Source organism: Misgurnus anguillicaudatus, chromosome 25, assembly GCF_027580225.2.
Source record: "Misgurnus anguillicaudatus chromosome 25, ASM2758022v2, whole genome shotgun sequence".
Classification (NCBI taxonomy): Eukaryota; Metazoa; Chordata; class Actinopteri; order Cypriniformes; family Cobitidae; genus Misgurnus; species Misgurnus anguillicaudatus.
In genome coordinates, this window is record NC_073361.2 from 1,089,134 (window position 1) to 1,233,312 (window position 144,179).

General features: G+C 37.9%; 2 protein-coding genes across 5 annotated transcripts; one reads left to right on the forward strand and one right to left on the reverse strand.

Moving 5' to 3' along the window:
- Positions 1 to 3,041: 3,041 nt before the first annotated feature.
- On the reverse strand, positions 3,042 to 113,091 carry LOC129425951 (ADP-ribosyl cyclase/cyclic ADP-ribose hydrolase 1). The gene is made up of 7 exons (XM_055182044.2): positions 112,979 to 113,091; positions 104,138 to 104,264; positions 98,394 to 98,532; positions 98,213 to 98,295; positions 96,204 to 96,277; positions 22,091 to 22,183; positions 3,042 to 3,271 (listed from the first exon to the last, which is right to left on the reverse strand). The coding sequence occupies exons 1-7, from the start codon at positions 113,089 to 113,091 to the stop codon at positions 3,094 to 3,096; spliced, it is 807 nt and encodes a 268-aa protein (XP_055038019.2). The 3' UTR covers positions 3,042 to 3,093.
- On the forward strand, positions 29,382 to 55,913 carry LOC129437514 (uncharacterized). 4 transcript variants are annotated; one of them, XR_012368056.1, is made up of 16 exons: positions 29,382 to 29,883; positions 30,762 to 30,872; positions 32,715 to 32,856; positions 34,376 to 34,568; positions 35,001 to 35,072; positions 40,200 to 40,271; positions 41,653 to 41,755; positions 43,585 to 43,634; positions 43,771 to 45,835; positions 46,989 to 47,069; positions 47,617 to 47,679; positions 47,772 to 47,813; positions 47,902 to 47,943; positions 48,031 to 48,072; positions 54,545 to 55,301; positions 55,643 to 55,913. XR_012368056.1 is itself a non-coding variant. In XM_055195698.2 (15 exons), the coding sequence occupies exons 2-15, from the start codon at positions 30,767 to 30,769 to the stop codon at positions 54,766 to 54,768; spliced, it is 3,297 nt and encodes a 1,098-aa protein (XP_055051673.2). In that variant the 5' UTR covers positions 29,382 to 29,883; positions 30,762 to 30,766; the 3' UTR covers positions 54,769 to 55,913. The 4 variants fall into 4 exon arrangements, 3 of the variants coding, with proteins under 3 accessions (XP_055051673.2, XP_073719998.1, XP_055051674.2); XM_055195698.2 differs by having other exon boundaries at positions 54,545 to 55,913; XM_073863897.1 differs by lacking the exon at positions 47,902 to 47,943 and having other exon boundaries at positions 54,545 to 55,913.
- Positions 113,092 to 144,179: the final 31,088 nt, after the last annotated feature.

The window sequence follows — 144,179 nt, forward strand, 5'->3', positions numbered from 1 at the left end:
ACTTTTAGAAATAAAAAAGTCGTTTGACATTAAATTATCAGAAAGAAAAAAAAAACGCGTCACAGCACACCGACGTGAAACGAGTGCAAGTGGAGGAGGACAGACAACTTTCCACCTTGGACAGCAGCATATATAACCAGCATCATTGGCGCGATCTTTGAAAACGCGCTACCGGCGGAATGGATTATTTGCCAAGTCTTCCAATAACGCAAGATAAGCCATTGCACTGTGTCAAGCATTTGACGGAGACTTCATTAATACAAATTACATGTGCTTTCACAGATACAGATACATATCACAAATAAATCATTATACTTATTTGCTGTTACCATACTGACATTAATCATTTTTAACACCTGCTTGTGGATAATAAATAGACACTTCTTTATACTCACTGGAACAGGGTCCTGTGTAGTATCGCTATTCTACCACTAGATGCTCTGCGTACGCATACTCCGAGGTGTGCGTATATTTACACACATTTCTAAGTATAAGTGCAATTTGATAAATTCCACACTTTGCGTAAAACTGTTCCTACGCACACTTTACGCACACTTCTGTGCGTACGCACGCTTGATAAATGAGGCCCCAGGTTGTTAGTGGTGATAAGATCATTTACTAAAAAGGATTTGTTCTTTAGTGAACATATGTTCAGAAGTGCTAACTTAACAGTAACTGGTTTTGGCACTGTATCAATCTCAGAATGACGTATAATAGGCAGTAGATTAGATAGAATTGCTGTGCGGCTGGAGACGGCCTTCATCTTTCTATCACATGTCAGGACAGAGATAGGGAAAGCTAAAGGGACATCGGGCGCCCGCTTGTTCTTAAAATATTTATGATTGTTACTGCTGACGTAGCGGGAACCCAACACACATCAGTTACCAGTGCTGTTTGCAGATGAGGGCTGGTGTGATCCCTGACGTTGAGGCAGAAGTCGGAGTGCTCTCTCAGATGGAGGGGGAGGGTGGGCTGGGCCCGAAGCCTTTGGTGGTTGAGGAGCCCGCCGTTTCTTTGTTGATATTTGGGGACTCGCAGCAATAGAGTGGGAGAGCTTTGTTCCAGCAGATACCAGTTTCTCCATTTTCTCTGAAAAGCCCAGAAGTGGTGATGTTGGAGAAAGGGAGAGAGAGTGTGGTGACATCAGCTGTGATTCTGGTGTTCCTGAAGGCTGGGAGGGAGTGTTATCATTCCTTCTCTGATCGTGGTTATCAACAGAAACATCCTTGGGTGTTGATTCACAATCCAGCTGTAGCGAGGTCTGTGGGCAGGGCTCTGCCTGATCTGTGTCTGTGAACAGTAGTTGTTGTGACTGCAGAGTTTTATCCTTGTCATCTGAATGTCCATCCAGGTGCTGGTATAAAATTCTGTGGTCATTTCCGCTGTTCAGTAGTGGACTGGCACACTCAGCTGATGGATGATGCATGGAGAAAAAGATATTGTCTTTAAGCAACCTAGCACCTAGTTTGTTTGGGTGGATACCATCTGTGTTAAAAAGTTGCCTTTGGCTCCAGAAGATATTGAAATTGTCAATGTAATCCAGTCCTCTCATGGTGCAGGTTTTTTGCAGCCATGAATTTAAACTTAGTAGCCGAGAAAACATATTTGTTCCTCGAGCTGGGAGAGGTCCACTGATGAAAGATTGAACTTTCAGTCTTGCAAGTGTTTCAAAAAGTTCATTGAAATCCACCTTAAGGAGCTCAGACTGCTCTTTCCGAATATCATTCTTTCAGAAAAAGGATCTTCAACATCCTAATTTTTCCTATAATGCTCCTACAATACCAGACATGTCACCCACTGAATATGTTTGGTATGCTCTGGATCAGACATTGATGCGGAGTGCATCAACATTCCACAGGCCACAATCAACAACCTGATTAACTCTCTGTGAAGCAGATATGGTTTCAACACCCCCCCCCCCCAATAGAGTAAAACCGCACATTTTAGAGTGGCCTTTTATTGTGGCCAGCCTAAGGGACACCTGTGCAATAATCATGATGTCTAATCAGCATCGTGACATGCCACCTGTGAGGAGGATGGATTATTTCGGCAAAGGAGAAGTGCTCACTAACACAGATTTAGACAAATCTGTTAACCATATTTGAGAGAAATAGTGCTTTTGTGCAGTGTTGCCAACTATTTTCAATGGAAAGTAGCTAAAGCTTGCTTGGAAAGTCGCTAAATGTCGCTAGATTACGTAATTGCGTCATTTGCATAACAGTGACGTCATCACGTCGCATTTGCATTCTTACTACATTGGCTTACTACATTATTTCACGTTTCTCTTCCTCTCTGAACTGTCAAAAATGTTATTTTAAAACACATGAATGCTTGAAAATGTTTTCTCGTTTGTTTATCTGCTTATGTTCTCATAAAACGAAATGTGTGTATGTTCATGTTTATATGGCCAAACAGTCCAGTTTCAAAACATACACTGATAAATGATGGGAAACGTTGTTTTGTAGGTAAATAGCCCATTAACGCGTCAGCTCCGTATAGTTTGTCTGTTCTAAATGTGCTGCTGCTCAGCTCCCTCAAGTACATTTATTTTATGTACAGTGATTCATTTTATTCAAAGACCATTTTACATTTACATCTCGCCATTAATGTAAGCCATCGCGGGATCCGCCTGCTCCCCGCATGCACGATTATGCCGTCTCGACACGGATAGATAACCACTTCTCCTGCCCTGACTGCAACTGGGAGAGACTCTGCTCTGCTGCGCGAGGACTAGACCCCCTGTGAATGCTTTGGGTCGGGGGTGGAGCCGACCGAAGCAGCGGTAGCTGCTCATTGAGAAGAGTGAATAACACGTAAAAAGTCTCCAACAACGCCAGAAAAAGTCGCTAGATTTGTCGCTAGTCGCTTTTTTAAAAATAAGTCGCTAAAGAGGTCTGAAAAGTCGCTACATCTAGCGACAAAGTCGCCAAGTTGGCAACACTGCTTTTGTGTACATAAAAAAGTATTAGATCTTTAATGTTCAGCTCATGAAAAATGGGGGCAAAAACAAAAGAGTTGCATTTGTAATTATGTTCAGTCTATTTTCATTGATGATGTGTGTAAACATTTTATTAAAACAAATTGTAGTAAAATTTAAATTTTGTTTTTTTTATGTATTTTGCAATAGCTTGATTTTATAGGTAAGTACAGAATTTTGAATAATATTTTAAGTAACCAGACATACATGTCATTCTCTGTGCAGGTCCAGTGGAACCCTCGTGTTTCTAAAACCTCTATGAGTCTGAGTATGGAACCCCGAGTGCAAGACTCCCTAAAGAGACAAAAACAGACGATTAATGTGCCATGTAAATATTTAGTAACACTTTACTATAAGTGTTATATAATGCATTAACTAACATGAACTAACAATGAACAGTACTACTACAGCATTTATTAATCTTAGTTTATTTTAATTTCAGCATTTGCTAATAAATCTCTACCTAATAATAAAACCCTGGGCCCTGACGGTTTTGGTGTAAAAACATTTAGTGTATTCTGACAGACCCTTTACACAGAATGATACAGCAGGGGTTTACTTTCCCATAAGCCAAAGGTCGGCAATTGCCTTGGGCTCCAAGCTACCAAGGGCCCCCAAAATGCAAGGCCAAACTTGATGAGCTGCCACTTATTGTTCCAGGTAATCATTAAGATTCCCAGAAGCTTATCTAAAATATATTAAATAGGTATTCTATTTATTCACCTTTCTTATTGTTTAGTATATTCCGCCACCCGCCGAATTTAATTAAGATATTATTTTTCATCACGTTATCCGCCCGATCCGCGGTTTATCTGCGGAGTCCGCGGCTGTAACAGCCAACCACGCATATCTAGTCACTATCTGCTGTGTGTTTACCATCGTTTATCAAAATATCGTCTTTTGTGTTCATAAGAAAAAAGAAATTCATACAGGTTTAGAACAACATGAGGATGAGAAAATTATGAGAATTTTCATTTTAAGGTGAACTATCCCTTTAAAACTTAATGCTCAATATTTATGTAAACAAAAACTATTTGCTGAAATTAAAAGGGTGTACATACTTTTAATATATATATTTTTTCTTTGGCAGATATCAGCAAATCCCGGGAAAAACCATCTGTGCAGCCAGTGATGAATATATACCCAAAAGATACCCAAAAGACAAGATATTTTCTTTGAGGTTTTTAAACTATGCAAGATAGCTGTTTCAATCCCTGTTAGTACTGCTTCTTAAGAACGGAGTTTTTCTGCACTAAAGCTGGTGAAAACATATCTTAGGTCCACGATGTCAGATGAAAGATTAAGCAATTTAGGTGTTCTAAGTATTGAGTCAATGAGGGAAAAGGCCTTAAATCTAGATGAATTTGCTGATCTTTAAAAAAAAAAACAACAACACAAAAATCGTAGAATCCAGTTAATGTGACTGATACAAAATATGTAATGCAAATGTAAAAACATAATTAAAATGTTAATAGTGACTGACACTGAATATGTAATGTAAACGTAAAAAAATAATTAAAATGTTACTGTGACTGATACTGAATACGTAATGCAAATGTAAAAATATAATGAAAATGCAATTACATTTACTGTAACTAATACTGAATGATGTAATGCAAATGTAAAAATAAAGTTAAAATGCAAATAAATTGATGAATAATTATAAACATAATTAAATAATGTTAATGCCTTTAGTGCAGTGCAGAAAATGATATGACAAGAATAAGGTCTAAATGTAACTGGCCCCTCTAACAGTACAACTGGCCCCAGATTGCCACCCCCCCAGTTGAAATGGTCTAGAACCGCCACTCCATGGGAACGTTATAAAGTGACGTAATTACGCGACGTGAACATCAACGAAAAGCTGAAAAAGCGGCAGTTTTTGCAAGTTCCCATAATTTTTGCAAGTTCTCGCAATTTCATCGCATAAAATTGCATAAATATCCCGTATATTCCATCGCATTTTAAAGAAAACGTGTTGCAAGATCAAGGATTTTTGCCCACAACAATCACAAAAAACTGTTTTTCTGGAAGGACTGCATGTTGGTGCTTCTCCTCTTCAGTTTACTCCTCTCATTTTCTGTAGGGTTCAGGTCAGAGGACTGGAATGGCTATAGCAAAAGCGTGGTTTTGAGCTCAGTGATCCATTTCTGTGGTGTTTTTGAGGTTTGTGTTTGGATTATTGTATGGTTGGATGTTTCAAACATGGCCTATTATAAGTTTTCTAACAGAGCCAGTCACTTACTGATTTTATATCTTTTGGTATTTGATAGAATCCATGATGCCATGTATCTTAACAAGATGTCCAGGACCTCCAGCAGAAATATAGGCCCACAACATCAAAAATACAGCAGTATATTTTATTGTATTGGGTACTTTTTTCTCTGTGTTCACCAAACCCATCTTAAGTGTTTGCTGCTAAAAAGCTAATTTTTTTGTTTTATCTGATCATAGAAGCCATTCCTATTTAACTCCCTGGGGTACAAAAACGCGGCGCCGTGTTTTTACATGTTTTTTCCCTATCATAGCTAGGCTTGGGAATCGAGAATCGATTGGAACCGGGACTAGCTTTGCGATTTTCCCGGAATCGTTCAAAAGTTGAAATTTTGATTCCTAGTTTCGATTCACAGTCCGCCGACTGAAAAAAGAAACTGCTGAACACCAATGAAGAAGCGTCTGTTTCGTGCATAGGCACATCGAACGTAATAAAGCACCTCGTTCATTGAGTAGAAATAAATGTGTGCCCCGTCTTTGACGCGCCGATTGTCCTCTGCTGCCTCTTCCTCTGTCTCTGACCCCCAGCTTGGCACCGCAGTGACTGCACTGCAGTCCTTATCAAGTAAGTAAAACAATACATATACAATGAGGGCTCGCTAAATTTCAAAATCCCTGGTAGAAACAGAGCAGACCCGGGATGCTGAGGAGCGCGCATCTCAGACGTGAACACAAAAAGGAATAATGGGTTTAATTATGCTTTCAGTTTCACTTATTGTTACGTGAGGATTGTAATGACTGACAAGACGACGCCGTACATACTACCTAACAAAATCTGAGAGAATGCAAAAACATTAAAATATTGAGCGAAGATGCATTTTGGTAACCCGACAGGAATTCGCAATAGCCCCGGGACGTCGGGCTAGCGATTTTGCGAGCCCTGAAAAGAATGCCTTGAGCCAACATTGAGCTAACAAATTAGCTCATGTATTTTTTCCTAGACAATTTACGAGCTAAGAGTGCGAATGTTAGTTAGCCCATCAATGGGAGCACGGTAACATGTTCAAGTACCTGCAGCAGCATCATACACTCATGTGTAAATGTGTTTTCATGAGGTTTTCAAAAATAAAGCTCTCTTGAGGAAAGTGTACCCCTGTAAAAAATATATTCATAATTTATAATATTTATATTCAAGTTCATAGATTTGATATTTATATTGTAGTTGAAAACAGCCATGTGAGAAATGAATAGTAAAGTTCATAAAAAGTCAAAAGTTTATAAAATTTAAATTGATGGAGAAGGTCATACTATTTCCTTCAGAAAGACCATTGGTTAGCTAGCTCATTTAAAATATACTAAACATTTTTGACCCTGCTTCTTAAAAGAATCGGAATCAAGAATCGATAGGAACCGGAATCGTAACAAGGAATTGGAATCGTTCAAATTCAAACGATACCCAACCCTAATCATAGCAGAATCAACTTAAAATACTCAATACATCATTAATAATCTTACAATTACGTGTTAGACATCATCTGAAACTGTAAAGGGACTTCTTTCATGTGTGTACATTCACAATAACAAATCTTTGTGTTTTTGTCAAATAAACAAAATAAACAGGGTGTGCATTCAGACATTTCGGTCTCCGCCAGCTGTCTCTCAAAACACGTTACAAAAATCAATTGAAACTCTGTGAATACTCGTCACACAAACATGATACACATATCCAAAGAAAGCCTGAAATGTCTACTTTTAAACAAGCTAATTATAATCTACAACAAATATTGCCTGTTTCAGGGACGGACTGGGGCTAAAAACCAGCCCTGGACTTTCTCCCAAATAGGCCCATCATAGAGACAGAGCGCAGCGCGTCATAACTTGAAAACCACGCCCACCGGGGGGGGGGGGGGCAATCCAACCAGGGGGGGCAATCCAACCATCTCCATTGACTTTGTATTGAGAGAGGCCACCTCCTAGTCATTTCTGGCTTATAACAAAAAACAGAATAATTCCTTAAAGTTGCTGTGTGACAATATGTACAGCTAACAAGCCAAAGAACCCAGAAATACATTTTTATAATAAATTTTTTACTAATAAAAAAGTCAATCCATACACAAACAAGAAATAAAGACACAGCCTTCTTACACGAAATTAATACAGGGAGAAGTCTTTAATAGATTATGTCTTCGATGCTGTCTGCATAGATTATATACAGTATCCAAGGTTTTAATCTAGTACTCCATTTATAATTTTTCCTGGTGCGCTGAAGGTCCTGCTGTTTAAATACGCTGTTAAAACAGCTGCATTGTAAATGTGTGGCTGTGCGTAGCGGACTCATGCGGTAGGTTAAACGTCTTCCAATGTTTGTTTTGCAATCATAAATGTCTGTCAAAAGATTATTTTAATTAAATTGAAAACTATAAAAAGATGGAGACGCCTTAATAAGCCCGAGTTCCAGCCCGCGTATCTGCTGTGACGTTAAAATTGGCCCGAAACCCGACCCGAAGGGCGTAAACAGGTCGGGCCCTGTCGGGCTCAGGCTGAAATGCAGGGCTCTAGACTATAGGCGTCAAACTACATCGCTCCAGCAGCAGAGTTTTGTCTTAGCTTGCTTAAAGTTCAGAAAACTTTACAACTATTAGCATTATGTGCAAGAAGAACTCTTTATTTGGCAACCCGTTGTACGCGCCTCAAGAAACCTCTGCCCGTCAGAGACCAGCTGCATGAGCACAGAGGGGGAGAGAGAGACAGAGTTTTGCTGGAGATTCACTGCATGGCGCTTATTATAAAAATTGAATAGTTTCGTTGCAAAACGAGATAAATCCATTTTTTTTACATTTTTGACAAAACATGTTTATTAATATGTTATCATGTTATTATTTTGTTTTATGGTGCTACTTAGCTGTATTTTTTAAGTTATGAAGGTTTAAATCAAAACAAACCAACTGCAGTTGCATTGAAATTAATTGGAATGCACAACCAAAAAACAAGATTTCTGAACAATAAAAAACCAGTGGTTATCTCGTTTTGCAACGAAACTCTTCAATTACACAAATAACTTGTTCATTTGTTATGAGTGGATTATTTTACATATAGATCGCAGCTTTGAGCGTTTCTAGAGTTTTCAAAACAACCGCTTACTTAACGTTACTGACCGCTATGTTCGTTGTTTTAACTCATTCACCGCCATTGACGAGTTATCTCGTCAATTATGAGTTAATATTTAACCAATAAATATGCCTTTCTGGACGAATTTCAAAGTGAAAGTGTAATACCGCTTTTATCCACTAGATGGCGCCAAACCAAATTTATAAACGGAAGTTAAAAAGATTTATTTTAACTGTCTTTATGTTTGATAGTCATATTCTGAGTCTGATCTCTAACATAAATTCCTTTACAAAAACATAATTTTTTAAGCTTTTTGCTCAAAATGTTGTATTTTTGAAGAGAAATATCCATATTTCAGTGGTTAAATTAAGTGGAAAAAGTAAATATATAATTAAACGTTTTTTCCCCATTTTGTTTGTTTGCTTGTTTGTTTGAAAGCAGAGGGTGTGTTCTTTAATTTGATATAATTTGTTTATATATTTATAGAAGATAATTTTTCCTGCAAGGAATTTTGTGAAACTTTTGTTAAAATCACAAAAATGCAGGTGGGCAAACTTCAAACGTGCTGCAATTTTTTTTTTGGACAGCAATGGCTTCCTCCGTGGTGTCCTCCCATGAAGTCCATTCTTGTTTAATGTTTTCTTTATTGTAGATTTGTCAACAAAAATGTTAACATGTGCCAGAGATTTCTGTAAGTCTTTAGCTGACACTCTAGGATTCTTCTTCACCTCATTGAGCATTCTGCGCTGTGCTCTTGCAGTCATCTTTACAGGACGACCACGCCTAGGGAGAGTAGCAACAGTGCTGAACTTTCTCCATTTGTAGACAATCTGTCTTACCGTGAACACATGGACATTAAGGTTTTTAGATATACTTTTGTAGCTCTTTCCAGCTTTATGTAAGTCAACAATTCTTGATCGTATGTCTTCTGAGAGCTCTTTTGTGTGAGGCATGGTTCACATCAGACAATGCTTCTTCAGAACAGCAAACTCAAAACTGGTGTGTGTTTTTTATGGGACAGGGCAGCTTTAATCAACACATCCGATCTCATCACATTGATTGGAACCCAGGTTGTCTGACTCCTGGCTCCAATTAGCTCTTGGGGAAGTCATTAGCCTAGAGGTTCACATACTTTTTCCACCCTGCACTATGAATGTTTACATGTTACATAGGTTAGACACAGTTATTCACTTTCGTATCCTTCATGGTAACTTTCAGTAAGGCTGCACTGCAGGATCTTTTAAGTGTGTGCTGTAATATGATTCCATATTAGGGCTGCATAATGATTAATCGCGACTAATCATTAGCAGAATAAAAGTTTTTGTTTACATTATATAAGTGTGTACTGTGTACAATAATTATGTATATATAAATACACACACATGCATGTATATATTTAAGAAATATTTACATGTGTATATACATTTTTATATTTATATATAATTAATATTATATATAAATATAAATACCTTACATATAAATATATTTTTTTCTTAAAGTTATACATAAATGTGTGTGTATTTATATATACATAATTATTATACACAGTACACACTAGGGGTGACCCCGAATAGTTGAAGATTCGATGCATCGATAGGAGAAGCCTGATTCGACTACCAATCTCACAGTCGAATCGTCGCAGATGTGTTATGAAATAAGGATCCTTTAATTTTGGCCGTACATGGGTGCACTGTGCACAACTCTGATTTCACATATAACAGCTTTCTCCCAATATATTAACATACAGCATATTATTATAATTCTGCAAATAATATGTGAAGTATCAGCTTTCAATAAATATTTTTAAAATGCGTTAATAAATCCAGCAACCCCTGTGACCGGGATACACGTCCATAAGAGGTTCCTATGTTAATAAACCATTGCCTCTTTGTTTCTACATTTAAAAGAAAAAGCTGGCAATTCTGGCTCTACTTTCATTCTTTTAATAATTTCTTTATTTTATTTTATTTTATTTATAAATCACTCTGGGTTATCTGATGTATCTATTTGGCTTGTGTTTTGTTTTCGTGCACTTGAGGCATTTTGCACATTTGTTCTGCACTTTGTTACTTCTGACCTTATTTTATTAAAAAAATGTATTTATTATAAACGTACATTCTGATCTAATATAAGTCTGTACATTTTGGATTGCTTTTCGTTGTATAGATTTTGCACTATTGCGTGCTGGCCATGCTTGTGCATGCAATTTAGCCGAACGTGCTAGGTGCTCTGCGTCTCATATTTAGAAGTTCATCAAACTAAACATTTAAAAAAACGGATGTTTTCGACGGGTATAAGTTTTTAAAATGTATTTAAAACATAGTGGTTATCTTGTCAAAAGTTAAACTACAAAATAGGTAAGCCATTTCTTTAAATTTCCGTGATGAAACGGAAAATATCTGCCCCGAACCTATATTTATGCCTGACACGACTGTCTTTCTTGTGATTTAATATTATGGTTGGTGTTCACTTTCAAATGATAGAAAAGAGATTCCTGAAATAAATAATATCATCAGTTGTTTCTGTATCTAAAGTGAATGGAGATGATCAAAGTGAAAGCAAGCAGGTATTTCTGTGCTAAATAATAATGCGTAGTGTCTATAAAATCATTAATTTCAGTGTTTTTATGAATTGTATATAAAGCTTAGTTTTTATAATTTGCAGTAACAATTACAAATTATTTGTCATTTCTCATTTGTCGTTTTTTTGGGTCATGACTGCTTTGACGCGCTTAATCTCCAAATTAAATAAAAACACTGAATTAGCCGAGGTTTCCAAGGCAGGATCACCTTTGTTACATTTTTAGGTTTAGTTATCAAAATGTTTTTTGTGTGATGTTCTGTAGATCGTGGCTTTAAAATGTTATGAGGAATAATTAAACAAAGTTTGCCTTACATTTTACCTTAAAAATATATAAATGCATCGTCAGTTTTGTCTTCGTTCATCACTTGAAAGACAGTTTTTGGTCACTTTATCAGAAAGTTGTTTATGTGTGCTGCTTGTGAAAGAAAATAAGTTATCAATTTGTACCTGGTCTGACCCCCTCCCAACCCATGCACACACACACATAGATGATTCGACTATCGGTCGACTATGAAAAGATTCGACAATTCTGATTCTAATATGTAAATCCTTGGTCGAGGACAGCCCTAGTACACACACTTATATAATGTAAACAAAAACTTTTATTCTGATGCGAGCTAGCGGACATGGACGCAATATGCGATGTGTTTTTACAGTTCATACGCGCTTACAGAAATGCATTAAAACATTGTTAAAAACAGAAGCTAGACGATCAGTCGATGGGCATCTGAAAAAAGTCATCTGAAAACAGCTATTTATATAACTAATCACTACATATGTTTATCTGAGATGTTCTGAATTTAGTTTATGTACATGATAGTTTATCTGAATGTAGTGCTATCAGTGATATTTACCCATCAGTTAGGTGGTATTTCTGTGGACAGTTTATGCTAACAGCTGTTTATAACTCTCTTACAGGTCTATATCCATCTCAACAGTACAAAACTATGAAGTGGAAAAACATATTCACACTTTTTGGACATAAAGTTATATGGTAACATGAGCCACATGAAGTTTACAGCTATGTTGTGTATCAGTTTCTTAGTTTATACAAGTTAAGTTTTTGAATAGGGTTTATTTCCAAATGAACTGAAAATGTCCTACTGAACTTCATTTCTATTTTGATTATATTATTAACTTTTTTCCCCCTTAATTCCCTCTCACATTCCTGCCTAAAGGCTCATTATGAGAGTCTTTGTTTGCTCAGGTGTCAATCAATCCTTCTCGCATACGGCCCCTCTAAACAAAAAGTGTCTTACAATTTCTAAATCAATACATTGTTTTATGTGAATGAGTACGCAGCATGATTTTCACATCAATTTAAAGAAAAAACTCTAGACTACTAGATTCTGTTCAGGAAAGTCTTGTGAAAACATGTATAGTATGCAGGGCCGGCGTCATGGGGGGGCATTCGCGGGCAGTGCCCGCCCAAACAGGTTGTTGTGCCCCCCCTACAAAGTTTTTTATTAATTTAATATATATCAAGAATAATTAAAATAAATTTAACATTGAATGTTTCATGACTTTTAATGTAATCAAATGAGGAAAATATAGTTGATATATGTTTTCTTTAATTAAAACAGACCAGTTTCTCTGATTGGATGTATTGCCGCATCTCACCCGTCTTACGTCTTTAGCATATTTGTGACTTGATACTAGCAACATCTTTTTTCGCGGCATTTTATGGATTGTGTAAAATATGCATATTAGAACATTTAGAACGAACCAGCACCGCCTGCTTCATCTGACTTCATGCAAACACAGACTGGCTCAAACTCAGAGATTAGAGGTCGAGGTGGAATTTACAAATCTACAGGACACTGTTTTAAGGAAGTTTAATGTTCGTACACGCCGTCTTCAGCTATTTTAAAGGTAAGTTAGCATTGTTTTAAATTACGTAAGCTTAAATGTGAAGTGTGGCTGTAGACCATTAACAGCATTACGACGTGATTATGGTAAAGCGGCTTTTTTAAAGCTAGGACGCGGTGTGCGCTGCGCTATGAAACCATTCATTTCAATGGCGGTTTGTTGTTGCGTCGAGCAAAGCGCGAGCGCAGCGGAGCTCAGCTTGCGCTCACGCTGCAGTCAAAGTTATGCCGCGGCGCATAGTTTGTGGTCTTTTGCACTTTACACGGGAAATGAGCTGACAGTCTGTACCAGTTGTATGTGTGCTTGCTGTGTTTAATGTCTTGTTTTTGCAAGTTATTGTTGCTATTGCGTGCCCCTCCGTTGGAAGCCAAGTGCCCCCCTGTTAGTTATGGTCTGGCGCCGGCTCTGATAGTATGGGTTTTGTGGACTTATATCAGTGACTTAAAAACATTTTCTCTCAAAAATACAAACATGTACATACATGTAGCTCATATAATATTGTAGCCCAGTTTGTGCTGAATGCAGTGTTATGAGACTTTTGATTTTTGAGATGCAAGTAAAGTGATTTTCAGTCCTATTCGTCTGTCAGAGGCAGTTTTTTATAGACAAAAGTAATTATATACTATTTCAATAATGTCTCAATATATATAATAAATATTATATATTTATTGACACATTATTGAAATAGCTATTTGACAGTTACCTTGTGTTTCATGTGATGCTCAAATATTTACATTTTCCTGGATAAAGATATCACACCTCTTATTGTGTGTAAATATGTTTACATCGCCATAGATCTGTAATTACAAATGTTCCATATTTAGCCTACAGGCACACGTGCATACCTGTATTTTAAAATATGATTAATTTACATAAATCAACAAGTCCAATAAAACTAGGACTCCTTATGTTCTTTAAAATATTGTGTATATAGCTTAATGGCACATAAGGTAGAAGAACGATTTATTTGTAATTACTTCGTAAAGTTTACTATTGCTTATTAATCTGATATTGTCTCGTTGTGAGATCTGCCCAAGTTATTTTCATTATGTTTGTCGTATGATGATGCAATCTAACTCCCGTCTCCTGTCAGATTTAAGTGACTTCCTCCTCATGGTAAAACAGGCGGAATTATGTGATGTTAGATCCAGGTAGGCGTTTTAAGGGTGTGATTTTCTGAAGTGGTGCCACGCTATTGGCCTGACAAAGCAAACACGTCCTGACTTTGTCTACGCAGCTGGAGGTCGGAGGCTATTGGCTCCGTGAGGCCTGTTTAAAGCCCTGGTATGCACAGGCCCGATAGTACAAAAGCGGCTATTAAAGGGCAATTTGATCGATAGAATTAATCTTAATTGAAAGTGGGTCATATATGTAGTCGAAATGTAACATAAATTTAGAATTGTGTGCCTTTTTGACAGAGAAAAGACAGAACGTGACTTTAGGGCACATTTGTATGAAAAACTACAACTCCCACAATGCACAGCTCTGCAAGCCACTCCCATTAACTGGACCAGCGCTCAGACATGCTATTGTGTACATAAATGCCATGTTAGTAAAACAAAGAAAATAGCCGCCACTGTGTCTGACAGACACCAATCATGACTTACTTTTAAACGTGGTGTTACGTTGTGTTACACACAATAACACTCTGGTGTGTAGCAAAGTCTTATTAAAACAGTAACGGGAGGTGTCAGATCCGCAGTACAAATGTCTTATCAAGTACTTAAAAAAGGGTATGCATATTAAATGTTTATTTAGTTTTACCAATTTTCTTTTTGTCTCTTGTTTACTGTAATAACATCTGTGTTATATCCTTGAAAGTTTGTGAATCTGGGGAAAAAAATTTAAGGCCCTCGGAAGTTGTTGAAAATATACATACATAGATAAAGGTCATAGAAAGTGCTTGAATCTATCTTATGCAAGAGGTTTTCTGGAAAAAAATCCATATTATTCCCTGTGTAGTGTAGGATAATATCATAAAAATTCTAGACTTTTTAAGCACATGTCCAAAAATGTTCACTTTAAATGCTTATATCTTCTGTATGCGATTGTTGATTTTTTACATGTTTGTGTTTGAAACATAAAAAACGTCTCGGGTTACATATGTAACTGTTGTTCCCTGAGAAAGGAACGAGGCGCTGCGTCTCCCTTGCCATACTTCCTGCGTCCCTGTAAAGCCGTCTTTGGCAATATTTCAGATAGCGATATACTTCCTGGCTCCTGCATAACCTTGTCTTTGTCATTAAGACTCACCATTGGTTGAATTTGATATACACATTCAGATGGACTTACCCCTGGATGCGTCCCCAAAGTGTAAATGCAGTGACGCAGTGTGAGTTCCCTCGAAAGGGAACTGTAACAATGTATCTTAAAGCTCCACTGTGTAGGATCTACTCCCATCAAGCGAAAGTCTATATGACAACCAACTGAATATTACTTTCTAGCCCCCCCCCCATTCGGAACGCGTTTTAACTCGTACGGTGGCCCGGCCGTGTCATGCCAAGGTTAACATGGCTTCCAGTAGCTACAAAGCAAAAGCAATGAAAAAAATGAACAATTTGCAATGTCATTTGCGTGTGATCCATCAAAGCACACAGATTTATGTTTAACATGGAAAAAGTCTGATTGTCATGTGTCCGCTTAAAATCACATACAAAAAGCAACCATAAACGTAGCTTAGACACTTCTTTTTTCATCGACGCGAGGAAAAATATCACAGGGGCTGTTAAACTTGGTATTAAGATGTGTTTTCGTCGATCAGATCACAAGTGGACGAGAGAGACACATTACGTTTACACTTGGTGTTTAAATCCGTCTCTTTTTGTCCATTTTCGACCGCTTCTCTTCAGATTACTGAGGAGCTGGTCTGTGGACAAGTCACACACATGAGCTGGATTAATGAAGGGTTTAAATGGACGCGCACTAATATGTCAGAGTCCAATGCTTATGTTTAAGTAAACGTTACATGTCCGTGTATATGTAAGAGCTTTCTCTGATATTGGTGAAATAAGATCGCTCAACTTTCACACGCTTGTAAAATGAAACGAAAGACGCGCAGATCAGAGGCTTTTATCAATGAAAGGCTAAAAATAGCGCTGTACACCGTGTGTTTGTGTTAGAGGTCAGTAAAGATGAAAAACATTTATCTCAGTACCTCAGATTACATAAATGGGCGGAGAGACGGCGTGTGGCTGTTCCAAGACATTAAACCACATGCATGTTTACACTAACAAGTGTTACGCATACCCATGTTCAAGTTTACAACATAAACGGTATAGATGTAAACGAATATGCTGAATTACCTCTGGTGAAGAAAGTAACTTAGCAACTTCATTGTCCAATGAGCCCCATCTTGCAAAACTAACTCCAATATTGACTTTGGTCTTGATGTTTTTCCTGTCGCGTTGTCGTTTAAAATCCCTGTTTCGCTTCCTTGGCGACTTGTTTTAATGTCCTCGAGAATATGTCTTCAACAGGCTTTCAAATCAAAGCATTAGATCGCAGGTTTATCACGGCGTGCAGCCGAAGGATTCAGTCTAACGCAGGTCGCATATCCGGGCTGCATACGTCATCAAGCCTGGTTTATTTAAATTAACTGAGCATTACATTCGCAAGTCATAAGCATATTACATCAATTTACAATACAATTAACTAAGAATAAGTGTCAGCTTTATAATTGTTAATATTCTGAAATAAGACTGTCTTGATGACGTATACCGCCTACACATGCAACCTCCGTTGGCTTCAGCTCGCGGCCAGCTTGAGTGTACTCTGAAAGCGCGAAAGGCGGAGCTTGAATTTCAGGAATGTCCCTCATCGGCGAATGTATTTCAAAGATGGAGCCACAACATGGATTCAGCCAGAGAGCGCTACGGCGGTATGTATTTTAAATAGCAGATTCTACACTTACGAGAATACTTTGATTAGTGGGGTGGAAGTAATAACACATGAATGAGCACATACTTTTGGAAGAAAACATGGGTTTTTGCTAAGAATTAACTAAAAAAAGTACACACTGGAGCTTTAAAAGGTAACACGATGTAACCTTGCTCTCACTTGAATGTTGAATGTTACGCCACATTTAGTCCTTGAATTTGAGGGTATTGGACCTTCAAAGTCCTTGAAAGGTCCTTGAATTTAAAGTTAACTAAGGTGTGGGAACCCTGCACAATATAGACATAAAACCATTCACCAAACAAACATCCATATCCTGATCTGATGCGGAAATGTTATACAAAAAGCACAGAGCGAGAGTAAAGGCACTACTAGTCCGTCCAAGCTCTAGCCAGTCCGGGCTTTTCTCTCACGCAGCAGAGAGACTGTCTTGCGGTGTCTTCCCCGGGCTCCTCTACTCAGCCGAAACCCAGGCTCCGGCCTACTCTTCTGGCTTCTGTTCATCCATCTGCCTCAGCTCTTTGCTGTATTGTGGCTCATAAAGGTGCAATGAACAGCGGATTAGAGCCTCACGCTTGCAAAATCACCCTCTTCCATATCATATCGATTACCTTCCGGTATTATTGTAACATGAAGTCTGGCTCGCTCCACAATGTCTGTTAGCTTAGCATAAAGATGGTGGCTGATTTTTTCGTCTGTGTTCGTATATTTTCCTAAGCCCCACCCACTGATCTGTAATAGGTCTGTAGCGTGAATGGGTCCCACCCATAGGTCTGTAGCGTGAGTGGGTCCCACCCATAGCCCCCACCTTGGAAAAATGAGGAATGAGTGTCTGTAGTTTTTCACCCTCGACAAAGATATAGCAGTTCCTTCTTTCAATGATGTAAAAATCATCATTTTGGGTTATTGAAAGAAGGAAGTGCCTCACTCAGTATTTCTTCCGTCTCAGGGGAAACTGACTGGAATGATGCACGACCATTCAAAAACATGACTGGTGTACTAACGATACCAAGCTTAATGCAGATGTAAGGACATTTGGATCTGGTAAAGTTGAGAATTTGCTACAGAAAATTCTCACTTTACCACCACAGTTGTGTTGTGGTTATGACAACCATCACAGCCGTAGCAGCAATGTCCGTTTGAAAATTGGACATTGCAGACAATGAAGTTTGAATATCTCATTGGTTTTGTATATTGTCCACATTAGTACCACATAAGACTACATACATATCTGATGGATAAATACCACTGATAACACTAAATTAGTATAAACTATCAAGAACATAAACTAAATTCAGAACATCTCCTGAGATGAACATCTGCAGAGCTCATTTGTATAAAAAAAACTCTTTTTAAATGGCTGACACAGAGAAGAAAACTCTTCAAATGTGCGTGTTGTGCTGGAATGAACATCTGAACGTACAGTGAATCAGATGCCCATTGATGTCATGTCCAACTTCTATTCTTTACAATGTATTAATGAGTATGTTTATATAAGCATGTGTAACTGTGTCGAAACTGTGGCTATAAGCAGGCTGCGCGTGTTTCATTGTCCTTTGCATGTAAACAATAGGATGGATGTGCGATAGAATTTTGGAATGATAGTACAGCACACAGTCAATATTTGTTGTACAACATTTAAAAGTAACTCAAAGTTGCCATCAAGAACAATATGTTAGCAAATGTAACTGAGAATAAATTACTTACTTGTCAGAAGTAATATCCTCCACTGGATCCAGTCACTCTTCGCCCATTAACTCATTCACCACCATTGACGAGTTATCTCGTCATTTATGAGTTCATATTTAACTAATAAATATGCCTTTCTGGACGAATTTCAAAGTGAAAGTCTAATACCGCTTTTATCCACCAGATGGCGCCAAACCGAATTGATCAAAAACGGAAGTTAAAAAGATTTAATGATTTATTTTAACTTCCTTTATGTTTGATAGTCATTCTGAGTCTGATCTCTAACATAAGTTCCTTCACAAAAACACAATTTTTTAAGCTTTTTGCTCAAAATGTTGTATTTTTGAAGAGAAATATCCATATTTCAGTGGTTAAATTAAGTAGAAAAAGTAAATATATAAGTAAATATATAAGTTTTTTCCCAATTTTGTTTGTTTGTTTGTTTGTTTATTGTTTGTTTGACAGCAGAGGGTGTGTTCTTTAATTTGATATAATTTGTATGTTTATATATTTATAGAAAATAATTTTTCCTGCAAGGAATTTTGTGAAAATTTTGTTAAAATCACAAAAATTAAGTTGAGAAACTGTTCTCAAAAAGGCTGGCGGTGAATGAGTTAATCTTCAGAGTTAAAATGCTTTTCTGAGGTTAGATGAACCTTTCTCCCCACTTTCTCTACCCATCTGAGTATTTTCCTTATGTTTGTATGTGTTATCATCCAAACGTTCAGTAAAGTCTCTGATGAAACTTTGTTCTTTGTTGTCATTGTTTGTGGGCGTTTGCATAGTTTGTGTCAGGTCATAACCTACGAATACCATGCACTGCCCGTGGGTGGGATCTACAAAAAAATGATGAGAAACTGTACCTCTTTACTTTCATACAGATTACACAAAAAGGCCATATTTGTTTTCCATAGTAATTTGTTTGTTTAAAAGTAAGACATTTCAGGCTTTCTAGACATGTTTATCATGTTTGTGTGACCAGCAGTGTTGGGAACATTAATTTAAAAAAGTAATTAGTTATAGTTACTAGTTACTTCTTAAAAATAGTAACTGAGTTGGTAACTGCGTTATAAAAGTAACTAATTACCATGAAAAGTAACTATTGCATTACTTAAAAAAGTTCAAATATTTCAAATAACTTGGATGCCCCCAATATTAAATGTGTTGATTGAATGAACTGAACAGTAAAGGGAAATGACTAATTTTGTAGCACCATGTGATGATGTGAGGTGCTTTATCAGAATTAGACGTGGAGAGACTCTTTCTTACTCTGCAAGTGCACGTTACATAAATATTCTTGCCTTTCACCTCAACAATGGAAAAGTAGTGTTTATTATACAACCCCAAAACAGAAAAAGTTGGGACACTGTAGAAATTGTGAGTAAAAAAGGAATGGAATAATTTACAAATCTCATAAACTTATATTTTGTTCACGGTGGAATATGGATAGCATGTCGGATGTTGAAAGTGGGATATTTTGGAATGTCATGCCAAATGTTGGCTCATTTTGGATTTCATGGGAGCTACACATTCCAAAAAAAGTTGGGACAGGTAGCAATAAGAGGCCAGAAAAATGAAATGTACATATAAGGAACAGCTGGAGGAGGACCAATGTTTAGGAATAGGAATGTTGTCCCATTCTTGTCTAATACAGACTTCTAGTTGCTCAACTGTCTTAGGTCTTCTTTGTCGCATCTTCCTCTTTATGATGCACCAAATCTTTTCTTTGGGTGAAAGATCTGGACTGCAGGTTGGCCATTTCAGTACTCAGATCCTTCTACTATGCAGTCTTGATGTTGTCATTGATGCAGTATGTGGTCTGGCATTGTCATGTTGGAAAATGCAAGGTCTTCCCTGAAAGAGACGACGTCTGAATGGGATCATATGTATCTAGAACTTGGATAAACCTTTCAGCATTGATGGTGCCTTTCCAGATGTGTAAGCTGCCCATGACACACGCATTCATACAACCCCAAACCATCAGTGATGGAGGCTTCTGAAAAGAACGCTAATAACAACTTGGGTTGTCATTGTCCTCTTTAGTCCGGATGAAATGGCATCCCAGTTTTTCAAAAAGAACTTCAAATTTATTTTGATTCGTTGGACCACAGAACAGTTTTCCACTTTGCCAAAGTCCATTTTAAATGAGCCTTGTCCAGGGAAAACGCCTGTGCTTCTGGATCATGTTAAGATATGGCTTCTTTTTTGACCTATAGAGTTTTAGCTGGCAACAGCGAATGACACGGTGGATTGTGTTCACTGACAATGTTTTCTGGAAGTATTCCTGAGCCCATGTTGTGATTTCCATTACAGTAGCATTCCTGTATGTGATGCAGTGCTGTCTAAGAGCCCGAAGATCACGGGCATCCAGTATGGTTTTCCAGCCTTGACCCTTACGCACAGAGATTGTTCCAGATTCTCTGAATCTTTGGATGATATTATGCACTGTAGATGATGATAACTTCAATTTCATTGCAATTTTTCTCTGAGAAGCTCAGAAAACTATTTTTCGCTGCAGCATTGGGGGAATTAGTGATTCTCTGCCCATCTTGACCTCTGAGAGACACTGCCACTCTGAGAGGCTCTTTTTATACCCAATCATGTTGCCAATTGACCTAATAAGTTGCAAATTGGTCTTTCAGCTGTTCCTTATATGTACATTTGGATTTTCTGGCCTCTTGTTGCTACCTGTCCCAACTTTTTTTGGAATGTGTAGCTCTCATGAAATCCAAAATGAGCCAATATTTGGCATGACATTTCAAAATATCTTACTTTCAACATTTGATATGTTATCTATATCCTATTGTGAATAAAATATAAGTTTATGAGATTTGTAAATTATTCCATTCCTTTTTTACTCACAATTTCTACAGTGTCCCAACTTTTTCTGTTTTGGGGTTGTACTTTGTGTTTGTGACCGCTACCTTTGAGCTCGTTGTAGTTGCCATCGCTCTGTCGTTGTGGGTGTGTGGGACTCAGACGGGCTGCAGTGCAATGACCGGGCTGCCTGTGAGTAGCTAGCAGTAGCACCTGCAGCTCGTTGATAAGAGAGAGCGATACATGCTCTCGTGTCAGTCTCCAATCACGGCAGAAAAGATAGCTAGATTTGTCCTAGTCGTTTTTTTTTTAAGTCGCAAAAGGGGTTTAGAAAGTTGCTTAATCTAGCTACAAAGTCACCAAGTTGGTAACACTGCACTGCTCAGACTGTGCATGTATTTGTGTATGAACTCTACCTGCCTCTGGTTGGCTAACAACGGATATTCACCCAATCATCATCGGTTATGTGGTTGTCCCACCTCCTCTAACACACACACACACACACAAGAAAATCATTGCCTTTCTGGATGAGAGCCTACTCGCTTCAGTGAGATTAATTATAGCAACGTGTAGCACTTTAATGTCAGTAACGGTGTTATAACGGGGAAAACAGTAATTTTTTTGATTACTCTTTACTTATTTATAACGCCGTTACTCCCATTACTGGTGACGAGTATTCGCAGATTCTTAATTATTCGCAGATTGTAACATGTTTAAGAAAGATGTTTGCAGAGCCAGACTTAAATAACACAGTTTTGTTGTAATAATGAATTTACACAAATAAAAGTAGGCCCTTCACAATTTTGAATGATGTCTTACACACAAGTGTATGATCAGAAATGATTAAGTACAATGAAAACAATTATGGTGATACTTCAATTGCTCCAGTGATAGGACAATGAGAACAAAACAAGAAAATAAAAATGTGTTTTCTCTTACACAAATGGTCCCTCCAGATTGTAAATAACTTTTATGTGAACGTTGGAGACCATTCTTGGATTAAGATTGTCCAGTTCCACACTTCCAAACATGCTGGGGAATAAACAGATACAAACAGAGAAAATTTTAGGCCTTCCAAAATGTATTTACCCTTATCATATGTTTGTGGTCAGGATGACCCCACTGGAAATTTCCGAAATTTAAAAACATAGTTCCCTTAATTTCAGTGGGATAAGATCTTGTTTTTTGTGTTTAGGGTCAGCCAAACCACGCACTGAAATCAATGTGAAATAAAATAAAATATGAATTCTATATTTTCATTTGTCAATTTAAATCATTAAATCCAGTATAAATCTGAAAATTTTCCCACAAACATGAAGACCTGAGACCATTTATGCTGATCAAGTTGGACTTAGCTGGTCAGGCTGAGTTGACCCACCAGCTTGACCATCTTTTTCAGGTGGGGAGGACCACACTAAGCTGGTTTTAGCTGGGTTTTTTTCAGTAGCGAGTGCAAATCTGAAAGTAGGAAATTTCAATCTGAAAGTAAACTCTTTCAGTCAAGCATTATATTATGATTTTATATAAAGAAATGATAGAACTGTAGTAATTTGAACTCAAACTTAGTAATAGTAGCCATGTGTGAATGTGTATTTGTCATTTTAACTCAACTTAGGACTGGTGGTACTGGTTAAGATGTTGGTTATTTAGTTTCTCTAAAATAAATGAAATAATAAAATACAATAATACTGATGAGACAATAATAATTCTAAGAATTTTACTAGTTCTGCTTCTCATGATTTCGGTCTTACCATTCGCTATGTCTTTTGTTTCCTTGTTTTTTTGTTTTTTGTTTTGACAGCGTCGCACGTGGGTGTCACACTCTTACATGGGTGTCATCAGTGTGATTTCCTTCACATGCGTCACTACACAGCTGCTCCTCATTTTGATGGCCAATCGGTTTGCTATTTAATCCCTGCGTGTTTTGTGTCTCATTGCAAGTTCGTCATTGTATGTTCTCGGCCATTCTAGCTAGTCTAGATTCTTGTCTTGTCCGTGTGATTTATTACAGTCTGTTTAGAGTTATTCCCTGTTTTCTGTGCCCCCTGCTACCCGAAACTTTTGGATTATCGCCGCTGATCCTTTGATGCCTTCTGAGATCTTCTGTTTTCCAACACGGCATTAAAGACTGCTTTCCCAGGGTTGCTGCAGGTTTCACCAAGTCAAATTAAAGACTTTTTAAGACCATTATGAGTGAAATTTAAGACCAATGCGACAGAAATTCTCAAAACATGACATTTTTATTATATCATTTTTTGACATAAAATCCACTAATATGGGAAGATCAGTATGGTCAGCTGCTGATATGTGCCTTGTTAACATGTTTTACACTTTCTCCACCCATACGTTATATGCATAAATATGCACTAATACTATACCGCCATCGCAATTATGCGCCTCTCTAATTACACAAAATTTACAATTAAAAGGCTGTTCATGGTTTGTTGTGTGTTGCTAACAAGGCCATTTCTAAATTTTAAGGCTGTAGCCTCCAGAGGTCGCATTTGTAGGCTGCATATCATCAAGATTAGCAGATTAAAGTCAAGGGAGTAAACGTGCATGGAGCAGTGAGTTGATTTTCAATAAAGCAGTGTTGATTTTTTTCACTTCTATGTCCTCTGTTTCAGAACCTGGCAAATGCTCTGTGCTCAGGTAAGCCACGGGCTAGTAGGTTAATTTAACACAGTAAAGATTTTTGCTTATACAAAACTGCATTTAAGGTTTGTTTCTCGCCAAACCTACAGTATACAGTCAGTTCACAACACCAGAAATATAGCTTATTCAATTTTTTCAATTCAATTTTATTTATATAGCGCTTTTCACAATACTCAATTGTTTCAAAGCAGCTTTACATTAATAGAAGCAGTAAAAGCACAGAAAAACGACAGAAAGCATAACATAATACACAATAGCATAAGCAGTCAAATTTGCTGCGGCTATGACGCAACATTATGAGCGAGCATATTACTAATGTAACGTCTAGAAGAAGAAGCTAAGTTAAGCCAAAGCAGGCTACCTCCCCGGGGTAAAAAACCCCCTAGGAGAAAAAAAACAAAAACCCCAGGTTGTTTAGCCGAGGAAATAAAAATAAAAGTCCTAGGAGGGAAAAACCCTTGGGAGATATACATGTATATACACACATATAAACGGATAAGGAGTTTAAGCGGAGATTAAGCAGAGATTAAGCGGATATTAAGCGGGTCCTGCCGGTGGTCGTTGGTCAGGCATCAGCTGGGCATCACATTGAAGGACGACCAGTAGATCAGAGGTGTGCCGACTTTCACATCTACCGGAACTGGGTCTGTTTGTCCCATTGTCCTCAGGGTCAATGGGACCCAGGGACGAGACAGGGAGAGAAAAACAAAATCATATTAGCGTAGGGGCCGTTCACGTGTAATGCAAGTGTCACACAGTGATGTGGTTTAATCAGCTTAGTTTCAGACAGACTAACTATTAAGGCATAATTGTTTTATCCACAGTTGAGGATTTAGCAAATTGGGGGCCCACTGCGACGGTATATATGGTAACTAAGGGTCACCTTCCGATTTTTAAGAGAAAATGAAACCTGTCGACCCGTTTGACTAAGGCCTATAACCCCACTGTTGTCGTTAATGCAGGTTCAGTGGCAAACGGGTCTATATTGCATACTATTTACAAGATCACGAGAAAACGCCAACATCGCAACCTGACCATACGTGTCAACCCGTTTGACAAAGGCTGGAGGCCCCACTGTCGTCGTTAATGCAGGTTCAGTGGCAAACGGGTCTGTATGGCATACTATTCACAAGACACAAGAAAGCGCCAAAATCGCAACCCGACCATACGTGCCAACCCGTTTGACTAAGGCCGGAAGCCCCACTGTCGTCGTTAATGCAGGTTCAGTGGCAAACGGGTCTGTATGGCATACTATTCGCAATAGAAAGAAAGCGCCAAAATCACAACCCAACCATACGTGCCAACCCGTTTGACTAAGGCCAAAAGCCCCACTGTCGTCGTTAATGCAGGTTCAGTGGCAAACGGGTTTGTATGGCATACTATTCACAATAACACGAAAGTTCCAAAATCGCAATCCGACTATAGGTTAAGATAAGGTTTTTATTTATTTATTTGGTTGGTCTGTGTTATGACCGCGAGTGCTTTGTTCCGTACAGATTACTATTTCGAGTTAAGTACTTTTACTAGACAAATTATGCGAATGCTTTGTTGAAGAGAAAAGTTTTAAGTCTAGATTTAAAATTATCGACTGTGTCTGATTCTCGGACATCGGTTGGTAAATCATTCCAGAGCTTAGGGGCTAAGTAGGAAAATGACCTTCCACTTTTAGACACTTTTGATAGTCTAGGGATAATCAAGAGACCAGAATTTTGCGACCGTAGTGTGCGTGATGGATTGTATTCTGATAGTAATTCTCTAAGATATGAGGGTGCTAGGCCATTTAAAGCTTTGTAGGTGATTAGTGATATTTTAAATTGTATGCGATATTTAACTGGTAGCCAGTGTAAAGATGCCAGAATTGGGCTTATGTGGTCATACTTTTTAGATCGAGTAAGGACCCTTGCGGAAGCGTTTTGAACTAGCTGAAGCTTGTTTACTTGATTTGCATGGCATCCCCCGAGTAGCGAGTTACAATAGTCTATTCTAGAGGTCATAAAAGCATGGAGAAGCTTCTCTGCGTCAGATGTAAACAGTATATGGCGTATTTTCAAGATATTTCTAAGATGGAAGAATGCTGTGCGGCAGACGTTGGCGATATGACTATCGAAGGATAAGTTGCTGTCGAACATCACACCTAAGTCCCTAACCGTGGAAGATGGCACCACAGTGCAGCCATCTATGTGCAACTTGAAATCTAACATATTATGTTTGTAGCGATTCGGTTCAATAATAAGTATCTCTGTCTTATTGGAGTTCAGCTTAAGAAAGTTATGTGCCATTTAGAAAACGTTAGCTTAGAAAACGTGTGTGTTTCGCTGGGATGTGAGGAGATGTAAAGCTGGGTATCATCCGCATAGCAGTGAAAACTTATGTTATCTTTCCTGATAATGTCTCCTAGAGGTAACATGTATAACGAGAACAGGATAGGACCTAAAACCGAACCCTGCGGTACACTGTATTTAACCAGGGAGTGATATGACTCTTCCTCGTTTACATAAACAAAGTTTATGGCACGAATTGCGTGGATTATAATAGCCTACATGTGTATCCTCTTTAAAAAAAATTATGATTAAAAACTGTATTGAATTGCGATTCAGTGATGCATGAAGTGCGGAACTCTTCTTTTTAGAGGCCCGCCCATCAAACACTTTCTTCCTCCGTCACTGATTAGTTCTACAGCATTTTAAATTACTATTTTATTTTTTGCGGACAACGCTTTTCGGGAATAAACGGAGGTAAGAAATTTAAGACTTGGGTTAATTAAATTTGAGACCTAGGATGAAAATCTGGCCGTTTTTAAGACTTTGTAATACCTTAAATTTAACTTTCTGAATTGTAGACTTTTTAAGACCCCACGGGAACCCTGTTTCCTCTTCGTTTCCGTGCAGAGGACTCACTGCGTGGCATTGCCGCTGTCCAGCAGTGTGGATTTTCGCCACGGGAGCTGTCCAGCTTCTCGCAGTCCAGCGCTCATCACCTCTAACGCTCTCTCTCTCTCTCTCTCTCTGCCGCCACAGGACCACTCACTCCGCCTGCTGAGTGTGGGGTTGTGCCCAGGCGTGCTGTGGATTTCGTCCGTCCTCCACTGTGTTCTCTTATTCTTCTCCCTCCGTCTGCCAAGTGTGGCGTTGTGCCCAGACGTGCTGTGGATTTCTTCCAGCCCTTTTGTGTTGTCTCATTATTTAAAGCCTTCTGAGTGACTGCTGTGTCAATAAACTGCATCATCTGCACTGGGATCTCTCTGTCGTATTTTTCCCTGACACTACTAATACAAATTTTAAACATTCTAGGGATTAATAAGCTGTGGGGTTCATAAATATTTTACAGGTTGCCCTTTTGCTCGTACTGATCAGTGGTGCAAAAAGTGGGTATGTGCTATATGTGGCGCATAGGGGCGCCGCACCATGCAGGTGCCAAATTTTCTATGTGTAGCTGCTCCTGTTTCGTTTTTCTAAATCATTTCTGTATTTCCTCAACATTATATAACATTTTAGAGGACAAACAGACTAGAGTAGACGCCCTCATAAAATTCCATAAGAGAATTTTGGATTAAAATGGAATATCGCGAGCAGGGGCGCTGGCAGCGTGAGCGCGCTGAGCAAGGCAGCGACCAGGTACGTACACTGTTGTTGTCAAGATGGATAAAGCAAAAAAGTTGTCGGGGGCTAAAAACAGAAAAAGAAAGAGGGAAAAGGAGATGGCATGTCAAGTGATGCGAAAGCAGCTTAACAAGTGGATTGTAATGAAAGGCAACAAGTTAGGATTTAAAGTGTGACGTCTGTGCTTGGAGGCTTGTAAATATTCATTATAATAGACTAGCCCGCTAGCGTTTGCTAATACTGTTTAAATTAATGCTAGCTTAATATGCAAAAATAGCTGAAAACTGCAAAATATAAGGTAGCATGCCATGTACAGTAAATGACAATAACTTGGAAAACAACTAATGCAATATCTCTGGTTTATCATGGAATCATGCATAGATTTGCTACCAAACTTGAATGCTGGCAAATATTAATGTTAACAGACTGGTTAGTGTTTGCTAACTTTATTAATTAATGTTGCTGATAGCTACATTTAGATTTTGGTTAAACCCTATGGTACCAATCTCATGCATGACATATTTTAATTTTATTAAGGTAAAATAACAACGGGTAGATATAATAAGGTAGCTTGCACAATAAATGACTAGAAGCTGGAAATATCTCGTCAATCAAGAGAAAACGCTTCCCCGCCAATGACGAGTATTTCCGTCTTTCCGCAACACCGCTATTATCCACTAGGTGGCGCACTTCCGCAACTTTTTAAAACCGGAAGTATTGCCCTATGGCAAGCTGCTGCATGTCCGTGTCTGTTTTAAAGATCGCTCTGAATGGGATCTCTATGATAAGTCCGTCACAAAAATGGAATTTCTCTGCTTTTTGCTCAAAATGTGGTGTTTTTGCAGAAACCTACCCATATTCAAAAGCTGATTACAAAAGAAGTACTGAAGGTAGGATGAAACGGGGTTTTTTTTAAAGCAGAGGGTCTGTCCTTTCATTTGGTGTATTGTATGTTTATATATTTGAAGAAGAACATTTTCTGGAAGGCATTTAACTTTTGTGAAAATCATGAAAAACGCTGGCGCTGGCTGGCAACTTTTTTAAAAAACGCTGGCGGTGAAAGAGTTAATAGATTTTGTTTTACCATTAGCTGTAATACTGTGCAAAAGTCTTAGGCCACCATCGCCAGCTTTGTTGTTTTAGCAAAGTTTTAAAGGTGCAGTGTGTACATTTTAGCGGCATCTAGTGGTGAGGTTGCAAATTGCAACCAACAGCTCAGTTCACAGCTCACCCCTTGCTTTTAAAATGCATAAAAAAGCTATGGTAGCCGACACAGGACAAACATGTCATTATTGGAGACAACTTAATAAAACGTTTGTCCGTTAAGAGCTTCTGTAGAAACATGGTGGGACAAAATGGCGACTTCCATGTAAGGGGACCCTCGGTGTATGTAGATAAAAAAACATCTCATTCTAAGGAAATAAAAACATAACGGTACATTATGAAAGGTCTTTATACACCCCTGATAATATAGTTTTGTATATTATTTTGCATTTCTGTCAAGGGATTCTTCTAAAAATTACACACTGCACCTTTAATGTCCATATTTGTTTACTCTTTTTTAACATAGAAACAGAATCTAAAGGAAATATGTACTCATAATTAAAAACCAAAACAATTTTCGAAACTAATTGTCTTCTTCAGGCATCAGTCAGTATTTAGTGTGACTTCTCTTGGCATTAAACACATCGTGAACTTTTTTTGAAGTCCTGAAGTCATTCGATTAGAATTAGAAATTAGGATTTAATTTCATATAGAGTAGGTTAAGAAAACCCTGTAGCTACCTGCTATTGCTCAAGTGGAAGGGGAGTTTATCCTAAATACTTGATACAGTTTTTAATACTACATACACATTTCCTGTATTTTCTGGTTGTATTGTAATAAAGAGACTGAGATATAATTATATATGATCAGTCACTATAACATTGCAAAAACAAATAATCTAATGTTTATTCTAAAGACTTTTGCACAGTAATGTGTATATATTTGTGTGTGTGTGTGTGTGTGTGTGTGTGTGTGTGTGTGTGCGTTGGTGCGGCCGGATTATAGGGACATTTTGCCTGAATACATACCGACTCTGTGAGGACATACCGTAACAATAAGGACAGGGCTAATGTCCTCATAAGTCTAGCAGCGTAGAACGACGTATACGGGTCTCACAAACCACCTCCCGCTTTTTCTCAAAATGTCCTAATATGTACGTTTCACCCGATTTCCAGTGTATGCCAGTGTATCCTCAGAGTGTATAATCTCCCTCTATTGAAAATTCGGTAGTACTGCAGCCCCACACACATTTCAGCCTTCAATGGACGCGTTTGATTGGTTGAAGGCTTTCCTGCTCAGCGATTGGCTGCACCTGATGTCCGTCAAACTCGAGGCGCTTCTGAGTGTCTGCAGGCGTGACGCAGTGAATTTTTAATTACCTAAACTCCATCAAAGTTTCCATCGTGTCGATACTGTCACATGTGCAAGTTGAAGGTAAGTTTAATATATGATTATGATATATGATAAGTTAATTTTATATTTAGGTTTAGAATTTGTAACTTTAATGTTTGTATGCATAATGTAGTAAGATAGATTAATAAGGCGAATGCGATTGTTAATAAGGCGAATGAGATCGCATTCATTTACTATATCATCATGGTGGGTAGTAAAATTGTTAAATTAAGTGGATGTTTTTTTCCCAGTTTTTATATTATACAGAAATATGTGAAAATGAAAACAGAAGCGAATGTAATTAAATCGTCACGTCGCATATGGCGTGGTCACTGTTTTAGTCATGCACGTTGCAGCTCTTAAAAACATAATACTGTAAACAACCGCTTGAAATATACCCTGTAGTGATTCTAGTGTTGTTTGAAAAGTTATAATGTACTATAAGTTGCAATTTGCTGTTTTTCGCCACCGTAATTTGGCTGTTTAGGACATAGACGTAATTGAGCATGCGACGCCATGCGTCGTTTTAGCTGTACGTTTTATGGTTTTAGTTTTATTCAGGAATATATTTTATGTAACTTTAATCTTAACTCAATATTTTTTATTGTTTTAGGTCATAAAACACCAACGTGATACTACTTTACTTGTTTCTTCTGTTGATGGTTTAGGCCATATAACGTGTTATATTGTTTTATATTGTTGTGTTAATTATTTACACTTCTCATGCATATAAACAAACATTTACATTTTAGCATTTGTTTAATCTAACGTGGCAGATTTTCACCTTACAAAAATATTCAAACGTTATACTATAAGGCCTATTGTTTATTTAGAGATGCATCTGACTAAATTTTACTAATGAAGTATAATCCAAGTAATATTTATTAGGACCATATACTCAATGTGGTGTTTGTTTCTAGTCAACATGTTGAGAAAGAAAAGAATTAAACCTGAACAGGATGCCAAAGAGCATGTGTTGTCAGGCAAAGACAAAGCCTTCATTGAGAAACGATACATCAACGCATATAAAGGTATGTTGTGCATCACACACAATGTTTCTCCATTTATAATTTTAAGCACAGGTTAATAAGACATTTTTTTTCTAAATAGTACAGTTATAATGTAACCAAAGTCTACTAGGGCCGGTTGCTCTAGCTGGACGTAAAAAGTTAGGCGTAAGTACTACGTCGGGCTTTGCTATGTCTGGCTTTGTGAAAAAAATGTATGCCTGTTCGACAATCTAAAACTAAGCAGGACTTGCAAAATCTCCGCCCTGCCCGTCGGGCTATCTTGGGGAGGAAAATATATTTTAATGTTTTTGCTTTGTCTCAGATTTAGTTAGGTAATAATTATATTGTATGTATTTCTGCGTCCTCTTGTCAGTCATTATCCTCACGTAACAAGTGAAACTGTCAGGAAGTGAAGTGAAAGCATAAATAAACCCATCCTTTAATGTGCAGATCTGATATGTGCGCAACCCTCTGCACGCGCTTCTCCCGGCTTCGCTCTTCACGAGCACCTGCTTGCTCTTGCCACCCTAATGGCTACACTCAGCATAGACCAGTGTTTACCAATCACTGTGTTGCGGCACACTAGTATGCCGTGACCACTTGTTTGGTGTGCTGTGGAAAAATAACTGTTTGGCAAAGCGTTCGAAGCTAGCTAACAGGTTCCTGAGTTGGTCACAGCTGCGTGTTTCACTGTCATCAATTCCAGCCAGGATATCATCTGTGTTTATCAAAACATGATCAAGTTTCACATTAATGTGAATACTACGTTTAATACAGTATAATATTCCAGTTTAACTAGTCATTTGAGCATTGCAATACAGGTTTGTGCAGATCTGTTAATGCTTAGTGTAAAAGTGGTGTGCCGTATGAATTCTTTACTTATCAAAACTGTGCCGTGGCAGAAAAAAGGTTGGGAAACACTGGCATAGACCATGCACTTTCCTGTCTATATGCTTAACCGCATTGATATTTAAGATGCCATTTGCATTACTATGGTTACAAGTTTACATTTACATTCCCTCAGCTAATAGATGACAAATGAGAGCTGTTCCTTACATCTTTGACAGTGTACTCTCCCTGAAGATGCGTGCATCATGTCTCTACTGAAAAGTAGACACCCTGACTGGTTTTAGCTGGTGGAGCAGGCTGGTTAGGTTTGGTTTAAAGGTTTTTGGGCACTTTTGAGCAGGTCTTAGCTGGTCAGGCTGTGTGACCAGCTGACTCACCAACTTGGCTAAGCTGGTGGCTGGTCTTTTAGGTTGGTAAAGCTATAAGCATGACCATCTTAAAAAGTTCCTAAACTCCTCTAAAACCAACCTGCTACTCCACCTTAACCAGATAAAACATGGCTGGGAGACTAGAAAAGCCAGCCAACCAGCTTAAGCTAACTAGTCTTTAGCTGGTCTTTTCAGTAGGGATGCAGACCCATACCATCAAACACAATCTGCACAGTAACTGAGCGAAACTTTCCCATTTGCATAAAAAAGAATCATTTCTGATTAATTTTAAAAGTTCTAAATTAAAACAAAACAAATAACCTTTCATGAAATGTGTTGTGGTTGTAAGTGAATGTAAACAGTCTGCAAAAGCTGAAAGTTAACCGTAACTCAGGTTATTGCCTTTCAAAAGAAAGAGTAGACTTTGAGTATCTGGAACGTGTTTGAATCCCTTAGGTGTAGGCCCAGCTGGTGCAACCTGCCTCTTGTATATTGTTGTTGTAAATCCTCTGTACATTTTTTTTTTTGCTACTTCACCTTAAATTACATTTCACATTTTTTACAGTATTTATGTCTTTCAAAGTATAAAGCCATGAGTGTGTTTTTGCATAACAAAATTGTTAATGTTTTTATTTTGATCTTATAGGGAGAGGTGTGTTTGCACTTAAACACATTGAATCATCCACATTTGTTGTAGAATATCGTGGAATACTGTGCCAAAGTAAATATGTTGATGACGTTAAAGGCAACTACTTGTTCGATTTCACATGGAATGGAGCACATTATTGGTAAGTTAGCTTTTATTAATCAAATTCAAAGCAAATAATCGACATGCCAGCAGCAGCAGTAACAACAACAGTAATAAAGTTTATTTTATTATTACAACAAAGTTCAGCTTTTCCTCCAAATACCAAGCTACCATGCCATTGTGAGGTCTAGAAGGACAGAAGCTTTGCCAGGGATTTTGATATTAGGAACATCGGTTCATGACGGTGATCACTAAGGGGCCGTTCACATTTCATGTAATTTATTTTTAAGTTATTTTACATGTAGCACGTGGCATTCCTGCTCAAATAGGAAGCGACCTGTGATGTTTTCTTTATTTGAGACATGTTGGCCTTGCAGTATTATCAGCTTTTTGCAATATTTACATTTTTCAGAATGACGTGTCTGCATCACAGTTCAGGTGACAACAACTAACTAACCAATCAACTTAACCTTTTACTTATAAACATTGTTTAATGTAAGTGTATTATTCCATGTATACTCAGCTGAGTATGTATATCAGCTGTACAGCGATACCCAGAGCTGTATGATCTGTCAAGCAGATATTATTGTGACAAAAATAGACACAATGCATGAAGTCACATCACTGAGGCTGTTTCTCAATATGCGTTCTTCAGCGATCTTGCGTCCTCGTGTTCAAGCTCTACGTCATTATTAGCCATTGAAGTTCAATTGCAATTCTCAAGAACACAAGTACAGAGGATGCATGAAAATACCCAGATGTGTTCTTGATATCGAGGATGCATCCAGTGCAGACTTGTGCACTGAAATCGCTGTACGCCCCAGAAGTCATTCTGGCAAAACAATGGCTGAGGAAGGAAGTGCTATGCACAGTGCACGAGAGTGAGATGCTGGTTAAAATAAACATTTGTTTGTAAACATTTTAAGTATTAAAAACATAAAGTGCAAATTTGGTATTTAAAAGTATGTTTAATTGGCATAGAACAACTAATCTTAAATGAGTATCTTATTTTAGATTATATTATTATTTCCTAACAAGGTATCTAAAATATATATGTATTTGCCATTACAAAATGACACAATAAAAATAATGTATATAATAATGCAGAGAATGGTATGTTTGTCACTTTATGAATGTTGTAAAGTTGAATCTGGAGAGGTCAGGTGACCAACAGGTAGATCGCACACATCTCAATTCTCAAACGCAAGTCCGTTCTTTGCGTTCTTGAAATTGAGAAACAGCCTCTATGCTGATCATGGTTGCTTGACAACAGCAGACGCTACAGAACTGCAAGAGCCCGAGCACTTTGGATAAAAGGGAGACTGTGGCATGTTCGAGTTTTCCCTGTGGACTTAAATATGAAATGTGAATGGCCACTAAGGGAGGTTATTATTTTTCAACTTTGAATAGACAATTCTAGCTTTACTTAGAAAGGTACTGTTATTTAACAAAGACAACTGTCATCGTGTCTATTTGACAATAGGTGTAATAGACTAGACTTAGCCTAATCTTTTGTTCTATTAAACTCATAGTAATAGTTTTTTGCATTTTTTTTATAGCATAGATGCTTCAAAAGAGGATGGATCGCTAGGACGACTGGTGAACGATGATCACAAAAATCCAAACTGCAAAGTCAAGACGGTTGTCGTTGAGGGAAAGCCACACCTGTGTCTTTTTAGTCTAAGAGACATTTGTCCAGATGAAGAAATTACTTACAATTATGGGGATTCCTCTTGGCCCTGGCGTTCAGTAGTAAGTTTCTTTCTCTTGAACTAAAATGGCAAACATGTTGTGCAGTGTTTCCAGATTTTTGATTATTTCTTTGGTTTTTATTGAAGAAAATATTATAATGAATTAATAAATGTGTTTTTCCACATCTAGTGTGTACACAGCATGGTAGAAGTGAAAATGCTACAGATATTTAAACTGTTTGTTTGTGTATAGACCCTTTTCATTGGACGCATATTCATTGCGTTCCTGTCTTTGTTTGTTTATCGGTCTGGCCAAAAAAGCCTTTGTTGTTGCTGCAGAAATTGTCATATTTCTCACCATGAATACAGCCTTTTAGAATCTGGCATGGCATTTAAAAGAAAAAAAGAAAGAAATCGTCTTTAAGAGTTATCATGGTGATCACTTGGCAAACATTGTTACTGAATGTTGTTCTTGTCTTTCTCATATTTATAGGAATTGTGTGATGAGATATCTGTGGCTGTGGATGAATCCATTGAGGGTCCTTCCTCATCAAGAAAAGAGAAAGTAAGTGACCATATTTTCTTTCTCTATGATGTCCATAGATTTTCATATGTTGCGTGTGTTTGGGGGGGATGGGCACGACACCAACCTGAAATATAAGGACAGTGTTTCTCTATACGCACAACCGGCGCAACGTCATAGAATGTCTCTGAACAGGTTCACGCCCACTTTTGGGGGAAATCGCACTAGACGTTCCATTGGCTTCCATTCAAAATAGCGGAACAAAGCAACCTTCGTACACAGACGGCAGGCGTAAATAATTTTATGAAATCACTCAGATTGAACATGTTGAGTGGTTATCTGTCCACCCTGCCGGCCATTAGAGCGTGAAAGATACATGAACACATTTAATTTGGTCAATATAAAAACATGTCTCTTTCATTCTCACAGCATCAAATTTGTGTAACGCTCCCTATTGGCCAGAGGTGTCTTACCCGGACATTTACTCGTACCTCATCGAGTCAACAGGGAAGCAAGTGAATGATTTTACTTCGTATTTGAAAGTTACTTCGTATTTATTTATTATGTCTTTATATTTAGAGTAATGAGTGCACTTTTCCGTCCAGCCATACAACTAACTGGCTTAGCGATATTTCCAGCAATCACTGGATGGCGTTGTTACACAAAATTTGACGTTGTGAGAATGAAAGGGACATGCCTCTACATTGACCAAATCAAATGTGCCAATGTACCCCCCGCGCTCCATGGCAGGCAGGATGGACAGACAAACACTCAACATGCTTAATCCGAGCGACTTCATAAGTTATTTACGCCCGCCGGCTGTGTAAAACGTTGCTTTGTTCCGCTATTTTGAATGGAAGCCAATGGAAGCGCTGCTTTTTTATCCCCCGAAAAGGGGCGGTGACGAAATTTACAGTCAAGTTCCCGGATGTGCCGGTAGTCCGTATGAGGACCGTCAAGTTTTTAAATATTTGATCCATTTTTAGACTTTGGTTGTTCTTGTAGGAAATTTTTATGTTGATCACTTGGCAAACATTGTTACTAAATGTTGTTCTTGTCTTTCTCATATTTATAGGAATTGTGTGATGAGATATCTGTGGCCGTGGATGAATCCATTGAGGGTCCTTCCATATCAAGAAAAGAGAAAGTAAGTGACGATATTTTCTTTCTCTATGACAGGGGTCCCCAACTGGCGGACCCCGGTCCGAATCCGGACCGCGAGATGCGTCCATCCGGACCGCAAAGACTTTTAACACAATAAAATGCATAAATAGCAAACGCTATTTAATGTTATTATAAAATCCAATTTATATCAGGCACATATATGGTCAGCCCAGTAGCGCTATTTGGGTCCTACATCGACACAGGTTTCGAGTGTGGCGCCAGCGCGAACAGTCACAGACAGGTGTGCAGGGAAGAAAGCAGAGAGCCTCGTCTGCTCGCCAGTCTGTTGCGGTTGTCAAAAGTGGGGACATTAAACACCATAACGAAACTAAACATAGACACTTTGAAGAAACTTACCCTCAGGTCCGAGGTAAGGGTGCAAAAATTAAAAGAACTAAAAAAAGCACAGTATGAGCGACCCTCATGGGTTCTCTCCCACTCACTCACTGCAAAAACGAGCTATGACGAGTCAGTGTTCACTGAAAATACAGTGGATTTTAGGAAAGCAATAACAAGCCCTTTACAGATGGGAAATAGTAAAGGAGTATGTGGATGCTGCATTTTTGGCTCAACGTATAGTTGCGAGTCAGCATTCTCAACACTTAACATTATCAAAAGTAAATACATGTCAAGAATGATCAATGAACATTGTTTTTTTTTAACTAGGACTTTTTATGCTTTCGTCTTTAAGTTCAACTTAGTTCAGCCTATTTTGTATATTTTTCATTTGAGCTTATTTACATTTGTGTAGACTTGAAAGAACAGTACAAATTAAGAGAGAAATGTTTTCCTGCACTTTTTCAGTTTTCCAACACTGGCAGTTTACTTTTGCCTGTTTGTGTTTCTGACTGATATTGATGATGATCTTTTAACGTTACCAGTGCAACTTGAAGCACAAAAAAGAGTGTTCAACATTACATTAAGTTAAGTACAGACAATAAATGAGAATGAAGGTAACATGTGATATGATTTGATTAAGCCAGAGAGGTTTGTATTCATTGATTATCTCAGTTTAGCAGAAAAGAGCATGTTAGTTTTTCTTTTAAGTTGTTATGTGGAAATGAATGTGTGTTTTGCAGATTTAGAGATCACTGCATTTTGCACTGTTCCCTTCATATTTTTGTCAGACATTGTTACTGGATAAATTTAGATATTTTGTACCAAGCAACTGAAAGGACATACAGTAACAGAACAGCATTAACATGAAATCCATTTTGTGAAGGATTATTTATGCTTATACATATTAAGAAACATTATTCAATATACATGTCCAGACCTCGGCTGGTGCGGAGGGTTCAGTTACTGGACCTCCACCAATTGTAGTTGAAGACCCCTGCTCTATGATGTCCATAGATTTTCATATGTTGCGTGTGTTTGGGGGGGATGGGCAAAACACCAACCGGAAATATAAGGACAGTGTTTCTCTATGAGGACGGTCACACACCGTATGATGTCCATAGATTTTCATATGTTGCGTGTGTTTGGGGGGGATGGGCACGACACCAACCGGAAATATAAGGACAGTGTTTCTCTATGAGGACCGTCACACACCGTATGATGTCCATTTGATTTTCATATGTTGTGTGTGTTTGGGGGGGATGGGCACAACACCAACCGGAAATATAAGGACAGTGTTTCTCTATGAGGACCGTCACACACCGTATGATGTCCATTTGATTTTCATATGTTGAGTGTGTTTGGGGGGGGGGTGTCACGACACCACCCTAAAATATAAGGACAGTGTTTCTCTATGAGGACGGTCACACACCGTATGATGTCCATTTGATTTTCATATGTTGCGTGTGTTTGGGGGGGGATGGGCACGACACCAACCGGAAATATAAGGACAGTGTTTCTCTATGAGGACCGTCACACACCGTATGATGTCCATTTGATTTTCATATGTTGAGTGTGTTTGGGGGGGGGGGTGGGCACGACACCAACCTAAAATATAAGGACAGTGTTCCTCTATGAGGACCGTCAAGTTTTTAAATATTTGATCCATTTTTAGACTTTGGTTGTTCTTGTAGGAAATTTTTATGGTGATCACTTGGCAAACATTGTTACTGAATGTTGTTCTTGTCTTTCTCATATTTATAGGAATTGTGTGATGAGATATCTGTGGCCGTAGATGAATCCATTGAGGGTCCTTCTTCCTCAAGAAAAAGGAAAGTAAGTGACGATATTTTCTTCTCTATGATGTCCATTGATTTTCATATGTTGTGTGTGTTTGGGGGGGATGGGCAAAACACCAACCGGAAATATAAGGACAGTGTTTCTCTATGAGGACGGTCACACACCGTATGATGTCCATTTGATTTTCATATGTTGCGTGTGTTTGGGGGGGATGGGCAAAACACCAACCTAAAATATAAGGACAGTGTTCCTCTATGAGGACGGTCACACACCGTATGATGTCCATTTGATTTTCATATGTTGTGTGTGTTTGGGGGGGATGGGCACAACACCAACCGGAAATATAAGGACAGTGTTTCTCTATGAGGACGGTCACAAACCGTATGATGTCCATTTGATTTTCATATGTTGTGTGTGTTTGGGGGGGATGGGCACGACACCAACCTAAAATATAAGGACAGTGTTCCTCTATGAGGACCGTCAAGTTTTTAAATATTTGATCCATTTTTAGACTTTGGTTGTTCTTGTAGGAAATTTTTATGGTGATCACTTGGCAAACATTGTTACTGAATGTTGTTCTTGTCTTTCTCATATTTATAGGAATTGTGTGATGAGATATCTGTGGCCGTAGATGAATCCATTGAGGGTCCTTCTTCCTCAAGAAAAAGGAAAGTAAGTGACGATATTTTCTTCTCTATGATGTCCATTGATTTTCATATGTTGTGTGTGTTTGGGGGGGATGGGCACAACACCAACCGGAAATATAAGGACAGTGTTTCTCTATGAGGACGGTCACACACCGTATGATGTCCATTTGATTTTCATATGTTGCGTGTGTTTGGGGGGGATGGGCACGACACCAACCTAAAATATAAGGACAGTGTTCCTCTATGAGGACCGTCACACACCGTATGATGTCCATTTGATTTTCATATGTTGTGTGTGTTTGGGGGGGATGGGCAAAACACCAACCGGAAATATAAGGACAGTGTTTCTCTATGAGGACGGTCACAAACCGTATGATGTCCATTTGATTTTCATATGTTGTGTGTGTTTGGGGGGGATGGGCACGACACCAACCTAAAATATAAGGACAGTGTTCCTCTATGAGGACCGTCAAGTTTTTAAATATTTGATCCATTTTTAGACTTTGGTTGTTCTTGTAGGAAATTTTTATGGTGATCACTTGGCAAACATTGTTACTGAATGTTGTTCTTGTCTTTCTCATATTTATAGGAATTGTGTGATGAGATATCTGTGGCCGTAGATGAATCCATTGAGGGTCCTTCTTCCTCAAGAAAAAGGAAAGTAAGTGACCATATTTTCTTTCTCTATGATGTCCATAGATTTTCATATGTTGTGTGTGTTTGGGGGGGATGGGCACAACACCAACCGGAAATATAAGGACAGTGTTTCTCTATGAGGACCGTCACAAACCGTATGATGTCCATTTGATTTTCATGTTGCGTGTGTTTGGGGGGGATGGGCACAACACCAACCGGAAATATAAGGACAGTGTTCCTCTATGAGGACCGTCACAAACCGTATGATGTCCATTTGATTTTCATGTTGCGTGTGTTTGGGGGGGATGGGCACGACACCAACCAGAAATATAAGGACAGTGTTTCTCTATGAGGACCGTCACACACCGTATGATGTCCATTTGATTTTCATATGTTGTGTGTGTTTGGGGGGGATGGGCACGACACCAACCTAAAATATAAGGACAGTGTTCCTCTATGAGGACCGTCAAGTTTTTAAATATTTGATCCATTTTTAGACTTTGGTTGTTCTTGTAGGAAATTTTTATGGTGATCACTTGGCAAACATTGTTACTGAATGTTGTTCTTGTCTTTCTCATATTTATAGGAATTGTGTGATGAGATATCTGTGGCCGTAGATGAATCCATTGAGGGTCCTTCCTCATCAAGAAAAGAGAAAGTAAGTGACCATATTTTCTTTCTCTATGATGTCCATAGATTTTCATATGTTGCGTGTGTTTGGGGGGGATGGGCACAACACCAACCTGAAATATAAGGACAGTGTTCCTCTATGAGGACCGTCAAGTTTTTACATATTCGATGAAATGTTGTTGGTTTGGTTATGTGTCAGGTTCATAGATAAGATGTAGAGTCATTATTAGGCTTGTTGCGATAGTCAGTGAAACGGTGATTACCGGTGCTTCAGCCTTTCACCGGTTAGATCACTTGCCCACCGCGACACCGTCTTTCAGCGTCGTTTTGATATTTTCTTGTAATTAAATCATTTAGTTTCGTTAGAGAGAGCAAACACTAAGAACTGAATGTGTCTGCTGCCTGAATTCAGCTGAGCTGAACGCTCGTCATCACAGAGCAGCGGCTGCGGGTGTCAGATTTCATTTATTCCTGTCAGACTGCGGCGAGCTGACCGACCAGATGATGGCAGAAGCCGCGTGCTTACTCGTTTTTGTTATAATATACACATATGATGTTAAATATAAGCGAGATCGTTTTGTTGTTGTGTTTTTCATTAAGAATAATAATAAACCCATCATTCAAGCAGCGTTTTATGGAGGAATAGCCGGTTGCTCTGATTGGGACTGGCGGGTTTCTGTCAGAAGTCCCTGTGCACATTGACTCAAGCACTTAAACCAGCTGTTACGCGATTTAACGCAGCGTACGCAAGCGCTTGGGTTTAAACAACAGTTGCATCGAATTCAAAAGTGAAAGTAAAATGTGCACGTCTGTATGTGCATTTATAAGCCCCTCCCACGGTGGGAAAATTCTATCACCGCAACAACCCTAGTCATTATGCACATTTCTGCCCAATATTGTTTTAAATTTGACACTAGCTCTAGTAAATATCTGTCTGTTAAAGAGAAGTATACGGTTAGTTGTTCAAATTTGTCTTGTCTTCAGCTTTTGATGAGGAGTTTGCACTGAGAAAGATTTTCTTCTGTAATATCTGAATTTTAAGTAATATATATTGGAGGAAGCTTAAAGGATCAAACTAAAGAATTTGAATTAACTGTAATTTAATAAATGTAATGCTTTGAAAGTATTTTAAGACAACACCTTACAATTGCTTTGTCCATTTTTTTTAGATGCCCTTGATGCCCAGAAACATGCCTGTTACATAATAAAGTGCAAATTACCATATCATTTTCATTAAAATCTAAAACTCCTTTTTGGCCACTGACATTGGTTTGTTACAGGGCATCTAAAAATGGACAAAGCAATTGTAAGCTTTTGTGACAAAAGTTAGGAATAGAAGTTGTGATTTGTCTATCAATGTAAAGTTGATTTAAAAATACATTACTTCTTTCTTCTTTATTTCTTTATAGTGCCATCATGAACTTCATTGTGCAGTAATATCCAGTTTGGATTCTTGTGTAAATTGCAGTGGACCCGTTTCTAGTCGAAAATGGCTTGGCTTAACATGCAAATGTAAGTATTTAGATGTAAGTTTTAGAAATCTAAGATTTTTTGATATCTGGGCCAACTGAAAAGTAAGAACATGAAAAGTATGAGCATGTACAGCACTCAATACTTTTTTGGGGCTCCTTTTGCCTGAATTACTGCAGCAATGCAGCGTGGCATGGGGTCGATCAGTCTGGCACTGCTCATGTGTTATGAGAGCCCAGGTTGCTCTGATAGTGACCTTCAGCTCTTTTACATTAATGGGTCTGGCATCTCACATCTTCCTCCTCACAAAAATCTATGGGGTTAAGGTCAGGTGAATTTGCTGGCCAATTAAGAACAGGGATACCATAGTCCTTAAACCAGGTACTGGTAGTTTTGGTGCCAAGTCCTGTTGGACAATGAAATCTGCATCTCCATAAAGTTGGTCAGCAGCAGAAAGCATGAAGGGCTCTAAAACTTTCTGACCCAGGACCTCAGAAAACACAGTGGACCAACACCAGCAGATGACATGGCACCCCAAACCATCACTGACTGTAGAAACTTTATACTGGACCTCAAGCAATGTGGATTATGTGCCTCTCCTATCTTCCTCCAGATTCTGGGACCCTGATTTCCAAAGGAAATGCAAAATTTACTTCTATCTAAGAACATAACTTTGGACCACTAAGCAGCAGTCCAGTCCTTTTTGTCTTCCCTGCTGAAAAAAACAGCATACCAGCATATGTTGTGTTTAGGTGCTGGTTTTCTAGTGAACACCAGCTAAACCAGCATCAAACCAGCATCAGCACCAGCATTAGCACCAGCTAAACCAGCATCAAACCAGCATCAGCACCAGCTAAACCAGCATTAGCACCAGCATCCCATGCTGGTCATACCAGCATATGTTGTGTTTTGGTGCTGGTATGCTGGTGACCACCAGCTAAACCAGCATAGACCAGCATAATTCCCATGCTGGTCCATTCTGCTTTGATGCTGTTTTTTTCAGCAGGGTTTAGCCCAGGCGAGACGGTTCTGACGCTGTCTGTTGTTCAAGAGTGGCTTGACACAAGGACCAACTTTATGGAGATGCAGATTTCATTGACCTGCCCACAGTGCCAAAGTTACCAGTACCTGGTTTAAGGACCATGGTATCCCCGTTCTTAATTGGCCAGCAATCTCGCCTTACCTTAACCCCATAGAAAAGATGTGATATGCCACACCCAACAACACAGAATAGCTGAATGCCACTATCAGGGCAACCTGGGCTTTTATAACACCTGAGCAGTGCCACAGACTGATCGACTCCATTCCACGCCGCATTGCTGCAGTAATTCAGGCAAAAGGAGCCCCAACTAAGTATTGAGTGCTGTACATGCTCATACTTTCATGTTTATACTTTTCAGTTGGCCAAGATTCTAAAAATCCTTTCTTTGTATTGCTCTTAAGTAATATTCTAATTTTCTAATACAGTGGTTCTCAACATTATTCCTGGAGGCCCACTGATCTGCACATTTTGTATGTCTCCCTTATTTAACACACCTGATTCAAATCATCAGCTCATTAGCAGAGATCTTTATGAACTGAACTGATTGTGTCAGATGAGGGAGACATGCAGGGTGTGCGGAGCGGTGGGCCTCCGGGAATGGAGTTGAGAACCACTGTTCTAATATAAGGAATTGGGGATTTTTCTTAGGTGTCAGTTATAATCATCAAATGAAAGAAATATACATTTGAAATATATCAGTCTGTGTGTAATGAATGAATATAATATACAAGTTTCACTTTTTGAATGGAATTAGTGAAATATATCAACTTTTTGATGATACTCTAATTATATGACCAGCACCTGAATATTTCTACTTTCATTTTTTCAGTGTGTTCAAGATCATGGCACAAAACCTGCTTCATGAAGAATGAGAAATTGGTATATTCATTTCTTTAATCTCACATTGTAAACATTTTAAACTCCGTTATATCAAACCTGTGCTTGAGTAAAGTTTGAAATGCTTAAGCATTTTGAAATAATAATAAAAAACGTATTATTGGCTCTTTTTTTTTAGATGGATGTTACACTTTCCAGTTCTGAAGAAAGCAGTTCTGATGAAGAGTATACTCCTCATGCTGAAAACAGCATTGATGAATCCTCTGATGAATTTATCCCAGATTCAAGACAAAACAGCGACAGTGGTGATAGTCTAACTATCAATACAAGGAATCCACCATATTGTAAGACCACTCAACTGTTTTCAGAGTCTAAGAAGGCAAAGAGTGTGTCTCAACCCACTCACTGTTCATCCACTGAGCAAGATATGGTTAGTGACAAATCCAGCTCTGCTCAAGATCTCGTATGTAATGATCACGACACTACCACAAGGAATACGGAGATGCTTCAGAGTTTTAAGAAAACACCAAAAGAGTCTTGTGATAAACAGTCAAACCTCAAAGACACCTTTTCCACCCACAAAAATTACTGTTATGTGTGCAAGAAACCTCAGTCTAAAATTGCCCGTCACTTTAAAAAGCATGAAGACAGTGAAACGGAAATTGCGGCTGCATTTCTGCTTCCTAAACACTCCAAGGACAGAAAAAGGTTACTTGAGAAGCTTCGAAACAGAGGCAACTATGAACATAATCAAGAGGTTATGGCGAATAAGAGTGGACCACTGAAGGTTAGAAGACGACCAGGAAGATCCGAGATCGAATTGAGTACCAAAACATATGTGCACTGCATATACTGTAAAGGCCTGTTTGTTCGCAAGGAGTTGTGGCGCCATACACGGAGATGTCCTTCAAAGATTTGTTCCGAATCTGAAGCAACTGGTAAGGCCAAAGTTCTAGTTTTGGCTGATATTGCAGAGTCAACATTCTCTCAAGCAATCTCTCCTGAAGTGTGGAAAATCTTGGGAAATATGAAGAATGATGACATTTCATCTGTTGTTCGAAATGATTTTCTCATACTGCAGTTGAGTCAGAGTCTTTACAACAAACACGGAAGTGATCCAACAAAATTTGAATACATCAGACAGAAGGTACGGGAAGTAGGCAGACTCTTGCTAAGCATGAAAAAAAAATTCGCCATACTTAGCTTTGAAGATGCTTTGAAGCCAAACAATTTTTACAAAGTCATTGAGGCCGTGAAAGATGTTGCTGGTTATGAAGAAAAGAGCCACTCATATAAGACACCAAGTCTTGCACTAAAGTTAGGACATTCACTTAACAAAATTGCTGACATCATTCTCTGCAGGGCCATCGCAGGAGAGGATGATGCTCTGACGAAAGCAGCAGAGCGATTCAAAAGACTCTGCTCAAGTGAATGGGCAGAACATGTCTCCCATGCTGCTCTTGCTACTTTAAGCAAATCAAAGTTCAACAAACCATCTACCATACCATTCACACATGATGTGCAGCTTCTCCACCAGTGCCTAGAGAAGAAATCAGCTGATGCTTTTGAAAACCTGAAAAACCACGAGTCTTCACAGGCATACGCAGAACTCGCCAAAGTGACACTGGCACAAGTAATCATCTTTAACCGACGTCGTGCAGGAGAAGTTTCAAAAATGACACTTGAGTGTTTTATGAAAAGAGACCAAACTGAGCTCCATGAGGACATAGCTCTTGGTCTGTCTCCGTTTGAGCAAAAAATGTCCAAGCATTTCAGCAGAGTAGAAATAATGGGCAAAAAAGGGAGAAAAGTTGCTGTTCTGCTAAGCCCTGATCTTGTTGGAGCAATACAACTTCTTGTGGACAAGAGAGATTCATGTGAAGTAGATGGGGACAACCCCTTTCTATTTGCAAGACCAAAGTGTTCAGCTACTAGTTTCTTCAGGGGACAAGACTGCATCAGGCTTTTTGCAAATCAGTGTGGTGCCCAGAACCCTGAATATCTCAGATCTACACAACTCCGTAAGCAGGTTGCAACAATGTCCCAGATTCTTAATCTTAAGGATAATGAGCTGGATCAGCTTGCCAACTTTTTGGGCCATGACATTCGGGTCCATAGAGACTATTATCGGTTGCCAGATGCAACTATAGAAATTGCAAAAATCTCAAAGCTGCTTCTGGCAATGGAGAAAGGAACCAATGCAAGTTTCCAAGGAAAGTCTCTTAGTGAAATTGAGATTGAAGGTATGTGCATAATTTTATATATATTTGGATAATTAATCTTACAAAGTACCTTACAGGAATATCATTAATTTAGCAATAGCATACATGCAGTCATTGATTAGGTTTACATGTACACCAATAATGTGATTATTTCCAATAATCAGAGTAAGGACTTAGAACAGTAAGTTGATTACATGACCTAGAGTTAACCTGTTCCCTCCTGTTTACGTGCAGTTTTTATTTTGTGATTATTCACACATAGCCCAATGCAGAGCACAAATGACAAACTCACATATATTGTCCACTGTTTTAATTGCCTTGCGTTAAACGCCAACACATTAGATGGCATCTAATATGTAAAATAAGTAAGCATCACCAAGTGGTTATGGGGAAAAGAGATTTAATGAAGGTTCTTATGTAGCATAGTTCTTCAGTAGTGATGTTGTCATGTCAACCTTCTACATTTTTTACCTAAAGTTTACACATGATAACAAAAGGCCTACAAACAATAGAAACCTGTTAGGACCTCCTACAGGAGGTTGGACTTTCAAGCAGTCTACCCTGAGGAATGGTGTTTCTTAGTTATTCACACTGATCAGTTTCTATAGGCCATACAACTGCAGGCACATATGTTGATTACATCAGGGCACAGCTGCAATGTAACACATTAGACATTGATTATGCATTTGAAGAAATATACAAAAACCCACATGCATTTCAGTTAGTGAGGTATAGATGTCATTGAAGTGTTTGCATGGACAAATACTGCGATTAAAAACTACGTATGACACATGTTTTAATACGATTATGCTTGATACGAATATGAGCTTAATCACATTATTTTTATTGAAGTATTGTGTTTAAATGAGGTCGAGTATACTTGCAATATTGCTGAAATCCCATTATAATCGCATAATGAGGGTGCATGTAAACGTGATCATTGTAAAACAAGAGAAAACAAAAACCATGTAAATAAAATATGTAAATTCCAAACATGTTTCAAAATAAGAGTTGTAAAATTTTTATTGGTGCTTAAAAAGATTGCTTTTTTAGACTGATATTATTGGGTAATTTTAATTAGTTTCATTGCTGACTAAAATGCTAGGAAAGTAACTAATTGGAATCAGAACTTGTATGTAAAGCGTGTGTGTTCATCATGTGTGCTTTTTTGTAGATGAAATTGATCCTGAATTAGACGACGAAGAAGAAAGTGATGAAGATGGCGAAGAATCGGATTCTCTCCATGGAGTAAATGGTATGAAATAAATTTTATTCATGTGTGCATCAGTAATGTAGTGTATTCACTACATGTCTATCTTCAGTCTTCATGCAGACTTGCAAGTGTTCTCTTTCTAGTCGTTATGGTTTATAAAAAATAGCAAATTAGCCTAAATAGGAATGTGTCTGATTAACAATGTGAGGTGTTTTGGTACTTTCTTTTGTAGTTTTTAAACATGTAGAGGTACCTAATAATTATGAATTATTTTTGTCTTATTTTTTTACAAATAGAAGTTTTCCTATTTTTAAACACATTTATGCCTGTTAAAGTGTATTCTATAAGCATTTTTTATGTCACTGTTAATTTTAATGCTGCCATATTTGCATTCAGTAACAAAGCATAAATTTAAAGCTTCTGCAGTGCAGTGCAATGCAGAGTGAGATATGAAAGGGGTTATGGTCAGAGGGGATGACTTAAGTGATGCCAATAGTGGGGCAGTGGTAAAGTAATCCTGCTTGCATATACAGAAACAAAGTATTTGGGTTGTCTAGTTTAACTATGCATTTTGTGTTTTTAAATTTAGGAAACAAAAAGAGGGTGGACCATGTAAAGTCGACCCAGGATGAGGAGACTGAAAGTTCCAACGGTATTTTTTGGATTATATTTATATTCAGTTGAAGATGGTTGCAACTCATTTTGTAGAATAAAAGATTAATAGAATTTTGCTTTTTGCCATAGGAAAACGAAAAATGTCCCCCAATGAACCAGTCAGCTCCACAGGTATGTGTATGTTTATTGTTGTTTTTCACTTAACCAATTTTATTTAATGCGTGTTACAGTTTTTAACATGACTTGTTTTTTTCTATAGGAAAACGAAAAATGCCCCCAAATGAGCCTGTCAGCTCCACAGGTATGTGTGTGTGTTTATTGTTGTATTTCACTTTTCCAATGTTACGTAATGTGTGATACAGTTTTTAACATTAATTTTTTTCTATAGGAAAACGAAAAATGCCCCCAAATGACCCTGTCAGCTCCACAGGTATGTGTGTGTTTATTGTTTTTACTTTGTAACAACCCAATGTTAGGGTTGTTCTTGTGATCCATGAAAAATGTTTCAATTTTAAAAAGGCTGCATTTTTTGTAAGAATGCTTGAGCCCTTTATAAACTTTCATTTTAAGGTTGTGATCATGTGGACTTGGCAGAGGTGTTTTTGTGTTTTGATCTTTTTGCACACTGCTGAGTACTGCAGGTTATTTGCAAGATAGAGTAATGTGAAAATAGTGGACGTGGATGTGCTCTGTGGATCTTCCCATGTTTCAGCTTGGTGGTAGGTGCAATGTGGTGAAGGTGTCAAACATGATGACATGCTAGAGCCTAAAAACTCTAGTCCCGCAATATATGGACTCTTATAAACACTACTCCCATCTATCCCTCATTTCTAGGCAGACTAATTGACTCACAATGGCATACATTTAGAACTTGCTCTTCGGGGCCCTGTACTGCCAGGCTGAGTCGTTCGTGCATGGGCCTGCCTGTGACATTTTATAAATGGACGTCCCTCTGTTTTGCTGAATCTATCATCAACCACATTTGTTCTCTGGAGGTTCCATTAGGAACTTGCTTAATGTCTTTAGTCAAGTGTCTTTCTTGTTTGGGATTCCTTAATGCCGCTTGTGCACCCCTCTCCTTCACGACTTGATTAACAGCATCATCTGCTAGGACATCACCTTCTACTTCTATTGTTGAGTTTTCTTTTGTCTGCTTCTGGTTCAAAAACTCCATTAGGTCTTGGATGAAATGCAACTAGCTGGTGCTGTAGAGAGGGGGTCTTTAGTTTCCCTGAAACGCAACAGCTTTTAGTAGAGTTGGTTTTTGTTCTACTGTCAGCTGCTGAAACCTTCTATCCAGGTGGCCCTCACAAAATTTTGGTTTTTAATCTCAGGCTGCAATCTTAAAGGTGCAGTGTGTAATTTTAGAAGGATTTCTTGACAGCAATGTCAAGATGGTTATTATGTTATGTGGTTATTACCTTAGAATGAAACATTTTTTAAGAGATCTCTGGATCTTCAGGCATACCAGTGTCCTTGTTAAATTTTTTTATAATTAAAATAGGAATGTCTTTACAGCTTCCCATCCAGCTTCAATGTTTTCTTGAAACTCACCAACTCGTCTTGAAACTCACCAGCTTTGATGTTGACGCTTTCAGTTAGCTTGTTTTGGTCACTGGCCCTCAAATTGACATTGAGAACGAATGCTTCATCCAATGGGTGTAGTGTGTAGATTTTGTGCAGTCGCTGTAAAACTTGCCAAGTCTTTCGTGGATTCTTGTATACATCTGGTAGTTCCCTTGACCATTTGTCAATCTGCTCAGGTGTTGCTGGCTGGTATGTTCTATGTGACACGTATTTCTTCATCACTTTTGTCACAGTGTGAGTTCGTCTCTCTCCATTCTCCTCCTCGTTGTAAACTTCAGTCCTTCTGTTTTTGCCAATCACAGAAGCGAGCCTGACTGTAGATCTGATCTTTGGAACAAAGGTGTGTGTTTGGAATTTGTTTGGAAATCATTCTGGTTTAACAGTTGCTCTTTATCTCTCTTTTCATTTTGCAGTCGTTCAGCTAATGCTCGAACCTTAACCTTCTCAGCTTCAATCTGAGATTGTAGTTTGTCCATCTCACACTTCTGCAGGTGCTGCCGAATTTGTTTGAGCAAAATCACAGACCATCCATCTTTCTTGGTGTTTGTCCTTAAAGCTATAATAGGCAGGACTTGTGTAAAAAACTTTTTTCCAAATTAGTTTAAACTGTCTTTATATACCAATACATAAGTAAAATGTAAGTACTCTGAAAAAGAGAGTATAAAAATCAAGTGTTTGTAGACCTCTCACGTTTTAATCGCAGCAAATTTTTTCCATTCGGGTCGAAACTAATTATTGGCTTGCGCGACAATCACTCTCTCGTGCGACCATGGCTACCACCCCTGTTGGTACAGGATCTGCCCACACATGCGCGCTCGTTGGTGTTTTAAGCCCTCAACGAAGCCTTCAAGGCAGCGCTACCTGGAAGGCACTCCCCGTGCCCCGAGTGTTTCAGCCAATCAAAACACTGGCGAGCCTTCCGCCAGCTTCTGGCAGGTTGAGCTCACCGTTGGTCAGGTAAGTAGCGCAGATATGGTAAGATAGGAATGTGACTATATTTAAATTCAGCTCGAAATGTTTTGAGGGTTTAAGTGACGTGCCAGTTTCATGTATTGGTTACTTGGGATTGGGGTTAGAACAACTTTCTGTTACATAAAATTACATCCTCACCCCAACTCCAAGTGAAAACAGTTTAAAATTCTGACAAATAAACATATAAACCGATGCTTAAAATGACATTTATGCCAAACCCTCGCGTGAAAACAGTTTAAAAATCAGACAAAAACCACAAGTCTAACGGAAAAACGTGCATCAATGCAACCTGTTTTTAGCTTTGTCTTATAAATGTTACCGAATCAAACTAAATATATTTTAAACTTTACCAGTATCGATATGCTAGCTTGATAGTGAGTACTAAAACCACCCTATTTGTTTATATTCATAGTGATAAAGTTAGGTGTATTATTACATGTGATTATGACATGATGTTACTACGTGAACCGCGCTCCTTCCTCTCCACTCATCTCAGGTAAATGCTTCTCCCAGCAGAGTGGTCGGTGCGTTCATGTGTTTTGGGGCGTGGCTTTGGAAGAAGCCCAGAAGGGAGGGGGTGAAGTGAATGTAAATAATAATTAGCTGCGTTTAATTCGTGAGATGTATACAGACACTCAATTTTTATACTCTCTTTTTCAGAGTACTTACATTTTACTTATGTATTGGTATATAAAGACAGCATGTCCTTATCTCCAGTCTTTTGTCCAAATATGCATTCACATTTTCCATCATCAGATCAATGGTTACATTTGGAGGTTCTGTTCCATGCCGTTCTGTAGTGGGTCTCAGGTTAGATCCACAACCATTGTTTTCATAGACTCAGCAATGACCAGTACAGGAGAAGTGCCCTCAGAGGTGTGAAAACAAAACTAAATGTGTTGGATCTGTTTAAGGATCTTATTCAGACTAAACAATTGGTACATACAGACAAATCCACTCAAACATACAATTCTAAAATGTACCCTTAAAGGCAGGGTAGGCAGGAATTATCTAAACTTTTTTTTACAAATTTGTTTAAACTGTCTTTATATACAAATACATAATTAAAATGTAAGTACTCTGAAAAAGAGAGTATAAAACTCAAGTGTCTGTAGACCTCTCACGACTGTTTTAAACACAGCTAATTATTTCCATTCGGGACGAAACAAATGATTAGCTTGCGCGAATATCACTCTCTCTCGCGACCATGTCACCACCCGTTGCTATGGGTTCTGCCCAGACATGCGCACACCCGATTGATTTGAACGTGCACGAGGCACTCTAGAAAGAGCACAAGCATGGCAGAGAAAGTGCATTCAAAACTCTCAGAAAGTGAATTCAGTATTCACAGTACCTGCATATCCAGTCAGCGAAGGCAAACGAAGCAATCAAACGAGAGTAAATATCACATGGCTTTTCCTCGAGTCGATGATGCGGTAGAGGTATTGTCTCCGGAGTGTAGTCCTCATCAGAGTCAACAATGCTTTCATCACGGAAACTCTTCCATGCAAAACACTGGCTTAATAGTGAGTACTAGAAGGCATCCTATCTGTTTATATTCCTAGTGATAAAGTTAGGTGTATTATTACATGTGATTGTGATATGATGTTACTACATGCACCGCGCTCCTTCCTCTCCGCTTGTCTGAGGTAAATCCTTCTCCCAGCAAAGCTGTCGGTGTCGCGTGTTCATGTGTTTTGGGGCCGTGGCTTTAGAAGAAACCCAGAAGGGAGGGGGTGGAGTGAATGGAAAAAATGAGCCGCGTTCAAAACAGTGCTGAGAGGTCCACAGACACTCGATTTTTATACTCTCTTTTTCAGAGTACTTACATTTTACTTATGTATTGATATACAAAGACAGCCCAAACAAACCTGCAAAAAAGTTTTTTTTAGACAATTCCTGCCTATCCTGCCTTCAATAACAAAAATTAGTTTGTGCTAACATATTGTTTAGTTCTTAATACTACAATTAAGAAAGCAATAAAATGCATCTACTGTTTGCACACCAATAAACATTAAAGGAATAGTCTACTCATTTTCAATATTAAAATATGTTATTACCTTAACTAAGAATTGTTGATACATCCCTCTATCATCTGTGTGCGTGCACGTAAGCGCTGGAGCGCGCTGCGACGCTTCGATAGCATTTAGCTTAGCCCCATTCATTCAATGGTACCATTTAGAGATAAAGTTAGAAGTGACCAAACACATCAACGTTTTTCCTATTTAAGACGAGTAGTTATACGAGCAAGTTTGGTGGTACAAAATAAAACGTAGCGCTTTTCTAAGTGGATTTAAAAGAGGAACTACATTTCATGGCGTAATAGCACTTTTGGGAGTACTTTGATTCGGCGCAGTAACACCCTCCCTCTCCCATTATGAGAGGGAGAAGGGGAGCGGACTTTTCAGGCGAGTCAAAGTTAGGGGTGGGCAATAAACCGGTATGATAGTAATTACCGGTATTGTGTCACGCCATGATATGGATTTCGCAAAACCGTTGATACCGGGGTTACATATTTTAAATTCTATTTTTGCACTTATCAGGGTTCCAGCGGGTCGTTACAAAAAACTAACCTTCAGAAAGTTATATCTATGGCCTTAAAACGCCCAGATCTTCATTCTAGGACTTAAATTTAACTTTATGAATGTTATTTTTTTAAGACCCCGCGGGAGTTTACCCAAGTCTTAAAAGTCATACCTCCGTTCCCGAGATGCGCTGTCCACAGAAACGCAAAACGAAAAGCTCTGATCGCACTTCAATCCATTTTTAATCATCATTTTTTTTAAGAGGATGCACATACAGTAATAGTACACGCAAATCCTGCCAAAGACTATATTTCAGGTGTTTACAGCGAGTTTGGCAAGAAACAAGCCCGTGGCTTACCTAAGCATTACCAGGTTCTGAAACATAACACGACCCAGAAGCGAACAAAATCAACTCTGCTTTATTGAAAATCAACTTAAACAGTCGGACTGTCAAGTCCCAAGGCACCAACAGGAGGCTTTTTTTACCTCACTGCTTCAAAGGCGTTTAACGGTGTTACTCCCTTTTCACTCAGATCTGCTCTCTCTACTGCGCCCTGAACGCGCTCTCCAGGTAAGCGATTGGATGACGGAAAGCAAGAAATTACCGTAATAAACCATAATTTGCCAAAAAGGGCAATTTATCTTCTTTTAGGAACCATTCCTTTTTTGATAGCGCAAAATGGTTGAGGAGTTACGGTTAAATGAATAGCGCTTTCAGAGTGCTTTAGCGGATAACGTAAGCAACGTACCAAACACATTAAAAACAGACTTTAATAGTAAATTTCGTTTTCTTAATGCAGATTTATTAATTAGAGAGGCTATTAAACAATACATAGTGCATATTTACGCATAAAAACGTATGAGTGGAGTGTTTTTGGCAATGTGAATCTGCTGGTTAATTAAATTAAATGCAATTAAATGCATTCATTAATGCATTCATTAATGCAGTCAGGGATTAATAATAATTTAAAGTGAGATGGCATCTCCCATCAGATGTTCATATTAACAACAAAAAGAAAATCGTTCTTTGTATATTTATAAATCAAACAGACACAAGATATACAGCACACAGCTTTAAAGTTGTTGGACGTAGCGTAAAACATTGTAATAAGGCACATAGCCTACCAGCAAATGACCATACTAATTTCCATATTTTCATACTTTCCATATTAGTGACAATACGCATAAGAAGATGAGTCCACCCATCCACACAATGGCGCTTTGAAAGGAAAAAATGGGAAAAGATAAAAAATCATGTCTATGTCCAATCCCTCACTTATTAGTAACATAAGGTTAAAATACAAATTTTGTCTGTAATTAAGGTTTACTACAGTGTGACTCCAAAATGTTTTATCTCATATGGCGACATACCGTAATACCGTTATACCGAGTGAAAAATACCTTGATATGAATTTTTGCTTATACCGCCCACCCCTAGTCAAAGTACTCCCAAAAGTGCTATTACGCCATAAAATATAGCATTAATGCTTCTCATTTGGGTGACATCATGTGTTGCCGAACTGAATTGTGGATCTGTCAACGTTGCATCACTGCTATTGCTTCCGGCAAAAGCTAAACATTTCTCAGTGTTTCAAGCGCCAACGTCTGTCAGCCATTTAGATCGCCTTATGGAAATAACCTAGTGCAGAGCTATTCAATTACATTTATGCAAGCCATTGTGATTGGTAGTTGGCCATGCTTCAGACGTGCTATCCGTCAAGCATTAACGCTTGCACCCTGTGTGAAGTTAACATATGTATACATATGTATATGTGTGTGTATGTATAAAATGTGTGTGTCTGTGTTTGTTTTTCGCAGAGGCCAAATCAAGGAGAATCGTTAAAAGGCCATGGACTGCCAATGAAGTGAATGCCGTTATGAAACATTTTAAAGTCCATATTTCAAAGGGACATCTCGCAACAAAGGCAGAGTGTGAGCAGTGCAAGGCTGCAGAGGACCCTGTGCTAGCAGAAAGAACTGTACAAAACATCAGGGATTTCGTGAGGAACCGAGGTTTGATGTTAAAAAAAAATAGTTCTTAGACAGATCATGGTCACCTTCTTTTAAGGTTTGTGTCTTTTTGTTACTTTAAGTTTACAAGTTAAATGACTGGCTAACTATTGTTCTCTTGTTAAAACTTTAAAATCTCTCACTTCCATAGTTAAACCCAGATCGTTCTTACAATACTAGGTCGTCATTTACATACACACACCTAACTAACACCCGATTGAGAAGACGATTTGGGTTTAGCTAGATATCATTCACATACACGCACCTCGGAAACACTTAATTCCTGTCCATGTTAACCAAAATTGTCCTCATAATCAGATATTACTTAGGTGTGTGTGTATGTACGTGATTGATGTCCAGTTAAACCCAAATTGTCCTCACAATTAAGTGTTAATGAGTTGTGTGTGTGTATGTGAATGATGTCCAGGTAAACCCGAATTGTCCTCACAATTAAGTGTTATTGAGTTGTGTGTGTGTGTGTATGTGAATGATGTCCAGGTAAACCCGAATTGTCCTGACAATTAAGTGTTATTGAGTTGTGTGTGTGTATGTGAATGATGTCCAGGTAAACCCGAATTGTCCTCACAATTAATTGTTATTGAGTTGTGTGTGTGTGTGTATGTGAATGATGTCCAGGTAAACTCAAATTGTCCTCACAATTAAGTGTTACTAAGGTGTGTGTGTGTGTGTATGTGATTGTCCATGTAAACCCGAATTGTCCTTACAATTAGGTGTTACTGAGTTGTGTGTGTATGTGAATGATGTCCAGTTAAACCCAAATTGTCCTCACAATTAAGTGTTACTAAGGTGTGTGTATGTGATTGTCCATGTAAACCCGAATTGTCCTCACAATTAAGTGTTAATGAGTTGTGTGTGTGTGTGTGTGTGTATGTGATTGATGTCCAGGTAAACCCAAATTGTCCTCACAATTAAGTGTTACTGAGGTGTGTGTTTGTGTATGTGATTCATGTCCAGGTAAATCCAAATTGTCCTCACAACTCAGTAACACTTAATTGTGTGTTTGTGTATGTGAATGATGTCCCATTGACCCCAGATTTATTCCCATGAAGGGTTAGTTAGGTGTGAGAGTACAACACTATTTTCTTGAAATACCATATATACATGTTATAAAATAAATTTTGTTAACCCAAATGTTAATAAAAGGAATTCAAAAGTTTGAGTGTCTGATTCGGGAATGTATGTTATATTCTTCATTTTATTTTATATACTTATGTAAAAACAATTTTTTTTTACTTGGGATTAAACAATATAAATTTACATTTATTAATTTAGCAGAAGTGACTTACACATGAGGAGAATCTAGATAAAGAAACCAAAAGTTCAACAGTACTCTTTTAGATACCTAGTCTTGAACAATAATACTCTGTTTTGATATTTTTACAGGGAAACCATTAAATGTCAAATTTTTGCTTTTAAATTTAACTACATTTAAAAAATCTCTCCTCATCTCTCTTAAAATTCTCAACTCACTTTACACTAATGTCTTGCATGATAAAGCCAGATCTATATGTTGATATTGAAACAATATTAAGTAATCTTGTACTCTCTTGGTTAAAGTTAATGGATAATGATTTGGTGCTAGTAGGTGATATCCGTTATTATTTCTTTATTTAACCAGGAGAAATCATATTGAGACTATATTCTCTTTTTCAAATAATATTTTTTTCATATAAACTATAAGAGTCCTCATAAGTCACAACTGAATCAGGAAACGCCCATTCCCGCCCCGTCCTCATATTGTTGTAGAATGTCAGATCTTAATATTTTCAGACTGTTTTTCTAGAATTTAATTCTGAGTAGCCAGATTAACCCCCCTCGCCATATGGAGCAGTTTGATATGTCTTATTAATCTATATGACAAAGGGAAATGTGGGTCCCCATAAATCAGTATAAAACTTGTTTGGAAAAAAAGTCCTGATAAACCCCCCGTACCAGTGTGTGTGTGTGTGTGTGTGTGTGTGTGTGTGTGTGTGTGTGTGTGTGTGTGTGTGTGCCATATTTGTACTTTTTAAAATCCAAAATGTGAATGTAATTTCAACTGCAGCACAACCTTACTGCATAATAGTTGTGGCTGCTATATTTAACAGTGAGTTTATTTAATTTAGGTGTGAGGATGGTGGATCAGGAAAGACAGGTGAAGGCAACAGGTAGGAATAACATTAGGTGGAAGTTTATGGGGAACCACTTGATACCAACAGATTATTAATAATATGAAAAAGTAATACGGAAAATCTATTACATGTTCGTTTGACAATATGTCTTAGTGGAGAAGAACACAGGCAAGGTGTAATAGAGACAGACATGAGGTCGGAGATGGCATTAAATAAAGATGAGACCAGTGATGACATCAGGTATAATTTCTATTAGTAAAACCACACAAAACTAAATCTCCAGAATGGTTTCTGTTGACCATTCTATTCACTGTCCTTTTAAAGTAAAAATAGTGCAGACAGAGATGGAAAGCCACTCACCACTGAGGAGGAATTTGAGGAGAATGTGAAAAAGATAGGTGAGAGATAAGGTGGAAGAAAATGTTGAACAGAGAGGTAAAGATGAGGTGGATGAGAATGTGGAACAGAGAGGTGAAGAGAAGAGGGTTAAGACAAGGCCTTACTCAGAAGATCCATCTGACTCCACCACCACACCAGATTGGGGACTCATTTAGGCAGTGTATGGTTAAGAATGGCCCACAGAAATGTCCTGATGGGCCGTATCCAAGATCAGATAAGAGTAGAAGGTGTTTTTCCAAAGCATACTGTTTTCGTTCAATGTCCAATGGAGAAAAAGTGCAGCAGGATTAGTTATTGTACTCCAAAAGCACAAAAAAGTGTATTGTTTTGCATGTAAGCTTTTTGGTGGAGCTAGAGTTGTTGACACAAGCTTTATGGTGGGGTACAATAACTGGCAGTGTCTTTCAAAAACACTTGCAGCACCACAAAACCAGTGGTGATCACATAAATGCTTATCTGTTGTGGAAAGAATAAGCATTACACTTACGCCTTGGTAAAACTATTGACAGAACATTGCAAAGAGCCATGGATGCTGAAAAGGCACACTGGAGAAGTGTGTTAACGAGAGTGATTGACTGCATACTCTTACTTGCAGAAAGGAACTTGCCACTGAGGGGGAAGAATGCTAAGTTAGGAGATCCTAAAAATGGAAATTGTTTGGGTCTCCTTGAGGTCATAACACACTATGATGTCACACTAGCAGAGCATCTTAAAAAGGTAGCCTCTAAAAAAACCATAGGATATCTTTCCTGGTGCCCTCAAAATGAATTTTTAGATTCAATTTCAGAATGTGTACTTGGTCAAATTTGTGCCCAGGTCAAAGCTTCCAAATTTCAAAGCAGGAACAAGCCTCCGTAATAATCCTGTAAGAATGCTACCATCAATGAGTCTTTTGTTGGCTTCACAGTCGTGAAGGACACAAAAGGCCTCACAGAAACTCTGGTGCTGGATAACCTGGGGTTGGAGTTGGCTAACTGTAGTGGGCAGAGCTATGACAATGGCTCAAATATGAGGGGTATTCACAAGGGTGTGCAAGCATTGGTGCAGCAGAAGTGTCCAGAGGCACTATTTATTCCCTGCTGTAGCCACAGTCTAAACCTCCTGTTATGTGATGCTGCGTCTTCAAACAAACTGTGTCTAACCTTTTTTGGCACTGTCCAAAGACTGTACACCCTTTTTTCGGCTTCGGTGAAGAGGTGGGATATTTTGAAATAATCTGTGGACATTACACTGAAGCCTCTGAGTGATACCAGGTGGGAAGCAAAAATAGACTCAGGGTGACAACCCGTCCTGCTTAACGCGTGCGCGCACAGCGTTTTGAAGCCCGATTCATGCGTCCCGGAAATTGAGACCGCATAATTCACGCATAATTAATGCTTGCTCAAAAAAAGTCTATATCCTCGAGCCCCAGGCAGCCAAATGAACATTACTTGACAGTTCAGGCTCGCCGTTCAGGCTGTTGCCCCTCAGCTGAACTGCTGACTAGGTTGTTGTCAACTTTTTTGTTGTTGTCATGACAGTGCAGTCAGTGCGCACGCAGCCACAGACGTGCATACCTTTTATGCGCGCTTTCCAATTTGAAAATGAAGAAAGAGACTGAGTCTGACTCTGCACCACCATCATCAATTAAAAAGAGAAGGTGTGGGTACAAGACTGGGAAAATAAACATTGTGGCTGAACATCCTAAAGGGGTCCCCAGAACACTGAACAGATTTTTTTCGTTTACTAACATGCAAGTTCACCATCCTTCCTCCCCCTTCTCATTCCGTGAACCTCTGGAGTTGTGAGTTAAGACTTTTTTACTGTTCCTGTGTAGTTGAGCAACTACAATTCCTATTAATCCTATAATTTTATATAATTTATTTAAAGTGAATAAATTGTAATGAAAAATAAATTACGTTAAAATAGCTAAAGTAAATTGTAAGTGTAAGTGCATCTGTCAATTGATTGAATGTTCAAAATATTATGAATCTTTATTTAGAAAAAAATACACATTGGTTGGCCTGTTCATGAGCATACATCAGCAATTACACATGTTTCTGGGAATAGGGCATTATAAATATACCATGTAAGGTGGTATGTGCTAGAAATAGGTAAACCACAATCAATAAGTCTGCCCATTTGTTGGGGGCACCGCCGCGCCAGGGAGTGTCCCACATTGTCCCTCAGAAACGTACCCCTTGTCCCTTCTTGGGCTTATTAGCAGGTGGTCACCCTAGACTCAGTCAAAGCTGTACGTATCCATTTAAGGGGGATTCTTGATGCTTTGGAAAAGCTTGAGGAAGTGGAGAAAGACAGCAAAATTGTCTCAGAGGCAAAGTCACTGTCTAGTGAGATTGTCAGCATAGAGTTCCTCATGTGCGGTATGATCTATTGTCAGAGATCACCTATGTCAGCAAGGCAATGCAAGCAGTAAACATCTCGCGCCTCGAAATTCTGCCCGCGCTGTACTTTTCAATGCGTCTCATGCGATATCCAGTCCTCGTCGCAAGGTTGTAGTATGTTTTCACTAAATACAACAATAAATACGTCAAGTCCGACCACCGAAAGCGTTTGATATTTTGAGTTTTCAATTCGAGGTGTTTTTAGTTCACAGCAACGGTTTAAAAATGAGTGTCACTTTCACCGGTCGGTGTGCTTCCACTAAACTCTGGACACTAATGAAACATAGATGGACCACAATTTATATCTTTTATCTTGGTGTTGAAACATGGTAATCTAAATCTATGGAGGAGAGTGTATTTAAATAAATCGCGAAAATTGCATATTACGTTTCTTGTATTAGACTACAGTGACCGTCATGTCAGAACGTCCACTGCAGGCATCGTTTTTAAAATAATGGTTACCATGGGTCCGATGCCCATTCCAACTAAAGTCTGATGCCCATTCTGACTAATTTAATTTGAAAGTACTAACAAAGTTCTACCTTCTGTTAAAATTTCATGAAAATATCTGATAAAATGAGAAAGTTATAAGCAAAAACATGTGAAAAAGCAGCATTTCGGTCACACACATTCCATAGACATCCATATATAACTTTCCTCTGATTTCTAATTGTCAGGACTCTGCCTTGAAGTCTTGTGTTATATTTGTATTTTGTCATGGTGGCAGAGTTCTGGCAGTCCCAGGCCTTATGTGGAGCTCATGCCTTGTTTACTGTGGCATGTGCCTCCGGTGTCTTGTCATTGTCCCCGCCCCCCTCGTCCTCCTGCTTATTGTTAATTATTACTTATTCCCATCACCTGTTCCCTCCTCGTTATCTTGTTTAGTTTCTCTTATATAATGTTCTCTTGTCCTTAGTTCTGTGCAGGTTCATTTTGTATTGTCCTTGTGATCCAGTCGTGTCTATTCTAGTCAAAATATCTAGTCTAGTTTATCTGTCTAATTGTGAGTCTAGTTTAATGATTAGTCTTTGTCAAGCCTCTTGTTTAATGTGTTTACCCCCTCGTGGGCTTTTGTTTTTGTGTCATAATAAAGTGTTTTCGGTTAAACCCCGACATCCTTTTGCACTTGGGTTCTCTCTCTGCTGTTCCTGACACTAATATTAAAAATATCATAACTTTCTCAATCTTCAACGGATTTTTACAATCCTGGTATCTTTGTAAATGGGAATGTCTGCTCTATCTAGTCATGTGATCGATTTTAAGCTTTGAGGTTTTTGAAAATTTTGTCGTCATACCTATTTAATTTATTTAAATACAAGTCACCAGACCGACCAGCTTAGGCAGCTGGCAACACTTTCGTCTGCAAACCTCTTAAACTTTGTTGCACATCACTGATGCCTTAGCGGTCTGAAAATTAACTTGTAACAGGGAATGGAACTCTCTCTCATTGATTTTAAACCCAGTGTGCATTTTAACCACCCTAGTGCAAGGAGAAGTCCACGCTACATGCATTACAAGTTCAGGTGCAACGAAGTCAAAGCATTACTCGTCTATTGAAAAGCTAGTTTCTCATGAGGCAGATCATGCTATGCACATTGGTGTTGCAACTGCAGGTTATGTAAGAATGGTATGTGAAAATGTTCAGCATAATTAAGTTAAACTTTAATGGATAAACAAGTCAATCGCATGTTGTCAAAGACTTTTGGTGAAGTCTGACTCACAGCATGGTCTAAAATATGTTCTCTAAAATTGTTTTTTTTTTTTTTTTTTTTTTTTTTATTAAAGAAGGATAATGCAAAATACAATGATACAAAGGACAATGAATTTTAACATCCTTCAGTATATTTATATACTAACACACATAGAATACACCCTCCCCAGGCAGCATGGATACAAAAAAAAACAATTCCTGGTTACAGAAGCTTAACAAATACAATAAAATTAGGACCCGTGCATGGCTTCCATTATGTAAAGGAGATGAAAACCGGACTGTCATTGGGATAATGCATATGTACAGCATAGGTTAACTAGTGGGTAGAAGAAATAAATAAGCAAACGGAAAAAAAAAAACACAAAAAAATAATAATAGCAATAGAGGACAACCCCACTAATCAGGTAATTCTTTCAAACTTTTAAAGTATGACAAAATAGGATCCCATTTAATATAGAATGCCTCTACAGATCCCCTGAGTGTGAATTTAATCTTTTCTAATTTTAAAAAGAACATTACATCCTCCAGCCAGGATGACACAGATGGAGGAATAGGAGATTTCCAGCTAAGTAGAATTCTTCTACGGGCTAATAAGGAGATATAAGCAATAACATTCTTTTGGGGTGTGGTTAGGGTGGTGTCCATATTGTCACTAGGCGTACCAAATATGGCTATTAAAGGACAGGGTTCCAGCGTCACCATAAGGGCCTCGTTAATGGCTTTGAAAATCAATGACCAATAGTTCTCCAGTGAAGGACAGGACCAGAACATGTGTAACAGGTTGGCTGGGGAAAAGGAACATCTATCACAGGAAGCGTCTAGACCAGGGAATATTCTGGCTAGCCGCGCCTTAGTCAAATGAACCCTATGCAGCACTTTAAATTGTATAAGTCGTAGTCTCACTGAAGAAGAGGATGAGTGAATAGTTTTAAGTGCCTTTCCCCAGAAATCCTCAGATAGTTCTATAGCTAGATCGTCCTCCCATCTGGATTTGATCTTATCCAAATTGTGTGTTTGAAGGGACAGAAGCTGGGAGTATAAAATAGAAATCAACCCTTTATTAGTAAAACAAGAGGTGAGATTATCCAAAGGAGAGGAGGGGGCAAGATCTGGAAAGGGTGGGAATTTGTTTTTGATAAAACTACGAATTTGAAGGTATCTGAAAAAATGATTATGTGGAAGGTCATACAATCTTCTGAGATTCTCAAAACTGTTGAATACGCCTTCAGCATAAAGATCTTTAATACATTTCAAGCCCAATGTTTCCCAGTATCTAAATGAAGAGTCCAGTATAGAAGGTGGAAATAAATGATTTTTGTATATAGGACCTAAAGTTGATGCTGTTAGAAATTTATAGTGATTCCGAAACTGATTAAAAATTTTAAGAGTTGACAGCACTGTGGGGTTAGTTGTAAATTGGGAGGTTTTCATAGGTAAAGAGGAATATACCAAAGCAGGGAGAGAAGAAAGATTACATGTTTGTGCCTCAATTAGACACCAATTTGTATCTGGGCGATGAAGCCAGAATAATATCTTTTGAATATTTGATGCCCAGTAATAATGAATAAAGCTTGGGAGGCCTAAGCCACCTGCATCACAGGGCCTCTGAAGAGTATGTTTATTTACCCTAGGTATTTTATTTTCCCAAATAAAAAAATATATATTGATCAATTAAGCTTAAAAAGGACTTTTGTAGAAAAATGGTAACATTTGGAACAGGTAAAGAATTTAGGAAGAACAGTCATTTTCACAGAATGTATCCTGCCAGCTAGAGTAAGGGGAAGACTATTCCACCTGTTCAGCTCAGTTCTCATTTCTTTTAATTGAACTTTAAAATTAGCTTCAAACAGAAGGGAGAAAGAACGTGTCATGTTGATCCCAAGGTATCTAAACCCGTTGGGAGAAAAACGAAAAGGCAATAATTCTCGTGGAATTTGCAGAGCCGAATTATTAATGGGAAAACATTCGCTTTTTTCAAAATTTAATCTGAAATTAAAGCAAAGAGATAATTAAGGGGCTGCTGGATACCGGGTCACTAACATAAAGCAAGAGATCGTCGGCGTATAAGGAGACACGGTGTTCGATGCCCCCCCTTATGATTCCATGAAACATCGTAGTGTTTTTCAAAACTATTGAGAGAGGTTCAATCGCGATGGCAAAGAGAACTGGGGATAAGGGGCATCCCTGTCGCGTTCCCCGCGTTAGTGGAAAAAAGTCAGATTGAGTATAGTTAGTCCGAATGGATGCTAAAGGAGAATGGTATAGTAGCTTGATCCAAGAAATAAAGGTATCGCCAAAGCCAAATTTTTTTAGTACTGCAAACAGATATGGCCATTCGATACGATCGAATGCCTTCTCCGCATCCAAGGAAATAACTACCTCTGGATGTGGAGAAGGAACTGGTACATACATTATGTTGGATAATCTGCGAATATTAGAAAAAGATTGTCTGTTTTTAATGAATCCCGTTTGGTCATCTGAAATTATTAAAGGAAGAACATGCTCTAAACGGAGTGCTAGTATTTTAGATAGAATTTTAATGTCTGTGTTTAAAAGTGATATAGGGCGATATGATCCACATAGGGTAGCGTCTTTATCTTTTTTGAGAAGAAGTGAAATTGATGCCTGCGAAAAAGTTGGTGGAAGAGAACCTGCTCCCATAGACTCTTTAAACACTTCGAAGAGAATGGGCGCAAGCTTTGTCTTAAATTTCTTAAAAAAGTCAATCGGGTAGCCATCAAGACCAGGAGACTTGCCACTCTTCGAGTTCAAGGTCATTCTCTAACTCTACTATCTGATCTATTTGCAGTGAAGGGGTATCCAAATCATTTAGGAAGTTATTCATATCCTCAGGGTCCGCCGGGAATTCTGAAGTGTATAGTGAGGAATAAAACGTTTTGAAAATGTTGTTTATTTCTTTCGGATTACAAGTCAAAGTTTGATTAGAGTCTTTAATCTGAGAAATAATCCGAGAAGCGGTTTGTCGTTTTAACTGGTGAGCCAAAAGTCGGCTAGATTTGTCTCCATATTCGTAATAAAAACCTTCATTATTAGATGTTCTGCATGAGTAGTGGATAGAAAATTAAACTTTGTTTGCAAGTCAGCTCTTTTCTTACGTAGTTCAGCTGTTGGTGACTCAGAGTATTCTCTGTCTAAATCAATTATGGACTGGGACAGTGTCTGCAGTTCCTTTTTATGCTCCTTTTTAACATAGGATGTGTAAGATATTATCTGGCCCCTCAGGTAAGCTTTTAATGTCTCCCAGAGTAATGAATAGGACACTGTGTCTGTTTTGTTTAGTTCCAAAAAGTTATCTATGTTACTTGAAATAAAGTCACAGAATTTATTATTAGATAAAAGTAGAGGGTTAAATGTCCAAAGTGGCTGTTCTCTAATATTCAGAGGGAAATACAGGTCTAACAGAACTGGTGCATGGTCAGATACGACTATAGCAGAGTATTCAACCTTCTTGACCATCGACATAAGCAAATTATCTATAAAAAAGTAATTTAATCTGGAAAAGGAGTGATGGACATGGGAATAAAAAGAGAATTGTTTACTCAGTGGGTTTAAAAATCTCCAGGGATCTACACAACCATTCTGTTTCATAAATAAAGAAAAGGTCTTTGCCATCTCTGAAGTGTTACTATTGATGTTAGATCTGTCAAGCTGAGGGTCGATAGCACAGTTTAAATCACCTGCAAATAATAAATGATGTGTATTAAGCTTGGGGATTAGCGAAAGGAGAGAATTTGCAAAATTAACGTCGTCCCAGTTGGGAGCGTAGACATTAACTAAAATCACTGGGACTTGAAAAAGAAATCCGGTCACAATAATGTAACGACCATTGGGGTCACAGATAGCCTCGGAAGATGAGAATTGGATTCTCTTATTAATTAAAATTGCTACACCTCGTGATCTGCTATTAAATTTGGAGTGAAAAATTTGGCTTACCCATACTTTACGAATTCTAATATGATCATCCAGTCTTAGATGAGTTTCTTGTAGGAACAGTATATCTGGTTTGTAAGATTTAAGATGGGAAAAAACTTTAGCTCTTTTAACAGGACCATTTAATCCCTTGACATTCCATGTCATTAGCCTCACTGGCTGACCTCGGTCTTCATTACACATGTAATAGAAATTAAAATAAAAATTATACACATGCAAGGGTTACAAAACATGTAGCAACTGTAGAATGTTAATAACAGAATTAAAATGAAAAGTGCCATAATAACTATATGTAAACACTGCTGCCAACCCCTCCCACTCCCACCCCTTATTCGAACAAAGAGAGAACATTATAAAGCCTAGATCTAAGACCCCAACAGGGACTGATCGCAGAAAGGAAAAAAAAATACAGAAGCTTCCGAAAAACGCGGATTAGCAACGGTAAAAAATATATACCGTAGGTGTAGCTCCCACGTAGAACATATATTGTAACAAAGTCATGTCGTCATTTCACATTTTTAATCAGCTAGTAGCTAAACAGTGTGTGTGTGTAGCCATAAGTCTTGTGCAGCATCGGGTTTTTCGTGTCAATATAGAGCCAGCACGTTAGCCTTCATCCCAGTGGGAACGATAAAACTCGTTAGCATCCTCTGGCGTGTTAAAGTAGCACCCTTTGGCGTAAAGTCGAGATTTCACATCATTAAACGCCGCTCGCTTTCTCCCAAGCTCGGCGCTGAAATCTTCGTGAAAAAACACCTTGTGACCCCGGAAAACCACCCCTCGCTGCTGCTTACTGAATCTGAGGATGCGTTGCTTGTCTTGGAAAAAATGAAAAAGGACCAGGAAAACTCTGGGTTTGGGGTTTTTGGCCTGAGAATTGTTGGTAGGGACAGGTCCGACTCGGTGGGCTCGGGAGACGACAAGAGGGCTGGGGAAAAAATCCCTCCCCAAGACTTCCGTGAAAAACTCAGTCATAAATTTAATCGGGTCTGAACCCTCCAAACTTTCAGGGATACCCACCACTCTCAGGTTTGATCTCCGGGATCGATTTTCAAGATCATCCAGCTTTTCTTTCAGCAATATATTCTCCTTTCGTAATGCATCCATCGAATTCTCAACGTTTACCATTCTGTCGCTGTAGTCGTTCAAGCCTTCTTCCACCTCACAAAGACGATGATCGTGCGCTTCGTAGTAGGATTTAACTTGCTCCAGGGTCGCAGTCACGGGTGAAAGTGCATCAGTGAGCTCCGTTTTTAGAAGGGAATGGACAATCTGTGTAGTGTCAGAGAGGAGTGCCGTCCGAAGTCTTTCAAGATCAGGAGGTAAGGTTGATGTGCTTTCAGCGGGCGTCGCCATGTTCGCGGCCTCGCCGTCTTTGTCGCCAATTTTATTCCAAGGCTGCTTTCTGCTCGTCATATTTTTGATAAATCTTGGTTGCTTATGGCGTTAACATCGATAAAACCCGTTTCAGCAATCTTATTTGGTAAAAATAACGACAAAAACCCCAAAAGAGGTCGGGAGCTACACTCACGTGTGCCTACTCAAGCCATGCCTAAACCGGAAGTCTCCTCTAAAATTGTTTGAGGCTACCGTGTCAACACAACCACATTCAGTAAATGTTCTGGGATCGCTCCCGTAAAGAGAACCTAGTAAAATTGCCGAAAGATACACGTTAAAAGTTTTCCGTGTGAAACGATGCGTGCTTACTATAAGTGCTGCCTCATGATCTCATTAAAATACGAGTTACGAATATCTGGCAAACTTCATAAGCACTTAAAAGACAAGCAGGTGCAGGATTTTACATGTATCACATGTCTTTATGGGTTTTCACAGTAAGCATGACTCCGAAAAATAATCGGCAGAATAAATGACCCAAAAATCTAATGATTCCGGACAAATCCTGAAAGCATTTTCTGTGTAATATTCATTATCTCTGTGTGAGAAGGGGAATTGATGGCGTCGGCTATCATTGATCGTGGTCTATTGACATAATCTGATCCCGCAATTTTTAGTAGTTTCAGGATTTTAATAACACTCCAGTCAAGACACTTAGCATTCAATTGCGTATTGTTCGTTCACATTTAGTTCATACAGTTTAGATTAATTTACTTCCATATTTGCTAATCTTTCTAGTCTATAATTATTAATCTTAAAATTCAATAACCTTAATTTCTTTGTTTTATCAGTTTCATGTTAATTGTTATGATTCTGTTTTCCTAGGTAATTTTTTTTCTGTCATCAATACACTTGCAATTCAAAGCCATAGCCAAAATCCCATCTTTTACTACATAAATACTTTGAAAAGTGAATACACTTGAAATGCAAAGTTTCATCAGTTTTCTATAGCTTTAAGCTGCATAATGATCAAAGTATGATCAAGCAAATACTGGTGGTGGTGTAGGTTACTCAACCATGTCTCATTTCTCGCTAAACTTATCTGTGGCATAGCGCGCTTTATAGGAATATTGTTGCTTTCCATCACAGCCCTCGACATGGCATTCGCAGCCTTTCTCACTATAGGGTATATTGTTGCCCCATTGCATGGCTCTCGTGACCTCCTTGCTGCGTGGCATATCATTGCCCTGTATCCAGAATTCGCAGTCGTACTGCTATACTGCAAACTGTTGATTTGTATCATGGCCTTCTCGCTAATCAGCATATCATTGCCTTATCATGGGCTCCCGCTCGTTTTTCGCCATGTAACTTATGGTTTCTCTGTATCACGGCCTCCTTGTTAATTTATTACATTGCATATGTTGCCCCGCATCTATCCTCCGCAGCCTTTATTATGATTCGGGACTATCGATCGTCGTGGCCTATCGTGGCTTTACATATCACCTATCGTGGTTTTACACATTGCCTTTCGGGGCTATCGATCGACGTGGCCTATCGTGACTTTACACATCACCTATCGGGGCTGTTGATCATATGGCCTATCGTGGCTTTACATATCGCCTATCGGGGCTATCGATCGACGTGGCTTCACATATCACTTATCGTGGTTTTACACATTGCCTATCGGGGCTATCGATTGACATGGCCTATCGTGACTTGACACATCGCCTATCGGGGCTGTCGATCAAATGGCCTATCGTGGCTTTACATATCGCCTATCGGGGCTATCGATCGACGTGGCTTTACATATCCCCTATCGGGGCTATCGATCGACGTGGCCTATCGTGGCTTTACACATCGCCTAGCTGGCTATGATTTCAGTAATATCAGAGATATTCCTTCTCAACTACAACTAATAGTACGGTAATGTTAAAGCCGCCTATGCATTTTCAGCGTTTTTGTCAAACAGCGACCCCTAGAGTCGCTGGGAAATACTTGCAACTGTCGTAATTTCCCACCCCCACTCTGTACACCTCCGAAAATAATGACCAGGTAATGTTTTTACAATTTCATACAAATATTAGGTTACTGCATAGTCTACTAAACTACTGATGATGTTAATATGATAATAAGAAGTTTATTCCAAGTGTAGAGTAGGCATATAATAATAAAGTAGCCTACTGCGTTTGCTGGCTTAAAACGTTTTAACATGATTGCAGCTAAATCACAAGTAAACAGTATACAGTAGAGACATGCAGGCTATGTTTACATTAATGCATTTATCCTTTAAAACACTTTACTTTTGCTACGTTTACGCCTTTCATTTACACTACACCACCATTTTCGACCCGGACATAAACGGATTCGTTCGCAAAAGCTGCAGACCCTGTTTTAGTTTGAGAACTGAGACGTTGCGCTGCAGTGTAAATGAACATAGACAGAGTCTTATGTAAACGAACAGCTGATGTTAATATGACAGCGTATCATTTTAAAAGTACAAATTATTTTTATTCAGGTAAATGAAGGTTTGCAACAGAGGTTTTGCCAAAAATAGTAATCTGATATAGCGTTTATAATAGCTGGTTGGTAGATGTTTGTTTTAACATGTATCCTTATAGATAATGTCTGTTTTATATTTATGTATTTATATTTAAGTATTGTTGGGTTTGAATATTGTTGTAATGTTGTTGTTGTTTTGTTTCAATTTAGTTAGCTTACTGTGAAAGATAGACTGTAATTTTAAACGCCATATAGGGCGTTGTAAAGGCCAATATGAAGGGAGAATTGTAATGGGTCAGACATTATTTTTGAGTTTAATTTAAGATTTGTTTGCTACTTTAAAATGAATTTCGTTTCATATAATTTGTCTCTTAATTTTAATCAATGTTTTGTTGATAAGTTTTGTGAATATAAATTAAAAACAATAAAATCAACGTCATATTAATATTTAATGCTCGTTTAGCCGATTACGCTTTTTGCTATTTCTGTGTTGCTAGCAGAGGACGTGCACGGACCTCGCATAATTAATAACGTCATATTAATTTTTATTCATTAGTTGCTGAACAGCGACAGGTAAAGGAAAGATAAGTATCTGCTGAATTTGCTGCATTTGCTGAAATTTATTTTTGCTTCAAGTTCGCTACTGTTTAGTACTGTTCACATGAATGCTTCCTTTTTAAATCATAAACACCTTTCTGTTTGGTTCACATCAACATTAACCTATTCATCATATTAATATGTTGTTGTAGGAGGAGCTGAAGACTTTCCCAAACACATTTTTATAGGTTCAAAAAAAGTGTCTGTTGTAGTTGCCGGCAAAGGATCCAGGTATACATTTTTGTCAATATCCCACACCCCTAGGCTGCATAAATGCGCAAAGGTAAGCTATTATTAGAGTAATAAGTTATTTTACACTTTTATGCGCATGCCCAGTTACGTGATTGGTCATGTTTCATGCGTTTATGGTCGTGTATAGTGTGGATGAAGATACTTTTTAAAATGCCAGTATTAAAATGCAAATTCTCTAATGTAAACAAGGCCTGAGTGTCTGACACGTTTTTGCTGTATTTCATAAAAAAATAAAAGGTATTAAGCTGGTGTTATAAATATTACAAATTAATTATTAAGCTACACACACACACTCACCTGGTGTGGAAATAAAAAAATAAAAAAGAACCAAAAAATAAATAAATAAAAAAACACTGATCATAAAAAATAAAATAGTTAAAAAATAAAAAGTTAAAAAAGAAAGTTATATGTTTGAAGTAAACATATAAAATCAATCAATATTTCTCCAAACATGCACGCCTTTGAACCAAAAGCCCAGAGGGATATTATTTTGAAAGAGCTTTCATGATGAGCAGGCATTAGGTTTTTCTCAATGAATGCGACTGCCCTGCATTTCAGCCCAAGCCCGACGGGGCCTGACCTTTTTACCCCCCTCTGGTCGGGTTTCGGACCAATTTTAACATCACAGCTGATACGTGGGCCAGACCTCAGGCTTATTTAGGCTTCTCCATTTAATTTTGTTTTATATTTTTCAATTTAATTAAAAGAAACTTTTGACAGACGATGATTGCAACACAAACGTAGTAAGACTTTTAACCTATAGCACGAGTCCGCTATAAGCCCAGCCAGCCACACATTTACAATGCAGCTGTTGCGTATTTTACAGCAGGACCTTCAGCGCACCGGGAAAAAATATTAATGGAGGACTAGATTAGAACCTTGGATACTGCGCATAATCTATGCAAACAGCATCCAAGACATAATCTATTATATATATATATTTATACAACAGTTCTTTCTGGTTCTCGATTCTGATTGGCTAAGAGGCGTGCAATATTCTACTGATAACGGCACAGTAACCGCTTCACCTTTTGTATCATTCCGCCACCTAGTGAATGGAGGTCCTCTAAACAGGCTCATCTCTGAATGGAAAAACTGCAGGCACACACGGACACAACCGCGCTGTTTTGAATCACTCTGCATGTGTCTCATTAGTTCACTAGCTCATAAATCAGTCTGTGAATCCCCAATCAGAAGTTATTATTCCGTCAAAGATCAGCGCTCTTGGATGTTACGTTAAAGTTAATGGGAGTAATGTCTTGTCACATCGTGTGGACGATTAACACTTGGAAAGAGGAATGTAAATACTCATTTTTTTTCTGGAGCTATATATCTTATCAGAACGCGAAAACACCGTGGAACTGCAGGTAAGCACCGCAGCTTTCAAATGTGGACATTGATCATTTGTTAATCACGACGTGACTATTAAAACATGTTATGAGATATCGTCACTGGTATATTTATAAGCACCATGCAAAAACATCTCTCTGACACTTATAAAAAACAGTTTTATATAGTACTGACAAGAACGAAGTCTAATAATAACCGAGTGCTTGTATCGCATTAAGATTAAATGGTAAACCAATAGTAACATTATATAAGTATAGTTTTATTAACTTTTACCTCGCGCCAAAACAATAACAACACAAAAGACACTAAATATGAATTAAAAAACAAGTAATAGTTTGATCATGACACCAAATACTGCTGATTTGATCTCATTTTGACGATCATAAACAAACAAGGCCAACCTGAGAGCCAGGGAATCCCTGTCAGAGATGTAGCCCAGAGAGGGCGGTGGTCAGCGGGGTGAGTGAACACTGACGTCCGCTCATGCTTTGGTTCTCATACGTACCGAATCTCACTAAGCAAACGTTCAAACAGGCGCTATCTTTAATAATCGACTGTAGATTTAAATATAATAAATATATATTCTCGACTGAACTAATCTTAAAACTACACTTTGTGACCAAGAAACGTTAATATAAAGAAACGCCTATCCGTCCATTGAGTTATTATGAGATTCAAAGCAGCCGAAAGTGTTACCTGTCATTCTGGCCGCCCTCAAATCCGTGGCGGAAGAAGTAGTTCTCAAACAAAGAGGCTTTTAAAATAACTCCGTTGTTGTTTTCTAGTTTTCGTTTTTCAAACGTGTGCCGTCGAACTATTGTATAAAAGCAATATCGGCCTACGGCCTCGTGCCTCTGGCCTAATCACAGCCGTGATGATATAGAGCTATATCACACTCCTACTCGAGCGATATTGCTTAAAGGGATACTTCACCGATTTAGCATTCAGCTTTGTATCTGTAGAAACACGGCAGTATTACTGAATGACCATGTTTCCCTCCATCATTTCCCCCTGAGAGGAGAGATATCTGCATTTTGGTTCTGCAAAAAAGTCCTCCGATGATGCAAAAATCGTCATATTACATCATCGGAGGACTTTTTTGCACAACCAAAATGCAGATATCTCTCCTCTCAGGGGGAAATGATGGAGGGAAACATGGTCATTCAGTAATACTGCCGGGTTTCTACAGATACAAAGCTGAATGCTAAATCGGTGAAGTATCCCTTTAAATATATATATTTTTTATATATATATATCCTCATTGTGTGTGTGTTTGCGTGTGTAGCAGAGACAGCACGCATCTGAGAGGGCGTCCGAGAGAGAGAGTGCGCATCAAAGAGAGTGCGCGTCAGAGAGAGCTTAAAGGTATAGCGGAAGATTTTCCCGAATTATTTAAAAGAGCCGCCCCTCCATACTTTTTTAAAAAATGCACACGCAACACTCTCCCTCCTCCTCTGGGGCCTCATTTATAAAACTTTGCGTAGGATTTGCGTCAGAAGTGGCTTACGGATGAAACATAGGACGGGCGTACGCACAGAAATATTTGGATTTATAAAACCGTGCGCACGCACATCCTACGCATTTTTCCCTTAATAAATCACAATAAATTCTAAATGTAGCGCAGCTTTTGCGGCTTCATGACACGCCCATAGTTGCCCATAAATAGTCCGTGAAACGCCCACAAGCTAATATGCATTGATTGCGAAATCATGGCAAACACATAGAGGAAATAAAAAAAAACGTAAATTAACTCAATGTGAAGTAGAAGTTATCGTTGGCGAGGGGGAAAAGAGGAGAAAAATGTTGTTTGGAGGGCACAGTGTGGGCATTACGCATTGTGATGGGGCATTTTATTTCCATTCATTTAATTGCATCTGACAAGCTACAGATGTCGGTAATAATCGACGTGGAAATGGGACATTGTTCAGCGCAAATGTAATTTCTTGTTGCTTCCTGAATGTTTGAGACATACGCCATACATTGTTTTATCAAAAATAAAACACACTAAAGGCATATGCATGAATACCATAATTCCCTAGATTAAGATATGGTTTACTATGAAAACAACTTTCCCCAGTGGACAATTAATACATCTATCTGTCTGTCTGTCTCCTTAATTATCTATCTATCTGTCTATGTAATTGCATCTATATCTGCTCCGCCAGACAGACACATTGACGAGAATATCAGTTTTGTACATTATTTCGCTCTGTTAAATATATTCTTTATGAGGATGAATTGCACAACATGCCAATATTCTTGCAGAACAAATTTCACTTTTCTTTTAGCAAATATGTGTTCATTTGAATTTTTGTTGTAATTTTCGATTTATTTATTTATTTATTTTGTTTCACTGCTGATCGATCAAACGGGTGTTCGTGTAGGCTGTTAATTGTAAGACTTGCTTTGTGAAGTCTTCATGTTATTTATGAGAGGTAGTGTTGTCATTTTTACTTTCACTTTCACGTGTTCCTTCCATCTGCCGTCGGTGTCGCCATTTCTCATTTCACCCGTTTTTATGCGTACGCCTTGGTCAGAGCTTGCGTGACGGACAGCACATTTTCCCGTCACGTTTGCTTTTTATAAATAACAACTATTGCGTAGAGAGTGGCGTACGCCTTCTTTTGTGCGTACGCAACGTTTATAAATGAGGCCCCTGGTCTTGTTTCTTTCTTTATAGTCCTTTCTCTTCTTGTCATACAATTCGTAGACACTTTTTCTCTTGCGACCCTCAGACATTTTGAAAAAAAACACAGCGAGAACGCGAGCTTCAATGAATGGTTGAAACCGTAGCACAACACACATACAGGTGAAAGTGCGCATGTGCAGCAAGCGAACCTAGAGGCGAGCACGTACGACGGTTATACCTCAACATATAATCAGAATGATTGACATCTGGGATGACCAATAGTCTTGACATCCTAAACCCCAACTCTAACCCCAACTCCAAGCGACCATGGCTTAAATATGGACAAAAACATGGAGAAACCTGTATATTAAATAACCTCATAAAGCAAATCTAAAATCTAACCCTAAACCCAAGCGAAAATGGTTTAAAAAACAGAAAAAAATTGAGAAACCAATAAGTAAAACGACAAAAAAAGATGCCCCGTTTAAGTGAATGGGAAGGACTGGCGTATCATATGCATGCAAAAGTGGAATTTGGCGTATGTATTGGGCTGGTTTATTTCGTTTCGTTTTGTAGCTATAGCCCTTTTCATTTTTTTTATTTCGGCACCCGTTGCAGCTGCGAGCAGCAGCACAACCTGCCTCCGCTTTTTAAAAATAGCGTGTGTTGATAATAAACGTTTAAACTAACACTGTAATATGCTGAAAATATATATTTTTTATAGTTGTTATTATAGGCAAGTGAAGTGTTGATTTGAGAGTTCATGTCATCAACTTGCTGTCGGCTGCTAACCTCTTGTTGGTTATCATAAAAACTTTAACAAACAAAAATACTCTAAAATGTAAATAAAAAAAGAAATATAACTATTTTGACATTTAAAACAAATCTAAACTGCTTTAATTGCTGCAAGAGTTGTACAGCTGTGTAAGGAATATGTGTAAGGAGTTATTTTTTGCTATTTCTGCGGATTTCCTTTGCAAAATCTATGCGGGATTTTGCAGAATAATTACAAATGTTTTAAAATGATCTGAGAGAATGTGCGCTGTGAATATTACAAAACAATAAAATATTTTATAATTACATTTTATTAAAGGATTACCCTGAATTAAACTGGACCAACGTGAACCAACAGATAATGGATAATGTGCTGTCACGACCATAGAGTTTTATATAAAATACATATATTACTGTCTAGTGTCTACAGTGTAACAGTAAAAAGAAAAGGCTTCTCATAATGAATGTAGCCTATATCAAGATAATTTCATCTGTTTAACAACACAATGTATATTTATCTTGTAAACGGATTTGAAATAATAAATAATTGTCGTGTCACTTAGCAATAGAGACGATAGAGATCTCATTATCTTCTCCGCTGTAAGTTTTATTTCAAATTCAAGTTTTACATATTAAATATTAAATAGTTTGTGCTTTCTCTCATAAAAACCTCACAGCAAACAGCACAGACTTCTACTCAAAAACACACGTGATGCAGTGACTATATCTGCAGTCACAGATTACTAATGGGGAGAATTAGGAATTCTCTTTTCTTCTATTTTCCTCTATAAGGTCTATATTTTCTTCTTTTCTTTTATTTTCTGAGCACCGGACTTGTGCTGAGTCTGACCGGACATTTTGAGCGTACTGAACTTCAAATCAAATGAATCATATTTTCCTTATTTTTTAACAATTATTCCATAGGTTCCAGTTTTGGGCCCCCTCTGGGCACCCCCCCACCCTGGGCCCGGGACAACAGACCCGTTTGTCCCCCCCCTGTCGGCGGGCGTGCTTGTGATTAAGATTTTCTGCCAGTAAGAGAAAATATGAAGAGTTTGGTTCCAAAACGCGATAAACGCCATTTTTGAAAAAAATGAGTTACTGCCAAAATCAGTATTATATCAGGTCAGTAGTTAAAAGTAAATTCTTAATTTTACGCAAAATCCAATATCCGCCGTGTTATTCTGTCATCTTTTCTCCATTTTTTCCCAAAATGCGATAAACGCCACTGCTCCTTTTTTACAGAACGCAATAAATCCATTTCTGATATTACAGCCCACCAGTCACGCAATGTAAACAAACAATGGCGGACGCGCTGAGTCCACGGAGTCCTAGTTTTCCTCATCTACTTTGTACTTCGTGATCAACAAACAAAACAAAATAATACTTTAATAGCATTCGTAAACCTGTGATGGTTTTCTGTGATGGGAAAGAAACATAAGCCATCAGCATCTAATATTTTCCCTGAGAGGCACTCGGGAGACGTTTGCTTGTTCTCCCGACAGCATCAAGCTTCTCATGCTAACACATTGACCCCAGAGGATCTTATGAAAAACTTTCCATAATTTTACTCAAAGTCAACGAAAATCGAGCAGGACCAAAAACATTTTACAGCTGATCTCTGTGAAAGACGTTAAGCGAGGACGTCAAGTAACCGCAATGACAGGGTTCTTAATATGACAAAGTAAGTGTTTTGATTAATGACATTAATGTTTATATTTTTAATTAGTGTGTACAACTAGTCAACTAAATGAATATAACATGGCAAAGATGAATGCACATTTATATAGGCGATTGATTTAATAGATTTATAGCATTTTGAATAAAAACTTGTCATGGATTTATTGCATTTTGTGGAAAGAATTAACCGTTTTTATAATAAATCTTTGAAAATCAACTTATGGATTTGAATTTTTTATGTTTTTATAACCTAAAGATGCTATGTGAAAGTTTGTAACAGAAAATAGTTGTTTTCATCTTGTCACTTTCTTGGTATAGAAAACACGTTTTTACCAAAATTTGTCAAAATGGATTTATTGCGTTTTGGAACCAAACTCTTCATATATTTCTTGATAAAAAATATTATTAAAAGGTCAGTACCCTATACATCTAAGAATTGAAGGATCCTACCTTAGATCCTCACGTGCAGAATGTTTTTATTGTGTTTTTTAGTTTATTTTTAATAATTTATTTACATAACCATTATAATCATTTTATAATCATATAATTGTTATCCATATAATTGTTCATTTGATTATTATTTTTATTATTATCCATTTCATTATTATCATTTTTATAATTATATTAGTTATTTATTTATTCATTCATTATTATATTTCTATATTTTACTCATTTATGTTGTCTTTTCATTCATTCATTCATTCATTCATTCATTATATTTCTATATTTCATATGCCTTATTGATTTATTGTTGTTCAGTCTTATAGTTGTCTCACATTTGTGAAGTTTAATGAGCTGTCCTGTCTCTCTGTAAACAGGGTTGGACGAGGTTTGAGACATATGCAACTGAACTTTCCGTCAATAAAACTCTGTTATATTTTATCATCAAAACCTTTGTCTCACGTCCTGCTTATGTTCTTCTCTAGCAACGATTGATCAACCTCTTCACTGACAGAAGTCTGTTAAACAAGTAAACTTATATTTTCTGACATAATCTGGCGTCCGGGGCTGGATCGTATATTTTTAATAATGTCTGGTGCGGAGACCTGATCTAACAGAATGTTAACAGTTTTACTATATTAAACAATTACTACTATTAAAAAATGTGGACCGGGAAGCGGGTCAGGCGGGTTAGTTGAAAACGTCAGTGGGGTGCGGGTTGTTTATACATTGACCCGCTCATCACTGGTGCGTGTCTACTAAACAACATTGTTCCCTGGGGCACATTCAAGTTCAAAACGGTGCGCAACGTGTGCACTGATGTGAAACAGGGTTTGAGATACGTTTTCTCTTGTTTGGTGGGTTTGTCAGAACTGCAGTCCAATCAGCAGATAAATGTAAATAAACCATGCGGTACTAAAGAGACATCTCGCACAGTGGGTTCAAGTTGGAATGTTTTCTTTCATTCTGGATAGCAAGGGCAGTGACTGTAACATTGAGCGTATTTTACAGTATTAAACAAACATCAGGCTGCAGAAACATTTAAAGAAGATCAAAAAATTGCCTTTTCAGCTACCGTAGTTCCAACTCTTGCAAAAGAGTGTTCAACGCATCATCGTTTTTGTTTAATTAACGTTGTGCAACATTTTGTCGAGGCTGAAGGCAGCCCTGGGTTGGGTATGTGTGGGGCGGGTCTTTCAAAAGAAGGTCCAGATTCTATTGGGGTAGGGGCGTGTTTGTTTGGTCATTTCAAATGTCAACATTGTCTTTCAGTAGGGCTGTAACGATACTTCGTGGTACGATACTTCGCGGTACAAAAAACCCTGCCACGATGTTGTATCGTGCATGATGGGGATATTTATACGATGCCATTCTTTTAATTTTATTCGTTGACCGGTCAACACGTGATCTACTTTGTGCCAGCATCACCTGTGCTTTACCGCAGTCACACAGACATCGCTTGAATCACCTGCAGCTTGAACTGAAGCAACACGGCTTCGGTAGAAACAGAAATTGATAAAGATGATGCCCCACGTCATCTTTTAAGTCCAACGTCTGGCAGCATTTTGTTTTCATATCACTCGACGGGAATCTTAATCAATCGCATGGACGCGTACACACACCTAAACATGTCGAGGCGCGCGCTTCTGTCCGCTTAGCCGCGCGCGCAGCTGCATACAAAAGTCCAGGTGACACCACGCGATTGAGATATCTCATGAAAACATAACAAAACTATAGTAAGTTTCTAAATAATAATGACATTTTTATTTTGACTCTCGATCACTATTGGCTCCTGTAGATGTGTTATACTATTCTGTATTTTTAGATATGGAATTGAAAATATGCTCATTTCCAAACCTTTTATGCCATTTATGCCTCTAAACATGTTAACAATGTTCATGCTAAATATAATGAACATGATACTTAAATATTTTTAAATACATGTAGGAATAGTGGGTTAAGCAAAGGACATTGTATAGAAGTGTTATGCTTTCACAAAAGTCAGAAAAAATAGGGGGCCTGTGCCCCAGTAGAGCCTTATCTAACAACGCCCCAGCTAAGTCCATTAATTCTAATTTTATGTAAAATTTCCCTTTTTTCAGTGACAGACCTGCAGTACAGAAGGTTTAGTTAAGCCTTAAAATGTTAAAATTCTTTATTAAGCTTTATGAACAACAAAAAAGTTACTGAAATTGTTATTAAAAAACTGTGATGTGTATCGTATCGCGAACCAAGCATCGAGATACAGATTGAACCGTGAGCTTAGTGTATCGTTACACCCCTATCTTTCAGAGATCATGGAACCTGCCTTTAAAATTAAAATGCTAAAATTAATTTAAAAAAAACACTGACATGCACTCTAAAAAATTATTCAAGGGAGCTGTTACCACTACATAATTGAATACATTGTTGTTAATTAAAAATTCTAAATTTTTAATTTGATTAAACCTTTTAAGTTTCTAGCATTATTTTAACGAGTTGTCATGACATCAACTTAAAGCAACCCTATGTAGTTTCCATGTAAAAATTACTTACAGCTCCCCCATGTGGTTGAAAAGCGCAACAGTGCCTGGCATCAGACACTCTTCTGCAGGCAGGGGGAGGGGCGGGGCTGTGTGCTCTACCCTCCACCGCCACTTTCAGAGTGTGCTTTTAGCAGCTAGGAGGCTGCTCAGGTTGCAGCAACAGTACAATTTGTCCAGTTAAAAGTTGTTATATCACTGAAATAATTTTAGAGACATTATTTAAAGGTAAAAAAACTACATAGTGTTGCTTTAATAATGTATGCAATTTAAACATAAATATTTGTTGATTAGTTTAAAACAATAAACATAGTTTAAAACATTGTAGCAACCCAATGAAATAGGCTTGATAACTTAATTTTTCCACACCGTTTGAGTTCAGGATTTCAAAGCTCCTCCCCTACTTAACGAGCAAGTTCAGACATCTTTTAGGCTGACCAGTACGAAATAAAGGACATTTCAAGGTGAGTAATCTTGTAGAGTTTTATTTCATTTACAAAAAAATTACCTCCATTTAACTGGGTTTAGCTACACCTGGTAATACAGTTGATGTTAGCAGTGTAATTTGACCGGGGTGCATTTCCCGAAAGCATCATTAGCCAACTACTGTCGTAAGTTTTGTCGTTACTGACAAAGTTCAACGATTTGGTCTTTCCCGAAACCAAAGTTCAAACGAACATTCGCAAGTTGCATCGCAAACTTGTGTGGTTTGAACAAAAGCTCTTTACCTGTTGTTAGAAGCATCGTTCCTTGTTGTTATAATATAGACTTACGTTGATCATGCTTTTGAACAAAATAAGCAAAAAAAACATGTAGAACAATGTATATCCATCATTCTAAATATATAAAAATGTTATTTTACATCTTTGGGTTTGTAAACAGAATTAAAGCGCTGCATTTGAAACTGCGCATATGTGCAGCACTACGAGCTTTAAGATCCTGGGGAATCCCTGGGAGGAGTGACGTATGAGGGAACTTGCGCATAAACAACACGATAACAAAATCAATCTTCCGATGCAATATATTTTATTTACAGCAATAATCAGACATTAAATCAATTTGCACAGATTAATTAGTACTTCACCTCCCACGTGACATCATCAACTATGTTGTTAAACCAGCATGGTTCAAACGATGAATGTGCGACAAAGTTACTATGTTTTCGGGAAACAGTTGTGACAAAGTAGCACAATGATTTACAGCATGTTACAATAAATTACACTTCCACAAACATTCAGAAGTTTACTTTTTGACCAAACCACACAAGCACATTTAAGTGATCTGTAATAAAACAACAGTTTAATGCTTAAACTTTAGAGAAACAGATCAAATGACATGTTTAAGTTTATTGTGTACACACATTGAACACATTCGCGTTTCTGTCAGTCTCTCACTCTCTATCTTGTAACTCCTCGTATTCATTTGAAACTTCAGAGAAACATTAAACAACATATTTATGATATGATAGTGAATACGTGTTGTTCTCTCACTCTGTCTCGTGCAGTGCATTAATCCTCGTGTTCATTCATATAAACTTCAGAGAAACATATTAAACAACATACTTGAAAGCGAACCGTCACGTGAATCTCTCTCTCTCTCTGGTTCGTTCGCTCACTCGCTCTCTCTCACTCACTCGCTCTCTCTGTGTAAATTTGAAACCAAAACACAAATAGCAATGCTAAAACATTACAGGCTATACCATGGTCATGGTGGGCAACAACTGCCATGCCTTAATGTTTTTGTTGCAGAACTGCAATTTCAGCACTAATATTTATGATACATTTGCTTCCCACAGAAGCTGAAAACATACTCCTCACTTATTGATGGACTTCAAGGAAGACATAATAAAAAGGTTTGTAAGTTAAGCCAACACAAACAGTGATGTGGAAATTCAAGTTAGGGAGCTCCCTGATGATAGTCAAGATGATGATAATGATGTGAGAGTTCTGCCAAACCACATTGAAAAATTGTTGGCTTTGTTATTTATAAAACTTGAAAGCACTTTTAATGTATCTAACAGGTGTATTGATGAGGTTATTGAAGAGTTAAATTTCATATCTCATTCAGCATCAGGACCCATCATCAAACGCGTTTTACAGTCCTGCTTGAGGAAACATACCGTAAATCCTCTAACATTGGCCGGTCTCGTTGTCGGCGGAGGTAAATAAAGGCCGGTCTCTAATAGTGGCCGGGGCTATTATTAGAAGTAACATTTTTCTGGGCAGGCCACAACATTATACTTGTCATACATGCAAATACCACAGGGGGGCAATGTTTGCTCACGAATCCAAGCCATCGCTACGGTAGCCTGGTCATGTCAATCAATCAGTCACTTCGCTTTTGACTCGCACGTGAGACTTCAGTCACCATTGTTTACCATGGCAGCTGCGGAGCCAAAGAGGAAGAGGAGGAAACTGAGGAGGAGGAGGATTAAACAAAATTGGAGGATTTTTCTTTACTTCAAACCAAACGAAACCGGACACACAACAACATGACATAGGACTATAATTGAACAATCTGAGCGTACCACCACCTCTCCCTGAGCCCAGAACGTACTTTTAGCGTACCGGAACGCTCATTTGCACATCTGTTTAAATCAGAGGTTTTAATCCTTTGGCTGCGCTGCCTCTTTTCAGAGCGCTCTTCACAATGTACACTTCCTAATTCGTCCCACCGAGAGCAGAGACTACATTACCCATACACCCTTGAGTTTACAAGTTAAAAGCGCATGCGTCGCCTTTGCTGTCCGTCAGCCTCAACGTGGTGTGGAGAGGTGTGACTCATACCTGTCAAGTATCCCGTTTTGGCCGGGAAAGTCCCGTATTTTACCCTTCTTTCCCGCCGTCCTCCTGTATTAGTATTTTCCCTTAAATCTCCCGTATTTTATCTTCCTTAATTTCGCACGCAAAGGTTGTGATCTATAAAAAGATCCTAAAGATCGCTAAAGATCCACTGATTCCGCTAATCCACTTTGTGTCTTCCCGCCCGCTCCGCAGCATCTCTGTGTGCACTCCTGGACGACAGTTTCTGAAGTTCGTTGCATTAACAGGTAGATTTATTACATTATATCAGCTGTTAAACCGCAGAATTACTCATTTGGAAGTTTGTTTATGTATTTGTAAAATGTAAAAGTGCTAACAACTTAGCAAGCAAACAACAACAAAATATCCACATTCTTACTATTATCGCTTGTCTAATGGATTTAATGTTAATATAAACACTAAATTTGCTGTTGTTGGCACACTTTGTAGGCAAAAATACAAAAAAACACAAATGCCTTCACAAAACAAAGACAGAGAACGGCAAGGGAGGCTGCTTCTAAAGGCAGTTCAACATTGCAAACATGGGGCCCTATTTTAACGATCTAAGCGCATTGTCTAAAGCACAGCAACGTCTAAATGGGCGTGTCCGAATCCACTTTTGCTAATTTAACGACGGGAAAAATCGTTTTTGCGCCGAGCGCATGGTGGAAAAGGGTAGGTCCTATTGTAATGGGAGTATTTTGGGCGTAACGTGCAGTAAACCAATGAGAGTCACAGCTCTCATTCCCTTTAAAAGCAAGTTGCGCTGGCGCTATGTCTAATCCCTATTTAGATGAAGGACTTTGTAAACTGAAAAACTAAGCGGAGGTAGAAGATCCCCAGTTTAAGATTAATGTTATATAATTGTGTTGTTTTTCCCTTATATTGAAATTGTTATTTTTTTATTAAAACCTTTAAAACCCGTTTTCTTTTAGTCATGGAAGTAAAAAGCAGGCTTGCAATTGCTTTAAATGTATGGCTATCCAATATCATCAAAAAATAATTTACAAGTATGTAAGATAAGGTTTGTACTCTAAAAATACTTTATTTGTAACAAACAGGAGATAAAGAAATTACAAACGGCTCTCCTCACGTTTCAGCACTTTGGACAGCGTTTTTTTTAGCAAGGAGTTTTTTTAAGCATTACTTACAAATGTTTCTCATCTCGCCATATCCACTATACATCATATACAATAAATCCGTGAGGTAGCATTAAAAAAAACATTTAAAAACAGACGCATTTGTTTAAAGCAAAGCATTTATTTACTTATCAGGCTGCAGGTAAAGCAGCTCTTTGCGCCTTCTAACGTCTCATAATTAGTCCTCATTTATGTCCAAGAGACTCAATAATAATCTCTTAAATTCAATCCTTTAATCTTTCATATTTAAAAGCATTTTTGTGCTGCTGCGCATTTATGTACTTTGTAATAAGCAAACCCGCGTTGTCCTCCCGTTTATAGGCGCATATTACTAATGCGCTCTTTAAATAACATAAAACATATTGCGCCATTGACTTTAGACTTTAGAGCAGGTTTTTTGTTGGTCAATGGTGTAGTCTATTTTAGTTGCCTCAAAATAGCAACGCGCCAACAATGCGCCTGAACACACCTCGTTTTTCAGACCAGAACGCCCATGGGCGCAAAGGGGGCGCAAATGCATTTGCTATTTAAACAACGCGGCGCTAAACGTGAAAATTAGGGTGGAAACTAGCGAAAGACACTTGCGTCGCGCATTGCGCTGCATTGCGCTGGGTGTAAGATAGAGCCTATGGATTCAAAGATCCATCAAGCCAGCAGGTAAATCATATTGAATATTTTTTGTCACACTTTAATTCTTGTTATTATATTTCCCATTATAATCACTTGTCTAAGTTGATGCTAGTAATATAACTAATAGTACCACCCCCCTTGGTGCCCTTTTTGGTTTGGGACACTGCCCAACGAAAATTCAATGAATTTGAACGACGTGCACAGTAGTTTTACCACCCTCAAAATGGAAAACAATGGGAAAAAATAAAGTGCTGACTTTCTAGTTTTAAATTGCCAGTATTTTGTTATTCTTAAACCCATAGACATGGTCTTGGTGTCATTTTAAAGTTTTTGTTTTTAAGCTCTTTCTATCTGAACAACTAGTTTTATCATTTGACCATGCTGAAAATTTTACTTATATATCTACCTTTTGCACATTTTATGTATGTTCAATAGCTATTTTTAGCTCAAGCGAATCCACAAACTTATATAAGGATTTATTATTTTTTACAAGCTCGTCTGTTGACTGCTGAATATAAAACCCCTTCAATATAGAAGTCCAGTCAGCAAAAAAAAAAAGAAAAATAGAGTACCGGCACTTCTTTTGGCCCACTTAAAGCACTGCATACCATAATGTTATATGGTAACTGTACGTTTTCAATAAATGAACCTAGTATTTTATAGGTTCAAATTGACACAAAATCTTGTTTTTATTCATTCTACTGGTAGTCTGTTTTGCTAAAATAGAAATAAAGGCCTGTCTCTAATTCTGGCCTCCTTCCAATAAAGGCCTGGGTCACGATGTGCTTGAGTAAAATAAAGGCCCGGGCCTATATTAGAGAATTTACGGTAATTGTGAGATTGATAAATCTGTTGTGTCAGACATGGTGACAGAGCTGTGTGATGCAAATATTTTTACCTCTGCCCTGATAAGCAGTGGTCCCCTAAAAACACAGCTGGTGGCTGGAATAGGACTGCTTTAATCCATCCCTTGTCGCATGCGTGACGTGTGCGCGGACCCCTAGTCACCGCCACTGGGTGCGTGTGTGTGTGTGTGTGTGTGTGTGTGTGTGTGTGTGTGTGTGTGTGTAATTGAGTATTGTTTTCAAAAGTTTAATAATTCATACACTTGTATGAATTAATTTGTTTTGTTTTTAATTTTGTTTATGGACATCCTGTTTTGTTAAAACTAATCCATTTGTTCAAGTTATTTAGTGATTTCTCTGACTGATTACCAACTGTAAGTTGTCCTCCCAACATCTTGGAAATCACTTTTATTATCATTTGTTGTTTTGTTTATTCATTTATTAATGGTCTTTCTTTTGTTTGTTTCAGGCAGCCAGGCCCCGGGTCGGGAGGCTAGCATTCTTGCCGTGTGGTTGTGATATTTTCGAGCACGGAGTGTGGTTTGCCGCGTGTAACTGCTTACACTTCACTGTGTGTGTGGTGTGTGTTTGGTTTGCCTATGATAATTACTTTTTGCTAGCCTGCCCGGCTACGGTAAAGCCTTGGTTGCCTTAAAGCTTGTTTTGTGTGTCTGTGTGGAAAATTGACGCATTGTGGCTTCTAGAGCAATATTTTATATTTGACATTGAACGTTTTTACCTATTTTGTGTGATTAAATAAAATATATTTTTGTACTGTCATCCACGTCTCTTTGCCCTCCATGGTAACGAACCTCTGTGCCCTATTTCTGGGTTGTCATTGTCCCCTGTAAACAGGGGTGGCGTAGTCTGCTTCTATTACATCTTGAGATTGAGTATTAAGAGCTTTAATTATTCAGTTTCTCCCCACTGCCCCACCACATAAAGAACAGCATGAAATGCATATTCAGGCTGTGCAGAAGAATACTGACTTGACTCATGTCTATGGAGTTCACTCTCCATAAAGTATCAGCTGATGATTGCATATAACCATCATGATACTAGTGTTGTAAAACCAATCTTACATTCCACAAATGGCTACTGTAGATGTTACTGTGCTCAGAGAAAACATCCAGAAAGCACCGCAAGCTAAATTCCCTGATGAAAGACGTATTCAGATAGCTAATATACAGTGTGTTACAGTGGCACAAAGTATGTAATTGGAATGGTTTTGGATAATGGCTCAACAGGTGGTCTGATGGATTTTGGAGAGTTGATCCAAATAGTCGTCATTAAGGGCACTCTTGCATTCATTCTGAAATCCTTGATTGCATGGTCAGTTGAGCATCTCAGGAGCTATGTTCTTGAGAAAACAGACACTGTGAAAGTGCTAGAGCCTGCAGAGCTGTCTGACATGTTCCCTTTATCACCTTATGTGTTTAGTGGAAAGAGCATTGTAACCATGAAACGCTACATTTATGTTACTTAGATTGCCAACAAAACCTTGACTTGTCAAATTCACAAGTCATAGTTGGAACAAAAAGCCACTTTATCACTTTTTCACAAGGATTAAGTCTGTTAACATGCAATTACTTTTTAATAAGATTAACATGGAAGAAACAAATAAAGTCCAGCAGCAAAGTCTGTTATTTGGATGATCCCCCAGTTATTGCTTGTGCATACTTTTTTTTTATTTAAAAGAACAAGCTAACATAAAAACATAGTTTGGTGTAATGATCTTGCAATGAGCAGAGCCTCTACAACTCTGGGGGAACATTGTGACATTTGTTGTTATTTTGTGTATTACAGATAATGTCACATCCAGCTAATCTCTGAGTGATTCTTTAAGACCATGATTTCCAAAAACTGAATACGTTTTTCAGCTTTTATTCTGACGAAAAGCCGCCGGATCGCGTGGTTTGCCTGCCGCAATCAGGAGAAAAACTTTTACTTTTTAAAAACAATCCCTGCGAGAGTGTGTTTGCTGCATTTTCAGGCATTCAGTAATTGAAGAGTTTCGTTGCAAAACGAGATAACGTCGTTTTTTACATTGTTCAGAAATCTTGTTTTTTGGTTGGCATTCCAATTATTATCAATTCATCTGCAGTTGGTTTGTTTTGATTTAAACCCTATATAACTTAGAAAATACAGCTAAGTAGCATCATAAAACAAAATAATAACATGATAACATAATAATAAACATGTTTTGACAAAAATGTTCAAAACGGAGTTATCTCGTTTTGCAACGAAACTCTTCAATTTGTGATTTATAAAAGCAGAACCACTTAAATTGTCTTGCTTTTATGCTAACACTGTCAAACTAACTTGTAAATGTAAATTGTGTATTTATTAATTTCTGATCAACATAACCAAAACTGAGGTTAAAATAGGAATGTCAGTAGCATTTATATATGCTTGTTTGTGACGGTAGCAATCTTAGATGTTTTAAAATGGGGTTTACTGTGAAGAAATAGTTTTAAAATTTAAAGTTTTATAGATTGTTTGACACTATAAAAAATATGTAAATGCCAATAACTTTGCTGTGTTGGAGTTAATTCATTGTGATGGCATTCATTCATACAAATGTTTTTAAGGCAAATCTGTATGGCCAGTTTGTTTATAATCTGTGGGGAGCACACGTTTTTGTTTTGTAAATTGTGCAAAGTCCAAATTTTTGACACTCAATTTTTGAAACTGCAGTTCAAAATATAAACAATGTTTTTTATTTGTCAAAATTACTAACAAAATTGTTGTTGAATGAATTAATTTCTTACAAGCAACTAAATGAATGAACAAAAACCATGAATAAAAAAATCTAAACAATTAAAGCAACTTAATTTTGTATAGGTTGTGAATTTGAAAATTTGCATTTATAATTATGGTAGTTAAGGACATAACACTGAATTTATTTTAATTTTTTTTTTGTAAAAAAAAAATAGTTGGAACTTAATTTTTTCCAAGTACTCAACTTGGAATATCTATAGATAGATAGATAGATAGATAGATAGATAGATAGATAGATAGATATAGATATACAGTTGTGAATTAAATTTACTGTTTATGTTTATTTTCTTTCAAATAAAAAAGTCAAAATTAATAAGATTTACAATAAATAAATTAGGAATAATAATTGATATATAAACTGTTATATATGTTTATGAACGCTTGTATCTTTGTCACTTTTTTCACCCCTGATGAGTTTGCACCCCTCGTCTAAGGGCTATGGTTAGGTTAGAGGAATGAAGGCCTTTTCAGGCAGCACTGGCACAGGTATACTTAAAAACATTCACTCTGGGAAAATTAAATGACTTAAAAACATACAGATAATGTGTCAAAGGTGGTTCAGTCCAAAGTTATAAAGTTTTTTCAATGTGTGTAATAGAACAATAAAAAAACAATCTAAAACCAGGAGAGGATGTTATTTAAATGGAAGGAATGTTTTAAACAGAGGAACACAGAAAACAGAATTGCCAATAATACACATTTTAGAATTGGGTTTGGAACAAAAAGTGGGAAGGCGGATTAGGGTTTATAATAATAAATATGTAAAATGAACAAAGACAATTAAGAAAGGAGAAAAAACCTGGGTTTTAGAAACACTAGGGTTACTAAAATTGGGGTTAGGGAAGGGGGCAGGGGAGGGGATTATTATAGTAGTACAATGATGTAAAGACCACTGACAAGCATGTATTTAAAAAAGCCTTTTTTATGTGTAGGGGGCAACTGACACTGACACTGATACAGCCAGGAACAAAAAGTAATAAAAATAAAATGGTTTAAGAATCATTAGTGCAAACAAAAAGAAAAAAAAAGGGGGGAGGGGTAAAAAAATGGGGAAATAAGTGCTTTCTACAGTAAGTGCTTAACCAAATCCACACGTGATACGATTCCTGCTGTATGTGTGAGTGTCAGTTGTCCCCTTCTATTTCTTATCAACGCTGTATATCCTAATCTGTGTGTAAATAAATATACTTACATCTATCTACATTTATCAAGTTGTATATGAATTGGTAAATTCATAAATACTACTTTGTATTTAGATAAATCAAAAATTATATATTTTTTATATATAAAACAATAAACAATTTGCTCTAACATGCTTTTACTTTGAAATTCTCCTCCTCTCTCTCTAACTGCTCTTAAAGGCGGAGTCCATGATGTTTGAAAGCCAATGTTCATATTTGAAATCACCTAAACAAACACGCCCCTACCCCAATAGAATCTCGACCTTCTGTTGATAGACCCGCCCCACACATACGCAACCCGGCATTTTATTTGATTTGATTGGCTATAAGTGTGTTTTGGTAGACGGCCCGTCTAATTTTCCAAAGCGTTTTTCAAACATCGTGGACTCCGCCTTTAATGTTTTAGCAGAGGTTTGCCCGCAGGTGGCGCCATCTCCTCGACGGTGCTCCTGCGTGTCTTTTTAAAAAATAAATACCCTCTCTCTCCTGGATGCGGCTGACTGATATTAAATTCGAAAAACAATTAAAAGGTAAGTTACAAACCGCATTTTGAATGCTTTAAAAACACTCTCTTGACTCATTATAGCTAAAACTTTTCATTAAGACCATTTGGATCAATGGTTTTAAGAACCTTTATCCACTTTCTCTCAGCCGCTTGTCTCTGACTCTGTGACCATGTGACATCGTGTTCAAGCCCCGTTATACGTAAATGATCGATTGAATGTTGTTTAAAATGTTCATATAGGACTGTAGTTTTATTACCTCTCCTCATATAATAGAGATGTTGTTTTAGTCTACACTCCATTGTATTTTTAGTTTCTCCTATATATAGTTTTTTACACTCTGTGCATTGAATGGCATAAACGATGTTGGAAGTTTTAAGTTCAATTTCACTCGATGTTAATCTAACCAACCCAGTCACATTATTTGAGACAAAATTCAATTTATGGACATAGTTATGTAAACCTTGTTTGGAATTCTTAGAGGTGAGTTTTGCTCTAACTAATATATCTTTAAGGTTTTTATGGGGCGGTTTCCCGGACCGGGATTAGACTAGTCCTAGACTAAAACAATTTTAAGAGCTGTCCAAACTGAAAACAACTTGCACTGACATATCTTAAAATAAATAAGGGCCCTTTGTTTTGCCTAAAAATGCACACAGGTAATTTTTTTATTAAGGCATGTTTATTTAAACTAGTTATATTTCCTAATTAAACTAAGGCCTAGTCCTGGATTAAGCTAATCCCTGTCCGGGAAACCGCCCCTATTTCTCCTTTTTGCCATTGTAATTCTGTAATTTGTCAACTCTGTCTGCGTCTGCTGTGCCTCCTGAAAGTGGGATCTTAGCTGACGGCCCAATTGGCCCAGGGATCGGGAATATGTTACCACCAGAGCTATCCTATTTTCAGCTTCCCTTCCTATTTGATCATTCTGAAAGGATTGCCTAACTTCTGCTTTAATTTTTCTAAGGAATCTCCTAGAATAACCCCTGGGCCTCAGGGCCTTAAATAAAGTGTCCGTAGCCGTCTCCACATCTCCGGGAAAGGTACAGATCCTGCGGAACCTGACGAGCTGGGATTTAATCAAACCCCTATAAGTGTGTTTGGGATGGTAACTAGACTTATATAAGAGAGCATGCCTATCCGTTTCCTTAAAGAAAACTCTAGTGGCTAAGGTTTTAGAGTCACTAACTGGTGGTTGAAAAAAAACCTGTGTCTAAAAACTCCAATTTATCTAATTGTACATTATGCGTAACTGTAATGGCTGTATGGTGTGTATTCAAGACACTTATAAAACCTCTAAAGTCTTCCAATGAATGTTGCCAGAGGCCAAAATGTCATCCAGATATCTAAAGTATCTATAGGGCAATTTTCACATTTAGGAAACGTTGTTTCTTCCCACATCCTCATATAAATATTCGCGTACGCGGGGGCAAATTTCTTGCCAATGGCCGTACTGTGAATCTGCAAATAATGTTTGTCGTTAAAAAGTCATTTGTGGTTAGACTCAATTCTAAAAGTTGTAAAACTTCCCCTTCTGGCCTCCTGGGGTCAGGGTGTGTTTGAAGAGCCCTCCTAACAGCTTGTAAGCCCAATTCCGTGTTAATGTTTGTATACAGTGAATTAATATCTGTAGAAAAGAGAAGGGTAGACATTGGAACATTGAGGTTTTTGAGTTTATTGACAAAATCATATGTGTCCTTAATATAACTGGGGTGTTTTTGAGACAGTGGATTGATGTAATAATCAATATATTCCGCTATACGGCTGGACTCTGAAGAACATTCACTGACAATGGGGCGGCCGCAGGGAACCTCAAAGGGTCCACTGTTCTGGCGGTTTATGGATCTTGGGAATTAGATAGAACTGTCTGGGCCTAGGAGGATCTGGACCGAAGAGGTAAGATTTTTGTTTTTTATTTATATATTTTTTCTGTAAAGATTTTTAACTATATTCCGTATTGTATCCTGTGTTTCTAACTGAATAGAACGAAGTAATGGCCTATAATGTTGTTTATTGTTTAGCTGTCTGTTTGCTTCCAATAGATATTGTGATCTATTCATAATGTCTATTTGTGATCCTTTATCTGCTGGTTTGATTCAAATCTGACTATTACCTTTTAGTTTATCTAAAGCTTTCCTTTGAAATTCTGTAACGTTTGATGTGCCACATTGCCTAGGTCTATAGTCAGAAAAACTAATTAAATCTTTTTGGATTATCTCCCGAATAGGCCCAGAGACAGTTGTTAAATCTGGTTCCCAAGTAGAAGGGTCAGTAAAGGGCACGTACTTTAAGATGATTCATATAGAAAATTATCCAAAAGTTTCAATCTTCTATGATAACAGTGGACGTCTCTTTGGAGCTCCCCGCGGCTTACCTGACTCTGTGTGGGGATAAAAGTCAGCCCCTTTTCCAGGACCTCTATTTCTGTCGATGTCAATGCATAGGAGGAAAGGTTTGTTATATTTGACAAGTGGGAAGTGGTGGAACCCACTTCCTTCCCACCTAAAAGTTTAACTGGTCTAACCAAAATGTAAGGATGTTTGTGGCAGTTTCACGGGTCCAATGGACAGGGTCATGGGGTACTGTGCGGAATAACAATCTATTCATATCAGGTAAGAATTGACATTTATTACCAATAAAACTGTTCAATTTTCCAAGTAAACCTTGCGTAGCATTCTCTAAATTTTCTGTAAAGTTAATTATAGAGATCTCCTTGGGGCTTCTTTTAGTCAAGTGGACAGCAGAACACAGCCCACATCTGAGATCGAAGCAGACATTGACTCTTATCGCAAAGAGACCCCTATCTGACTCACTGCTTGTCCTTTCGAGTGGTGAAGAGTCAACAGCCATCGTTACCCACTGCTGTCAACCTTGGCCAAGTCATATCTCTCTGTACCAGCAACCTCAGTCCCAAGTGAGAGGGTTTTCTCTGTAGCTGGGGTCATTGTAAATGCCCAGAGATCCTAGCTTCTACTAGATAATGTTGATATGCTCATTTTCCTAAAAAAAACCTGTCTCTGTGTGAGTAAGTCAGTGAATGAGGTGAGAGTGAATTAGTTAAAGGGATAGTTCGCCCAAAAATGAAAATTGTGTCATCATTTATTCAATCTCATGTTGTTACAAACCCTCATAGATTTCTTTGTTCTGATGAACACAAAGGAAGATACATAGTTTGTAACAACATGAAAGTAAGTAAATGAAAACAGAATTTTCATTTTTGGACGAACTATCCCTTTAATGAATCCAGCTGCAATAAGTAGGCTGCTATTTTCTGTTGTTTTTGATTTCAAGAATTGGTTATGTTATGAGATGTTAAAAATTAAAAATTTTATTACATGGTCTAATTGTTTTTTTGACAATTGAAAACACTACACTGGGAGTTCCTGTTTCAAACTTACTTGACTGTTTTTTTTGCACTTTAAAATTAAAACCTAATCTACGCGGTAGACAGGTAGTAGCATAAAGAAATAATAAAAAAAAGTGATGTGAAGGGTGTTAAAATAGATGTTAAAATAGATGTGACCTTTGTCAAGATCCAGCTGGTGCAATTATTTTTTAAAGGGAGTTTAAGGTTACGTAACCCACCTCATACCTCTACAGTTATGATTAGAGATAAAATGGTGAATTGTTCATCACCAGTCATTGTTTAATAAACAGTTATGGCACTTTTTCCAAGTCTTCATTTTTTCTCCTTTAAACATTTCAATAATTACCGTACCGTGGCATGTCTACCGAGGTTCTACCGTACCGTGGAATTTTGATACCGTTACATCCCTAACACTCACCTAAAGGATTATTAGGAACACCTGTTAAATTTCTCATTAATGCAATTATCTAATCAACCAATCACATGGCAGTTGTTTCAATGCATATAGGGGTGTGGTCCTGGTCAAGATAATCTCCTAAACTCCAAACTGAATGTCAGAATGGGAAAGAAAGGTGATTTAAGCAATTTTGATTGTGGCATGGTTGTTGGTGCCAGACGGCCCGTTCTGAGTATTTCACAATCTGCTCAGTTACTGGGATTTTCACGCCAAAGCATTTCTAGGGTTTACAAAGAATGGTGTGGTTTCGGCCTTTACAGGAAACTCAGAAACAGGACTTATGGTCAGGACAGGAAATTCAGTAAACTTAGGCTCAGCTAACTTGGTCAAGACAGGATGCTCAGGGGACTCAAGTTCAGACCTACCAGCCAAAACAGGAAGTGCAGAGGACTCAGGTTCAAACCTTTCAGCCATGACAGCAAGTGCAGGAGACTCAGGTTCAGATTTTTCATCCATGACAGGAAGTGCATGAGAGTCAGGTTCGGTGTCACGGTGGATACCGTGTTCTGAGTTTGTATGTGTGCTGATTGTTCTCACTTGGACTCATCTGTTAATTACCCATCTTACTCATTTAGGCTGCCTATTTAAGCTTTGTCTCTGGTCTGGTTTGTTGCTGGTTCATTGTCCTTGTTTGGCTGTCTTGGTTACACGTTTGTATTCCTGTTCCTGTTTTGACTTCCTGCCTGTCTTGCATTCCGTTTTGTGTTTATTTAATAAATCCCCTTTATTTGGTACTTGCATTTGCATCCTTTAAAATTACAGACGTGACATTCTGTCCTTTCATTCGTACAGGAGACTCAAATTCATGGGCTTGAGAGACATCTTGCTGAACAGAAAGCAGACCACACACACCACAGAGCTATGGCATCAACACCCAATCACAGTCCTGCAATAGGAAAGTGCCAACAGAGGACGCAAGTTCTGGTTTCCCCCTGAGAGAGACAATAACAGTAAAGGCATTTTTCTGATTCCCCGCAGAGATTGAAACAGAGCACCGAAGTTCTAGGTCTCTCATTGAGAGAGACAGTAACAGTTGCTACGTGCTAGAGATTGCATAGAACAAACCAAGTTATGGGTTTCTGGCCTGTGCATCCAGAGACTAAGTGGATCACACCACAATCTGAGCTTTTCATTCAGAAAGGCATTAACCCACGTCTGCAACAATATGGCAACGCTCTTTATTCAGTGAAAGGGGGACATATAGAAGAGCTTTGTTAGTAGATCTGAAGGAACTTAGGATCTGAGTTCAAATAAATAATATCAGAGATGAATGATGGGGCTTGTCCATTAAGAATTGAATTCTGATAAAGACAGGAAGCTATGTATCACATTTATAAGATTAGTAACAGCAAAGAAGTCAAAGAAGTAAAAAAAGTTCTGCAGTTTAAGTATTTGTCTGTTGAATTCAACAATTTCATCATATGGTAACATATTTCACTAACAGATGGTAATAACTGATCATTTATTTGAAGATAATTACAAAGAAACAACACTGAGCAACACTAAAAGGATGATTGCAGATGACCAAATTATAAAGTGTTGATTTACAGTATGTCTAGAAATGATTCTCAATTAAAAGTACCTTTATTTTTTGGCCTAGCTAACACCAGACCATATGCCAATTTTCTCGTATTTGAGGCGTGGTTACGAATGCCCAGAGCCGTTTATTAGGTGCTACGAATGTCTATCAAATGCGTCTGTACGTAGCTCATAGCCAATCATTTCAATTATACCAGATGACGTATGTAGAGCGACATTAATTCAAACGTAAACAACTTTTATCGGTGCGTGCGCACACAGCTGAAAGCTATCCAACTAAACCGGTAGCTGTATATTCACAATGAAAACCAACACAATTTAGTGCCACTATGACAACCACAGTAAATCTTAATGACAATATGATATTAATAAATACCACTTACCATTTATAAGTTAAATTGACTTTGTTGACGACGATGCCTAGCAGGTTGGTCATATAAAACTCGTGGCTACTATGTCTTGCCATATCCAAACATCCTTCTTGGATATGAAATTGTTTAACGCCAAAAGTTGCTTCGTTTTTTAAATAAACTTGCATAAAACTACTTAAAACACTATCTAAGGCTGCATTTAAAAGTAACTTCACGTCTGCTGCTCTCGCGTTTGATAAACAAAACTGCTTCTGTGTGTCGTATAGAAGTCGTCATCGTCTTGCTGCCCCCTCCCCATTCTGTGACATAACACTCAGACATACAATCAATGGTTGATAAAGCACAATTACCTGTCAAGAAGAAATTTGGCAAGCTCTGGATCCAGCTTGAACCCTTTAAAATCTCATAGATCTCTTCACCTTCTCCACCGGTCCGATATTGATCTTAGTTTTATTACGGGCACGGTCAATTTCTATCTTTGTTTCCTTGATTGTTTTTTTTCTTGGTTGTTCTCCTAGCTCTGATTGTTAACTGAGGAATCGGAAGTTTGTTAGTAAAGGTTTTTTCCGTCATCACGCTGCGTTCAATCCAACATATCTGTGAACTTCAGACGGATGCATGTGATATTGTAACGCATTCGAGGGGGGTGGATCTGTGGCGTGTGCAGGAACTGTGATTGACAGGCAGATTTTACACAGCCCTGCGTTGATTGGACCAGATGAACCCGAGCTGTGTTTTTTTGCCAAACAAATAACAGGCTCTAGGTGGAGGTAGAAGCGCAGGATTTTTCTTAAACAGTCTAATTTATGTTGTTCTATCAGAGCATATTGTCGCTTTCAGTAAAAATGATCACAAAAATCTTGCCGACTGCAGCTTTAATATCGTTGAGACAGTCCATTAGGGATTGTAAAGAATCTCTTGATTTTAATGGGATGTACAGCTGAGATTCATCACCATAGACATGAAAAGAACTTTTATATTTCCTAATTTTATTATCAAGCAGAGCTGTAAATTTAGTACCTGAAGATGAAACTCTAAATAAAACAAATATACAGTAATGATGGCCCATAATAGTTTACCAACTTCATCATACTAGTAAGAACAAATAAACCCAAAATGAAATTAAAACACACATTTAAATGGAAAAGCATCACACTTCACTGTATGTAACACATCTAACAAAGTAAATGTTCCTACCTTTCTTGGTTGAAAGCATGATGAATCGATCCATTTAGCAAAACTGTTATATTTCCGCATGCAGCTGCTGCAAACTGTAAAGATTCACATTAATTCATATTTAATGCATCAGTATTTACAAAATACAACCCCAAATCAGAAAAAGTTGGGACACTGTAGAAATTGTGAGTAAAAAAGGAACGGAATAATTTACCAATCTCATAAACTTATTTTATTTACAATAGAATATAAATAACATATCAAATGTTTTAAGTGAGACATTTTGAAATGTCATGCCAAATATTGGCTCATTTTGGATTTCATGAGAGCTACACATTCCAAAAAAAGTTGGGACAGGTAGCAATAAGAGGCCAGAAAATTTAAATGTACATGCGGCGGAAAATAGTTTTCTGAGTTTCTCAGAGAAAAATTACAAAGAGTTTGAAGTTATCATCTTCTACAGTGCATATTATTATCCAAAGATTCAGAGAATCTGGAACAATCTCTGTGCGTAAGGGTCAAGGCTGGAAAACCATACTGGATGCCCGTGATCTTCAGGCCCTTAGACGGCACGGCATCATATACAGGAATGCTACTGTAATGGAAATCATAACATGGGCTCAGGAATACTTCCAGAAAACATGGTCAGTGAACACAATCCACCGTGTCATTCGTCTATAGTTCAAAAAAAGAAGCCATATCTAAACATGACCCAGAAGCGCAGGTGTTTTCCCTGGGCAACTCTCATTTAAAATGGACTGTGGCAAAGTGAAAAACTGTTCTGTGGTCCAACGAATTAGAATTTGAAGTTCTTTTTGGAAAACTAGGAGGCCATTTCATCCGGACTAAAGAGGACAATGACAAACTAAAGAGGACAATGACAACCCAAGTTGTTATTAGCGCTCATTTCAGAAACCTGGATCTCTGATGGTTTGGGGTTGCATGAGTACGTGTGGCATGGGCAGCTTACACATCTGGAAAGGCACCATCAATACTGAAAGGTTTATCCAAGTTTTAGAGCAACATATGCTCCCGTTCACACGTCGTCTCTTTCAGGGAAGACCTTGCATTTTCCAACATGATAATGCCAGACCACATACTGCATCAATTACAATGTCAAGACTCCGTAGAAGAGGATCCGGTTACTGAAATGGCCAGCCTGCAGTCCAGATCTTTCACCCACAGAAAAGATTTGGTGCATCATAAAGAGGAAGATGCGACAAAGAAGACCTAAGACAGTTGAGCAACTAGAAGTCTGTATTAGACAAGAATGGGACAACATTCCTATTCCTAAACATTGTTCCTTATATGGACATTTTACTTTTCCGGCCTCTTACTGCTACCTGTCCCAACTTTTTTTGGAATGTGTAGCTCTCATGAAATCCAAAATGAGCCAATATTTGGCATGACATTTCAAAATGTCTCACTTTCTACATTTGATACGCTATCTATATTCTATTGTGAATAAAATATAAGCTTATGAGATTTGTAAATTATTCCATTTCTTTTTTATTCACAACTACTACAGTGTCCCAACATTTTCTGATTTGGGGTTGTACATAAAATTCATCAGAGCATCAGAGCTTAGCTGTTTAGATAAACTATAGTCAGATATTTTTAAGTCACTAGTGGTTAAAGGTTGTGTGTGTAAAGTTTAGAGATTGCGAATTGTAACCAACAGCTCACCCCTTAATTTCAAATCACATATGGTCACTATAGAACAAACATATCGTTGTCTGAGACAACTTAGGAATGAAACACACTCTGTAGAACAGTTTGTGCATTTAGGGTTACTGTAGAAACATGACGGCGACTTCCATGTAAGGGGACCTATGGTGAATGTAGATAAAAACGGCTCATTCTAAGGTAATACAAACAATAGAGTTCATTATTTGGTTATAATATAGTGTATTATATTGCATTTCCGTTGTCCTTTTAAAAGTTACACAATCCACCTTTAACAGAGATTGTATACTATGACAGATTTCATTATTTTCTATGATGGTTTAGGTTAAATTAAAAAAGCTTACATTCTGGGAAGCTTGCTTCCATAGTGAAAAAACAGGATGGTTCAAACATGTGGACCATTCAGGACAAGAGTGATAATCAAATCCTACAATTAATGATTAGGAACAGGAATGTGTTAAGCATCATGTTTGAATTCAAAACACTATTATGTAATTTTACATATATAAAGTAGTAATTTGGTACCTCTCTCTCTCTCCTGCTGTCCACACCAGATAAGATCATTAAACATGAATCCCACCAGTGTGTTTTCTAATGTCCAAAAGCTCTGTGTAACCGCTACATAACTGTGCATGAGGTCTCTTGTCTTACTCCAGAAGAGAAACTTAAAAAAAAGAGTTTCTTTAATCAAAGCAGACATAATCATCATTAAAGTTGCAAGCAGCTTTGATCAGACACTCGCACCTGTGTCACCACCACCCTGTGGCTTTAAGATAGCAGTGAATAGAGGGCATTATGCACTTAACTCATTCACCGCCATTGACGAGTTATCTCGTCAATTATGAGTTAATATTTAACTAATAAATATGCCTTTCTGGACGAATTTCAAAGCGAAAGTGTAATACCGCTTTTATCCACTAGATGGCGCCAAACCGAATTTATCAAAAACGGAAGTTAAAAAGATTTAATTATTTATTTTAACTGCCTTTATGTTTGATAGTCATTCTGAGTCTGATCTCTAACATAAATTCCTTTACAAAAACGCAATTTTTTAAGCTTTTTGCTCAAAATTTTGTATTTTTGAAGAGAAATATCCATATTTCAGTGGTTAAATTAAGCAGAAAAAGTAAATATATAATGAAACGTTTTTCCCCATTTTGTTTGTTTGTTTGTTTGTTCGTTTATTGTTTGTTTGAAAGCAGAGTGTTTTCTTTATTTTGATATAATTTGTATGTTTATATATTTATAGAAGATAATTTTTCCTGCAAGAAATTTTGTAAAACTTTTGTTAAAATCAGAAAAATGCAGGTGGGCAACTTTTCTCAAAAAGGCTGGCGGTGAATGAGTTAAGCTAGTACATTTGTGAAAGTAATTTATATGTGCCACATTTCCTGCTGCCTATGACTTTAATTAAATATTGAACACATGTAGATGTGTTCAGGCCACAATTAAAAAAAATCTTCTGGAATTTATAGGATTAAACCAGATTATTTTACAATAAATTATTGTAATAATTTATACAATATATACAACAGTGCTATTTTCTGATTGGCCATTGTGTAGCCTCTTTTTTTTTTTGATTGGCTGATAAGTGGCATGCTTGACTAGAACTCCAGGGGAGACGGGCTTGATAGAGAGAGCGGTTCAGCCAGATACATTTTGGGCGCTGCAGCATATTAAATATATGATAAATAGTTTTTTCCGCATGAGAAATACAATGTGTGGCGGGAGTGCATGTAGAACAAAAGACCCCGGCTATTATCAGACACGGCCTCAAAACACTACCGGCCCACCGGGACTCTCCCGATTGCCACTCCGCTACTGTCATCATCACTGCAATCCTGACGACGAACCTTGTTTTGTTGTCATAGCGATGAGTAACGGAACGATTGCATCTGTCACAGTGACATCTACTGGTAATCAAAACTTTAGCTTGTGCAATCTACATCATAGAACTGGCTTAAATAGACGATCTGACGGGTTTTAGAAGATTAAATACAACCCGAAACTAAAAAACAGACCAGGCCTTTATTGGAGATAGGTGTTTATTTACCCAAACCGGTCGTCACAGCAGGCTTCTAAAAGAGACAGGCGTCTATTTGGGACTCGGCAATTATTTGAAGTTTACGGTAATAATAATATTTAAGTGCAACTTTGGTGATTACAAAATAAACCCACACAGACTGCTTAAACAAAGTGAACCAAAAATAAGTTCAGCAGCACAAATAAAATCAGCAAGTATACAGTATGTTAAAAACCCTACAGCATAACTTATTTATCTTGCATTGCATCACAACCGGAGAGAAAACAGGCAGGCAAATAGTAAGTATAACAATGTTTACCTATTGTCATGATTCTGCCATCTTGTCCTTTGTTTAATCTAGTCTTTATGGCAGGATCATGACAGACCCATGTTTTTTGTCTTGTCACTTTTACCCTGCTCCCTTGTCATCCTCATCTTTGTTTAACCCATGTCACCTGGGGCACATTCAAGCTCACACTGGTGCGCAACGTTTTGCTACGGTTTCCGGGTTGAACGACATGTTTCCTGGAAACGGTGTGTGTGTCTGAAATGTCGGCCCAATCAGTGGCAAGAAGTATATAAACCACGCAGTACTAAAGAGACAGCTCGCTCAATGAGTTCAAGTTGGAATGTTTTCTTTCATTCTCGACGGCAAGGTCAGTGACTGTAACATCGAGGGTATTTTACAGTATTAAACACACATTTATAACGATTTCATCAGGCTTTAGAAACATTTACCATATTTTTCGGACTATAAGTCGCTCCTGAGTATAAGTCGCATCAGTCAAAAAATGCATCATGAAGAGGAAAAAAACATATATAAGTCGCACTGGACTATAAGTCGCATTTATATTAAAACAAATATTTCACAAAATCCAAGCCCAAAAACAGACATTTAATCTTGAAAGGCAAGTTACACAGAACAACAGGCTGAATGCCGTAGGTGTTCGTACATGTTAACTTAACACATTAACAGATATTTAGCTAATTTTTAGCTAACGTAAACATAGCATACAGAACAACAGGCTGAATATGTGTCCGTACATGTTAACTTACACGTAACATTAACATTTATTCAGCTAACGCAATAGCATACAGAACATACCGCAAGTTACCCGGGAGGCTGAATATGCTAAATTAACATAACAAGCCAAGGAAAATAAAGTTCACGAGGCTCTCAAACTCATTCAACATCACTGAATCCATTGAATTCTTCATCCTCTGTGTCGCTTACAAACAACTCTGCCAACGCTGGAGGAAGATGAAGCGCCGTCTCCTCTTCAGCAGGGCTGTCGTCAGACTCCGCATCAGTTCACGTTATTCCGGCCTTTCTGAATCCCGACAGGATGCTGTGTCGATCCATCCAAGGACTTGCTGGAAAGTTGCATGGCACTAAGCCATCAGAACGCTTAGTGTAGCACTTTGCAAGCCAAATGTTCATCATTTTTTGATTCATCCACCCTTTCTCATTCGCGTACGCAACGACTCGGTGGCAATTTCAATCCATCTCCACAACATGCCAACACCACTGTGAAGTGTGGCTTCTCATGACCAGTTGTCACTATATTCAAACTTTTCTGCCCTTTCTCTGCTACACTTCAGCCCATGGGGATGTCAAACATAAGGGGGACCTCGTCCATGTTTATAATATGATCCGGTGACACATTATGTTCAGTTACCAGTTTTTTTAAGAACTCACGGAAACTTTGGACTTTGGCTTGGAAGTCTGCTGGCAGTTTTTGAAACAACGTTTTCCGTGCTCTGATAGAGAGGCTGTTGCGTTGCATGAAGCGGTAACACCAAGAAGGCCCGCCTGCGAAGTCATTTATATTCATCTCCTTGGCAAATACCAGGGCGTGGAGACGTAACTGCACCATTGACAAGCCTCTCCCGGCAGCACATTGTTCTAGCACCCATCTTTTGACTCGTTGCTCCAGCTCTGGCCATCTTGCTTTTAGCCCGCGATTAGCTTTCTTTGTTTTCTTCATTAGAGTTAGGGTAACCTCTGCCTTTCGCCAGTCCAAGTTTCTTACTCACTCCAAACTTTCTTTCTGCCGCTCGATTACCGTTTTCTGCTGCATAATTTACTACCTGCAGTTTGTAATCTGCACAATAGGATTTTCTTTTTGAGGGCATTTTGTTTGTGTTAAGTCTTTCTCCTTTGTCGTTAATGTTTTATTTAACAGTTTTCAGTTAATTTTTTCAGGGGTGGGCTACAGGAGCAGCATATACTGTAGCGCCCTCTCGCGGCTGTAGACGGTAATGTTTTCTCTTGGTTCATGTTATGAATTAAATTTTACATATAAGTCGCACCTGATTATAAGTCGCAGGACCAGCCAAACTATGAAAAAAAGTGTGACTTATAGTCCGAAAAATACGGTAATAAAGAACACAAAGAACGGCCTCTCAGCTACCGTAGTTGCAACTCTTGTATCATCACAACAGGGAGTTCAACGCATCACCGTTTCTGTTTAATAAATGTTGTGAAACGTTTTGTCGGGGCTGAACGCAGCCCTGTTGTCCTCATTAGTTCTCCCCTTTTAAGGTCCTTGTGTTTGATATTCTCTGCTTGTTCATTGTTGTTCCATGCCATTGTTTCATGCCTGTGAGTACTCTGTCAAGTTAAGGCTATGTTTACACGTGGGCGGCTATTTTCATAGACGGACATTTCAAGCTCTCCGGATTCAAAAATAATATCGTGCACACATGTCAGTGTTTATGTACACGTATATATGCCGTCAAGAGAAGCTCAAGCCCACGTAAGCCAATCACCGGCAGCGCTGGTGGTGACGCGAACTGGTTCTTCATGTTGGAGGGAGGAGCTGTTGCAGTAGATGATCGATGACGTCAAATTACCGCGAGAGCGAGTTGAGGAATCACACGTAGAGGTCTAATTTTGAATTGCTCTCACGGTACTTTGACATCATCCGTCTGTCGGTTTTTGCAGCGCCGCATGAAGTCAAACACGCGTAAAATTGCTGACCTCCGAGCATTCGTTTCTGCTCCTCGACATAATGGAGCAGCTGTATTTGCAAATACAAACACACGAAACCAGTTTGCAGGAACATAAATGTGATCTTGGAAGCGTTCAGAGTAGCAGTCACATGTAAACATAGGTCGCATTTTTGACGTAGGTGCGAGCTCTGGCGCATACTCTGTGACGTTGCCTGCTTAAACTTCCGTTTGTCTTAGTTTACATGCAACCGTGCAACCGAAGATTTTCAAGATCTCCACTCTGGCCGGAGTTTTTAGAAACAATCGATTTCAGAGGCGAGTTCTCCGTTTGCATGTAAACGAGGGGCACAAACGAAGGTAAATCTCTCAGTTTTTAAAAATAACCAGGTACGTGTAAACAGAGCCTTAGTCTAGTCAAATCAAGTGTATTGTATATTTAGTGTTCTGTCAGTTTATTGTTAAGTGTTATCCAGTTTAGTGTCATAGTCTAGTCCTGTATCTTGTCCAGTTTAGTGTTTATTCTATCATAGTAAGTTATCCTGTTTATGTTGTTTTGCCCCCTCGTGGGTCTTTGATTTCTGTTTTGTCAGAAATCAAAGACAATAAAGAGTAGTGTTTCATCTAAGACACCTGTCTGCACTTGGGTTCCATCTTACACTCATAACACCTATAGGAACAAAACTGTTAAATACTTGATTTTTTATCATGTATTTTAATGTAAGATTTAAAATATTTTTTAATGTGGCTCTAGCTTAAGGCAGTGGCTGTAAGTCAGTGTAGTTTTTGTGTTTTTCTTTCCTTCAGTGATTCTGCTCATCGGTTGTCTTCAATAATTAAATAATTATCACCTAAGTATTCAATTAACTCTAACACTGGTTCAGTGTTACTATTCACTTTTTCCCCGCCATTGACAAGTTATCTTGTCAATTAAGATAATTTTTTTGCATGAAAAACGTGTTCCTGATGAGTTTTTATAATGAGCTTGCACTGCTGAAATCTCCATGCTAAGCGTTCACAGTATAACATCCATTTGCAGTTTTAGTCCACAAACGTATTCCATTTGAGAAATATTGATATTTCTCTGTTGTTTCCATCAGAATTTGTATAAAATAATCCTCAATCCATCTTGTTTTTCAATAATTGGGCATGCAACGTTATGATTGGCCTTTGCATGGGAAACAGGGTTTGTGAAAGTAGTTATTTGATACTAAACATGTTCTAAGTTTAAAGTCTAAACACTGCTAAGTTTTTTGTGCGTAAACACTTGATTGTTCTTACAATTAACCCTTACTTGATCACATGGTAAAATCTGAGCTGTGGCCCGGAACATTCTTTTGTAGTCTTTAACTCTTATACTGCAGGATGATCTCCTGACAACAGCTTTTTCAAACTCCTGCCAAATCTCTTCACAGTCGAACCTGTCAGAATGAAATTTTCATTTTATAAATGCAGGAAATGCAATCCTGACATATCCACAACAATCCACATGATGAAAATAATGAGAGTATTACTTAGATAAGAGGGAGAGTGTAAGCAGTGGTCACCAACCCTATCTGTCCTAATGAGTTCAGTTACAACCCTGCTAAAAAACAGCATACCAGCAAGACCAGCATAATTCCCATGCTGGTTTGGTGCTGGTTTAGCTGCTGGTTATCAGCATACCAGCACCGCATGCAATTACATGGATTAAAGTTCTCCGTCATAGCGATGGATTTCCGTCGATTGCAGCGAGTCTACGACGGATTTCCGTCAGTTGCAAAATTATTAAAATATCTTTTCATAAAGACGCCGTGTATTCACCTTGTGGAATGTGATCAAAGCCTGGAGTGGACCAAATCACGTTCCTCTCTCCACTGTAAGCGTTCTGTAATCACTACGCAACAGATCCACTCCGGGTTTTCTGGCTGTATCTCACGTTAAAATGAGGTAAAACTTTATTTCTGCTAGCATGATGGACATACTTGTAATGCAGAAAGGACCCGATGTTTTGGACATCAATAAAGGTGTATAAGACCAATGGAGATTAACTTGGCTTAGCGAAATGAGGAAGATTGGCAAGCCTTTCAGTTCGTAAGCTAAGAAATTCAAACAGTCAGGTAATTTACGTGTCTTTGCACAGTAAGCCTGCTGGGTTCCTATATTTTTGGGGTAATTGATTTGTCTCGTACATGATCGTTTTTAACTGCTGCACTGATCTAACCAGTTGCTGATACAACGAGTTTGTTAAACTCATGGGTAAACTTCACTTGGCGCCACAAGAACCAAGAGGCAGTCAGATGACATCAAAATCCCGTGAGAGCGAACCGAGAACTCATTAGACGAGACTGCTTCCGAAATGCTCTCGCAGTACTTTGATGTCACCCACCTGTCAGTTCTTGCAGTTGCATGTGCGCGTGGTCAGGAAATCTTGACGTTTGTACATGTATCCGCATTTAAAAGCAAGTGATTTTAAATTGAAACAATAACAACAGTCTTAAATGTGCGCGCTGTTTCTGTATGAGGGGAATAAGCAAGTCGCGCATTCGCTTCTCTTTGAGCTTGTGAGTATTTTTGCCGCTTTATTGGCCTTAAATACACATAAGGTTATGCGTCAAAAATCCCCTCTTTGCAAGTATCCTCAAACACGACCATTTAAGATTTAGGAGAAAGTGAACAGCAGAAAAAAGGGTAAGTTACCTTTTTTGCTTATATCTGTCACTAATGTTAATCAAACAATTAATCTCTTACTGCTCTTGACTAAATCAATTTATACCTTTACTAAGATATATACATTATTGTTTATTATCCTTATTTCATCAATGACTGTTTATCCTTAGAGAGCTTGAATATTGTTCTTGTGTAATATACGCACGTTGCGCACAATGCGTTGTTTAAGTGCATAACATTGGGCCTAAAATAGCACCTCAGCTCTGCCTCTATTGTAAAATAATAATTTGTTGATAAAGGGTACAGTCATTTAATGTACAACTGTCACTATGATTACAGGCGTTCTGTGTGAATTGTACACGAGTTTTATTCGAGTTGCTCGTTCAGGGTTTATATTCATACATACTGTATTAGAGCTGTGACAGGAAACTGTTGTGTGAGCAGAACAGACCCTGGATTATTCGTTTATGTGTAGCTACTGAATAATATGATATTAACATTTCTGTACCACTTTTAAAAAAGTTGTATTTGTTCACATTATTAAATGCATTATATAACATGAACAAACTATGAAAAATATAGAGTATATAAGCATTTATTAATTCATGTTTATGTCATTAAAGTAATTAATGTTAGTTCATGGTGCATTAATTAACGTTAACAGTTTCTACCTTGATTTAAAAAATGTATAAGTAAATGCCAAAATTAATAAGATTTACAATTGATAAATAATTAAGATTCATTAAAGGTGGTGATATTCATATTTCTTTTTATATAGTGAGTTATTTAGCGGTTTCACCTTAATCTGAAATGCCCTGCAAACTACATTTTACAGAATAAAATTTTTTAGTTTGTCACAAGTAGATTAACATGACAGGATAACGTTTTTAACCCTTAGTGCAGGAGGCACAAGTGTTTTGTTTTAGACAGATATTAAAGGTAATGGTTCAATTACAGGACTGTGTTAAAAGTAAAGCTGTAAATTAACAAACTATTAATAAACCTATCATATGTTGTAATTAAGTGTTAACACTGTTTATTCACAAAAAAAACATACTCGCACCGCTGCTGCATTTCATAGTGACAGTTGGCAACCCTATAAATGCCACAGTAGACTTCAATATGGCATTAACGGCAAAAAACATCTCCCCTTAGAATGCTATTGGTGTCGCCTATTTACAAGGAATATGACTTGGCCTGAAAAAAATTTCAGTCAGAAGAATTTTTTTCACTTTAATCCATGCAATTAACATTTTTATCCTTCCGCGAAACTTTGCACAGATGGATAAAATGATGGTAATACCTTATTAAGATCCTCTGCTTCATACTTGTCCGTCTCCATTTTTTTCTCTTTTAGCCAGTCTTTGAGAAGTTTTAATGCCCATTCTGTATTTTTTTGTGTGTTGGCTTCGTAGCTGTCATGCTCTATTTTGTCAGGTTCAGTCTCAGTAAGCTCTCTGTGTCTTGTCGTTGTTCGTTCTTCTATCCACTGTTTAAATGTTTTGTTTTTTTCCGTACATGTTAAAATTAATGTCAAAATTGTCCATTCATAATTGTGGCTGTCCAGTGTTTGTCACAAGATGGCGCCAAACAGTCAAAAGCCAATCTTTATTGGCGCGGAGCGATTTTACTCGTGCAAGTAGTCCGGCTATGCGTTATTATTTTGGAGCGGTTATTATTTGAAAAGAACGAACCTGCAAATGTCTCAACTGACCAATCAGAATCAAGCATTCCAGAGAGCCGTGTAATAATTGGATTTAACCTCATCCACCAGTAACTCAATTCCTTTGGCTGTAAAGTTCCTTTTTTTTTGCTCTCTTTAGTCCTATTCGGACGGGATTAGTTTTACAGGGGGACCTCTAAGAAAATCGTGCTTCTCAGAGGTCCTCTGTGTTTTTAATCCCGTCCGAATTGGCCATGTCTGTGTTTTTCTCTGACGACTTCCGTAAAAATTCCAGAGCAATTTACCTACTGTTTTTCGCCGAACTCGGAGGTCCTCTGAGAAATTTAATCCCGTCCGGATGCAAATATCTGTGTTTGCCCGCAATATCTTTTGAAAACGCGTTTCATTTCGTGTTTTGGCCAACGTGATCTGCCGTAAGGTCTTACTAATGCGCGCATATTGTATTTCCTGAGTCCCATTCATTCAGATATGAATGTTTTTTCGCATTCGGCAAAATAAAGTAATTAAATAAATACGAGCTGAATATCATACATTGTTAAGACTAAACACTGTAATATCATTAACGTTATAAGAAACTCAGTTCAAAGTTGTTCAACTCCGGAATGGTAATGTTAATTAATAAAGATATTACATTTTATTAATCATTATTTCTTCATTTCTTTGTGTTTGTTATAAGCAGACAGTTATATAAAACATGTAGGCTAACGTTACTTTAGTAGGATTTGTATATTTTATTTTGATTTGTTAAAATTAAATTAATAAATGACATGTTTTGTCATAATTTTACATTTAAAGCAAAATATTTAACATTACAAACACGCGTATCCAGAGCATGTGCTACTGCAATGCCCAAATGCATGAAACAGACACTCCCATCTCTGGAATAACGTTAGCCTACATCATTTTAATCCCGTCCGAATCTGTACATAAAATCACAAACTCAAACGTCTTTTGGAAAACTAATCCCGTCCGAATAGTGCATTCGCCATTATTGCGGTGAGGAAAAAGCACATCCACGTGACTTGTAAAGGGAGGTGTTGTCACCATATATGGTTCATTGGAGGCGTTTCAGAATGCAAATGACCATGAACATGCACGAGCATGGTGCTTAACTCATTCCCCGCCATTGACGAGTTATCTCGTCATTTATGAGTTCATATTTAACTAATTAATGTGCCTTTCTGGACGAATTTCAAAGTGAAAGTGTAATACCGCTTTTATCCACCAGATGGCGCCAAAACGAATTTATCAAAAACGGGAGTTAAAAAGAGTTAATGATTTATTTTAACTGCGTTTATGTTTGATAGTCATTCTGAGTCTGATCTCTAACATAAATTTCTTTACAAAAACGCAATTTTTTAAGCTTTTTGCTCAAAATGTTGTATTTTTGAAGAGAAATATCCATATTTCAGTGGTTAAATTAAGCAGAAAAAGTAAATATATAATGAAACGTTTTTTCCCCATTTTGTTTGTTTGTTTGTTTGTTTATTGTTTGTTTGAAAGCAGAGGGTGTGTTCTTTAATTTGATATAATTTGTATGTTTATATATTTATAGAAAATAATTTTTCCTGCAAGGAATTTTGTGAAAATTTTGTTAAAATCACAAAAATGCAGGTGGGCAACTTTTCTCAAAAAGGCTGGCGGTGAATGAGTTAAGAACACATGGGATTTATCATCAAGGATTACTTACTGAAACAATTCTATAAATGCTTTATTTTATTAACTTTTTGTTATTGCACTTTAATTGTAAAGATGTTCCTAGTTTGAGATTTGTATTTCCTTGTCGTTTTTGAACTATACTAGAATCCTCCACCTCTCCCCACTCTAAAAAAAGTAACTTTTACTCTGAGTAAAGTTAAAATGACTTTTTACTTTTACTTGAGTAGATTTTTAGACCAGTAACTTTACTTTTACTTAAGTAAAATATTATTAAAGTAATTTTACTTTTACTCAAGTAGAATATTTTATTACTCTTTCCACCTCTGACAAAGAGCTTAGCCTATTGCTGTCAGATGTTATTGGTGAACTAGCCTACAGAGACATAAATGGAGGCCCTAGGCAATTGTTTATAGGTAGTGCCGGCCCCAAGTTTGATGCTTGGTTTATTTCAGTTTGTGGTATTTACAACAGTTTATTACAACACACCTTTTTAATGCAAAAAGGAAATTAAAAACAAATTATCAAATAATATTGCTTTTACTGTGAAAGAGAACAGTTTGTCCCTCTTAAAAGTAATAATATAAAATATTATTTATAAACATTTCTAAATAACATTTTGAAATACATTCTGGAAGTTGTAGTTTTGGCACATATGCAGATATCAAGAATCAGCAATGCATGATGGGAGTTTTATACTAGGGTGGATCCCAGGATGCATTGCACCATTGTTGCATTGACATTATTTAAGAGCACAGCCTCATCTCGCCCACTCCTGTGACTTGCTCTTGGATCTTTTGTATCTGTGTCTGATGGTGAAAGATGAGATTTAATTTTTCTAACCAACAGTCTTTGGTCTCAATAATCTATCATTTGTTTATTTTATTCAATTTAAGGGCCAGATTTACTAACATCATTTTGGCGTTAAATAACGCCAGACGGGATTTACTAAAGACGCACAGTGGATAATTAGTGCTGATAAGGTGTGGTCTAGTTGTTTTTTCTAGTATAGACCTTTTGCGTGTTTACACTTTACATCATGTGTGTGTGTGTGTGTGTGTGTGTGTGTGTTGTGCTATGTTTATATATTTATTAGTAAACATCATATTTTAGAACAAACAGGAAGACATGGGCTAAGATATAAGGCAAAAAGAAGTAAAAGAAAACGAAAAAATAACCTAAATAAATGGTAATATTGATATTATGAACTCATTCAAATCTTTAATCATTCTAAATAAATTATAAACGTAACGTGATGAAAACGTTATAAGAGACACATAGAGAAATCAGACTTCGACAGAACACCGGATATCTTCTCTAATTATTTTCTATTCTAATTATTAAAAGATTTCCAAATGATTTCATCACTCCAGTCTGTCCGGTTGAGGGCTTAATGCAACCATAAACACCTACGTTTATCTTCAAATGGTGTCTTCAACGACGGTATACTATAAAAATGAAGGTCATCTATTTTGGCATTCCTATTCTGACACTCAACAGCACAACAAAACATTTTCTAGTGAGTTATATTGTTCGTTTCACTCGTGTCTCATTCGTTTCCACTGTTTTTCTGCCACCACATTGCGCGCGTGACGTATCTGTGACGTCGACTCGCAAAAGGTCTATTAGGATTAGGTCTAGTATTTTTGTGACGGACCTTACTGCATATGCATATCTAAGAGTTTCCCTTTTAGAGGCTAAATTTATGGGAGGAGACTATTTAAATGATTCATGCAATGCGATTAACTAATGTGTGTAAATATTTAACGCCAAAAAGCATGTCTTATATCATTTTGAGCCTGAAATGGTTGCAATTGTCGCAGATAATACGACGCTTGGCAGAGGCAGTACAAGGCAGCTGATTTTTCCACACGTAAAAGTTTATTTGTAATGCCAGAAAAAAAACATATTTTTCAAAAAACTTGTTTGCCAAGCCATGTTATTTTTTATAATCACAGGAGCAGAAGCCACACAATAGCAGTTCTAGTAAGCCTTCATTTTTTTGACCTCCGGTTCTTTTAATTTGCCCTGTTTAGTCAATCTGGCCAAAACTCTCATGTGTGATTGTTTTGGGAGAGGTCAATTTTGGTAAAAGTAAAATTCTATAACTTATATATTTATATACTAAATAGATTTTTTATTTAATAGTAACGCTGGACTTTGTTCATGTCAGTACTACATTAAACTAAATAATGAGTGTTTATCATTCTAACCAGTTTTTTAAAAATTTAAGACAGAGAGATGATGGTTCTGCCTGTTGTTTATTCATATCAATGTGTACATCTTATAACGTGTTTTAAAACACGTTACCGGAAAATAAGTCATCAAGTGTTCCAATGTATAGTAATTAATCACTTAAAGGGGCAATGAATCATTTGTTTTTATTGTTTTATACTGTTGTCTGACGTCTACGTTCGTGTGGTTTTTACATTTAAAAACATCAAAAGTAATCTATTTTGAACCCTGGTTTTGAGACTAGCTCGAGGAATGCTCTGTTTTTATGGGCGTGCTTTATTGAAGACCTGGAAGTAAACGTTCAGTGCTAGGATTGTGTGGCATGATGCACATGAAATTTAATGCAATGATATCAAGCAGCAGCCAAAAATAGTTTCCTTAGTAACTTTTAATAGCAGGGGACTATTTTCGGTCCTTGATTATTACGCCAGAATGAGAGTATAGTTCCTAGCCATATCGGCCTAGAAAATCAAAACTTTTAATTTTCTGTCGGTCTTAGTACACGATGTAACTACAGTAGAGTCAAGTTTAAATGGGTAAAATATCGAAAAAAAATTTTTTTTGGAGAACGATGCTAAATTGTCTAATCAGTTTTAATGGATTGTGCTAAGCCATGCTAAAAGTGATAGCGCACAGACCCGGAGATCGGCTTGAATGGATTCCAAAACGGTAAAAACAAATGTTTAACAATAAAAATGATTATATTTTCCAAAAAAGTGGAGTGTCTCTTTAAATATGGGTAGGTTTCTTTAAAAATACAAAAAAGCAAAAAACTGAAATAATTGCATTTTTGTAAGGAATTTTGTTAGAGATCAGATTCAGATCGATTATGAAAACATTAAATTTAAATTAAATTAGTTTTTGCTTCAGTTTCTTTTTTACAAATTGAGGAAAAGCGGAATTACAGATTACCGTAAAAACTCATAAGTAAAGCGTTATTGGCAGGGAAATGTTTACTCTTAATTGACAAGAAAACTTGTCAGTGGCGAGGAAAGAGTAAAATTTATTCTTTGATTCACCACTCCTTTAAGGGCGTTTTCACATCTGTAATTCGGTTCATTTGGTCCGGACCAAAAGCAAAAAATGATAAATTGTAACTTTTTTAGCAGATTTGGTTCCATTTCACACCACACTGATTGCTCTGATCCGCACCAATTGAAACAATTCTGTCATGTGATAGGATCAACATCACTCATGGCCACATGTATTTGAACGTATTTACTAAACGGCTTCACGATTGGTCAGAATCAACGTGCGGCAAATTCCAACGGAACCCACGGAAGTAAACAAAAGAAGGATAAAAAAGCAGACACCATGGACAGACGGCTGCGCGCTGTAATTATGTCTCCGTGGTTGTTATACATAGTTTGTATACAGCACAAACTGTTCATTTTCAGAATGAATCACGGATGCGGCTTGAAAACAACGATTTAATGCACTACAAACGGCGGAGACAAAAAAATTCGGAGGCTCCGCCCGCACCTCCTCGCAACTCCAGGTATGTCCGCGATTTGTCATTGTGCTAATATTGCTAATAGAAACGGTCAACAAACACTTCCTCATCCGATAATGCACTGCGCAGTTGCCTACGGCAGCTGGTTTAGTCCAAAATGCGCAGTACCTTTGCAGCTAGGTCGGCTCGATCTCGGATCGAGCCCCCACCACAAACGAACTGCTCCAGAGCCCGCCCGAAAGCGCACCGAGACCACCTCTGCAAGCTGGTCTTGGTCCGCTTGTTTGGTCCGCACCAGAGTTCGATTGCTGCATTCTCACCTCCCCAAACGAACTGTACCAACTGAGCAATCAAACTCTGGTACGTTTCAATCGAACTAAACAAGGCAGGTGTGAAAACCCCCTAAGTGTCCAATTAACTCTCACATAGACTTTGTATATGTGCCAATAAAATCTCACCTAGAGCTGGGATTAATCAGGGTTACATATTCATAACACCGTCCAGTAACAATCTGTTTAAGATTTAAGGTGGTCCCAAACTCTGCTGTAGGGTCCATGACGAAAAGAAGCATGGCAAATCCTGAAAAGGTTAAAAACATGCATAAACAAGAGTTCTGAGGAAAAATATTATTATTTCACAGACTGGAATTATTTAATATTAGTTATTGCAGACACTCACCTAAAGTAATTCTGAAAAGCAACCTCACCTGAAACAAATATAAAGGCAAAAAAAATTAAAGGTTAAAAAAAATTGACATATGAAATCTGACTTAAACATGCATCATTTGTCTTAGTTAAATCTTCTAAGTGAGAAAGAAACATGATGTATAGCTGAGTTTTTTATCAAATCGGTAATTCTTAATAACCTAAGGCTGGGATAAAGCGGATTTGAAGCAATAAAGACATTCGATAAGACATGGCACATTCGCACAATAACATGAGCTAATTTATCTAATTTTTGTTTTTTATCTAATTTTATATTTAGAGCTTTTTGCATCTGAAAGTTTATTTATAGTTTTAACTCTTTCCCCGCAATTGCAGAGTTATCTCGTCAATTAAGAGAAAACATGTTTGAAAGAAGAGGGTCTGTTTTTTCATTTGATATATAGACTGTTTCAGCAGTAACAACATAAACAAGCGGCTGTCGCGGTCCGCACGTAACTTCAGGGTAAACTCTGCTAAGAATAAATAACAACAAAGTTCTTTAAATGTAATTTATTTATATAACAAGCAAAAAAACAACACATAGATTACCTAGGAAACCAAAATATTTATTATTTTCGATGAGTCATTTGTTCAAGAGATCAGTTTAGCAACTAGTCAGACCATTAAATAAATGAAACCGGAAATAAGGTTCGGATCCAGACTTGTATCACGTGCGTCCGATGAAACCGTCTATATATTCAATATATTTGTTGGTTTATATTTTTTTAAATATTTTTTTCTGGAATGTATATTGTGAAACTTTATTCATTACTGTAATTCTATAATAATATCATGTGTTTCACTTTACATGGTATGAATCACGATATAAAATGTGCAACGGTTTTACATAAATTTAACTGAGAATTTGTATAATATTTTATGCTATTACCTAAGTAGTAAGTAAATAAATGCTATTGCTTAAATCATGTACCATATATTGCTTTTTTATAATACTACAAATATGACAGCTTTAAACAAATTAAGTGTTATTTATTGGGAAATCCATGAAAAATAAGGTAGACTGCACGTCTTTCTCATATGATTAAAAAATTAAAACAGGCTCTTTTTTAGCTAAATATTATTTTTTAACAAAAAAAAAAACAAAAAACAGAAATACCACCTTATTATGAAATAAAAATGAGCCAGTGTGTGTCCCTGTAGGCTAAATGTGAAAAATAAAATCTAATGCAACACAGAACGCAATGTAAATAAAGCATTTTTTTTTCAATAATAGTACAATAATATTAGTATATACACATTACTATACATTGTTTTGGCAGAAAGTCTTAGCTTGAATCTTCATAAGAAAAAATACTGAGGAGACAAAGGTTCCAGGTGCCAAACAAAAATTTATTTATTCGCTCGATCCAACAAAGTGAGACAATCAACACCCCTCAAAGAGGCGCTAAAAGATCATCTGCCCTCCCAGCACCTGACTCGATTTTTATACAGTAAGATCAAACACTTCTTATCTGAGATGACGAATACTCTTCTAATTGGTCTCGGTCTGCAACAATTAATTTATTTGTTTGATGTAGCAAAAGTGCAGCTGAATCTTTCTTCATAATCTAAAATGATATATTCTGCTTATTGGTTCTCATGGCCTTGGCCTAGCTTGCACAGAAACCTTATTATTAATATAGCAAAGTACAGCTGGACTTCTCCTCAAATCTTAAAATGACGTACTCTGTTTATTACTTTGATTGGCCTTGGCTTTCCCTAGCACAACTAACTTATTGTTAATGTAGCGAAGTACAGCTGGGCGACTTCTCTAATCGAAAATTATGTACTCTTGTTAATCGGTTGTTTCGACCTTGTTTCTCATAATAATCGTGGCGAGAACAATCGAGGCTTATTTGAGATTATTAAAATAGAGAAAGTTTGTCATCTGCATGTGTTTCAAAGGCTTGCAAATGTTAACATTCAAGTGATTTTAAACAATTTAACCACTAAAGTGAGTAGCTTTCTGTACACATAGACACACATGCTGCTGAATGTGTCCGCTCCAGCTTCAGACGTGATCAACCCTATGACCTTTAAAGATCAGAACTCTTGATGTGTAAACTTTAGAGAGTTGCGCTACTGTGTCTCATTCTGACAGTACAATGTTTCATGTGGGCTTTTGTTTTGGTTTATTCTGACCACGCATTTCTTGGGTCTCGTCACTTTTTACCCGATCCCTTACTTGTGATTCTTTTCAGCTGTGTCTCATTAATTTCTTCCTATTTAACTCATTCACCGCCAGCCTTTTTGAGAAAAGTTGCCCACCTGCATTTTTGTGATTTTAACAAAAGTTTCACAAAATTCCTTGCAGGAAAAATTTTCTTCTATAAATATATAAACATACAAATTATATCAAATTAAAGAACATACCCTTTGCTTTCAAACAAACAATAAACAAACAAACAAACAAACAAAATGGGGAAAAAACTTTCATTATATATTTACTTTTTCCACTTAATTTAACCACTGAAACATGGATATTTCTCTTCAAAAATACAACATTTTGAGGAAAAAGCTTAAAAAAATTGCGTTTTTGTAAAGGAATTTATGTTAGATATCAGACTCAGAATGACTATCAAACATAAAGGCATTTAAAATCAGTCATTACTTCTTTTTAACTTCCTTTTTTGATAAATTCGGTTTTGGCGCCATCCAGTGGATAAAAGTGGTATTACACTTTCACTTTGAAATTCGTCCAGAAAGGCATATTAATTAGTTAAATATTAACTCATAATTGACGAGATAACTCGTCAATGGCGGGGAATGAGTTAAAGTCCTTGTGTTTGGTGGCGTCTACGGGTCCGTTTTGTGAGTACTTTGTCTCGTGTAAGATCTAGTTCAGTTTATGTTTAGTTAGTGATGGGCAGAGCGAGGCTTCATGAAACAATGAAACAGTTGAAGCAAATGTGCCGTATTGTTTCGAGGCTTTGAAACATCAATCCGAAACCGCCTTCACCTAGTGTTCACTTGCATGTATTACAGCCTCATCAATGGTTCATATACTGTAAGTGCTAACAGTATTTATAAATACTGTTTATTTATAAATAATATAAATTATAAATAATTTTAAAATACATATTTTTGTTGTTGTTGTTTTAACATCTGTTTTCACATCTGAATGACAAATATGAGAGTTTGATTTTGTAACCTTCAGGTATCTTATTGTGAATATATTATTATAGTAATGGAAACTGAGAGATAAATGCATAAACAAATAACGAGACATTAATAAAACAAGTGAAGCAACAAAGACATTTGTTACATTTCAAATTTTTTATTAAAAAATATTAATTGCTCTGCTGTTGAAGGACTTAGCCTACTTTTTTACATATAATTTCCCCAGCCTTAGAAAAAAATGATCTCACAAGGAACACTTGTTGCTGGGATGCACAGATACTTTTTTGAAAGTACATACAAATTTAGAAAAATAACTGCTCTGTCTTTCCAGTAACATAGAGGATCATGTGTGCTTGGTAAAAATGCATCTGTCGGGTATTTTTTTACTTCCACATTGGCAGCAGCTGTAGCGCTGTGTATTGTCTGGGTTTCACGCATTCGATTATCGAAATGTTCCCATAAATTGTCCTGCGATTCTGCTGGTGTTGTTGTTGATGATGATGATAAAGATGATGAAGGGCCTGCTGCTGACAGTTGTGGCTCTACATAAACATGCAAAATCAATATGTTACACAGGCTAAACTGATATGATATATCTTCATGAAATTAGATGAAGACTGAAACTGCTCACCAGGAGTTGGATGGTTTGTATGCATCAGTGATGCGCACTCCGCGGTAAGGTGCTTTTCAGCTTCCTGGGCTTTTGCAGGATTTCCAAAATCCACATGTTTGAACCTTGGGTCTAGCAGTGTTGCCAGAGCCAAGGCTCTAAATGACTCGTACCCTCCACATCTGGAGTGCAGACCTTCTTGCAGGTGTGAGCCTGTTGAAAACAGGAGCAATGTAAAACTATATTATTTAGAGCAATATGACAATTTTGGACTATAACACGAGTAGTATACTTGTTGTGGCTTACTTAATTGTATAGTGGATTCGTGATTTGCACTCTTTTTTCTCTGACATTTTGTGCTGCAACATCTTGTAAAGAGGTATAAGCTTTGAAGCAGACACTCTCTGTTCCTCCGACAACTCTATTGTTGCTAGTTTAAAAGGTTGCAGTATTGTCAATGATTCTTGGATGATTTCATACTCCAAACTTGAAAGTGGAGCAGTATCACTGTTTAAACCAAAAAAGTGCAGCTCCCACTGGCTCTATTTGCTCATACAGACATTGCAGCATGTCGAAAATGCTATTCCATCTTGTGTCAACCCCCTGTTGCAGTTTCAGACTTGTGTTTCTGCACAATGTCCATAAGCTTGTCTTTTGCAACTTGATCTAAACAACACCACTATCTTTCTTGCTTTCTGTCGTATGTCATTGATGAGTGGGGTTTGATCTAGAGCCTTTTGTCACAGGTCGGAGCGGACCACCAATACCGTGGGTCACGCTCCTCCCTTTATGTCCACAATGAGGAATTCCCGAAATCCTCCAATGAACAGACAGACAAGAGGACGTAAAATGATAACAAAACTTTATTTATAAAAAAAAGGGAGAGGGGATTTAAATAAAACTTCTGCGGCTGGGGGTGTAGTGAGCGGCTTAGGACACTGGCGTCAACTCCTGACCGTACAGGTGGGAGGTATAGGTAGGTGCTTCAGGACTCGATCCCTGCAATCCACAGGTGGGCATACAGGTAGGTGCTCCGAACTTGGTCTCTTCGACTCTCAAGTGGGCGTACAGGTAGGTGCTCGGGACTTGGTCTCTTAAATTCACAGGTGGACGTACAGGTAGAACAGGTAGATGCTCTGAACTTAGTCTCTTCGACTCACAAGTGGGCGTACAGGTAGGAGAACTGGACTTGGTCTCTTCGTCTCACAGAGAGGCATACAAGTAGGTATACAGGTGAGTACACAGGGCTTTCACTGGTGGGCGTACAAGTAAGTATAAGTACAGGCGGGTATACAGGCAAGACGACAAGGCTCTTAGCTTTTCACTCACAGGTAGACGTACGGCAAGTGCAAGCTGTTCCTTTAACTTTTCCACACTTCGCTTCTCATAACACATGTCAAATGTTAAAAAGAATTCACCCATCGGATTAGCATCGCTCTCCCTCTTCTATAGGGTGGCCATTCGTGCCAGTTCCGCCAGACACGTCCCGAACATGTTTTCGGGTTCGTTCTCTGGAAGTCGCGTTGCTCGACCGCATCATCGAGGTTCTCACGTTTCAGTTAAAATACATTAGAAAATTACAATTTATTTCTTTTAAGACATACAATCATTGTAGTTTCATTCTTAACTTGAAATGTAACGGTTGCTTTTCTGAAATTAAACCCGAAATATTAAACCTTGATGACGTATGTGGTTAACCAACACGACTTCCGGAGAACGAACATGAAAATATGTTCGGGACGTGTCCGGCATAACTGGCATGAATGGCCACCCTACTCTTCTATAGTTTCACCAATTCAATCCGTTCTTTATGTCCTCCAAACATCCAGTGTTCCTTCAAAACACACCACACAATCATGAAAGCACAACATAAACAAAGGGCTTAGCACTTATCTCCTCAGTGTTTCAAACATAAATCTCCTTCCACCACAGCCTGTAAGTCCAAACAGCCGTTTTCTCCACCACACCATTTGCTTCCGTCTCACACCCAACAAACTTCACGCTTCCTGTTTCTTCAATGCCCTTCTTATAGGCCTTCCCTCTTCTCAATGACCCAATCGTCGTTCGCCACATCCTCTTCACACACCTGATACGTATCTCTCTAAATTTCCTTGCCCGGAGTTGACCGGAACCGGCCAGGTGTTGCATTGAAATCGGTCTGGGCGGAACTATTTCCACCTCTTTCGTTCCACTCGTATTAAGTCACTCTGTGACACTTTTTTACAATCAAATTTAAATTATGTGCAAAGCGTGGGACATGGCAAAGATTGAGCAGCTGGGCAATTAAGATCATGTTAGAAGCATTGTCTGTCACCATACACTGTACTTTGGATGTTATTCCCCACTCAGCCATCAACAAGGTTTTAGCCTCCATGAGATGCTAGGCTGTGTGGGTTTGGGAAAACCTCATTACACCCAGTACAACTGTTGCCATCTTCGCCTCTTATGTAGTGGCAAGCCACACCAAGGTATCCATCCATATTGATAGAAGACCACATATCAGCAGTAGGACTAACAAATTCTGCCTTTTCTAGGTCCTTTATCGTCTTCTCATTGGTGGTGGTGTACCTTTCGGTGACCATCGTTTTCAGAGATTTCTGGGATGGTAGGATGTAGCTTGGATCAAGCTTATTCACAAAAGCCCTGAAACCCATATCCTCTACGATGGTGAATGGCTGCAAATCCTTCACCACCATGCTGACAAGAGCCTCATCCAATTCCTTTTGTCTGCCTTTTAAAAGAGGATATAAGACATTATTTTAGACAGACACATTGAAAATTTTGCTTTAAATAGTGCAACTACTAAGAGTAGTCTAAAGGTTCATTTTCTTTAAACCTTCTCATACAAACAAGTTACATATGGAAAAGGTGCTTAGGTGCAGAGACAGATCAAACTAAATATTATAACTAAAACTATTAGGACACCCGAAATGATCTCTTCACTGGCTGTCAATCGAGTAATCATATGTAGTAGGTATATTAAAAATAATTAATAAAGTAGCTGTGCTTGTGAAGTGTTATATTTAAGTAATAACAGCAAATCTGTGTAAAAAGTAGATGTGATAGGCTGACACAAGCCCAAGTCTATTAAGAACTTTGTAGTTTCACAACTGTCCCAAACACTTTGTGATAGTAATTATATTTCAGACAATGTATACCTTGCTTAGATGGCCCAGCAGTAGAAGTAGAAGGCCTAGGTGGTACAGAGGGAATGTTACCATCCTCAGCATTTCCCAAAAGGGCAGGATGAGTACTCCTCAAATGGCGCATCATTGATGATGTATTGTTACAGTAGGCAAGCTGCCTGTCACAATATATGCATCTTACTTTATTTGGGGTTTCCAAATGGAAATGCTCCCACACAATGGATGAACGGCATATCTTACATGGAGCCTCCATTTTATGAACTAATAAAATCTAATAATTATCTATCTGGATCACCGATGAAAATCTATATGTGTAATGATGTGCTGTCTGTCACTATCTAACCTATATAAATGTACCACTATATTCTAGCTCAAGTTCACAATCTATAGCCTATTAGTTAATAACTGTTAATAAATATAGCCTAACTATAACTATCAAAATCATAATGCAAATCTCACAATGTCACTGGTCACTATATAACTATCACTCAATCGCAAAATTACTCTCCTCACAAAAACCCACGAGGTAAAGATGCTTTTGCAACACTCTTATACTTTGTGGGAGTTAGGTTAAGACAGATGTGTGATTGTTTGATTTGTTACAGACCCTGTCAATAAAACACAGATTCGGCAGGTACGCCACCTTTCGAAACCCTTCAGAAGTCCCCCGAAGCATCATAGCCATAGGCACGTTACTTTGGTGTTTCAAATCACTTAGACACGTGACATGGTTGTTTCGAATCATACTTCGGAGCAGTGTTTCATGTGAGCCATCCCTAGCTTTAGTGTAGTCTAATGTTGATTTAGTGTTTACACTGTTTTGTTTACACCTTTGGGGGTTTTGTTTTCCTGTTTTTTTCTGTCAATAAAGTCCTGTATTGTTCATCCACGTCTGCGCTTGGGTTCATCCTCTGAAAATCCTAACATAACCTTAATTACCTACTTAAGTCTGTGTCATTAATGTTAATCAAACAACCTAAGACAAAGAAAAAATAACTTCTGCAGCTCTAAAAAAAATTATAATTATATTTAATTTATACAATAAAGACAGTGTTATTATTCATTTGATTCGATTTCTGTAACTAATGCTAATTTTAGACCTGTGCAGAAAAAGTACAGAAGACTCACCAAAAGTGCAGAAACTGAAGTTATGACCAAAACAGTCAACGATGAGCGAACAACTTAGCCTACTAGTACTTCAAAGGAAAAAGGCAAGCAGGCATTTGTTTTATAGTTCTCAACGGGCCTGAAAATTACGAACCAACCCATGGCTTTTAAAGCCCGGACCCGATATAACCCAACACATCAACATGAATGATCTGCCCGAACCCGACTCGCGAACCCTGTTTTTTTCTGTCATATTTCATAAGCACCTTGCATTTTGAGCATTGCACATAACCTGTAGAATTTCCTTCAGTATCCAGCACCACTAAACACTTTCCAGACCTCTGATTTTCCCACTCCTGTACTAGCGACGGTGAATTCACCTGCGGCAAGTTTGCTTTTAACCAACTCCATCCTCTTCTACTGGGGCGACAGTAGCTCAGTGGTTCATGTAGGTTGTCTACAAACCGGAAGGTTGGTGGTTCAATCCCCGACTCCACCGGACCAAGTGTCGAGGTGTCCTTGAGCAAGACACTTAACCCCAACTGCTCCCGACGAGCTGGATGGCGCCTTGCATGGCTGACACCGCCGTCGGTGTATGAATGTGTGCGTGAATGGGTGAATGTGAGGCAAACTTGTGAAGCGCTTTGGATGGCCATTGGTCTGTTAAAAGCGCTATATAAATGCAGTCCATTTACCATTTACCATTCTTCTTCTCCAGGTTAAATGCGTGCACGCAGCGGCGTCAGATCTGCACCCGCCACTTTCCATGATGCACGCACTCGCAGCACACAGAAGCAAGACTATCTTTACGGTGAACAGCAGCGATGATTCATATTTTTTTCACTGAGCAGAAAATATTAAGCCCGAGGTCCGACCCGACCCGAGTCATTTGCTAATATTTTTGACCCGAACCCGGGTTTGTCGGGCCGACCCGACCCATTGAGAACTCTAATTTGTTTTGCTTTAAGCACCTTATGTCTACAGATGCTTATTCCAGTTTTGAGGCCTTGGTCTGTAAAGTTAATCTACTGAATCCTTTGCTTTGTGCACTGATTTACAGAGCACCAAAATCCAATAAGGATTTCTTAACTGAGATCTTAGAGGCTGTTTACACTTGGTATTAAGATGTGTTTTCATCGATCGGATCACAAGTGGACGAGAGAGACACATTACGTTTACACCTGGTATTTAAATCCGTCTCTTTTGTCCACTTTCGACCGCTTCTGTGCTGAATACTATGAGGGGGTGGTCTTTGAGACGGTGGGCGAGTCTCTCTGCTGTCATTCAAACCCGAGCGGGAGTAATTATGAGTTTATATGGACACGATCTAATATAATGTCGGAGTGCACTGCTTGTTTAGCAAGTAAACATGCTGCACAGTGTTTTATACATGAGTATGTAAGGGCTTTCTTTGAATTTTCAGCGCAATTGATGAAATAGGATCGCGCAACTTTCACACGCTTTCAAAACGAAACTACGGAGATCAGCCGCTCAGTTTTATCAATGAAAGGCTAAAAATAGCGCTGTTCACCGAATGTTCACGCCAGAAGTCAAAAAAAAGACGTAAAACTTGTGTTTAATACCTCAGATTAGATAAATGGGCGGAGAGAAGGCGGTCGCGTGTAGCTGTTCGAACGCATTCAATCACATGTGCGTTCCACAACTTCAAAGCGATCCGATCGAAAGTGGTTTCGACCACCTCTGGATGTGGTTGAAAGTGGTCGAAAGTGGACGAGCTCAAAACGTTTTGAACACCGTTTACACCTGGCAATAACGTCGTCCACTTGTGATCCGATCGACGAAAACACATGTTAATGCCAAGTGTAAACAGCCTCTTAGATTTTTTTATCAAACTTGGCAACTAAGGCTGATGACGACCTAATTTTAGACGATTTGAATGTACAGTGAGGAAAATAAGAATTTGAACACCCTGCTATTTTGCAAGTTTTCCCACTTAGAAATCATGGAGGGGTCTGAAAGTGCAGGTAGGTGAATGTCCACTGTGAGAGAAAAAAAGTCCAGAAATCACAATATATGGTTTTTAAACTATTTATTTGTATGATACAGCTGCAAATAAGTATTTGAACACCTGTCTATCAGCTAGAATTCTGATCCTCAAAGACCCGTTAGTCTGCCTTTAAAATGTCCACCTCCACTCCATTTATTATCCTAAATTAGATGCACCTGTTTGATGTCGTTAGCTGCATAAAGACACCTGTCCACCCCATAAGAATCCACTACTAACTGGGCAAGACCAAAGAGCTGTCCAAAGACACTAGAGACAAAATTGTATACCTCTACAAGGCTGGAAAGGGCTACGGGGAAATTGCCAAGCAGCTTGGTGAAAAAATGTCCATTGTTGGAGCAATCATTAGAAAATGGAAGAAGCTAAACATGACTGTCAATCTCCGTCGGACTGGGGCTCCATGCAAGATCTCACCTTGTGGGGTCTCAATGATCCTAAAAAAGGTGAGAAATCAGCCCAGAACTACACTTGAGCTGGTAAATGACCTGAAAAGAGCTGGGACCACCGTTTCCAAGGTTACTGTTGATAATACACTAAGACGTCATGGTTTGAAATCATGCGTGGCACCCGTCATGCATGGCACCCGTCTTAAGTTTGCCAATGACCATTTGGATGATTCAGAGGAGTCACGGGGGAGAAAGTCATGTGGTCAGATGAGACCAAAATCGAACTTTTTGGGCCTAATTCCACTAAACGTGTTTGGAGGAAGAAGAATGATGAGTACCATCTCAAGAACACCATCCCTACTGTGATGCATGGGGGTGGTAGCATCATGCTTTGGGGGTGTTTTTCTTCACATAGGACAGGGCGACTGCACTGTATTAAGGAGAGGATGACCGGGGGCCATGTATTGCGAGATTTTGGGGAACAAACTCCTTCCCTCAGTTAGAGTATTGAAGATGGGTCGAGGATGGGTTTTCCAACATGACAATGACGCGAAGCACACAGCCAGGATAACCAAGGAGTGGCTCTGTAAGAAGCATATCAAAGTTCTGGCGTGGCCTGTCTCCAGACCTAAACCCAATAGAAAATCTTTGGATGGAGCTAAAACTCGGTGTTTCTCAGCGACAGGCCAGAAACCTGACTGATCTAGAGAAGATCTGTGTGGAGGAGTGGGCCAAAATCCCTCCTGCAGTGTGTGCAAACCTGATGAAAAACTACAGAAAACGTTTGACCTCTGTAATTGCAAACAAAGGTGACTGTACCAAATATTAACATTGACTTCTTCACAGTGGCGGATGCAGAACGTGACATATGGGCATGGATTAATTCCAGGTGGGCCTGAATCTATGGGTGTCACTTTTGAATAAGAAAATATAACAAGTCTATAAAATTTGTCAAAACTTCAGGAATCACAAGCGTATTGGTGAGAACACTAATTTAAACAGCATACACACACAACCGAACTGTACGTCACATTTTTGACATTATTGATACTTTAAATTGTAATGCAACGTGACATTAATTAAGCCTTTTTAGTAAAAAAAAGTTATTGGGGTGTTATAGCCTACAAAAAAAGAACCTGCACACAGTGACAAGAAATATAAATGAATACAAAAAACCTAATACTTTTTTAAATAGCCTATTAAAGTGTTTAAAGGAGCGGTGAATCAAAAACTAAATTTTAACTTGATAATTTGTTATATAAGAGGTATATATAACAATACTTAAATGAACATCCTGCAAGTTTCAGAACTGAAAACGTCTGTGCTACTGAAATATAACCGTTTTTGGCATCAAGCCAGCTAAACACTCCAGTGTGGAATTCGGAAATCTATGACGTCAAAGTAGAATTGAAACACCTGTCTCAACAAATAAACATGTCTTTAAAGATTGACAAATATAACCAAAATGAATTTAAAAAAAAAAAAATTCTGAGAGACTTTTATTTTGATGCGGTGATCTGTTATGATACCATGGAAACGCATTTTTGGTTGTGGAAGAACCGCGTGGGAACAACACAGAAGCTAAATACTTCAATTCGGAGGCTTGGAACATAACATTAACAATGCGTGGATATAGTTTGCTTTTGAAGAAGTTCCAACTGTTGGGAGTGTTTGTTAACTTTGTGTACACGGATTCATTTGTAAAGAAGTCGATGCTGGATTTGCAAAGAGACTGTGATTAAAAGCACCACTTATATTGGATCTGACAACAATGACACAGCAGTATACAGAGTAAGACATTTTACTTTATTTAAGTTACTGCGTTTCACTATTGCTTTGTTAGGAGAGATTGCTTGATATGTCCTGTTGTAACATCCGTGTCTAAACACGTTTGTTTGACTGTTTTAATTTACTAAAAACATTAAACGATTAATAAAGGTACAACACTTAACAATACGACTGTAATTTAAAGGTAGAAATATTCAAAGTTAGTTATAAGGAAGGATTTATCAGCCGCAGTTTAGATTCTGATGCCCGTTTACTGTGTTGTATACGGTAATTTAGGCGAGTTGCGTTTGAAAGGTCAAACACTCAACAAGCTTATATTTTTATCATATAACTGTGATATTTAACATTACCTGAATGTAAAAGCAACCTCACAAGCACAATAGAAATATACAAAGTTATTGATAAGTATTTATTAGCCGCAGTTTAGATTCTGATGCGCGCTTACTGTGTTGTATACAGTAATTTAGTCACGTCGAGTTTTGTTTCTACTTTAATATACGTATTGTCATTTATGTGGATCATCTTTAACACTCAGAATCTTTTGTGGCTCAAACATATTTGTGTTCGGCTGCTATTTTTATCACATTAACCCTCTGGGGTCCAACCATTTTGGGACACTCTCAGAGGTTCTGACATGCTCTTACATTTGGTCTTTTTTCAGTTGCTTTAAAACATAATAATGGCAAGTGTCTCATACCACTGTGTTCAGCACAAACTGGGCTAAAATATTATATGAGGTACATGTGTCATGACCTGATCTCTCTATTTCTCGTCTTATCCGAGTTTGAGGGATTAGGTTGTGACAGTACGTGTCTGCCCTGAGAGAGTTGTGTGACATGCCCTTCTGCGGTCCACGTTTCTCTCAGGGTTCGTGAATTGTTTCCCGCTCCCTTATGTTTGATTAAGCTCCAGGTGTATGTTGTTAGTTCTCCCTATTAAATACCCTTCTGTCCTGTCCTCCGTGTGTTGGTATTATTCTCTGTTTCTTTCCCAGTTCCTAGTGTTTATTCCTGTTCCAGATATTGTGTAAGTTTATGTAGTTAGTGTTTTCAGTATTGATGTTAGTCAGTGTAGTTCTTGTACCTGTCATTGTATGTTTTACCCCCTCGTGGGTGTTTTTGTTCCGTATGTTCATGTTTATTTAAGTCTGCGTTTGGGTTTTCCTCGTCCTCCCAGTGTACCGTGTCGTGACAACATGTATGTACATGTTTGTATTTTTGAGAGAAAAAGGTTTATGCGTGGTTTTTAAAAAAGCAAAATTTTTAAGTCACTGATATAAGTTCACAAAACCCATACTAAACATGGTTTAACAAGACTTTCCTAAACATTATCTAGTAGTCTAGAGTTTTTTCTTTAAAATAATGTGAAAATCATCCTGCCTACTCATTCACATAAACCAATATATTGATTTAGAAATTGTAAGAGGGGCCGTATGCGAGAAGAATTGATTGACAGCTAGCAAACAAAGGCTCGCATAATGAGCTGCATAATAATGAGGCAGGAGGGAACTACAGTAAAGAATGTGAGGACAAATGTACATGTTTGTTTGAGGTTTATTAAGAAGTTAACAATATAATCAAAATACAAATGAAGGTCAGTAGGACATTTTCAATTTATTTGGAAACAAACCCTATTAAAACACTGAACTTGTATAAGAAACTGATAAACAACAGAGCTGTAAACTTCATGTGGCTCATGTTACCATATAACTTTATGTCCAAAGAGTGTGAATATGTTTTTCCACTTCATAGTTTTGTACTGATGAGAGGGATGCAGACCTCTAAGAGAGTTATGAACAGCTGTCACAAATTGTCCACAGAAATACCCTTACATACATAACTGATGGGTAAATGATAGCACTACATTCAGATAAACTATTATAAACTAAATTAGTATCTCAAATAAACATCTGCAATGATTAGTTATATAAAAAGCTGTTTTCAGATGACTGTTTTCAGATGCCCATCCCCTTATCGTCTAGCTTCTGTTTTAAACGCGTTTCTGTAAGCGAGTATGAACTTTAAAAACACATCGCAAATGGATGTGCGCGAGCTCGCGTCTCCGTGTAAACAACGCGGAGCTCATAATAAAACGGTGTCGCGTGTAAAGTAAACAATATCATATTACAGCAGATCCCCCAGTGCAGTATTACTCAAAGTTGCCATGAAGGATACGAAAGTGAATAACTGCGTCTAACACTGTACACAGCATGTAACAATGAAATCCGCCATTACGTGATCACGCGCGTAACTTACTCGTTTGTAAACAAGCATGTAAACATGGAATCATATTACAGCACACACTTAAAAGATACAGCAGTGCAGCTGCATTACTCAAAGTTGCCATAAAGGATATGAAAGTGAATAACTGTGTCTAACACTGTACACAGCATGTAACAATGAAATCCGCCATTACGTGATCACGCGCGTAACTTACTCGTTTATAAATAAGCATGTAAACATGGAATCATATTACAGCACACACTTAAAAGATACAGCAGTGCAGCATTACTCAAAGTTGCCATGAAGGATACGAAAGTGAATAACTCTGTCTAACCCCTCGTTCAGACAGCCAACGACAAGCAGTAGCAGAGCGACGCGATCTCATTCATTTCAATGGAAACCTGGCGACTTCCGGCGACACGAGCGACAGTGACCGTTGGCGACCGTATGGGCGTGTCCAGCGACGCGAGAAAGTTAAGAAAAGGTTAACTTTATGCAAATGTCGAGCGACTTTCGGGAGCGACTACCAATGAGAACAAAGCAGTGGAGTTCACGTCATCCTTCCCTCGTCAGTTACTGGCGTAGATGGTACTCATTTGTTTATGACAAGCAGATTTAGAAACGCCTCATTGAAAGAGACAAGCGACACACAGCGATAATGTCGTTGGCTGTCTGAACGAGGGGTAACACTGTAACTTACAGCATGTATCAATGAAATCCGCCATTACGTGAAATCACGCGCCCTCGTTTGTAAACAATGGGAACGTTTTTAAATCCGAAGCGTGCAGTCTGCTAATGTTGCTTATGTAGGCTGAACTGCACAAGCCATAACATATTACATGATAGCAAATATAAATGAAGACAAATGACTTACAGTTTCTTCAGGAATAAGTTATATCCTTCTCCAATGCGTCTTCCATCGTTCCTCTTCTTAGGTAACGTTAAAGATAAACGCTTCTCTTCCTCAATGTCCAGACATAAATGAAGATATTCCTCACGTGTGTGTATAAAGTTTATAATCCAAACATGCGGTAAAGTCTTTAAATCTGATAAAACTTTACGCTTTGTTTATTATTGTTGGAACTGCTGTCTCTTCATTACCATGTCAACAGCGTGTGGGCGTGGCCGCATTAGAGATAATGAGCTCAGCCATGAAAAACGGTACTCTCTTTACTTCAATGCAGATTATATAAATAGGAAATATTTGTTTTTGATTATAATTAGCTTGTTTAAAAGTAGACATTTCAGGCTTTCTTTGGATATGTGTATTATGTTTGTGTGACGAGTATTCGCGGAGTTTCAACTGAATTTTGTAACGTGTTTTAAGAGACAGCTGGCGGAGACAGAAATGTCTGAATGCGCACCCTGTTTATTTTCTTTATTTGACAAAAACACAAAGATCTCTTGTTATTGTGAATGTGAACTAATTAAAGAGGACCCTTCAGAGTTTCAAATGATGTCAAACACGTAAGTGTTTGATTATTAATGATGGAGTATTTTAAGTTGATTCTGCTATGATAAGGAGAAAACACGTCAAAACGCGTCCCCGCGTTTTTGGACCCCTGGGGGTTAATGTTTTTAAAACATTTCCCCACATGTAATGACGGGGAATGAAGCTGTCCAATCATAGCAGTGGGTGTTTACATTCAGGTCTTCAATGCGGCCCGCCCCTTCAAACGAACCATTTCTCCAGAGAGCCACTAATCCATGTTACAAAATAGCCTATTACTTATTGCTTTTGATGTTTTTGAATGTAAAACCACGCGAACATCATAAGTAGACATCAGACAACAGTATAAAACAATAAAATCGACAAATTCACCGCCCCTTTAAAGTGCCCATATTATGAAAAACTCACTTTTTCTGGGTTTTGGGGTGTTCATTTGTGTCTCTGATGCTCCCACACGCATACAAACTTGGAAAAAAATCCATCCATGCTGTTTTTAATGAGATACAGGTTTCTGAATGTCCTCTGCCTTGATTCTCAGATTGCGCGAGTTCAAACTCAGCTCCGTTGTGACATAACAAACCGCTTCGTCACATTCAGTTTTAATTTTACCGCCCACCACCCCACTCGCAGGTCTACACCCACCAGAGAGCTAGAGAGAGCACAGAGAGAGCAGTCACTTGATACACTGTGCTGTCATCATGTCTCACGGAAATAACAGCAATTTGGATATTATCAGAGCCATGGATATGGCTCTGGATATTATGGATTATACTCCGGCCTACTTTTAAAAACAAAGTTTTAACGCGTGGTTATTGGAACCAGGAGTAATCTTATATACAGTGTGTTACCAAAATATGATGTAAACAACAGACTATAACAGACTATAACAGACGGTCACTATGTATCTATATTTCACGGATTATACGCATTTGTGGACAAAAATGGTCATTGAATGTATTTTATTGGACTTTCATTGATCATTCACACATTTGAAACACACTGGATTCGATTCGCAAGCGTTGTATCAACAAAAAAGGTAAGAAGTCACGTTATATTTTGCATGTTGTCATCTTCTGTCACAAAATACTACATTAGAGCATCTATATCTCAAAACAGAGATCATACATTGATGCTAATCCCGTAAATTATACCTTTTAAATGTATAGTGATGTTAAAACTGTTTAAAGGAATAGTCTACTCATTTTCAATATTAAACTATGTTATTACCTTAACTAAGAATTGTTGATACATCCCTCTATCATCTGTGTGCGTGCACGTAAACGCTGGAGCGCGCTGCGACGCTTTGATGGCATTTGGCTTGGCCCCATTCATTCAATGGTACCATTTAGAGATAAAGTTAGAAGTGACCAAACACATCAACGTTTTTCTTATTTAAGACGAGTAGTTATACGAGCAAGTTTGGTGGTTCAAAATAAAACGTAGCGCTTTTCTAAGCGGATTTAAAAGAGGAACTATATTTTATGGCGTAATAGCACTTTTGAGAGTATGGTGACCCAGACAGCAGACGACTCTGTGACCCAGACAGCAGACTGGGTCTGAATGGTGACCCAGACAGCAGACGACTCTGGGCCGGATCGGCACCGGATCAGCGCCAGAGCTGTTGACTTCGGCACAGATCCGAGAGGATCCGGCCCAGAGTCGTCTGCTGTCTGGGGAATTTCGTGCTCTAAGAAAGGAATGTAGAAGAGCAAAAAAGAAAATGGAGAAAAGACAAATTACAAGTCTCTTATATACTATTGCAAAGTTCTTTGGTCAAATTTCAAGAGGCAGTTGCCTTGCAAAGGTCTAAATCTTTCTCAAATTTAATTTCTCAAAACAATCATTCTCCAAAGTATTTGTTTTCTACTATAAATTCTGTATTAAATCCCCCTACTGAGATTAGTGTTGATCAGAGCCAAGATTTGTGTGAAAAGTTTTGCAGCTTCTTCATAAATAAAATAATTTGCATTAAATCTCAAATTGTAATGAATCCTTCCCATAAGATTTGTTATTCACCCCCAAATCCAGCTAAATTCTAATGTTTAATCCCATCTCGCATCTAGATTTATTAAATATTGTGTCTAGTTTAAGATCGACCTCTTCCTCTCTTTGATATTATTCTAACTACATAACTTAAGGAAGTGTTGGACTCAGTTGCATCAATTATTATTTCATTAACAATTCCTTACAGTCAGCCTCTGTTCGATCTTGCTTTAAACATGCAGTGATCAATCCGCTGTTAAAAAAATGGAAATCTTGATCCACTTAATCTAAATAACTACAGACCTATTTTGAAAATTGCAATTTTTATCAAAAGTACTAGAGAAAGTTGTTTTAAATCAGTTAAACCCTTATCTAATTGAGAATCCATGGATTAAAGTGAAAAAAATTCTTCTGACTGAAATTTTTTTCAGGCCAAGTCATATTCCTTGTAAATAGGCGACACCAATAGCATTCTAAGGGGAGATGTTTTTTTGCCATTAATGCCATATTGAAGTCTACTATTGCATTTATAGGGTTGCCAACTGTCACTATGAAATGCAGCAGCAGTGCGATTGTTTTTTTGTGAATAAACAGTGTTAACACTTAATTACAACATATGATAGGTTTATTAATAGTTTGTAAATTTACAGCTTTACTTTCAACACAGTCCTTTAATTGAACCATTACCTTAAATATCTGTCTAAAACAAAACACTTGTGACTCCTGCACTAAGAGTTAAAAACGTTATCCCGTCATGTTAATCTACTTGTGACAAACTAAAAAAATGATTCTGTAAGATGTAGTTTGCAAGGCATTTCAGATTACGGTGAAACCGCTAAATAACTCATTATATAAAAAGAAATATGAATATCACCACCTTTAATGAATCTTAATTATTTATTAATTGTAAATGTTATTAATTTTGGCATTTACTTATACATTTTTATGCACCATGAACTTACATCAATTACTTTAATAACAACCTTTTTTGTCTTGTATAAGTTATCCCCTGAGTTAGTATCCTCTCACCCATATTTTATGTGTTGATGATTCTTCAAAAGTAGAACATGACATTAAAGTATTGATTAGATATAACTGTAAACTGATTATTAAATGAAAATAATGATTAAATTACACATGATTATTAAATGAAAACCATTTTATATCATCTCCTTAATTTAAACATTTAATTCTCAGGGATTTTCTTCTTGGAATTTCAAAGAGGATAAGTAAAAAAAAATTTAAGACACTGCTCTAGCTGAATCCTTACAATTCATAACTGTGTACATAAAATTAAAAGTGGCATTTCATTGAATGTAATGAATGTAATCAAAAAGTCAATGCTTGCTTGTTGTCTTTATTAATTTTATTAACTATTTTATTAAAAATATCCTGCAACACATCTGCCATTACATTTATGTCTAATTTCCCTTAATCATATAGATTACGTAGACTAATATTTGATGTTATGTCTTTACAGCTAATTATGAAAAGGAAGGGGCCCAAGACAAAGCTAGGTATAGCCAGACAGCACCTCCTGGACAAGTACAGTGATCTACCATCTCCTCATTTGATCCAAAATGGACACATTCTCTTTCTTTATGTCACAGCAAACTCCAGCAGAGCTGCAACTGCAAAAGAAATAATCAGATACATACCAGAAATGACTAAAGAGCATGCAAAAAATAAAGTGAAGCTACTTGTTCAAAAAACTTTAACAAAATACAGAAAACTAACTAATGAGCAAGAATTCAGTCAGTTTATGGGGTTATGTAGCCGAAAATTTTGTGAAAACTTCTTTTCCACCACAGCTCCCTGCGCAAAGTCTCCTTCTGCTGAACAACAAGTTTCAAAACTTAGTCCTTTAATGACAAGACAGGTTGCTAGAGCCAAATGTCCTTCTTGTACCAGATATAAGGAGTCTCTGAAAAACATGAGGCAGAGACTTCTGTGGATACGGAGAAGCAAGTACCTGGCAATTAAGACACTTGTAGCAGGGCAGAAAAAGAAGGGAGCGATAAGGATACTTCATCAGAAACTGAAAAGGAAAGAAAAGCAAATATCCGACTTGAAGAAACTGTTGAAATCACACACTGAAACTTTTTTTCAATTAAAAAAACAATACAAAGTGAAAGCAAGAAGTCATATGCACCTGAAGAAATCCCTTACAAACATGAGACAAGAGGTCAAATCAAATTCAGCTGATGATCTGGATAAAAGATGCTGCAAGTTAGAAGAAAGAAGTATTTCAATGAACAGTGAGATTCATGATCTTCAATTCAAAAACCTTCTTTTGGAAGAAAAAATCCAGGATTTGGAAAGTGAAAAAAAGCTTACAAAAACAGACGCAAAGTTATACTCAAATAAAATGCGTTTGATGGTCTTTGACGCAATATCCAATCAGGTGCCTACTGCTAACATCCAGAATTTGATTACAAAGTTTGGGCTGCGCTTCAGCATTAGTTTAAGTGATGTGCCAAAAAGAGCTACTGTGGAAGCCATGACCAGAGAATTGGGAGCAATAAGTGACCTCTAGACTGCTGAAGCACTTTTACAAACACACACACTACCCTGGGTTTTGATGCAACCACACAGGAGGGAATCCACTTGAACAGCATACATTTCACCACCAAAGAGAACTGTTATGTTGTTGCTGTAGATGAACTTCCAGGAGGCTCTGCTGAGGATTTCCAGATCCATATTTGTGACTCCATCAGTAACCTTGCCAATATGTACTGTCATTTTTTTGAGGCAGACTACGAAAACATTCCTAAAAAAATGATAGGGAATATATCAAACACGCTCACTGACCGCTGTGCTGCCAATCATGCAGCCATTCGATTAGTCTGTGCATCTTGGAACAAGGCCCTGAATGAGCTGAATTGCAACCTTCATCCTCTGGAAACAATCGCTTCAAAAACAAAGAATGCTCTGAAGGAGATTGAGAAATCCATGGGGATTACTGGGAAATTCAAGGGGAAAGACTGCATTGGGGCCAACATTGTGGTTCAAATAAATAAGATGAGGTACATGGATGGCAAGGGTGACCCTCATGGCTTTAAGGTCTTTCTGGATCACAACAATCTCCCTCTCGGCCTCATACCACGCTACAGAGGTAATAGACTGCAAATTCTTTTCCATATATGTGGGATATTCTCAAGTCATCATGCAGCACTAAACTCATATCTCTCTGGAGGAACATCCTGTGGAGGTCTGCGTGCTAGCGTACTGGAAGACTTCAACTCTACAGCCGGACAGGTTGAAATACAAGTTCTGGGTTTGCTTGGGAAATTTCTGACTGGACCCTGGATGACCAAATTCTACACTTGTGCTGATGACCAAACTGATTAAAATACATGCATTGAAATTGTCAAAGAGACCGTGCAGAACCTGAAAGATCAACTACACTCACCTGCTGAATTCCTAACTCGCACAACAGACCTCTTTGGAAATCAGTTGAATGCTTCAGACAAAATCCTTAAGAAATTACAACAACCACCAAAAGACACACTCATGTTCACTCAAATGATGGAAAGCTGTCTGGGAGCAGTCATTTTAGTACTTGAAAGGCAGTATCAATACTTTGTTGATACATGGACAGTGACGGAGAAACTAAAAGAAGAGACAGCCTCTGCAAGATCACATAACATGGATGCTTGAAGAGCTGATGGGGATGTTTAGTGCGCTGAAGAAGAAAGCTCCAAATGCCACCATCTGCTACTTGTCCTGTAAAATGCGAGCACGGAAAAACAACACTGTGGATTATTTGGACAGTTTAGACGAGGAAAAACAAGAGCTGGTCATCAGGAAAGCAGTGAGGCTGGGGGTCATACAAAGAAGAAAGAGGAGGAAGAAGCAAGGAGAGCTACAGGAGGAATTGCACAGACGCCAAGCTACAAAAGTAAGGAAGAGAAGTGAACAAGAACGGAAAGTGTTAGAGAAAAAGTTTGAAGAATTAGGTGCAGACAAGATTGAAGAAGCATTTCCAGAAATCCCAGAAGAAAAAATTTGCTTGATCAAGGAGTTGTTGTGTGGTAGAGGGTTGGGGGCATTTATATGTCATGCATGGGATTTGGGTGGCAGCAGGGTAATTTTCAATGGGAAAATCCAAACTTTCCATGCCAAAAAAAAAGAAATACACTGTTGGCTATTGGGCCCTGAGCGGAGAGGGGTATGAATTTGATGCACATGACACTGATGTGTCCATGTATGCGATGGCAGCAGATGTCATCTTGGATGACTTGGTTGTACAATAGCCTGTTATCAACTCAGCCAGCAGTTGCAGCCTGTATATTTCTCATAATGATCATTCATTGTTATGAAAAAATAAATATGAATGTTTATTCGCATTTTCAGGGTGTATAAATATGAATTAATAATTAATAGTGGTGTATAAAGGTGACTTTGCTTGTATTGTGGAAATAAATATTTATGAATATGAAAGAACGCTTAATAATGTGTTATTTTTAATTGTTTTTGGTGAAGTCTAATGCCCATTCCAACTAAAACAGTAAATGTTCATGATTTAATTTCAAAGAACTAACAAAATTCTATCTTCTGTTCAAATTTCATGCAAATATCTGATAAAATGAGAAAGTTATAAGCAAAAACATGTGAAGAAGCAGCATTTTTGGTCACACACATTCCATAGACATCCATATATAACTTTTTCCTCTGATTTCTAAAATTAAAAATCATAACTTTCTCAATCCTCAACGGATTTTTACAATCCAGCTATCTTTGTGAATGAGAATGTCTGCTCTGTCTAGTCATGTGATAAATTTTGAGTTTTGGGGGTTTTGAAAATTTTGTCATCATACCTAAAGAGAAGCGAATGTGCGACTTGCTTAACGTATTCCCCTCATACAGAAACAGCACGCACATTTAAGACTGTTGTTATAGTTTCAATTTAAAATCACTTGCTTTTAAATGCGGATGTACAAACGTCAAGATTTCCTGACCACGCGCACATGCAACTGTAGAACTGACAGGTGGATGACATCAAAGTACTGCGAGAGCATTTCGGAAGCAGTCTCGTCTAATGAGTTCTCGGTTCGCTCTCACGGGATTTTGATGTCATCTGACTGCCTCTTGGTTCTTGTGGCGCCAAGTGAAGTTTACCCATGAGTTTAACAAACTCGTTGTATCAACCACTGTTTAGATCAGCGTAGCAGAAAAAACGATTGCGTACGAGACAAATCAATTACCCCAAAAATACAGGACCCCAGGCTTACTGTGCAAAGACACGTAAATTACCTGGTTGTTTGAATTTCTTAGCCCACGAACTGAAAGGCTTGTCAATCTTCCTCATTTCGCTAAGCCAAGTTAATCTCCATTGGTCTTATACACCTTTATTGATGTCCAAAACATCGGATCCTTTCTGCATTACAAGTATGTCCATGCTAGCAGAAATAAAGTTACCTCAGTTTAACGTGAGATACAGCCAGAAAACCCGGAGTGGATCGGGTGCGTAGTGATTACGGAACGCTTACAGTGGAGAGAGGAACGTGATTTGGCTCCACTCCAGGCTTTGATCACATTCCACTTAACAAGGTGAATACACGGCGTCTTTATGAAAATATATTTTAATAATTTTGCAACTGACGGAAATCCGTCGTAAACTCGCTGCAATCGACGGAAATCCGTCGCTACGACGGAGAACTTTAATCCATGTGAGAATAATATACTAGATCCATTTCAGTCTGGGTTTAGATTGAAGCATATCACTGAATCTGCCTTGATAAGAGTGGTAAATGACTTCTTGATTTTGGAAATTGTGCAGTTTTATTATTACTGGATTTAAGTGCAGCATTCGACACAGAGGATCACTGCATTCTTTTAACCCATTTACTCCTAAAATGCCTGCTAAAAACGCTTATAAAAACCTATGTTATTCTAGGATAAATACCCTTATCTCCTGAGGGGTTTTCAGAAAAATACTAAGAATTGTCAACGTCTACCAAAAACTTAATATCTAAGCCTCTGGAGCACTTAGAAACATGAAATAAAAAGCATTTTAAAGGTAAGAATCTCAGCTTTTATTAAAATGCTTCCTTGGCACTAACATAGCACCACATTTTTTAAAACATTCTCAAATTCATATAAGTAAGAAAAAATTAATATAAATTCATTTTATAAAATATAACAAATGACATTTAAACATGCCAACAAGGCATCTAACTATAAGAGAGGTAGATACGTGCTGAGGTGGAACTTGGAACAGTCTCAGTCTCTGAGCTCCATGGCTCACATCTCTCCTCTTTGGCTTCTGAACACCGACAGACAAATTACTTGTAGCGATTGACATGGTACATGAAGCACTCTCTGTGCAGGGGAAGTTTACACTGCCTGCACCCCATCCGAGTTGACCCAGCACGCACGTCAGTGCCGTAGTGCATCAGAGAACACTCCCTGCAGGTCTTCCTCTTTTGGTTGATCTGGACCAGGTCATGCTCAGCAGTAGCTCCAATTGGGCTGGTGGGGAGCACATTAGGAGCACTTCTTGCAGTGACAGGGACGATCAGCTCCTGGGTCAGATCCTCCAGCCACTCCTTGTAGCCACCCCTCCTGTACTTCCACTCTGCTCCTCCTGCAGACTTGGCAGCCACAAAGGCATTGTAGCACGCCACCGTAACAAAGTAAAAAAACAGCCTCCGAAGCCATTGACCTCATAGAGCGCCTGGAACCTAGCCAGGTCTAGCCATTTCCGGATCTTCCAGAGCTTGTCCGTTTTGTCCACAGCAGGATCCATGTTGTCTTGGAGATGGAGGTATCTGAAAATGCATATGATAAGATTAATTTAACTAATTAATTAATTAATTAACATAAAATGTATTGCCATCATTATTTTTATTTATTTATTTATATGTATTGTTGTTGTAATTTATTCATTATGCCAGTATTTATATTTTAACATTATTGTATTTATTATTATCATCATTTTCAACCATCACCACCATAATTATATAATTTATTATGCTATTTATTCATTATGCCAGTATTTATATATTAACATTATTGTATTTATTATTATCATCGTTTTCAACCATAATCACCATAATTATATAATTTATTATGTTATTTATTCATTATGTCATTATTGTATTACTAGTTATTATGCTATTTATTAATTATGTCATTATTGTATAACTAGTTACCAAGGTGAAAAATAATTCTATTAAACATATACTTTAAAAAAAAGTGTACAAAGTATATTTTCTACATTTTGTACTATTTTTGTCAAATCCAAGTTAAGTGTATTCAATTATGTATTAACTTCAACTTAAAGGGCGATTGCAGGTTCAATTTTTCAACGAATTTATGCAATTTGCTTGTTGATAATAAACATTTTGGGGCGGTTTCCCGGACAGGGATTAGCTTAAACCAGGACTAGACCTGATTTTAATTGGGAAATATAACTAGTTTTAACAAACATACCTTACTAAAAACATTACTTATGTGCATTTTGAGGCAAAACAAAGGACACTGATGTATTTTAATGTACGTCAGTGCAAGTTGTTTTGAGTTTGGACAGCTCTTACATTTATTTTAGTCTAGGACTAATCTAATCCCTGTCCGGGAAACCGCCCCTTTAACTGTTATTCATTGTATTTTATGTTGTTGGGTATCACAAAACGGAATATAATACGGAAAAAACAGACAGACAGGCTAGTATAGAGAGATAGGCAGACAGCATAACGTTAGCATAACTTTGAGTAGAAAGTAAACAATACTCGTGCATGCTGGCTTGAGGGGGTCTATGATCCTGCCTGAAATGGATGTATGCGATCTTCAGCACAAACGGATTTAGGCAGCATGTCTCAAATCCTGGAAGCTGAGTAAGGCACGTCACATCTATTCGCGGGGAAAGCTTCTCGGCCGGTAACCAAAACGCACTCACTTTCAGCCAGTAGCGGAGTGGCAATCAGGAGAGTCGGGACTTTACCGGTGGGCCGGTCTTATAATAGTTATACATTTTGAGTTATATTAGCAACACCGCCTGGCGGCGTGATGTGCAGCCGGTTCCCGCAGCCCGCTGGTCAAACTGCGCAGCCTCTCTGATCAACAAAGTATATAAGAGTGCTCAACCTGTTCGGCAGGTCCAAACATGTACAGGATTTATAAAAATACGGTGATCAATGAGCGGTTCCTCCTCAAATGGCATAGCCTGTCGCGATGTAAAAAGCCGGCGAACGTCTGTTTATTAAAGTATGTATGCGGTCGGATCCGAGTGTGCTTCTGCGTATAAAATGATCGTGTGATTCGTTATGATCGCATAAACAATATAACAAAGCATCCTTTTATTTCACAAAACAATATATTTTAGATTTTATTTGATAGACTAGTAAGTGTGGATTAAGGATGTTTAAAAATCTCAAGCCTGGTGGTCAGGACATGAATGGATCCTATCAGCAGATTTGCGAAGTTTTATTTATCTCCACATATATCATAAATAATAATTATCATGGTAACTTTGCAGTATACCACATTATATATTTCCTACGATGTATATATGATTTCCAAATGATATATATAAGTATTAAATGGCAATAAATGTCTCATCTATCTCTATGGCTCTGGCTGAGGCTTTCTCCACTTCTCCCCAACGTGACGTCATCGCCGAATTGCGTAAAAAAAAAACGTTAATACCAAAAGCGTAAAAAAAGTGGTCTTTAAGACCTTTTTTGAGACATTTTAAAAATGATATATATATCTTCATTGATTTATGTACCCATTAATCGACAGTGGTGGTTAACCTGCAACATGCCCTTTAACATCTATTTGCACTTCAAGTGTAAATAATATACTAAAATGGAACGACTTTTTTAAAACTAAGTGCACTAAAATACATCAAGATTCATGAGCAATTAAGCACCCTTACAGTACAATTGCATTGTATCGCCATTTTAATGGAAATACACTAAAAAAGGCATTGCAGTGCAAATTATAGTTATGTTTAAGTACATTTTATGCATACACTAAAAGTATACTTGTAAAAAGTACATATTAAATACTCTTTAAATAAAGCACAACAAGTAGAAACATACTTGTTTTATATTTTATGTACTTCAATCATATTTCTAATACACTAACGTATACTACTTTTTACCTGGGTATTATGCTAGTTATTCATTATAAAAAGAAAATAAAACACAAATAATTACCTCCAGATCACATCGAAGCTGTCCCTTGCTATGGCCTTGGGGACGTTGGTCTGATATAACCATTTTGTCTGCCTCCAGAAATCCCTGTGTGCTGACAAATGTCTTCGTCTCCGTTTTGGAAACGGATTTCCCGTTTGAGTTGGGAGGGGTCTGACCTCGCGTTTGTTCGGCGTACCGATTTGTTTCCACTACCAACATGTCCCAAAGCTCCTCAGTAAAAATGTTACTGCATCAACGTGGTTCGGCTGTTTCACCCCCGGTTTGCAGGTGAACTGCTTTGCCTTGCGCGGCTGATAATTCTCGGTTGTCCAGTCTACCTGGAACCCGTAAAACCCATCCTCGTCCTCTCCGTCTGTGTCCAAAAAATCCCACTCCTGTGCTCTATCTAAAGGATCATCTAGCCCGTTTTCATCATTATGTTCTACCACCTCCTCTCTCTCACACTCCTCACTCTCATCCAACTCAATGTCGCTGCCCTCGCTGTCAAAATCTTCCTCGGTCGTTGTCATTTTCTCGCACGCGTTTTAAAAAAATCCAAAGCTACTGCACGTGTATTTCCGAATGATTGACACGATTTTCAGCTAATCAGAATACAATTTGGGAATAACGTGGTATTTAAAAAATAAACTAGACCCACCACATGTGTATTTGAACCAATGACAATGCTTTATATGCTGCATGTGTCACGAAAAGGATGATGAATACAAAATGCTGCCCCACGCAGCAGCCGGCAGGAGGTTCAGAGTTGCACAATGCGGTAACCAGCGATAGATTTAATGTTTTGGCGCAGAAACTGTGGTTGTTATTTGTGACTCATCCTTGGAGTGGTTTAAGTCATATTTCACTGATAGGAGTTTCTTGGTTGAAATTGGTCAGTTTACCTCAGGGGTGGGAATCGAGGGCCACAGTCCTGCAGAGTTCAGCTTCAACCTTAATCAAACACACCTGAATGTCATTTCCAAACAGTCCTGAAGACTTCAATTAGATTTTTCAGCTGTGTTTGATTAGGGTTGGAGCTAAACTCTGCAGGACTGTGGCCCTCAGGACCAGGAATTGCCCACCCATGGTTTAACTTATCGCCTGCTTCTGTCACGTGTGAGGTGCCACAGGGTTCCATCTTAGGCCTGATTTTATTTTTTTTATATATGCTTCCCCAACATTACATTTTCGAACTTCACAAGGTTCCATATATTTATGCCGATGATACCCAGCTCTACATGTCAATAAAACCTGGATCAAAATCTCTATCTGACATGTTAGCTTGTTTAAATGACATCAAAGGTTGGATTGGTGAAAACTTTCTTCAACTGAACGAAAACAAAAGTGAGAGAATTATTTTTGCCCCCCCCCATCACTTGGTACATGGTCTGATTCCAGGATTAGGTCTTCTGCAAGCAAATATTCGCACTTATATAAAAAAAACTGGGTGTTGCTGTTGACTACGAGTTAAAATTCAATAAGCAAATAAACTCTGTTGTTATTTTATTATTTATTATTTTATTTTGAGCTCCATTAGCTGCACACAAACACACAAACTAGTCTTCCTGGAGTCAATACAATAATACATACCGTTTACACTTTTAATATGCAATACATTACAAAAAAATAATAAAAATAAAACAAAAACACTAATGCAATTAAAACCCCACACCCCTACTCACACATACCTACATACAAATCCATACACACACTCATATACACCAGACCTAGTTTAAGTATAATTCTAAAATATGAAATAATCTTCATCACAGTAATACAATTTGGTTATAACACTGTAAGCAAATAATCATGAAATAAAAGTTTACCATTTGCAAGACACTTTAATACATTAACAAATACCTTTTTAAATAACTTTAAACTGATGTTTACTCTGTGCATTAACAATGTCTCTGGGCAAAATATTCCAACCAGACATAGCTCTATAAAACATGGTCCTCTTTCCATAATTTGTTTTTACTTTAGGTAATATAAACCTCCCTTATATCTAATAGCATAATGATGTTCATCAGAACTAAAGCATAGCCTACAATAAAGTACTTTGGGTAATTTAGATAAAATTATATTTCTTGTTAAATTTAACAGGGAAACTGTAAATCTTTCTTTTACCTTTAACCAAGAAAGTGTATTATACATCTACAGAAAGACCATTACACATCCTACGCACAACTGTACTTATATGCTTAGACCATCTTAAATAGTTGTCAACTTCAATACCCAGAAGCCTTGTCTATAGTACCTGCTCAACACACATATCTTTAACTACTAGATTCATTTCGGTTCACTCAACAACATATGTGACCCGCTCTGGCGAAATGAGTCGGAAGTCGCAACGTTCCGTTTTAAGATATGAGCCGATAAGGTGGAAAAACAATGAAATTATCAAAAAAATATTTTTAGCTAATATCAAAGAACACACATTAAAAAATAATCTCCCAAAGTTTCGTAGTACAAATAATTGAGTAAAGGTGTTTAAATGACTATTTAAGTTGAAACAGTTTTACTAAATTCACTGGAAATGAACATTGCTTTTCTCAAATCCTCTCGTTACCTCCGAACATTTCGGGGGATCCCCTGAAACGTCTCCAATCTCTCCAAATATGGTGTTACACATTGTTTTAGAGCCAATCAGAAATCTTCATAAAGGCTGATCATTTGTCAATTGGAAACCCCGGGGCACGCGATTGGTCCAGCCATCCTCCTGTCATTCTCACAGCACTCTCCTCTCCTATTTAAAGGCACACCAGGCAAGTCTGAGTATTATATCTCTACTAGCTCCCCCTAGTGTCTGGGAGTAAATGCTTTCTATATCTGAGACTTTACGAGACTGAAGGACACTGGGTCGGATACAGCGAACTTGCAAGTGGGGTATTCTTCCTACAGACGGTAGGGGCGGGCGAGAGGGTCTTCATTCGTCATGTAATGAGTCATATAACCATATACCGACTTACGAAGATGATTTATTAACATAAAAATGCTGCCTTGTGTCCCTTTAACTCCTTTTTGAATTGGTTACACTGTTATTGTCAACTAACCTACACAAAGATATAATTGCATAGGCAAGCATTATTTGTTTTCTTTTTGCTTGTCTCTCTGCCTCTCAATTTCTCTCACACGCGAACGCACACATGCATGCGCGCGTGCGCACAAACACAAACAAACACACATTGTTTTGTGGGGACATTCCATAGACGTAATGTTCTATTCCCTTCACCTAACTCAAACCCCAACCATCACAGAAACCGTTACTTCACATTTTCAATAAACATCATTCTGTTTGATTTATAAGCTAGTTTCCTGGTTTACTGTAATGGCATTTATTTTAATGTCTTTGGTCAAATTAAGCTGTAAAATAAATCGTTTAAAAATGCAATGGATTTTGAAAGATATCTACAAAAAACGGGCAAAAAACTTTAAAGGCGTTTTTCTCAGGTTTTCAGTTGGAGAAAGAGGACAGACAACCTTAATTCAAATGTCTATATCTTTAAAACCATTCAAGGTATGACTTTGACTAGGATATCATTTGAAAGCTTATGAGCTCCTCTTTTCATTGATACCAAAATCTCAATTTTGAAATTTGGGTCACTGTGACTCATTTTGCTGGATCAGATCACATATGTCTGGTACCAAAAACAATACTTTTTTTCTTGCCATTATTTAATACTAACTTATTATTTGTAACCCACTCTACTATGGGCTCAGAATTGTTTCATTTTTCTGAATAAATATACTATGATCCACAAATAAATATAAAGAGTTTCACAAATATTTTTTTAAATCAACAAATACACAATAAGCAAACCGTAAATATATGTTACAGATTTCACAAAAAGAAATGAAATTCACAAATAAATAAAATGGGATTTGCAAATAAAAAATGTATAAATATATATTTAATTGTATTTATTTGTGAATGGCTTCCTGCTCATTTGTGAATCGAGTTCTGTGCATTTGTG

Excerpts from the sequence above, each read along its gene's own strand:
- LOC129437514 (XM_055195698.2), top strand. The coding sequence starts at position 30,767 with ATGTTGAGAAAGAAAAGAATTAAACCTGAACAGGATGCCAAAGAGCAT. Across the intron at positions 30,873-32,714 it reads ATACATCAACGCATATAAAG|GGAGAGGTGTGTTTGCACTT; the intron begins GTATGTTGTGCA and ends TTGATCTTATAG. Across the intron at positions 47,070-47,616 it reads TTCTCTCCATGGAGTAAATG|GAAACAAAAAGAGGGTGGAC; the intron begins GTATGAAATAAA and ends TTTTAAATTTAG.
- LOC129425951 (XM_055182044.2), bottom strand. The coding sequence starts at position 113,091 with ATGCTTCTTTTCGTCATGGACCCTACAGCAGAGTTTGGGACCACCTTA. Across the intron at positions 98,533-104,137 it reads AGATTTTACCATGTGATCAA|TTTCTCTTCTGGAGTAAGAC; the intron begins GTAAGGGTTAAT and ends CTTTTTTTTAAG. Across the intron at positions 96,278-98,212 it reads GGAAGCAAGCTTCCCAGAAT|TTTGCAGCAGCTGCATGCGG; the intron begins GTAAGCTTTTTT and ends GAATCTTTACAG.